General features: G+C 37.8%; 3 protein-coding genes and 1 pseudogene across 5 annotated transcripts; all 4 read right to left on the reverse strand.

The window, feature by feature from the left end:
- Nucleotides 1-5,046: 5,046 nt before the first annotated feature.
- Nucleotides 5,047-14,666, reverse strand: LOC118816940 (butyrophilin-like protein 8). Its single transcript, XM_036583535.1, has 13 exons — nucleotides 14,474-14,666; nucleotides 11,616-11,666; nucleotides 11,111-11,458; nucleotides 10,868-11,017; nucleotides 8,775-8,951; nucleotides 8,583-8,678; nucleotides 8,451-8,489; nucleotides 8,152-8,172; nucleotides 7,525-7,545; nucleotides 6,878-6,952; nucleotides 6,327-6,380; nucleotides 6,194-6,220; nucleotides 5,047-5,864 (listed from the first exon to the last, which is right to left on the reverse strand). The coding sequence occupies exons 1-13, from the start codon at nucleotides 14,559-14,561 to the stop codon at nucleotides 5,296-5,298; spliced, it is 1,716 nt and encodes a 571-aa protein (XP_036439428.1). The 5' UTR covers nucleotides 14,562-14,666; the 3' UTR covers nucleotides 5,047-5,295.
- An 8,507-nt stretch (nucleotides 14,667-23,173) lies between these two features.
- LOC118816862 lies at nucleotides 23,174-86,243 on the reverse strand. Its single transcript, XM_036583460.1, has 28 exons — nucleotides 86,131-86,243; nucleotides 85,689-85,777; nucleotides 81,568-81,644; nucleotides 77,475-77,522; nucleotides 73,902-74,249; nucleotides 72,230-72,382; nucleotides 69,096-69,221; nucleotides 68,633-68,722; nucleotides 68,480-68,524; nucleotides 68,093-68,137; nucleotides 67,981-68,001; nucleotides 67,797-67,823; nucleotides 67,594-67,674; nucleotides 67,016-67,508; nucleotides 62,961-62,988; nucleotides 56,023-56,313; nucleotides 42,641-42,665; nucleotides 42,339-42,349; nucleotides 34,058-34,154; nucleotides 33,397-33,447; nucleotides 32,963-33,307; nucleotides 32,418-32,570; nucleotides 29,355-29,495; nucleotides 28,880-28,969; nucleotides 28,731-28,775; nucleotides 24,028-24,048; nucleotides 23,776-23,826; nucleotides 23,174-23,681 (listed from the first exon to the last, which is right to left on the reverse strand). The coding sequence occupies exons 4-28, from the start codon at nucleotides 77,518-77,520 to the stop codon at nucleotides 23,191-23,193; spliced, it is 3,315 nt and encodes a 1,104-aa protein (XP_036439353.1). The 5' UTR covers nucleotides 77,521-77,522; nucleotides 81,568-81,644; nucleotides 85,689-85,777; nucleotides 86,131-86,243; the 3' UTR covers nucleotides 23,174-23,190.
- On the reverse strand, nucleotides 48,724-62,859 carry LOC118816942 (annotated as a pseudogene).
- Nucleotides 86,244-90,534: 4,291 nt separating the features above from the next.
- On the reverse strand, nucleotides 90,535-102,037 carry LOC118816941 (butyrophilin subfamily 3 member A2-like). 3 transcript variants are annotated; one of them, XM_036583537.1, is made up of 11 exons: nucleotides 101,938-102,037; nucleotides 100,266-100,313; nucleotides 99,781-100,122; nucleotides 96,803-96,955; nucleotides 96,469-96,594; nucleotides 95,533-95,619; nucleotides 95,391-95,435; nucleotides 93,883-93,927; nucleotides 92,831-92,881; nucleotides 91,249-91,320; nucleotides 90,535-91,154 (listed from the first exon to the last, which is right to left on the reverse strand). In XM_036583537.1, exons 2-11 carry the CDS (start codon nucleotides 100,309-100,311, stop codon nucleotides 90,661-90,663), a joined length of 1,461 nt encoding a protein of 486 aa, XP_036439430.1. In that variant the 5' UTR covers nucleotides 100,312-100,313; nucleotides 101,938-102,037; the 3' UTR covers nucleotides 90,535-90,660. The 3 variants fall into 3 exon arrangements, with proteins under 3 accessions (XP_036439430.1, XP_036439431.1, XP_036439429.1); XM_036583536.1 differs by having other exon boundaries at nucleotides 90,536-91,154; nucleotides 91,249-91,344; XM_036583538.1 differs by lacking the exon at nucleotides 92,831-92,881 and having other exon boundaries at nucleotides 91,249-91,344.
- Between the last annotated feature and the right edge of the window lie 348 nt (nucleotides 102,038-102,385).

A 102,385-nucleotide genomic window follows, 5' to 3' on the forward strand; every position in this document is an offset into this window, starting at 1 on the left:
ATTACATGTAAAACTCAGAAGACTTGTGTAGGTTCACTGGTAGTTTTGGATGGTAAATAAAATGTCTATATTTGTGTTGTAGTCATGGCGACCCCTGGTTCCTATCACCACCACTGTAAAGAACCACTCTGAATGACTTTGTTTACATCTTACCCATTAAATTATGAAACATTGATGAAACATTGGTGGAATTTCCCTTTTAAATCCAACCTCCAGCCACATGTTTACATTTAACAGTTAAATATGCTTCACCGGCCAGACACAGTGGTCGACTGCTAACATAACAGACTATATAAACTTAGCTTAGGCTGATGCATAAGTTGTCAAAAGGAAAAAATAGTGCACAGGCAGTTTATCTGTCCACCTTTTCCCAATGCCTTAAGCTGCTTTGCATCAAACATGGACTGAACATCTGCCAAAGGATATATGAATAAATAAACAAGTTAATATTTTTTGCTAGAATACTTGGAATTTGTCAACACAGAACCCTTGAACCTAAGAGAAAGGCTAACTTTAGTGGAGTGTTTCTTTCTTTTCTCTCCATTTTTTTATTCTGTTGTTATTCACACAAGATTGAAATTGAAACTCTAAAAGTCTCTTACTTTACTGGGTCACTGAATGCTAGATAGTGAAGCAACTTGTCATGCTTCCTGATTCTCAGACGAACTCTCATACTGTAAAGGACTCCATATCCCAGAATCTTTCCATCAGTCACGAGACTTCTCCAACCAATCACAAACCACCCAGCAGATCACAGTCACCTGAATTCTAATCACCACCACCTGTTTTACTCTGTATAAATACCAGTGGTGGACGAAGTACACAAATCATGTACTTGAGTTAAAGTAGAGACACCCAAGGTAAAATATTACTCCAGTAAAAGCAGAAGTTCCTCCCTTTAGACTTCCACTTGAGTAAAAGTACAAAAGTATTTACCTTCAAATGTACTTAAATATCGAAAGTAAAAGTACTGAAAGATTAATTATGACTCTGATTTCCTATTATCATTTTTGTAACAAGACTCTGCTTCATCAACTCATTTTAGGTGAAAATACTCCAGTGTCTCTCTTGGTAAACCAATCTTTTAATAGAATGTCATTAATTAGTGACGCTGATGTCTATTAAACTTATCATAAGCACAAAACACTGAAGGCAAACAGTTTCCATCAGGTAGAACTGAGTGGCTCTGAAATAACTTTTTAAATTTTATTATTGTTGATGAAAACTCCTCAGTTACAGTATCACAGTGATGGTGGTGAATAATGAGGAGTCAGAGCTGAACGGGTGTCTGTTTATTGGGAGGAATAACGTTAGCGCGCTCAGCTAAAGTGTTTGGGAAACTGAAACTGAAACTGGAGACGGCGACGTTCTGATAAACAGCACAAAGCACTGAAACAGTGTTCTTAAACTGAAAGTTATCGCGCTTTAGTTTTGTTTGACCATTTTTAAATCAGTAACGGTAGCTAACGTTAGCTGTCTGACTAGCTAACCTGATTACGTGTTTACATTTCAGCTGTGCACATATGGTCAGTCGCTAGGCAACAAACACGACAGTTCATTGTTGACTTGAATCGAGAAAGTTGAGATTTCCTAACTTGAGATAAGAAAAGATGCTGAAAGATAAGATAAGATTCCTAAATTAAGATCAGATTTGCTTCTGTAATATGAATTTGTGAAAAATCTTATCTTGACCTGTCGGATCTTCAGTTAAGACAAAAATGGGAAGTTTCTGTAATACAGCCCCTGGTCACTGCTTCATTCTGCCCTCCACTTTTCGCCATTTGTGACTGACTCCTGATTTACCCTAGACGTACCTCGGGGTGGTAACACCAGTTTTCCTCTCTGTCTTTTAGGTCGTTGGCCATTTTGTGCTGGTACAGTTTCTTTTTACAGAGCGCTTTTATGTTCAAACCTGTTCTGTAGTGATCAGCGCTGCTCCTGAGTTCTCCTCCTTCTTTGTCTCTCCAGATGACTTTGGGCTTTGGTGACCATCCACCTGACGCACAGGTAACATTCACCTGTTCTCCAGCTTCGGTGAAGAAGAGAACAGGAACAGCTCCTATTACTTAGAACAGACAGGAGGGATTTCAGAGTGAGTTGCTCTGTTAAACACGTTGTTGAGTTATTTTTAGGCTGGTTATGTTTAATTTATAGATCATATACATCAATCAGGCATAACATTATCACCATTTTTATGTCCTTGTTTCTGCGCTCATTGTCCATTTTATCAGCTCCACTTACTATATAGGTGCACTTTGTAGTTCTACAGTTACAGACTGTAGTCCATCTGTTTCTCTGCATACTTTGTTAGCCCCCTTTTGCCCTGTTCTTCAGTGGTCAAGACCCCCTTGGACCCTCACAGAGCAGGTACTATTTGGGTGGTGGATCATTCTCAGCACTGCAATAACACTGACGTGGTGGTGGTGTGTTAGTGTGTGTTGTGCTGGTATGAGTGGATCAGACACAGAAGTGCTGCTGGAGTTCTTAAACACTGTGTCCACTCACTGTCCACTCTATTAGACACTCCTACCTTGTCAGTCCACCTTGTAGATGTAAAGTCAGAGACGATAGCTCATCTGCTGCTGCACAGTTTGTGTTGGTCATCCTCTAGTCCTTCATCAGTGGTCACAGGACGCTGCCCACAGGATGCTGTTGGCTGAATATTTTTGGTTGGTGGACTATTCTCAGTCCAGCAGTGACACTGAGGTGTTTAAAAACTCCAGCAGCACTGCTGTGTCTGATCCACTCAGACCAGCACAACACACACTAACACACCACCACCACGTCAGTGTTACTGCAGTGCTGAGAATGATCCACCACCCAAATAGTGCCTGCTCTGTGAGGGTCCATGGGGGTCCTGACCACTGAAGAACAGGGTAAAAGGGGGCTAAGAAAGTATGCAGAGAAACAGATGGACTACAGTCTGTAACTGTAGAACTACAAAGTGCACCTATATAGTAAGTGGAGCTGATAAAATGGACAATGAGTGTAGAAACAAGGAGGTGGTCAGAATGGGTCGAACTGAGTAAGTACACTTGGGTTTCTTTGAGGTTGTGAGGTGATGAATCTTGAGTTGCTTACTTTTCACTACTAAGGATACATTGGCTCTGTCATACCACTGTGGGCTCTCAACATTGCACATATATTCCCCATTATCTGCCAGTGTCAGGTTCTCCAGTTTCAGAGAGACGTTCCCTTTCTCCAGTTCTCCAATCAGATACACTCTGCCTCTGTACTGAGGATCTCCAGCGTTCTCCTGGACTTTGAGGTTCTGGTACAGCAGTATGGGTTTGTTGTAGTCTTTATTTCTGTACCAGCGAAATTCAAACGTTTTAGCATTATAGGAGGGAGAAAGTCCACAAGGCAGGATGACTGAAGATCCTGATGGAGCTGACACTGAATTAGGAACCAGCACTGAAAACGTCACTGAAAGAGAGAAATATAGCTTTGAAGTTCAGTTCAAAAATCATTTCCAGAATGTAGCAGGAATAAGGATTCAGAACTAGAGCAGAAGACATGATTACCAGCTCTTGAAAGGCAGAGGAGAGTGGACATCCACAAAAGCACTATAGCTGTCGACGATAATGCAATGAGAAGGTAGCGTTTATAATGTTTTGGATAAGTACATCATCTTTATGTGTGCAAAATGAGGAAGATCAAATGTCTATATGTGTAAATATGATATAAACACATTTTCATGGGATACTTTCACAGCATTGTACCCTTTGAACCCCAACACTGATCATTTTGATGTTTAGGAATTTGATATGTATTAGCTATTTATTAGACATGTATTAGGACTGAATGCAGCACAGAAATCTGTAGCTATATACTATATATTGCTATATATATCTAGAGAGTGGTGTGAAAGAATGCAACTGGACTGCACAGAGCTATTCCCTCAACTCCAAAACTTCTGTTTTTGTGTTTTTTTTTCTGCTTATTTGTACTTTTCAGGACATTTCAAATGGCTTGTCTGAGCCCAATGCTTGTGCAAAGGCCCTGATTTAATTTCCCACTTTTCTCAGCTTCAAAATGGCTTCCTTTTCTCCATAGGTGGCTTTCTGGTCTTAATGTTGATTTATCCTTTTTAACCCTCTATTGCACGATGTTGCCTCAGGGCAACAAACTCATTTTCCTCACTTTACAATAACATTATACATATTTAAAGACAACGATGGGGTTAACAATAAAGGGCGGAGTATGAGTGAGTCAATAAAAAGCATGTAGTTGATGATAGACATATTTTGTGGAAATATGTTTGTTGCCTAGAAGCAACACTGTGCCACAGTGGAATGGATTTAGCCAGTCACAAGCCACCACCTCAGGGAACACGACTCCTGCACACATTTTTTTATTTTAATAATTGGGTGAGAAAAAATAAATCAAGGACAATTTTATGCAAAAAAAGTGAATTATATCTATTTTTTAAACTGCTCCCACAATGTGTGCAGTAGAGGGTTAACAACAAATGCAGTCTTCACAAACCCAGGGCTCAAACCAGAAGCAGACATTCAGAGCTATTGAGTGTTTAAACAGTAAATCTAACAGGGCACAATCTAAATGGGCAACAAGAAACACCTGTCAGTCACATGTTCCAGTATTCTTGCTCAAATGGGTTCTAAAAAAAATAATGCATCTATATGTAAATATCAGGACGTAAAAGCTGAAATTCTGATCTATCGTGTCTTATTCGTCTTTTGATCTCAAACCCAAATGTTTTCAGTGTTCAGCAAAAACAAATAAAATGGCTTTGCTGTTCCAGTACTTTCACAGGAGACATTTGTTATATGTAGTCGTTTCTTCTGCCTGTATCTTAGAAAGGTTTAAGCTGGCTGAAAGAACATGAGAACACAAATTAAGTGCTCCTCTAATGCTGTGAATGTGTACACACCTTTTAATAAAATATTTCTCAAAACAGAAACGACAATAGTCAGTTCAGTAATAACTACTGCAAACTCGTTTTAGTTTCAGAATCTCTCTCAGCACTTAGCAAAGTGAGGAAGCGAATGACCTTGAACTGACAATCTTTTTTTTGTTTTTTCAAAAGTTTATTTTATTGAGCAGAGTGACAGGCAGCTGGTTCTAAATCATTTATGAAATTAAAGATGCTCTTTCTTCAGATCTTCTTTTTTTCTCTGTACTTCGTTTCTCTCCAGTTTCATTGCCCCTCTCAACCAAATGTGCCATTTTTTAAACAGTTCATTCATAAGTAATTGAGCTTTTGAATTACTATACATACACAATAAAAACACAGAGGACTGATCTTGAGTCAGCACTCACGACACTCGATCCTCATGGTTGATAAAGTTCATCACATTTCACACATTTTTCTTGACTTATCATGATTGTATGTTGTTGTTTGTCTCCAGGACTTAAAACTGGAATCAGAGGTGGTGAATGTACATCATAGAAAGTGTAGAGATGTGTCTGTTTATCACAGTCGTAAAAAGACAGTTTGTGTTTCTCACAGTCTAAAAACACTCCCAGCTTTGAGAACTGATCTCTCACTAGAACAGGAGTCTGAGAGGGATCATTAACATAGTAACCTTTCTCTTTCTCATAGTGAAGAACCCAGTAGCCGTTCTGTGGAGTTAAAGGAACTTTTCTCCTCTTCTCTGCTGTTTCATTGGTCACTCCAACATACCAGGATGATGAACACTTATATGACTTTCCATTCTTTGAGGTATGTGGTTCTATCATTACTGTTATCTCCCAGTAGTACCGCCCTGAACTAATTCTCTCTTCACAAAGAACATGAATAAATGCTGTCTTGTCATTAAGATCTGATGTACACATTACTCTTGACTTTTTCTTTCCAACATCAAGAGAAGGTACAGTTGGTGTGACTGGCCTGATGGCAACTGGAAAAATAAACATAAAAAAGAATATGAAATGAACACCAAGCTGTATTAAAGAGATTAAAAACAATTCTGGAAAATGTTCATACAGACAGTAGAACAAATGGTCATAACTACAACAAACAAAATCTGTGGATATTTACAAACACGTTGATATCCTATTTTAATTAGTGTTAAATTAGTGATTTGTAATATTACTATATTCTAACTTTTAAAGACAGGTTATAATTCTCAGTATATTATGAGCAGCATTGCTCCTCACTCCTTTTTCTTTACACAGTAATAATGATCAGTGATCTCAGCTCGGATCTGTGTTGGATTCAATGTTTTACCTTTACATGCGAGCATCTTTTCCCAGTCTGTGAAAGAAAATAGTAAGAATTAGTACAAATCTTGAAAGAGCAGCTTTATTATAACATGAATATTTTCTACCAACAGAAACCAGTCCAGTGTGTTTAGATTTACCTGGAATTTCTTTTCTTTTTTCTGTATTCGTTTCTTTGTCCTTTTTTTCAGAAACTATTCAAAGAAAAACAATGTCAGTGTTCTTTTGTCAGCGGTTTGAAATGATCTTTTCAGCTCACCTCTAAATCAGTGTTTCACCACTTTCTGGAGCCCCTGAACAGCAGAGTTTTGTGTTTTCACTGATTCAGAATAAGTTTATGATTCGCTAAAGATGTAACTCAGTGGGTACAGCAGAGAAAACACAAACAGGTTCCAAAAAAACAAACAGAGTCCAGCACCAGAGTCAGGAAACACTGTTCTAAACCTCATGATTGAAGTGGAAACACTATTTGAAAATGTTTCATGTATTTAAGAAGAGTTACTGTAGTTCAAGTGGCTCAGCTGTGAACGTATGTAGTTCATGTCATAGTGCAGGTCCTAATTACTGATTTAACGATTTACTGTCTACATCTTTACTTTTACTCTTGCTGAGATGTTGTGTGGAAAATTTATCAGGTTTTAAGTGTTTAAAGTGTTTTAACTCTGTGTAATTAACTATATGACAGTGTTACCTGGGGTTTGAGTGGCTCCATCAGTTCTGCTTATTTCTCTCAGAGCTGAAACTGGGTGTGGTGGAGTGAACTCTCCTTTAAAATAGATACATTTTAATGAAAAATACAGACAAACATGTAATTAATTACATTTAAATAAGTAGGTTTAATGCGGTTGTTATTATGTAATGTTTCATGCTAATTAGTGTCTCCAGCTTAAGATGTTTCTTAGTTCAAGAGCTTCACAGTGTAAAGTTACTATATACTATATAAACTCTAGACTCTTTTTGCTTTATTAACACAACTGTTTATAATCATATTTTATCTCCACATGTTTTTTAAGAAAAACGTATTTTTTTTATAAGGAATTTCTTTCTTTGCATGTTTTCTCACTGCAAGCTTAGATTTATTGATTTTTATTACAGTATAGTTTACAGTATATTACAGTAGTGATTCAAGTAATATTTCATTAGTTTGTTGTATTTATTTCTTTTTAGATTATTGGTATGGAGATCATCTGCTGTAATACCTGATATTAGCAGTTGCACATAATGTAAACACTGACATTGTTAACTGGCTCACAGTGATATAGATTCAGTAAACAAATGGACAGTTTGATAAATGTAAATGTAGTGAAATGATTAGAGGTATTTTTCAAGTCTACTCACCAACGAGACGTGTTTGCTCTTCTAAATGACAGAAAAGAGCACTCAGCTTATTATCAGTGCACAGTTCAAAAGCCAGTATTCATGATGGTATAGGGGACTTTAGTACACATGGTATGGGTGACGTGCACATCTGTGAAGGCACCATAAATGCTGAACAATATATACATGTTTTGGCAACATATGCTGCCATCCAGGTGACGTCTTTTTCAGGGAAGGCCTTGATTATTTCAGCAAGACAATGCCAAGCCACATTCTGCATGTATTACAACAGCATGGCTCTGTATTAAAGTAGTCCAGGTGCTAAACTGGCCTGTCTGCAGTCCAGACCTGTCACCACTGAAAACATTTGGAGGGTTATGAAATGAAAAATGTAACAAATGAGGTCCTGAACTGATGAGCAGCTGAAATCCTGTATCAGACTATAATGAGAAAACTACAGCAGTGTCTCCTCAGTTCCCAAACACTTACAGAGGGTTGTTAAAAGAAGAGGTGATGAAACACAGTGGTAAACATGTCCCCGTCCCAACTTTTTTGGAACGTGTTGTTGGCATGAAATTCAAAATGGGCATATATTTTTCAAAAACTCATGTAGTGAAATGATTAGAGGTATTTTTCAAGTCTACTCACCAACAAGATGTGTTTGCTCTTCTAAATGACAGAAAAGAGGAAAAATGCACCCACAAAATTTATAAAGAGTACACAAAACTTGAAATTATACTTTAATAATAATGATGATAATAATAATAATAATAATAATAATAATAACAAGCAGAAGAAGTGATAATATATTATGAAATAACAAAAGACTCATTTTCATTCTGTCAGTAATTCCATGGTGTGTTACTTTTAGCATGGACATAATTAAAACTATTTAATATTTGAAGATGCATCTTTCTCATAACAGCATTATCAATCTTGAATCTTACCTTTTGTAGCAGACTTTGGATTCTTTGGCAAAATATGGTCTATATTCCAGAAAAACAAAAAATAATAATTAGAATTGTTTATGATAGAATGAGGTCTGTGATTAAGATTCACAGATAACTGAACATTTTTACCTCTGATCTTGGGGATGATGAAAATTGCCATTACAGTGAAAACCAACAGACTGATAACCAGTAAGATGATGAAGGCTTTCCATCCTGGAGAAACTCCTGATCAAATATATGTGTTTTCTTAGTACATCTGACAAATGTAAAAATATTTAGATGATTGTTGTACAGTGTCAGGTCTAATGGTTTTACACTCACCTGGTTCTAATGTTGAGTCAGAATCACTAACAGAATCAGTTTTATAGACAGGTTTGAGCGGCAGCACTCTTCCCTCCTTCATCTCCTGATCAGATAAACCCACAGAACAGGAGATCCACTCTGACTCAGAGGGAGAGAAGAGTAGCCAAGAGCTCACACTCACCAACCCTTCAGAGTCTTTGCAATAAGAGAAAGAGACAGAGAGAGAGAGAGAGAGAGAGAGAGAGCACAGTGAGAGAGAGCCATCTTCCCAAATCTTTTACATTATTTATCATACTTCATCACTTTACCATTTTGCTGTCTTTTATACCACTGAAGAATAAATGTACAATAATCATGCAGTATAATGATCCAAAGGAGCTGCAGATTCAGGAAATAATCAGCCAGGGCATTGCTAGGCCAGTTTTAGAGGGGGAGGCGCTGCTGCTGCTCTAATACAGCACTGCCTGTGCTGTACTACCAGAGATTTACTAACATAACATGAAAAGTGGAACGCCCGACTTGGCCAATCATATCAGACCTCGTAAGTTGTAAACCAACAACAGTCATGGGCTGGAGATTAGGGAACCAGCCCTGTGACCGGAAGGTCGCCGGTTTGATCCCCTGAGACGACGACATGTGACTGAAGTGCCCTTGAGCAAGGCACCTAACCCCCAACTGCTCCCCGGGCACTGCGGATAGCTCCGGGCAAGTGTGCTTACTGCCCCCCTAGTGTGTGTGTTCACTAGTGTGTATGTGGTGTTTCACTGCATGGATGGGTTAAAATGCGGAGGTTAAATTTCCCTGTTGTAGGACTAATAAGGGTCACTTAATCAATCATATCTGGCCCCTTAAGTTGTTACTGAGCCAATCATATCAGACCCGGGGGCTTGTGTCCGGTTTTACTCACTCTGCAAATTAATGCAAGTCGGCAACCGCTGAAGCTGAAGACAGGATTTGGCTAAAACCTCACTAAAATAAATATTAGACCTTATTTAAAATCTATTATATACAAATTGAAACAGTAAGTAGTTACAGAGTGAAGGTGCCCATCTACAATATGGATTTGTTAAAAATTATGGCCAGTATAGCTGTCGGACTTTTACTAGGTTGTTTGTTAGCTAGCTAACTTTGGTTTTATGTGAGGCAAAGAAAGGGGTTAGGCTAACACTAGAATTAGCTAGCTGACAGGGCAACTAGTTTAAATAACATTGTTGACAGATCTTTATATTCTTTGTTTTTTTATTTCTCTTTATATACTGTTGTTTACAGAAAGTTAATGTCAGTGAAAATGTCAGTGTTGATCTAAAAGTGCATAAACACTTTTTATGCGCTATACTTTTTATTAAAATGCCGCCAGTAAAAAGTGTGCATGCTAGCCCTCCTATGTTAATGGATATAGTTAAACAAAACTGCAGTCTTATGGAAAAAATTGTTTACTGTGGTTTCAGGTCTTTAACTTTATATAGTCGAAATTTGTGGGCGGCACGGTGGCGCAGTGGGTAGCTCTGTCGCCTCACAGCAAGAAGAGCCTTGGTTCGATTCCCGGCCGGGCGACCAGGGTCATTTCTGGGTGGAGTTTGCATGTTTGCCTATTTGTTCTCCCCGTGTCTGTGTGGGTTTTCTCCGGGTACTCCGGTTTCCTCCCACAGTCCAAAAACATGCAGTCAGGCCAATTGTATGTCTGTCTGTCTGCCCTGCAATGGACTGGCGACCTGTCCAGGGTGTATCCTGCCTTCCGCCTGATGACAGCTGGGATAGGCTCCAGCACCCCACCGCGACCCAGGAGGATAAGCGGTTTAGATGATGTGTGTGTGTGTGTAGTCGAAATTTGTGAGAGCAAACATTCATGTTACTCATAAGAACCTGCATTTTTTCCTCCTCCAAGACGGTTGTGATGTGAGTTTTCACCTTTTTTGACTTGCATGTGATGCTTTGGCCTGGTACTGTAAACATCCCTTAAAACACTTTTAGAAAGCCAGATTGAAGTTGTTCTGGCTCTGATGCTATTATTGTACATTCCACTAGCACTGAAACAGAGTTTCAGAGTTTCAAATTTACCCATACCAGTCACTCTAAACATGCATGTTTTTATTTTTACTTCATTTAAATACCTGTGTTGTGACAAACACTGTTCCTGAGCTCTTTTCCTCTTTTATCTCTCCAGATGAGGGTGGGATTTGGTGACCATCCATCTGACACACAGGTAACATTCACCTGTTCTCCAGTTTCAGACAGTGAGAATAGAAGCGGAGATCCAACCACTGCGGTAAGAATTACTCCAGATTAGCTGGATCAGAATCTGTCTATAAATCTATTAAGTAAAAGCCTCAAGTCTAAGTAAAACAGTTACTCACCTGTAATATTCAGGATTACACTACCCCTCTCATACCATTCAGTGCTCTTAACAAAGCACACATATTCTCCTCTGTCTGCTAATGTGAGGTTCTCCAGTTTCAGAGAGACGTTCCCTTTCTGCAGTTCTCCAATCAGAGACACTCTGCCTCTGTACTGAGGATCTCCAATGTTCTCCTGGACCTTTAGATCTTTGTACAGCAGAATTGGGTTTTCTTTTTTGTTGGGACGATGCCAGCGTACTTCATAGCTCTTAATGTCCAACGCAGTGGAAAGTCCACATGGCAGGACAACAGAAGATCCTATTTGAGCTGAGATGAACCCATCAGGAACCAACAAAGAGAATGTACCTAAATGGGAGAATGTACTCAGTGTCGCTAAATTTTCAAATTAGGTTTCAAATCTGAAATGCCGTTTTATATTTAATATTGGAAAAAATGTATGGTAGTAATAGATAACTAATAGATATGGTAGTGCTAGAAAGGAAGGTAGTAAAAAGATAAGTACCTGCAACTGAGCAACTTTTGTTATTGGACAATATCCACAGAACAAGCACAGCTGTAAGTGTTAAAACATATTAGTTATTCAGGTGATTCATTGATTGCATGTTTTTAATAGACATTTCTTTGTAGTTGAAAACTCAAAAAAACACAGGTATCATAAAAGCACAGAGCTCGGCATGAAACATTTAACAAATATCATTTTAAACGTTCTCTGTAATAATAATTTTGGAGAAAAATTGTGCTGTGATTGACAATTATGATTCAAGATTTTGAGACTGGTACCTACGGAGCCCCGCTGGTGACATCCTATATAAACTAAAATAATGTGTGGCCGCGACTTAATAAGGCATGGGAATGAGATAATTTAGTCGTGGCCACGTCTTAGTAAGGCATAGGAATGAGATTCTAATGCGTGGCCATGACTTAGTAAGGCGTGGGAATGAGATAATTAAGTCGTGGCCATGAGTTAGTAAGGTGTGGGAATCAGATAATTAAGTCATGGCCACGACTTAGTAAGGCATGGGGATGAGATCGTAATGCGTGGCCTTAACTTAGTAAGGCGTGGGAATGACAGTTAAGTCGTGGCCATGACTTAGTAAGGTATGGGAACGTGATCCCAATGCATGGCCATGACTTAATAAGGCATGGGAACGGGATCATGCCTTGCTAAGTCGTGGCCACGCATTAGAATCTCATTCCCATGCCTTACTAAGTTACGGCCATGAATTAATTATCTCATTCCCACGCCCTGCTAAGCCGTGGCCACGCATTATTTTGATTCATACAGGATGTCACCAGCGGGGCTCCGTAGGTAACCCCTTTAATATCCTTTTAAAACATAAAACAATCATTTTCTGTGATGCAGTTCTGACAAAATTGTCTTTGAAGTACAAACCCAAATTCTATAAAAGTTCTATTCTGTTCTATTGAAATCAATGTCTGCAACATGTTACAAAGCAGTCAGGACAGGGACAATTTAAGACAAGGAACATTGTGAAATATTCCAAACACATATTAAACTGGCGATGCAAAAGGATCATCAAAGAAAGGCCTAGTCCGTTTTGAGTGAAGACAGATTGAACCTTGCTAAAAAGAGAGTAATCCAACAGTTTTAGAATATCATCAAAAGATTCAGGGAATAAATGTGCAGAAATCTCTGTGCATTAGGCCCAAAAACAGCAGTGCATTACAGATAGGCGTGCTTCTGTGATGGATGTCACCACATGGGTTTGGGAATACTTTGACAAACATGTTGTCCATAAACACTGTTGCTGCATCCTCAAATGCAAGACTGTACTATGTACAGCAGAAGCCTCATGTCAACAATGTCCAGAAACACCTCCAAGTGGGCTTGAGCTCATCAGAGTTGGACTGATACATCTGATCTGAGCAACCTTTCAGATTGTTTATGGAACTAATGGACATCATATTTTCTGAGAAAAAAGTACAGCAACATATAGCAAGATATGCTGCCGTTTTCAGGGAATTCCATGCGTATTTCAACATGACAACACCAAATACTGCATGTGTTACAACAGCATGGCTGAGTGATCAGAGACTGCGGGTGCTAGACTAACCTGCCTGCAGTCCAGACCTGTCCCCCATTAAAAAGGTGCAAAATACAACAACAAAGGCCTCGTATGGTTGCTCAGCATGTGTATAAGGCTACGTTCACATTACCAGGTTGAAGTTGCATAAATCCGTTTTTTTGCCCTAACGCGACTCAGATCTGATGGTTTCAAATTCGACCTGAGCGACTTTGGCTACGTTCACATTACAAGCCTAATTGCTCTAATCCAATTTTTTGCTCAAATCCGATCTCTCTGACATGATGATCCGATCTCTCTTCACACTCGTTTAGGTAAGTGACTTGAATCATTAATGTGAACGAACCGGCGTCCTGAAATGACCCGCATGAGCACATCCTACTCAGTAACGTCACGTGAATGAATCACGTTCATCATCAGCACAAACTAACGAGCAGAACGAGCTTCGCTGAGAAGATCATTAACTCTGATCAGCTCTCAGCTTCATTATTAGAGCGAGACGAAGGAGAAAAAGGTGAGATGAGCTGCTTTTCACCGTTTACAGGCTTTAACTTCTGTTCACTGAATGATGGGGGGGAAAAGCACATGAATTCCGATCTGAGCGTCACATTAAGGTCACATGGCCACGAATCAGATACATATCCAATCTAGGACCACATATGAAAGTGGCTCTGAGTGGATTTGAAAAGATCAGATTTGTGTCCACACAGCCCTGAAAACATCAGATCTGAGTCACATTAGGGCAAAAAATTGGATTTGTGCCACTTCAGCCTGGTAATGTGAAGGCAGTCTTTTTTTCATATGTGGTCCTAGGTCAGATATGTATCCGATTTGTGGCCATGCAACCTCAATGTGACGCTCAGATCTGAATTCATGTGCTTTTTTTCCACTGCGTGTGCACCATCATTCAGCGTTACCATGCTTTCTGCTTTCAAAACTGGATCATTTGGTGTCTTCAGTTCCCAAATGATTGTTTGATTGTTATTATAGTAGCATGTGAAAGGGAGCAGAAAAAACACCAATTTGCACTGCAATTATTTTCTGTGATATTTAATTATATTCATAATCGTCCCAAGGCTAAAACCGAATAACATTTTTGACTTTGTAGTTTGTTTCCTGGTTTTATATACGAACCTTGACCCTTCACATGTATTGTACCTGAAGATACAGTTTTCTTGGCAAACCTCAATATTCTATAATCAGAATTTTGAGTTAGTTACAGTCACTATGAACCAGTTTAACAATGTTCTCTGTCTTATATACACCAGGTGTCTTTATGACTCTCTATGCTAAAGCTGTGTTCTTTGGAACTCACCTGTTCGGAGTGTCCCCAGTGCCATAGTCCTCAGGTCAGTGAACAGAGGCTGAAAAAAGCCTCTTAAATAACGGTTAACATTGATCATCTTTTAAAAGCCTTTTTAATACAAACTGCTTTGTAGAAGCTTAAATGAAAAGAGAATGTGTCAGAAAACGAACAGCCCACTGCCTGTTAAACTTTAACCACAGTGAGCTAGTTGGTAAGCATTTCCTCTAAAAGGAGTGGCTGTACAGTATTACACTGTCTGTTACATTAAACAGGTACAATACAATGCAAAAGCTGTCATTGTTGCCACTGATGTATTTATTTATCTTTTACATTATGAATTTCACTTTAAAATTAAATAAACAATCTGTACAATAACAAAGCTACAGAAAAAAACAGCTATCATTTGGGAACATCTGGAATCCACCACAATATGGTCAATCTACTTTAATTATATTTACTCGTCTATAATTTCCTAAATATAGATTTTTTATTCATACCAGAACATAACACTTTTTATCCACCACACGGTTACATTTATCTAATTTTGATATGTAAAAAGAAACTGCTGTTGTTTTTACTTGCTGCAAAGTGAACAACAGATGCAATACATGTCAGCAGCTGCAAATCATAAGACAAATCATTGGAAAACTAAAAAGCAGCAAAGCAGCCCAGATATGATGTTCAAATATTTGTGCAACACCTCAGAATTACTATACAGTGCCCTCAACAAATATTGACACCGTGGTAAACATTAGCAAAACAGGTTGTAAAAATCATTCTTTATTGCTCACCCTTTTGATCCTTCATTCAAAATACTAACAAAAGTCTAAACTTCATTCAAAGTACAGTGATTAAAAAAAAACTTAATTTTATCAGGACTTTTTTTTCTCAAATCTCTGTGCCACAATTGTTGGCACCAGTTCATTTGATAGTTTATGTAGCCTCTCTTTGAAATGCTGTTGTAACACACCCAGAATGTGGCTTGGTGTTGTCTCACACACACACACACACACACACACACACACACACACACACACACACACACACACTCAATAAATCCAGAAAAAGTTGGTACTCCTTGCAGTCGCTTGGCATTACTTTTGTAATGTTTTGGCACCACCTTGTGGCCACATTGGGAAAAATGCAACACTTATTCAATCTCACAGCAGTGCAACACGCAATCTTGAAGCTCCTCTCAGATCTAAACAGAAATTCCTGAACTGCATCAGTGTACAAGACATAACAACCGTCTTTCTAATATAATAATATAGTATTTTATCAGTATCATGATAAATTTTGTTATTGTCATGGATTACTTTTCTGGTCATATTATAGACATTTGAAATTTACTTAGCATGTTGCTGTAACAAGTGTTTATTTTCCTCACCCACAATGTTTGTCAGAACAATAAGCCATATCAGAACAATAAATCGCTGCTAGCACAGTCAAATAAAACAAGAAAGAGGTTGTTTACTGTCAAATTAGTTTGCCAGTGTATTTTATGTTATTACATTCATTATACATTATAAGATTCTAAAGAGAAAAAATACAAACTTATTAGTAACGGCTACTGCTTTACATTAGATGTCATCACTATCAGAGCAAAACCCTGTATCTCCATTTTCGTCTGTTTTGTTCCAACAGTGGCAATATATGCTTCTCTAAGGGTGCAAGAAAATGTAACCAAAACTGTTTTACACATGAAGTTGGAAGTAGGGAAAATGAAGGAAGAAGTCCTTCTTAAGAACATAATCTATTTACTATAAAGCTAAACATCCATGATGATGCATACCTACTCACAGTGGTCCACAAGTTTATTCTTGCCCCACATATCAACGTTTACATTTTTGCTTCCAAAGAAACAAGACTAGGCAGGACTAGTTTTGCCGGACTGTCAGGATGCTCACCCACTCCCTCGCAGCATTTGGTAAATAACACCAGGTGCAAAGCAACCATTTTAAAAGTGAGGGGGACACAGTTGTCAGTACATGACACCCCTAAAACCCCACACCCCACACTTGTAGGTTCAGTACTACTATGATAAAGGTTGGAGCAGTATGTGCATTTAACAGTGAAGCCAATTTGAGTGCTTGGGGCAGCAATATACAGTCATACTCCACAGGAAAGGTAACCAGCTCACATAATGTCCAACATTAGCCTTTGAAGGTTTTAGCTAGACACACAATCTGCTCCAAGAACACAAAACTATGTTTATGCTCCAAAATAAGAAGCTGACCCATCAGTGACCAGTGGTGGGGTTAGTTACTCAAAAAATATTCCATTACAAATTACTGCTTCTCTCAAACTGTAATGGGTTCACTTTATTTGTTACTGCCAGGGAGAAGTAATCTCACAATTCTATCTACGTTACTTTCCAAACCCCAAACAAATCTGCACCAGCCTTAAATAGCCAGTCTCACATCAGTTAAAAGGCTCACCATCTCATAAGCTACACTATATGGACAGAAGTATTGGGACACTTACAGGAGCTTTTATGAATCCCTTTCTAAATCCATAGGTATTAAAGTGGAGTTGGTCCCCATTTTGCAGCTGTAACAGCTTCCGCTCTTCTGGGAAGCTTCCTACAGGATGTTGGAGAGTGTCTGTGGGAATTTCTGCCCGTTGATCCAGAAGAGCATTTGTGAGGTCAGACACTGATGCTGGACGAGAGGGCCTGGCTCACAATCTCCGTTCTAGTTCATCCCAAAGGTGTTCAGTGGGGTTGAGGTCAGGGCTCTGTGAGGGCCAGTCCAGTTCTTCCACACCAAACTCACCCAGTCAGGCCTTTATGGAGCTGCTCTGTGCACTGAGGCTCAGTCATACTGGAACAGAAAAGGTTCTTCCCCAAACTGTTCCCACAAAGTAAGAAGTCTACAGTTGTCTAAAATGTCTTGGTGCTGAAGCATTAAGATTTCCCTTCACTGGAACTAAGGGTTCTAGACCAACCCCTGAAAAACAGCCCCATATCATCATCCCTCCTCCACCAAACTTTACAGCTGGCACAGTGCAGTCAGGCAGGTAATGTTCTCCTGGCATTCGCCAAACCCAGACTCGTCCATCAGACTGACAGATAGAGAAGCTGATTCGTCACTCCACAGAATGCATTTCCACTGCTCCAGAGTCCAGTGGTGGTTACACCACTCCTCCCGACACTTGGAATTGTGCATTTTGATCTCAGGCTTGTGTGCAGCTGCTCGGCCATGCAAACCCATTTCGTGAAGCTCTTAATGTGCAGTTCTTTTGCTGATGTTGCTTATAGAGGCAATTTGGAACTTTTTAGTGAGTGATTTAACAGAGAATAGGCGCTGTGCACTTCAGCACTCGCCAGCCCCACTTTGTATGGACTACCGCTTTATATCCAAGCTGTTGTTGCTCCTAGGTGCTTCCATTTGACAATAATAGTCCTTACAGTTGTCTGGGGCAGATCTAGCAGCACAGAAATTTCACAAACTGACTTGTGGCAGAGGTGGCATCCTATGACAGTGCCATGTTAAAAGTCACTCATCAGTACGACTCATTCTACTGCCAGTGTTTGTCTATCGAGACTGCAAGACTATGTGCCTAATTGTATCCACCTGTTACCAATGGGTGTGACTAAAACACTTGAAATCAGTAATTTGCAGGGGTGTTCTAATACTTTTGTCCATATAGTGTAAATACAGCGAAAACTGAAAGTGAAAGAAAAACAACACCGTTAGCTGGCTGCTGGGTATGGAAGAAGGGCTATTTAAGTGACCATTTAAACAGGAAAGGCACTATGAACTACCATTCATTAAAAGTATTGGGGCTACTGTCACCGTTTATTTTTGCGTTGCTTTTTTTCTCCAAATTATTTTCTTGTTGAGATTCAAATAATTTGAACATCAGAATAACCAGTGCCTGTCCCTAGTGATAAAACTCTGCTACTCTGCACTTAATGTTGGCTAAACTACGTGTTTGTTCTATCTTTTGTTTCCCGCAGCTTCCATTTGGCTAATGCTGATTTTACGCGCCTAATTGGCTGAAAAAGAGCTGACGAGGAGCCACTAGAGCTCCCTCAGCTCATACTGAAGTTTCTGCCAGCACGTGGCAGCAGCAGCCCACAGCATAACATTTCAAGCAAAGACCCACATCCACATGAAAAGCAACAGCTTAGCGTTAGCTTTAGCTTACCTAATGCTGTATAACAAGAGAAGCTGGTGCCTTCTTCTACTGGACGAATGGCGGTCAGCTATGGGAGGCAAATCCAGCCAAAGCATTAATTATAATTAAAACAATAAAATGTAAATGCAGCCATTTCTTTTTTTCAAACATCTGTGCAAATATCCTGTCAGAATTGAAAATGAAATTAAATGACCCACATTTGCAATTTAGTTTTTCATGGGTAATTTGTGACAAAAATAAAAATAAATTTAAAACAGCTATTTGTCATTTTATTTTAGTCCATATTCTGGTATTTCATGGCCATATCTGAAATGGAAAAGCTAATAGATGAAAGAAAATCCAAGCTTCACTTTGGCTATGCCTTTTCTTCATGAAATGCAGAGTATGAGTCAAAACTAAAATCAAAATGCAATGTCTACATTTTTATTTCTATTTCATAGCAATAGGCTGCATATCTGACAAATGAAAATTTTCTGTGTGGATGCCTTTTAAGTGTCAGAATAAAAAGTCAAATGGAAACAAACACAGATGCCATCTGTTGGAGATTTACTTTTCATTTCCCACTTTGCTTTTTCGTTTTCAAATTAACCGACATGCAAATATATGTTAATTAACACTAGCTGGGGCTACGCTGTACATGTTAGGACTTGGCATGAATATTCAGTACTCTTGTACTGACACGGCTGTCATAATACTTCATTTTCACAATACATATCACAATATTTTCACACAGACACAATGCACTAGTAGTTCCACATTTAAACACTGCAAAAACTATGAACTATACAGTGATGTTTATTCAGTGTTTCACATTCTGCACTGGTCTAAATCCAGTTAAACAGGCCTGATTATGCTGTATTTGTAGTGAAACATGCAGGTGGTCAGTGTTCTTAAAGTAGACATTATATCCAAAATATACTCAGCAAAGTGTAAGGTTTATCAAGAAAAAGAAATTGTCATGATAACAATAAAATATCATCATATTGCCCATTTCTACTCTGCTCTGAAACACGTTAGCCTCTTTTCCACTGCAGGGCCAAACAGTTCTGCGCACGTAGGCTAATTGTGGCGGTTTGACACGGAATGCTAAGGGCTCAGCCTGTTTTTTCAGCATGGTCAGCTAACATAAGTCCAGTTCGCTCAAACAGACAGCAAATGAAAGCAGGGCACGATTTAAAACACACCATTCAATGTCAGAACTTCAATCTAACACCAGTTTCAAATTGGTAAATAGCGCTGCTGGTTAGCGTTAGCTTACTTTGCGTGCTGCCAACTGTGCTCACCACAGAACAGGTTGGATTCTGACTAACAAAAGCTTTATTGACACAAATTTAGATAACAGTGACTCAATTCTGAGGATGCGAAGTTCAGTGGCTGATGTTTGAGGGACAGAAAGCTGAAATTAAACCTGTTCTCTGGTGTCTGGAGCTGGAGCTTCCTAGCTAAGCTAATGCTAGCCAGCTCCTCTCTCCTAGTTAAATTAGCATAGCTGAAGAGATCCAAACACCCCAGTGCAGGTTAGGTTTAACTAACTGGTGCTCTGCTATTACAAGTATAGATGATAAAAACTAATAACAGCAAGACCAAAGTTGACTGATTGGCAGTAGAGTAATAGAAATCTGAAATCCAGCCGGTTCTGTTGTGCTTTAAGCTGTAGCCTGCTAGGCTACACAACCGTACGGTGCCTCCCACTGCAGTACAGGCTCAGTTCTAGCAAACTGATGATTAAAAACACCCATTTATAGAATAAAGACACGTATCTGAGATTACAGATTCAAATGACTGGTGTTGGAGCAACAGAAATAGCAAAAACACAGTTGTTCTGTGGAACTTTGAGCTGTAACCTGCCCGGCGACACTAATGCTAGTGTAGTTATCTGGCTACAGGTGAAACCCACCGCAGTACAGGCTGCACTGGGTTGTGATGGGTGATGTGTATGTAGCTTTTAGCCTGTTAGCCACTTGTTTGCATAATTTTCTTGAGTATTTCCTGGCTCTGATTTAGCGGCACAATAGATGGAAAAAGACTAGTCATGAGTCTGGACCAGCGCAGAATGGCACAGTACGGCCCTGAGAACCATTTGGCTCAACAGTGGCTGAGAGGCCATTGTGGTGGTGTTATTCCTATTCCATTAATGCAGTCTATGCACTGCAGTTTCTGTTCTAAGATAATCTTAAAGATTAAGTTCTCAGAGCATCTTAAAGCTTGTTTCACTGGAGTACAGTAGGACTGGACATGTGTTGCATTTCCCCAATGTGTGCATTTCCCTCAGCTGAAGTTTAGTTATTGTTGCTATAGTAGCTTTTATAATATTGTTTTTTTAAGAGAATTATATCTTATAAAAAATCTCAATTAAATTTAATGAGGTCATTTACTGTATAATTACAGTTTGTCCATGTATTATTATTATGATTATTATTATTATTATTATTATTATTATTATTTTACATTATTTGAAAATGCCAGCTGTCCCTTACATTGTGGAATAATTTGGAGGTTGGAGGAATAGAAATGGCTGAAAATTACTTGAAAAATGAAAGTCCTCTTAGTCCTATATAAATTTTACAGTGACAATATGCTTCTCAAAGGAAACAAGCAAAATAACTGAAACTAAGTATCCATTCACTGGAAAACTAAATATCCATGAACATACTCAAAAGTTTGGGAATACAGTTTATTCTTTGAGTTTATTTTAGCCACATAAATCAAAATTTACATTTTCGCTTGAAAAGTAAAAAACAAAAACAAAACTTCTTCTTTTGCCTCTTAAAACCAAATAAATAACTTTCTCCACAAGCCCCCTTTAGTCACATATTTAAATTACTACAATGTTAAAATGTTGATCAACAAAATAACCCCTCAAAATAACCGTTGAGATGAAGTTTCTACAAAACAGTGGGGATGAGATGGTGATTGCTGTTCAAGTGAGTTCCATAGTTGGTCTTGACCATGTATTTTTGGTAAAGCCAAACACTACAGGTGAAAAAGTGATGATTTTGGTCCTGTTGTCAGATTATTTATTTGTTTATTATAACATGTCTTCACGTCTCTTGTAATCAGCTGTAATTAAAATATCAGAACTCAACAGAAATATGTTAATTTCAGCATGTTTTAATCCATGTCCACTTGCATCTAACTGTATTTCCAAGTGTTCACTTTAAATGAAGGTCCTAGCTCCACCCACCCCTGTCACAACCATCCATGTCTTATACTCTAAATCTAAGTAGGATATCCAAATATGTGTACACTCTTGTGCACTAAATCCAAAATGGCAAAACATTAAACTTTCAATGGTCTTGACTAATTATTAGTCAGTAAATTACAGAGAATCAAACAAACAGATCAAATAAGTTAGTAAATGATAGCCTTTCACTTAGAAATGTTGACATTTTGTAAGTAAACTTGCAGACAACATTTTATAGAAAGAAGAGTCTATATTCTTCCACTTAGCACTGATGACATCACATAGTTGAAAAACACTGCCAAGTTATTTTGTGTTTAATGTGAGACCAAATATTCTTTAAAGGGTTTAAATCTGGACACTGGACAGACCAAAACCACCAGGAAAAACTATTAGTATTTTGGAATTGGCCCATTTTGTTGCACATTTGTGTTCATTCTTAATAATAACAGCAACATTCACACACACAGTGCATGTTTTCTGAGATCACTTGGTAATGCAGTTCTCAGGCCATGTTCTCAAAATCAGCTTCTCTCTACATTTACAGGTTCACTCTTAACCCTGTTCTGAAAGATATGACCAAACAATTTCTTAATTCATTGCTCATATATGGACATATGCTAGATATTGTACTGCAGAATGACCTGAAAAACACTTCACAGTTACAGCATTTTTCTTGATTAAACAACAATATAATGAGATTCCAGCTGTAAACTACTTTCACTGTAAACTACTTTCTCCAGAGTGTCTTCACAATACATACATACATCATCTAAACCGCTTATCCTTCTGGGTCAATGACAGCTGGGATAGGCTCCAGCACCCCACCGTGACCCACCGTGTCTTCACAATGAACGAAACATTTAAATACTAACATCATCCTGTGTATGTATAATTAATTATGCAGTGTCTCATTTGCATATTTAAATGTAGTTTAATACTTGTACTTAACTTAAGTAAAACTATCAGTAATAAGCCGAGAAAGATTCATATTAGGTTATTTCCCTGCAGTGTCTCACCTTAAAGCACCGACGAAACTGTTCTTGGAGTCCATTTGACTTCAAGTAACATTAATTTTAGAGAAAATATAAAAGGTCACAATCTTTTGTCCTTGGAATTATTAGATCAAAGTATTTATTATTCTTCATGTTCGACATTCTAAAAGTATGAAGATAAGATTTATTATCTACATTATAAAAGGATGGAGTGAAAATGAAACCAACGAAATAAACATTTTAACTCTAACATCGTCTAAAAGTTAGACTGTGTTATGCAATACTTTTAGTATCAGTGCTCAAAAATATCAGTGGTGAACCGGAAAAGGTTCATTGTGATATTTGAAAAATGACCTATTTGACCTTTAATGTTGTGTCTTAAAGGGCTGTACAGTCACACAACATTACTAACTATGAAAACTTACAGGGTGATTATCTTTTATTCCTGGACTGATTAGAGCAAAATATGTATTATTACTCATGTTATTCATTCTAAAAGTATGAAGGTGAGATTCTTTATCTACATTATAAAAGGACAAAGTTTTGTGTGTGAAGTCTAAAATCAGACCCAGGGTGGTAACGTGATCTTCAGCAGGTATCTGAGTGCGAGGGTCAGTACTGGGGTAAATACCACAGCGTTCTTCATAACAGAGAGCTGTGAGGGTCTCTTTAGTGTGGGGCTCTTGAGTGACCCCCACACACCACGACTTTTTACTCTTTTCTTTCTGATCCACTGTAACTTCCCAGTATTTCAGTCCTGAGGAGAATTCTTCTTTACTCAGAACGTGAGGAAATGTGTGAACATCAGATCTGCTCCGTTTCCCACAGGACACACCAGCTCCATCTTGTGTCACCATCAGAGGTTTTTGGCATGTTTCAGGATCTACAGTGAGCTTCTCTGTGAAAGAAATCGAGGAATGAATTTGTCTGCCCAGAACAGTAAAGATGGTTGTAAGTGAATGAATGTTAAAGATGAATGGACTTTTATTTACCTTTATCTATTCTCAGCTTATTCCATGTCCTTAATATTTCATCACCCGAACCTGTGAGATATATTTATTTTAACACTGTTCACTTTTAAAACATTGAAGTAGAAAAGCTTATATTAACCATGTCTTGTACATGTTAAATACAGAATATGAAAAACATCAAAAACATTTAATTTTATTTACTTTATTTTCAGTAATATTCATTCTAATCACACATCATAAATCACAAATAAAGTACAAATGAAAACCTGTTACCTGTAAGGGGAATCTTTTCCTCTGTGGTGGATTCATGAGAATCGATTTTATGACAAAAATAAAAAGTTAATATCACACATTCACCATTTTAAAATATGATCAACACTGTCGACTCAAATAATGTACTCATTAAAAGGGGCTCAATATATTCTATCACTATTGTTAAAACCCCTGTGAGAATGAAAACCCAGTAAAATAAAAGTATACAGTAGATCACTGCAGTGTTTCTGCTGTCACTTTATGCATATAGAAGAATATAGTTGTTCATCTCTTCTCAGACTCAAAGGGTCTGTATGGGGGGCTTATACATTAGTGTTGGAGTAGATATAATTTACAGCAGTTGCTGAAAAAGACTTAAGATTCTTAAGAATAATAAGCCTGCAGTTTAAGTGTTAGATTTCTAATAAATCATTTGTCTAATAATTCATGACATTTTCGTAGCAGGATTAAAGACATGCATAAATACATTAATTGTCATTGGGTTTTTATCTGAGCACGTTTGACACTGCACACTGGATGCATCACACCGTGTAGCATCACAAAGCAGAGTGCTCCTGTACTACATACATCACAGTGAGAGTGCAGATAAATATTAATTCAATATCATTTATAACACTTGGCAGAAGTTCACTAACTCTTCACAAACTTGTTGTTTCAGCACTGAAAGATACAAGGTGAAAAAAGACCAGGCTACTAACGTTTGCTGAGGTGACACAATTAGCTTGTGTCTGTTTATTTTTATTTGTTTATGTTGTGTTATTTAAAATTCAAATGAAAACGCATGGCAGCGTTGCAAGGAGAAGCCACTGCTCCCCAGAAAGAACACTTATGGCTGTCTTCGGTTTGCCATCACATGGACGAGCTAGGAGGATATTGGAAAAATGTTTTATGGATGGATGAGAGCAAAATAGAACTTTTTGCTTTAAATAAGAAGAATTATATCTGGAGAAAGGAAAACACTGCATTCCAGCATTAGAACCTTATCCCATCTGTGAAACATGGTGGTGGTAGTTTCATGGTTTGGGCCTGTTTTTGCTGCATCTGGGCCAGGACAGCTTGCCATCACTGATGGAACAGTGAATTTTTAGGTAAACCAGTGAATTGGAAAATGTCAGCATTTCTGTCTGTGAACTGAATCTCAAAAGAATGTGGGTCATGCAGCAAGACAACGACCTTAAGCACGCAAGGCATTGTACCGAAGTATGTTTAGAGAAGAATAAAGTCAGTGTTTCGGAATGGCCAAGACGAAGTCCTGACCTTAATTCTATGGAAGTGTTGTGGAGAGACCTGAAGCGAGGAGTTACTGTAAGGAAACCCACCAACATTCCTGAGCTGAAGCTGTTTTGTACGGAGGAATGGGCTAAAATTCCACCGAGCTGATTTGCAGGACTGATCAACAGTTACTAGAAATGCTTAGTTGCAGTTATTGCTGTAAAAGGAGGTCACACCAGATACTAAAAGCAAAGGTTCTAATACTTTTGCCCCTCATTTTCCTTAATTAAAAATGGCCAAGTAAAATGTTTTTGTGTTATTTCTTTAATTGGGTTTTCTTTATGTACTTTTAGGACATGTGTAAAAATCTAACTATGTTTTAGGTCATATTTATGCAGAAATATAGAATTCTAAAGGGTTAACAAACTTTGCAGCATCACTGTGTAGTGCGCTACCATATAGTGCTGCTTGAAAGCATATCTATCTATCTATCTATATATATATATATATATATATATATATATATATATCAAGAATAAACTTGGCAGCTGATGAGACAAACACACATGATCCTGTATGTATTTTAGAAATGTTTTTGTACATATACTTCCTTCTAGAAGGTCCCTCTTGTGAAAAGTAAAAAAGAAAGTAATAGATATTCATTTCTACATACAGAAGTTTCAAGATAGATTTTAATGTCCAGTAATCTGGACGTTTGGACTTAGTAAGTTGCTTTGATTAGTATAATAGACTCATGCATTACAAAACTCAATCATGCAAGATTTTGTTAACGGTAGAATTTTACGTGTATTTAGGAGTGTCAGTAGATGGTGTTCTGTGAATTTGGGGTTAATGCTGTTTTTAGTGATTTCAATGGATTTTGCTGTCCAGTAAACTGGACATTTAAATTAAGCATATAACATCTGCAAGATTTTGAAAAATGAGCATCTTTCTTGTCATCACCCTAACAGACCTAATCTAAAAACTGAACATTGTGTGTTTAAGAAATGTCATTTCTGAAACACAGGAATGTTGTTTCTGTCTATGACACTGTGCTCACGTATAAACTGTAATATGTATAATATTATGTAGCCCAGTTGAAACTTTCAGTTCAGTTTATTTTTTTTTTATTTTTTAAGTGAAGTAGCAGTTCAAAAATAGATTCAAGTGAATCTAAAAGTTTGGGTTATTTGATTAATTATATTTCTGAAATAACTCTTATTTCTCCCTCTTTCTGAAAAAAGAAATGAGAACACACCATAAGGAGCAGGGAAAGGAGCGGGGAGACAGATTGAACTATTTGGCGCTCATAGCTCATATGTGCGACCTGAAGTTTATTATGTTCGAGTGAACGACTGTCCGAACGTTCTGTGAGTACATTCCAGTGCAGGGTTGGTGAATAGAGAGCCTGTGTAGGAGTTTCACACGCAGTTCGTCGAACGTCTGAGTTAAGAGCTTAGCTCGATAAGCTAACTACAGCTAAGTCAAGCTGTAGTAGGCTAACACAGGCTGCTAAATTGCACCCTAGCTTTATACTCTTTGGCCCAATCCCATTTCACCCCTCACCCCTACCACTGAGCCCTACCACTGAGCCCTCTGTTTTGCGCGTTCACGTCTAGGGGTAGGGTGTCCCGATTCTTGTTGAGATAGAAGGGTGGGGTGAAGTGTTAGGGCTACATGGCCCTCCAAACAGAGGTTTTTCAGAGACTCCAAACAGAGAGATATGAGAAAAAAAGAAAAACTGGCGAGATGGCTGAACAAGAGACCAAAGAAACCCACAAATGTGAGAATTTTCTCCATTAAAAATTATGATAACCATCATATTATCTGTACTATATATGATTATGATATATCATATCATATATGATTTCAACCACTACCCTGTAACTCAGTTCCAAGGGGTTAAGGTGACACTCGAAAACAAGAGGTAGGGGTAGAAAAAAGGGATTGGGCCTTTATATTAGTACGTTAACTAGCTCAGTAAACGTAATTCTTCTATAGTGTGTTTATTATCATCGCCTTCCCAAGTCTACCAGAGTACAGACTTTCCAGTTAAAGACTGGGCTGACCGGCAAAGCCCCAGTTTCCACTAGCTATTTGAGTACGTCACTGCCCTGTGTGTCTGGCTGCTCGACTATGGTGCTCCATTCCACTGCTGCAGAGAGAAAGCGCGCAAGAGAGAGAGACAGGTGTGGTAGAGAGACAGAGCCACTCCCGCAGGTGTAACTTTCGCTTTGTTTATTGCTCTTCGGAGTGAAGAGGCCAGTTGCATTTTTTATCAGCTCCTATGCACCTGAGCCCATATCAGGCCTGCAACGAGGGGGGGTAGAGAACTGGTTCGTTTACTGGACACTACTCTGAGACTCTACTCTGTCCACGCAAGCTGTGCGTGAGTGTGTGTGGGCCCTTTTTTATTTTGTTTTATTTGTTCAGGCTAATATTTTCAACTAAAATTTACAGCGTTGGATGTTTTCTGTCTTTTGCATATTCAGAAGTTATCTGCTAGTATTGTAATTGTATTTCATGTTCATATTGAGTGTATAGTGCTAACTTAAAGTTCTGTCAGATAAGGTTGTCACAGACATTTATTAGTCACCTAAGCCTAACCAGATTTATCATTTACTGAGTACCCCAGGGCCCCCAGCTAGATTGAATCACTAACCACCAATCTACTGGGTACCTAGCTGGGGCGCTACAATTACATATAAATCTATGGAATATGTATTGTAGTTAATGTAATGTTTTCTGACTTTTTTCTTAAGTGACCTTGATTGTTTCAACCATTTGTTAATTTAAGACAGTGTGTATGCTTTGTGTTAAAAAAGCTCTTTGTTTGCTGAAAATATTAGTATTATTATTAGTAGTAGTATTTTAGGAGCCATGCGTGCAGACATCCAGGTAGTTCTAAGAATTAAGGAACTTTTTTTTCAATGCAGCTGTGCGTTGTAAACAGTTCAGTGCTTGATTTGTTTCTTCTTGTGTTGCTTATAATACAAATATTAATTTTTCAAAACTCTCACATTTCATGTGCCTCAACCCAAATGTCCACTAAACACTGAATATTATGTTTTGCCCAGTAAACAAAAAAAAGTCATGTATTATGTTATTTAGTATGCGCCAGAGAACATGTTTCATCACAAAAGATTGTTGTTTTAAAAGTGTCCAGTCTCTGGACTGAGGAGGTTCTATTACTACTTGGAATATTTGCTAAATGTTTAAATGTTTGTAAATGTTTGTAGCATGTTTTTAAGAAACAGACAAATGTAAAGTTCATTTGTCTTTTACCTTTTTGACCTTATTTACATTCTGGAAGTCCCTTAATTCCAAAGTTCTATATTCACACATTTCTATATTAGATAGATAAATAGATATATAGTTAGATAACTTCTTTAGAAATGTGCTATTTTTGACTATAGTTAGTACAAACTAATCTATAAAAACTGCAAGCACAGAAGTTTTATCAGGGAAAGTTACTAAAGTATAAAACACACCTGCGTCTTCTGCATTTTTATGAGGTGAGCAGTGTGGGACCAAACCTGTTTAAAGAAACAAAAATGAAAAATAACTATATTATTGCTGCGGTATGTTGGAGTTTATGCCCAAAACTTTATTCATAAACAGTTTTAGTTTTAAACAGTACCTTGTCTTACTAATAGAAGAAGAGCAGCGAGGATGATGATGATAATTAATGCAAGTACTAGAGTGGAGATGAACGCCTCCCTCCAGATTTCTGCAGAAACATAAACATGGATTCAAAGTGGCGCTAAAATTATCAACAGGTTAATAACAGAGTTTTGGATTAGTGGTGATATATTTTGTCCATAAATGTTGAGACAAGTCAAAAATGTTTTTCGTGATATTGTTATATTTTTCTATTCAAGAAAGATGAATTCAAAATTTGAAGATGAGTGAAGGTATGAGACAAAACTGCGAAATATCATTTTATGTTCCTGAACAAACTCAAATGTATAATTATTTATATGAAATGCTATAATACAGTCTATACTATATACGTGAAACTTGCTTATTTAACACCTTATAACGTTGTACTACATTTGGAAATTAGACAGTAAAGTGGATAGACAGATATTCAGAGACAGTATTATGGGTCTTACCCACTGTAGAGACAGGTTTGAGTGGCGGCACTCTTCCCTCTCTCATCTCCTGATCAGATAAACCCACAGAACAGGAGATCCACTCTGACTCCAAGGGAGAGAGAAGCAGCCAAGAGCTCACACTCACCAACCCTTCAGAGTCTAGAGGGTGACAGTGAGAGAGGAAAAACGTGGGTGAGAGGAATAGGTTTAAAATGACTCCACAAATACTGTTATTTTTATTGTCAATGAAATTATAAATCTTTATGTACTCTACACACAAACTACGTGATTTGTAGATATCTGAACATCACATCCATATATGCTCAATGAACATTTCATTCTATTTTATATCCAATAACATGGAATCCCCCCGAACTATTTTCCCTTTATTGAAAGGTCTTACACTAGATATGGGAACATGCATGGAGGTATTCACTTCTATTCAGCCTCAAGAGTGAGGTTAGTGATTAGTGAGGTGGCACTTATGTTTATTGATAAGGCCTGGTGCGCAGTCTACCACTTCATCTCAAAAGTGTTGAATGAGTTGGAGGTCATGCACACATTTTTTCATGAACTTCACTTTGTGCAGAGGGGTACTAACATGCTGAAAAAGGGTCTGCTACAAGCCACTGCCAGATGGTGAAGTGTGATTCATCTCTCCAGACAATGTTTTTCCAATGTAGTTTGGTGTGTGATTTACATCACTCCAGCTTTTGCTTGGCATTGCACATAGTGATCTTAGGCAGCTCTTTGGCCATGAAAACCCCATGGACACATCCACAATACCGGTGACACGCAGCGCATGTGGCAGGGCATTGAAGCCCTCAACAGCTACAGGAAAACATCTCCCTCCTGCGACAGTGATGACTCCCTGCCAGATGCACTGAATGACTTGTATGCACGGTTTGAAGCACAGAATAACGTGGCAGCAGGAAAGACCACCCCTCCACCCAGCAACCAGGTACTGTGCCTGGCCACTGCTGATGTGAGGAAAACTGTGCAGACTTAACCCACAGAAGGCTGCTGGACCAGACATTATTTCTGGCAGAGTGCCCAGGGAATGTGCAGACCAGCTAGCGGGAGTTCTAATGGACATCTTTAACATCTCGCATCTGTTGTTCCAGCATGCTTCAAGGCCACCACCATCGCCCCCGTGCCGAAGAAATCTCCAGTGTCTTGCCTCAATGACTATCGTCCTGTCACACCCACACCCATCATCATAAAGAGCTTCAAGAGGCTTGTAATGAGGCAAATCAAAACCCAACTGCCTCCTTCACTGGACCCTCTGTAGTTCGCTCAAACCGCTCTACAGATGACACCATAGCCACCACTCCTCATCTGGCCCTCACTCATCTTGAGAAAAAGGACACTTATGAATGCTGTTCATAGACTTCAGTCCAGCATTCAACACAATCATCCCTCAGCATCTCTTTGGAAAGCTGAGCCTGCTGGGCCTGAACACCTCCCTCTGTAATTGGATCCTCGACTTTCTTACTAAGAGGCCTCAGTCAGTCCAGATCAGGAGCAGCATCTCTAACACCATCACACTGAGCTCTGGAGCTCCCGAGGGCAGTGTGCTCAGTCCACTGCTGTTCACTTTGCTGACTCATGACTGTCTGGCAGTTCACAGTTCCAACCACATCATAAAGTTTGCTGATGACACTACTGTGGTTGGTCTCATCAGCAAGAACGATGAATCAGCATACAGGGACGAAGTGCGGCGACTGACAGACTGGTGTAAAGTCAACAACCTACATCTGAATGCGGACAAAACAAATGACATGGTTGTTGACTCCAGTAGAGCACAGAGTGACCACTCTCCACTCACCATCAACAACTCCACTGTATTGGTGTTCACCTAGCGGAGAACCTCACCTGGACCCTGAACACCTGCTTCATAACCAAGAAAGCCCAGCAGCGTCTCTATTTCCTGTGGAAGTTGAGGAAAGCTCATCTCCCACCATCCTTACACCTTCTACAGAGGCACTATAGGGAGCATCCTGAGCAGCTGCATTACTGCCTGGCTTGGGAATTGCACTGCCTCCAACCGCAAGACCCTCCAGCAAATAATGAGGACAGCTGAAAAGATCATCAGGGTCTCTCTTCCCTCCATCACGGACCTCTCACACCAACTGTTCTCTCTTCTGCCATCTGGAAGAAGGTACTGCAGCATTCGGGCCCTCACAGCCAGACTGGGCAACAGTTTCTTTCCACAAGCCACCAGATTCCTCAACTCCCACAGACCCACACCCACATGTACATAACAACATGGGACTAACTCACTCCCCACTTCTTGCAGTTCCAAATTATGTCTGGAGCACTGTATTTAAATATAGTTGCATTTATACTGCATTTCACTGAAACACTTCATTTGATATGACTGTAGATCTGAATATTTGCATTTTGCACATTTTACTTTAACAGTTTTAGTTGCTAGAATTACTGTATCAACCAAATACTGTTCACCATTGCTGTTGTGGTTGCTACCTCAGTGACTGCTATGCTCATATATGCTAGGCTATCTGCTAAGCTGCTAATATGTCATAGTATGTTACATCCTCCTTTGCACAGCTCCACTTACTCTCAGTACTGTGTACTGCCTGTGTTCTGTTTTGTATTTACTGTAAGTCTTTTGTATTTATTTATTGTGCTGTATTGTCTGAACTGTGTTATTGTACTGTCTCACACTTGTGTTCCTGTGCTGTTCCTGGAGGAATGTTGTTTCATTTCACTGTTGTTTCATTTCACTTGTATAGAGCTGAAACAACAAAGCCTTACTTGACTTGAAAAGGAGACAGACGGAAAAGAAGGAAATTTGCACCAAAACACCTAAACAGGGTATCTGAGATGCGGAGGTTTGAGATGAGTCTGAATGTGAGATCTTTGGAAATGGGCCACTGAGGCAATGAAAGACTCCGAACCATGTCTACAACCATCAGTGAAGCGTGGTGGAGGATCAGTCCAAGTTTGGTGCTTTATAACATCTGGAGATTCGTTTTTTGATTTAAAGGCATCATGAATGCTGATAAGTACAAACCAATTTTAATACCTCTTAAAAACATTTGATTTCAGTGTAGAAACCTGTTATATAGTGATCAGTACTGCTCTCAAGTTCTCTTCCTCCTCTGTCTTTCCAGATGACTGTAGGCCTTGGTGACCAGCCACTTGATGCACAGGTAACATTCATCCATGCTCCAACTTCAGCAAAGGAGAAAACAGGAACAGTTCCTAGGGCTTAAGAAGATAAGAAAAGTTTGAGAGTTGGAAGGTTAAACATCAGTAAATATGTAAGTGTTGTTGTAAATGTTGCTTACAGATTGGTTTTGTTTGAATAAAATGATTATCTTTAGGCTCCTACCAGTTTAATCCATAGCTGTTAGTTTTGTACTGGAATGTTAGTTTTGATGGAAATGATGTCACATAATTGATTTCACAGCTTACATATTTCTTATTCATCCATCCATGTGCAGGTGTCTTTACTTTGCAAATGATTTAGGCTGCTCTAGTGTAGCTTTTTTGTATTAAAATGTCCAGAATCTAAACTGAAGGGGGTTAAACTCTCAGATTTCGCAGTATTCGATTAGACATGGGTTTGTTTGAGGTAAAGTGTGAGGTGCCGTTCTTACCTTTCACTAGTAACGATATATTGGCTCTGTCATACCACTGTGGGCTCTCAACATTGCACATATATTCCCCATTATCCGCTACTGTGAGGTTCTCCAGTTTCAGAGAGACGTTCCCTCTCTCTAGTTCTCCCATCAGAGACACTCTGCCTCTGTACTGAGGATCTCCAGCGTTCTCCTGGACTTTCAGGTTCTCGTAGAGCAGAATGGGGTTGTCATAGTCTTTATTTCTGTACCAGCGAAATTCAAACGTTTCAGCATCATAGGAGGGAGAAAGTTCACAAGGCAGGACGACTGAGGATCCCAACACAGCTGACACTGAATTAGGAACCAGCACCGAAAATTTCACTGAAAGAGAGAAATATGACCAGGTTTTATTACATTTTCCAGAATGTAACAAAAGTGCAAATTTAGGTCTAAAATAGAAAAAAGGTTACCAGCTTTTGAGGTGCTGAGAAGAGTGAACATGATCCATAAAAACAGCAAAACTGTCAAAGACAGAACCATGTTAGTGATTATTGTTATTATTGTTGTTGATGTTGTTGATGTTTTTGTTGCATGTTCTGTGTTTAAAAAATGTAGATGATCTCACACAGTGTAACAATATCTAGATTTAATTTATTTTATAATAACTGGAACCTTTTACTGGCTGTTACTGATGGCATAACAGATATTAAATTACTGATATTAGGTGATTTTTGGTCTCCATTCACTTCATTAGAAATTTAACCTTCGACTCACCTGTTTTCATTGTCTTTCGGCTCTGGTGCTCTTATCAATGAAAGCTAAATGAAAAACAAACCCAGTCAAATGAGTAAGTATTTGCTGCTGAATACTAACATCATTAGAAATAATACATATTTCACATGAACATTACATGCATATGTTTTGAACACAATGCACACTTTCAGCATATAGAACGTGTGTAATGTAATCTTACACCTTAACTGTCAGCTCTAAACCTGAATCCATTTTACTTTCACTTTCTTAATAACTCCAAAAAACAAGCCACAAAAGTGTTAAGATGAATGAAAACATACAATAAAATATTATTGGCACAGACTTAAACAGCAGCCACAGAGTAAATACCCAGCTTACCTGTATGTGGAGCCAGTGAGGTGTAATGTAAGGTGTTAAATGATCTTGAAGAGAGTCGGGATGAGTCTGGATTACTACTACTAAGAGCTGTTGAACACTGGAGGAGGAACATTAGACTACAATTATAAGGAGTTTGATTCAGAGCCGCTGTGCTTTGTTTTTCAACTGTCGCCGCAACTGGAAGCACCAGAAGAATGAGGAAACAGACAGGGGGTGGGAATCAAGCTGTAGAAACATGTTGACAGTTTTGTTGACTGGATTTGGAGTAGGCTGTTTATTAATCAAGTGTCTTATTTCATATAATCCATAGTAAGGGTCTTTACCGTGGTGGATCCTCTAAATTACGAACGGCTACTTAAATAATTTTTTGATAACTGATGGTGTTAAACGACCTGAGTTCCACCAACTCAAATATGTCATGTACTGCAAATATTTTGAATATGATACATGAACACTGGAACAAGTGAACACTGATTAATGGACTACTGCATAAATACAAACACCTGGCTGCAAAATTATCAGATTCACTCACTACAATTGGTTTCCATTGGTACTTCTGCCAGTCTAAGTCAGAAGCTGATCACAACCAATTGTTTACCTTTATAACCTTCATAACTGCAATGCGAGCCGACCACAAAACATCATCATGGTTACAATAACAGGTGCCAGTACAGTGAATCCAAACTCCATGTTTAACATGAGGATATTTTTATAATCCAAAAGGAATTTTATTTGAAAATAACAGAAAATAGGACAAATAAGAGCCAATTAACAGAAACCAACAGTATCAGTAAGAATGCTGGGAAGCTCCGCCTTCCAGCTGGCTTTACGTCTACAAATATGATGTCAGACGTAAACTGTCATTCAACTCTCAGTAAGGGTAATATATTTATGTTGTTTTTTTTCAGATTTCAGATATTTTTAAAACGTTAATTTAGCTTTTAGTTTCAGTTTTTAGGTCTCTCCCCATTCAAAGAGACTGGGCTGGTCTTGTATGAGTGGAAGTAACTGCTAACTTTCCAATAAGGACTTTGAATCAACCCAGGGTTAAGCTCTTAGAAATATTTGGATAGTTGCTGATTTTTTGGACCGACCTATGAAGGAATTTACATGCCCATATAGACATTGAAATTCTTAAATATTAGGATTATTACATCCAGGTCATTTCTATTGTGGAAATGTATGTTTCCACATTAATGTTAAAATACGTCAGCATATCTTTAATTTAAGCCTTCGGAGTAGCTAGGTTCTAAAGCTGGAACATTATGCTTTCATTAAACTTTGGAAACGTATGTTTATTTGTTTGTTTTGTGGCTTTTTTTCAATTATTTTGGAATATTTCCAGAAAAATCATGTTATTTACTGTTCGAAAAACTGTTGTAACCTTGTTAGGAGGGAGCATAGAAGCCATTTTAGTTGAAATTTCGTGGAATGACACTTTTATGGCTGCCTTTGATATTCAGCCACACATACAAACACTGAACCAATTGAGCTGTAGACTTTAACTTTATATACACACATTAAAACGTACATCACAAAGGCCTGTTAAAATATATCATCTTAGATCATTACTACACTACAGACATAGATGCCTGTTGTTTATCTGCCACACCTTGGCCACTCCCACCTGCTTAGAAACCAAGACTGAAATGCAGGCAGCCAGCGAGTAGATCAGAGCTGAACTGGAGAGACAGAGAAAATGCTGCCTGACTGGTTCAACTGTAAAACTGCAGCATGTTTAAAGACTCTTCATCTGTCATAGACGTCCTCACAAAGTGCATAAATGACTGTGTATCTTTTAAAGCAGTCCAAACCTGAAACCATGAACTGTAAATCTGCAAAGTGACAGACTGAAAAATCAAATCTTAACATCTTTATAAAATCAAATCCCTGAAAATTTACATGAAATGTAGTCAGTCAGCCCAGTTATGTTTGCTGTCTGAGGTTTGCTTCTTTAGTTTTGTACTGGAGCCAAGAGGCTGATGTAACACCGCAGCACTTAGCATCACTTAGCATCACTTACCTCTAACTGTGTTAAGTAATTTATAATAGACTTGCTTATGTGGTTTCAGACACTTAAAGTTACAGTGGCTGGACATCTTCATTTACCCTGTTGAAAACCCAGCATCTTTACAAAAGAAAAACAAGGCATACAATTCTCCTGACGCATTTCACTGAGGTATATAAAAGAGGCGTATCTAGGCGTATGTACATGTTATTTCTAGTTAATTGTAGCTGTAGCTGTAGGGCTAATACAACAGGCCCTCTGTGAATTTCATATGTAAACTTATACAACAGTTAGTTCTGGCCACGCAAGCTGATTGGTTGCTAAGTGTTCTAACTGTGGTGTTATTTTGCCATAACCTCACGGGTTTTTCACAAACACTGTATCACTCCGCTGAGGCGCTGTTGCTAAGCAACGACTTTGAAAGCTGTAGGAGACGCTCGAGCCATTTGAACGTTTTTACTTCTTACTTTGCCACAAACCAAAAATGGACACTTTTACGATCACATTTGACCGACAGCCGATTTGGTCAGACTCTGACGATGAGACGACACTAAATTCCCAAACTGTCATCACCACTGAGCAGCTTTTCAGTCGGCAGCTGTGACAGAAGAACAGCTAAACAACCTGGAATCAGCCAGAAATGAACCCAACACCATTCGCCAAACTAAATGGGCTGTAAGATGCTTTACAGACTGGCTGGAACAAAACAACATTAATACTGATCTAGAAACTGAGCTAAACTTGATATTGCGGCAGTTTTATGGCTCAGTCCGTACTTCAAAAGTCGAGGCTTACAGCATCAGCAGTTTTCTTGGACTTCACACAGGGCTCACCTGGTATCTCAGCGAACCTCCACTTAGTCAGTCCTTGTGTTTATTAAATGAAGCAACAAGCTGCTTGTTAAGGAACTATAATTTGGTGAAGGAACTGCGAACATAAACATATTAAACGCCGCGTTCACGGCCCAGTTTATTAATTTATTACTCTATTTATTTAACTGTTGTATAAAAGCAATAGAACATGTGTTCTAGATCTCGTGTTCTACTGTTTGAGTATCTAGATCTATTGTTTACATTAAATTCATGCTCTAATGTAGGATGGTAGAGATAGACAGAGCAAGGGCATCTTTGATGATGGTATTATATAAAAATGAAGGTCATGTGTTTCTCCATAAGTATTTTGGCATTCAACAGAACAGCAAAACATTTTTTGTCATTATTCTGTGGATCTCACCCGTTTCGCTCCCCTTGTTTCTGCTGGCCAGTGATGTAACCATGGTGTCCACTCCAAATTGGCCTTTATAGTCTATGCCTTATCACAATGACCAAATTTAGCACGATAACGATAGAATGTCTTCATATTGCCCGCCTCTGCCATGGATTATTCTAAAGGTTCTGTTGAAAGCTTTTTCCCTGCACTAAAACAGGTTGTGTTGATTGTGTTATTTCTTCACTGTACACAGATAAAGTTCATAAATTACTGTTCAGTTCCCAGAGGATCTTAGAGATTGCTTGTTGCAGTACAGTAAGATTGGACGTCTTGTATTTTCCCCACTGTGGCCACAGGGTGGGGTCAAAACATTACAAAAGTAAAGCCAAGCGATTTCAAAGAGTACTAAGCTTTTTCTGGATTTGTTGAGTAGCAAAAAACAACACCAACCACTCTGATTCTACTTTGCCATGATAGATTTTAACATTTTGAGTTTGAAAGTAGGGAAACCAAATTATAAACATAGAAAACAACAAATTTACAGATTTGCACTGAAAGTTATCTTGCTGAGAAACTGTCTTCATTTAAAGTTTACTTTACGTTGCTATAATAATAAACTATTTTTTCTCCCATCAGGAAGTTTATCAAACCTGTAAACATTATCATAACAATTAATCACCATCAGTGTCAAATAAAACAAGAACAAGGTCGTTTACTGTACAATCACATTTTATTCATTACGTTCATTATACATTATAATCTTCTAAAGATAAAATACAAAGTAATTAGTAACTGCTTTTCATTAAATATCAACACTGTCAGAACAAAACCCAGCACCAGCTGCCCTTTACATTGTAGAAAAAATAATGAAGAATAGAAGAATATAAAGGCCAAAATTACTTGGGAAAAAATCTTGTTATTTTAAAGGTTAGTAATGTGTTTTCTTCTTCTCTTGAAAATGTACCAGTTTGAAGATAAGAAGTTTAGTTTTGACAGTGACATTATGTTTCTCAGAGGACACAAGAAAACATAATTAAAACTGTTTTTACATGTAAAATTTTTCCTGTAATAAGAACAGCATACCTTTACTGTAAAGTTAAATTTCCGCAATGATGCATAAACCTACTCACAGTGGGATTATAAATTCTTATTCACATTTATTAAAATATACATTTTGCATCAAAAGAAAAATCATGAATTTTTTTATCTCTTAAAGCCAACTTTCTCTACTCGCCCCAAATAAATAGATATTAAAATATGACAAAATGTAAAAATTTTAATCAACTGACCCCAAAAAGTTGCTGGGCCCCATGTTACTGTGAAGCTTTGCGCAATATCCTTTTAGATGAATGTTCTGTAAAAAACAGTGGGATAAGATGTTGATTGCTGTTTAAATGAGTTCCAAAGTAGAGTTGGTCTTGAACATTTATTATAAAGAGTAAAGACTCTTTAACGCCAAACATTACGGGCAAAAAATTATGATTTTGGTCCTGTTTTCAGTTTGTTTATTTACTTACTTACTTATTTATTGATAAGTTGCATTTATAACATATCTTCAATTATATTTAACTGTAATTAGAATAATATCAGAACTCACAGTACCATGTTTATTTAAGGATGTTTTGTTAATTCATGTCCACTCATGTCTTACAGCATTTTCCAAATGTTTAATTTTAATGAAGGCCTAGCTCCGCCCACACTTGTCACATCCATGTCATGAAAAGCTCTTATTCTGCAGAATCTAAGTAGAATATCCAAATATGTCTACACTTCTGTGCAAAAAGAAGGGCCAAGCCCAAAATGGCAAAACAACAAATCATTGGTCAGTAAATTAGCAACAATTAAACAAACAGACACAGTAAGTTAGTACAGGACAGACGTTCACTTTGGTTTCTTTAAATGTTGAAGTCTTGTCAGTAAACCTGCAGGCAGCCTTTTACAGGAAGACGAGTCTCTATTGTTCCACTCAGCATTGATGGCTTCAAACTGTTGAAAAACATTGCTGAGCTAATTTGTGTTTAATGCGAGACCGAATATTCTCTACAGGGTTTAAATCTGGACACTGACCAGGCCAGAACCACCAGTAAAAACCATTAGGATCTTAAGCTTTGGCCGTTTTTGTATGATTGTCTAAGTTCTTTGTAGTAAAAGCAACATTCAGACAGTGCATGTTTTCTGAGATCACTTGGTAATGCGGTTTTTAGGCCAATTGGTAAAATTGTTGTTCTCAAAATCAGTTTTTCTCTACATTCAGAACCAGTATGTATTCCAGAAGTCTCAGCTTCTGGAATACATACATTCATTACATTTTACAGGGTTGTTCTTAACCCTATTCTGAAAGATATTACAAAACAGTTTCTCAGTTTATTGCTAATACTTGGATATATGGTAGATATTGTACTACAGAATGACCTGAAAATCATTTCACAGTTACAGTTAATAGCGAATTTCTTGATTAAACAACAATATAATGAGATTCCAACTGTAAAGTACTTTCTCTGGAGTGTCTTAACAATTAAATAAACATTTTAATTCTAACATCATCCAAACACCAGAATTTTTAGATTTTGAGAAGTATGCATCTGTATGTATAATTAGTTACACAATATTTCATTTTCATTTTTAAATGTCATTTAATACTTCAACCTAACATTTGTAAAACTAGAGTTTTACTGTAAAAACTGTTGATTTAAAATATTACCTCATTTACCTGCAGTGTCTCACCTTAAAGCACCGACAAAACTGTTTTCGGAGTCCATTTGAATTCATGTAACATTACTTTTGGTGAAAACATAAAGGGTCTCTATCTTTCATGTCTGGACTGATTAGAGCAAAATATTTATTATTTTTCATGTTGTTTATTCTAAAAGTATGAAGATGAAATTCTTTATCTACATTATAAAAAGATGGTGTGAAAATGAAAACAATCAAAAAATGAAAACAACAAAATAAACATTTTAAGACTAACATAATCTAAAAGCTAGATTGTGTGTTATGTAATACTTTTAGTATCAGTGCTTAAAAATGCCAATGATGAACTGGCAAAGGTTCATTGTGATATTTGACAAATTACCTACTTAGCCTGTAGTGTCTCGCCTTAAAGGGCTCAAAGATAACAAACATTACTGACTATGAAAACTTAAAGAGTGTTTATCTTTTATTCCTGGACTGATTAGAGCAAAATATGTATTATTACTCATGTTAGTATGAAGGTGAGATTGTTTATCTACATTATAAAAGGACAGAGTTTTGTGTGTGAAGTCTAAAATCAGACCCAGGGTGGTAACGTGATCTTCAACAGGTATCTGAGTGTGAGGGTCAGTACTGGGGTAAATACCACAGTGTTCTTCATAACAGAGAGCTGTGAGGGTCTCTTTAGTGGGGGGCTTTTGAGTGACCCCCACACACCATGACTTTTTACTCTTTTCTTCTTGATCCACTGTAACTTCCCAGTATTTCAGTCCTGAGGAGAATTCTTCTTTACTCAGAACGTGAGGAAATGTGTGAACAATATCAGATCTGCTCCGTGTTCCCACAGGACACACCAGCTCCATCTTGTGTCACCATCAGAGGTTTTTGACATGTGTCTGGATCTACAGTGAGTTTCTCTGTGAAAGAAAATGACAAATTAATTTGCCTGACCAGAACAGTGAAGATGGATGTAAGTGAATAAATGTCAAAGAAGAATGGACTTTTATTTACCTTTATCTTCTCTCAGCTTATTCAACATCCTTAATATTTCTTCAACCTGTAAGATATATTCATTTTAGTACTGTTCTCTTTTAAAACATTGAGATAGAAATGCTGGCAGCTTAAGAATTTTAGAGAAATGATCGTTTAGATAAACCTTCTCTCGTGATGTAATATACAGAAAATGAAAAACATTAAAAACATCTTTCATTTACTCTGATATGTTCAGTAGTATGTGTTCTAAATCATACATCTAGTGCAAATGAAAAACAGTTACCTGTCAGGGGAAGTGTTTCCTCTGTGGTGGATTAATGAGAATCAACAATACGACAAAAATGAAAAGTTAATATTACACATTTACTATTTTAACATGTGGGTCAAATGACTCTTTAAAATGGGACTAAATATTATGTTTCACATTCCACTCTGTGTCACAGTTGTTTAAACCCTGTGTAAAGTTTGTTGATCTCTGTCTCCAATTAAAACACTGTAACAAGCATGAAGGAGCCATATATAATACTGACAGCCAGTGTTTAAATTGGGTACTGCAGTCCAAATTCAAAACATTGGAGAGAATTGTCTGGCCCGCCCCCTCCTCCCCAGACTCGATGCTCACATGGGTTGCTATATTGAGGACACTGAACCTAAACGAGCAAGCCCTAGACAAGCATAAGATTAAACTTTGACAATAGCAAGATGAGTAATACACTGTAAGTTGTTCAGCTAATAGGTTTGCAGTGTTTTTATTGTTTGCAAATTATAAACCAGGTCATGTGGATTTTTCATAACTCTGTCAGTGTTAGATAGATGCATGGCTGCCTGTGTACGGTAGCTAAAGCTAAGCCTGTTATCCCCAAAACAAAAGTCCACTGTTTTAAAAATACTCACTGACTTGAACAAAGCTGAAGTCAGCTCCATATTCACCAGCTTCTTGTTTGAATTTGCCTATTCCATCTTAAATAGTGCATCAGTTACATACTGGCGCCTCAGCCTATTTGCCAGCTTTTTGTTTGAATTTTCTCATTCAACCTAAGATGGTGCAGCTGTCACATTCTGGCACCTCACTCCCCCCAGATTTCTCCCCAATTTAGTTGTCTCCAATTCCACCCACTAGTTAGGACTCCCCCAGTCACATGATATCACCAGCGCTAGGAGGGCAAAGGCTAACACAGGCTTCTTCCGAGTCCTGTGAAGACCCACCGCATGTTTTTGAACTGCCGCTCACGCAACGTCATTGGACAGCTGAACACACTTTAGAGGAAAGTGCCAACCGCCTGATCTGTTATGTCAGCTAACAGACACCTGTGCTGACTAGCATCCCGGTGGTTGCTGGGGGGAGAAGGGGGGACCATCCTACCCACCCAGAGAGAGCGAGGCCAATTGTGCTCTCTTGGACTCCCGGCCACAGACGGCTGTAGCCTCACCAGTGATTGAGCTCATGATCTCCTGATGATACCGCCAACGCTTAGACGGTTGCGCCACTTGGGAGCCACTGCTGCTACATTTAATGTGAAAATGAGAAAATTCTAACAAGAAGTCGGCAAATAGGAAGCCAATTTCAGCCTCGTCTGTCTTATTACCCCAGCTGCACACTCTGACACTGAAGTATTAGAAGCACGTTCCAACAGGACGGGGGCCTGTTTTCCACTGTGTTTCACCACCTCTTTTAACAACACTCTGTAAGTGTTTGGGAACTGAGGAGACACTGCTGTAGTTTAGAAAGTGAAATGTTTTCCATTCTTGTTTGATACAGGATTTTAGCTGCTCAACGGTTCAGGGGCTCCTTTGTAGTATTTTTTGTTTTAAAATGCGGCAAATGTTTCCAAAGGGTGACAGGTCTGGACTGCAGACAGGCCAGTTTACCACCTGGACTCTTAATACGGAGCACTGCTGTTGTAATACATGCAGAATGAGGTTTGACATCGTCTTGCTGAAATAATCAAGGCCTTCCCTGAAAAAGACGTTGTCTGGATGGCAGCATTTTGCCAAAACATGTATATATTGTTATATCGTGGTTAAATTTATCTAATTTTGATATGTAAAAGAAACTGCTTTTGTTTTTATCTGCTGCAGAGCTAACAACAACAGATGCAATACATGTCAGCAGCTGCAAATCATAAGACAATTCATTCAAAAACTAAAAAGCAGCCCAGATATGATGTTCAAATATTTGTGCAACACCTCAGAATTATTATACAGTGCCCTCAACAAATATTGGCATCCCTGCTAAACATTAGCAAAACAGGCAGTAAAAGTCATTCTTTGTTAGTATTTTGAATGAAAGATCAAAAAGACAAACACAAATCTAACCTTTATTTGAAGTACAGTGATTAAAAAACTAAATCTTATCAGGAAATAAATATTTTTCTCAAATCTGTGTGCCACAATTGTTGGTGCCCCTTCATTTAATACTTTGTGCAGCTTCCCTTTGCAAAGTTAACAGCTTTAAATCTTCTCTGATAATGCTGAATGAGACTGGAGAACACATGGCAAAGTATCTGAGATTGTTCCTCCACACAGAACCTTTCTAGATATTTCAGATTCAGATCTCCACACTGTAGACTCTCCTCTTCAGCTGATCTCACCAGGTTTTCAATGGGGTTTACGTCAGGGGACTGGGGTGGCCATGGTAAGCCCTAATTCGGTGGTCAGTGAACCATTTTTGCATTGATTTTGAGGTGTGTTTTGGATCATTGTCCTACTGGAAGATCCAAACTATGGTCCAGTTTAAGCTTCCTGGCTGAGGCAGTCAGGTTTTGATTTTATTTCTGCTGGTAGTTGATGGAGTCTGTGATATCATGTATCTGAATAAATTGTCCAGGGCCTTTGGAAGAAAAGCAACCCTACAAAAACACAGACCACCACCATACTTCCCAGATGGGGGATGGGGTACTTTTCTGCATGGCTATCTTTGCATCCACATCAAACTCACCTCTGGCTAAAAAGCTCTATTTTGGTCTCATCTGACCAGAGAACACAGTCCCACTGAAAGTTCCAGTAACGTTTAGCAAACTGTAGTTGCTTGAATTTGTTGGTCCTTGACAGTAAAGTCCTCCATATGGTAGCCCTCTCACACAACCTTTGGTCATATAGGTGGTGTTTGATTGTAGTTTGGGAGATGTTCTGACCCCAAGGCCTGACTAATGTCTGTGATTCCCCACTGTGATCCTTGGAGATTCTTTGTCCACTCAAACCATCCTCCTCACTGTGCACAGCATAGACATACGTCCTCTTGCGAGCAGATTTCTAACATCTCTAACATGTTTTCTTGTAGCCATTTCCTGATTTATGCAGCTCAACAGCCCTTTGTCTTACATCATTGCTGTTTTCTCTCATCTTTCTAATGGTGATTGATCACTGAGGGAATTTAGCTGCTGTTTCATCTCATATATATATTCCCCAGTAAATCAGTAAGTCATGGCTGACCATTCAAGTGTTCCTAATCATTCAGGTGAGCTTTAAAACATAAAATATGAATGGGATACTTATACTATTTATACTTCAGTTAGACTTCACTCTTAAGAACTTCTAGGGGTGCCGATAATTGTGGCATACATAGATTTAAGAAAAACATTTATTTCATGCCAGAGTGTATTTTTTTTTTCCTTTAATCATTATACCTTAAACCTTAAGTAATCAAGAATAGTTTACCGGGGGTGCCAGTATTTGTGAAGAGCACTGTATGTGTCTGTAAAGATTTTTTTTTTTTTCGTTGTTAAGAATTGCCAACAACAATTAAGAACAATTGTGATTCATATTTAAACTGCCCTTCAAAAGTTCGGCATCATGCAGAAGTTAAAATCAGTCAGTACACAGCCTTATAGGTTTTAAAAAGGACAAGCTAAGGAAAAGTGGACACTTATTAATAAGGGGGACCCTGATACAAGCTATATTTGTATGATCAGTAAAACATCTAAAAATTCACTTTACTTATTCTAAATTATTTAAATCTACATTGTAGATGTGTTATTATTGAAAGTAACAAAAATAACAAATAATTATTGTACATGATTCTTTTGAATGATGCACATGCTTTGAGTACCAGGAAGTATAACTTTGGAACTAAGAGGTAGTTGCAGCCTCCTGTGAATTTCAACTCTAAAGCAGCTAATAATAATAATAATAATAATAATAAACTAACAATTTATGGAGATTAACATGAGAAACATTTTACACTGAACTTCGAATGCAAAAAAGCTGTATTTAAAAGTTCACCACCAAAATAGGAGAAGTAAAAGCATTCTTAAAATCTTTTAACATAACATTTAGACCATTTCTGTTGGTCCACTCATCATGAAATATTCACACGGTGTAGCTGACGTTAACAACAATAACACACACACATCTTCTAAGCCGCTTATCCTTCTGGGTCGTGGGGGGAGCTGGAGCCTATCCCAGCAGTCACTGGGTGGAAGGCAGGATACAGGTGACCTGGACAGGTCACAAGTCCATCACAGGGCACAACAAAAACAACAACAACAATAATAATAACTAACTAACTTAGTAATAACTAACTAACAAACTAACTAATAATAATAAGTAACTAACTAAATATTAGTTTTAAGTTTTTCTGTTGACAGTGTTTTTTTTTCTTTTCTTTTTAAATAGTAATAAATTATATCATCATAGATTATATATTGTTTGCAGTATTATGAGCTGCATTTGAGAAGGCTGGATGTATGAATAGGGTTTTCGGCTAAAGCAGTTGTTACTAATTGGCAGGAATATTCCTCATGTACTGATTTTTTTTACTGACATGGCTCTATCACAATACTTAATTTTTCACAGGAAGTATCATAAAAGTATCAAAAAAAAAAAAACAAACACAAAAAAAATATATTTAAATATTATGTTTATTAAGTTTTTCTCAACATAAGAAGCATTTATCACACATGCATAGCAGGAAAAAAGGGGAAGGAGGAAAAAAAACCCAGCTTACATAAACAAATGTTTATGCTGACTAAAGCACAAACTTTTAAAAACAGCACAGTGAATTATACAAACACTCTCATTAGAATACTTGAGCTATCTGACCCGATATTCACCAGAAAAGGTTACCAAATATCATAGAAAATGTTCATTTTAGAACGTAATAGGTGTGTCAAGTAGACTTGTTCAAAAACAGCTCTGTGCCAGCTCGCTATAGAGGTTATTTTATATGTTTTCTATTGCAACAAAATACATTTCTTTGCACAGAATGTTAAAACATTGCTTTTTCTTAAATTTGTCAGCAATATAATTATTTGGCAACCCAAGCAATAAACACACTGGGTGCACACTTACATCAGTTCTGAAAATCTTGTACAGTTCCTGTGAGATCTCCCTCCAAAATTTAGAATTCTGTAACAAATTCACAAGCAATGAATGAAGATACCTATCTCTACTTTACATTTAGGACACATTGGAGTAAAACCCTCCTTAAATTTACAAAATATTTAAAATATTTTGACACAGACACAGTGCACTAGTAGTGCTTCATTTAAACACAGGTTTCTGTAAGTACAAATGATATCTATAATATGACCAGAAAGTAATTCCTGACAATACCAAAATTTATCATGGTATCGACACAATATTATATTGCCCACCTCTGCCATGGACGGTGTTTTTGTTATTTCTTCACTGTACACTGATGCAGTTCATGAATTACTGTTTAGTTCTCAGAGGACAAGATTGCATGTTGCACAGCTGTAAGATTGAGCGTGTTGCATTTTCCTCAATGTGGCCACAGGGTGGCGCCAAAACATCACAAGGGAAAACAAAGTGACTGCAAAGAGTACCAACCTATTTTTGAATTTGTTAAGTATAGTGAGTGTGTGAGTGTGTGTGTGTGTGTGTGAGAGAGAGAGAGAGAGAGATGACACCAAGCCACATTCTGCATGTGTTACAACAGCATGACTGAGTAATCAGAGCATGCAGATGGTAGACTCACCTGCCTCTGGTCCAGACCTGTCTCCCTTTGAAAACGTGCAAAATACAACAATGAAAGACAGATACAGTTGTGCAACTGAACACATGTATAAAGAAAGAATGGCACTTTTCCATAATTCCACTTTCAAAACTGGATCATTTGGTAGCTTCAGTCCCCAAACGATTTTTATTACAGTGGCATGTGAAAGAGATAGAAAAACAATTGAGTACCAACCTTTATCTGTATTTGTCGAGTAGAGTGTGTGTGTATGTGTGTGTGTTTTGTTTTCCAAATCTCTTCTTTATCAAACAATTCAATCTTTCTTTGAGAAACAACACCCTAACCACCCTGATTCTATCTTGTCATGACACATTTTATCATGTTTAAGCTGAAAGCAGGCAAACCAACTAACAAACAGGGTTGGAATAGCTACTAAAAAATTAGTAGTTAGCTACTTTGTAGCTACTTTCCTAAAATTTGTAGCAGCTACAATTTAGCTACTTTTCCAGAAAAAGTAGTGCATTACTTTTTAGCTACTTTCAAAGCGTGATTGTCAGAATGTTTGTGAATTCCCACCTGACACACCAAACAAGCCCAACTGACAGTGTGAACAAGACACTGCATTTAATCTTGTGCCAGAAAGAAACATACAATTGAAAAACTGCAAATATACAAAGATCACCAAAAAGTGAGTTTAAGTGTAACCAACAATCAAACTTACAAAACCGAAGGTGTGATATCCAACAAAAATTTTGACTAATTAAAGGCAAAGTCAATCATTCCACGTTGTTCCTGACAAAAATCAACAAAAATAACTGAATACAAACCAAACAACTTTGGGCAAAGCATTGATAACTGTTGAAATAAAACTACTCCAATTTAAACATTTCAGCAAGATCTGTACAGACATGACATTCGGAGTCCTTTAAACTTCAGCAACACTTCAGACTCAAAATTCTCATCATTGACCCTGGCTCTGCGCAGTACTGTTAGAAATAGTCTATTAAGAAAATGTTTTTCCGCTTTAGCTAAGCCAGGGGTTTTCTCTGTTTTTCTGCCCTGTTGCGGCTCCTCGGCAGAACTTGATTTTTAGGTAAAATAACATAAACCCCCTTTGCTGTAAAATAAAGCTCTATAAATGGTGTTAAACGCTGGGGTTAATGTATGACTGCTAATTCAATAACCTTTAACACTGAATTTTGTCCTGTTCCACCTTAAATGGTGCAGCAGTTACATTATAACGCCTCAGGCACCATTTAAGGTGGAACGGGAAAATTTGAACGAGAAGCTGGCGAATGAGAAGCGACTTCAGCCTCATAAAAAGTTGAGAGACATCTTACAAGAAACTCTAGCTATTTTTGCGGAAAAGTTTCCTGACTGAGATGCGAGAAAAGCTTCTATAGCTGAGCTAAAGGTTAAAGCAGAGCAAGGTTAGTCTGTCTTTTCGTTTGTATTATATTTTTAGTCTATATTAGCACATCAGGACATACTGAGACACATTTACAGTCAAGATGGTAAAATGGACACAAAATGATGTTGCTCCCAGGGTGGTCTCATTTTTTTTTTGTTGAACGGACAAAATGGCTCTTCTTAACATTTGGGTTGCTGACCCCTGAGCTAAGCCTGCTAGTAAGGGTGATCAGCTAGTGACCGTTTGCTTGAACTGTCTGCGAAGGCACAGTCGCCACCAGCCCAGTTACCGACCACGTTATATGGTTCAGATTTTGCTCGGATCTGAAGCCTGTAGCGAAATTGTAGTGAAAATAACAATAAACCATATCAGAACAATAAATCCCTGCTAGCAGAGTTACAAAAAACAAGAAAGAGGTTGTTTACAGTCACAGTGTACACAGTGCCAGTGTATTTTATTGTATTGAATTCATTACACATTACAACATTTTACAGATAAAATACAAACTAATTAGTAACCGCTGCTGCTTTACCTTAGATGTCATCACTATCAGAACAAAACACAGTATCTCCCTTTTTATCTTTTTTTCCACATTATTTGAAAACACCAGCTGCCCTTTACATTGTGCATTTCATGGACGAATGGTGGTTGGCAGGCTGAATTAGGGTGCCTTCCCGTCACCTACTGAGGCCTAGCTACACTCATCGCAAATGCACTTTTTAACAAAGTTGTCAGTCAGTGAGTGAAAATACCTCCTGTAGGCCGGCCCGCTAGGTGGTCTGGCGCAAAAAAATCTAAAATCTTTTTTTTTTCCAGCCTTTTAAAGCCAAATGAATAACTCTTTCCACAAGCCCCCAAATAAACAGACACAAAAAATTACAATGTTAAAAAATTTAATCAACTGACCCACAAAACTGGGAAGGGATCCTGTGTTACCCTGAAGTTATGGGCAATAACCTTTGAGGTGAAGGCTCTAAAACAGTGGGGATGCGGTGACAACAACATTCACACAAATAATGCATGTTTTTTTAAGATATCTCAGCTTCTGGAATACCTGTTCATACTCAACCCTGTTTTGAAAGACATTACGAAACAATTTCTTAATTTATTACTAACAGCTGGATTTATGCTGGACATTGTACTACAGAATAACCTAAAAAACTTTATATTTTTTACGTTTCTTTATTTTATAACCGTGCATAGAGTTTTCTTCATAAAAAATATAATGAGATTCCAGTAATCTGTTCTGTAAAATCCTTTCTCTGGAATATGTCTTCACAATAATATAAACATTTTAATGTGAACATTATTCAAAAGCTAGATTTTGAGTTATGTTATACTTGTAATCATTACTTAAAATATCAATGACAAACTGGCAAAAAATAATTATGGTAAGTGTTGTTTGAAAAAATACTCTGTAGTGTTGTGTCTTAAAGGTCTGTACAATAACACAACATTACTAACTATGAAAACTTACACCCTGTTTATCCTTTGTTCCAGGACTTATTAGAGCAAAATATGTATTATCCTTCATGTTATTCATTCTAAAAGTATAAATATGAGATTGTTTATCTACATTATAAAAGGACAGAGTTTTGTGTTTGAAGTCTAAGATCAGACCCAGGGTGGTAACGTGATCTTCAGCAGGTATCTGAGTGTGAGGGTCAGTACTGGGGTAAATACCACAGTGTTCATCATAACAGAGAGCTGTGAGGGTCTCTTTAGTGGGGGGCTTTTGAGTGACCCCCACACACCATGACTTTTTACTGTTTTCTTTCTGATCCACTGTAACTTCCCAGTATTTCTGTCCTGAGGAGAATTCTTCTTTACTCAGAACGTGAGGAAATGGGTCTGCAGATTGAGAGAGGTCGCTTTTGTTCAGTTGTCCACAGTACACACCAATTTCACCTTGTGTCACTGTAAGAGATCTGTGACGTGTGTCAGGATCCACAGTGAGCTTCACTGTGAAAGAAATAGAGGAATGAGTTTGTCTGCCCAGAACAGTGAAGATTCATGCAAGTGAATGAATGTTAAAGATGAATGCACTTTTATTTACCTTTATCTTTTCTCAGCTTATTCCACATCCTTAATCTTTCTTCATTTGGACCTGTATATTCATTTTATTACTGTTATCTTTTTAAACATTCAGACATAAAAGCTGGTAGCTGAAGAATTTCAGGGAAATGACTGTTTAGATTAATCATCTCTACATGTAACATAGAGAATATGAAAAACATTAACATTCATTTACTCCGATATGTTCAGTAGTTTGTGTTCTAAATCATACATCTAGTGCAAATGAAAAACTGTTACCTGTCAGGGGAAGCATTTCCTCTGGTGGATTTATAGGAAGTGACAGCATGACAAAAAAGGAGAGTTAATCACACATTTCCCATTTCAGCGTGTGGGTCAAAACTGTTGAGTCAAACAATTCACTCTTTAAAATAGGATGAAATACTGTGTTCCACATTCCAATGTGTGTCACTGTTGTTGAAACTCCTGGTTTTTAGTGTTTGTATCCAATGAAAACTCTAAAACAAGCTTAAGGCATACAGTGTTTCCACTGTAAATTTATACATATATAATATTATATTGTGCTTATTAATCCCTTTAAATGTAAGGGACTACATGTAAGTCCACAAAACTGCAAAGCTTACACCTTAGTTTCATGGTAGATAGTGAATAATTTATAGTAGTTAACTGGATAGCAAGCCTACACAGAGAGGAGTAAGAGGCATTGTGTTGAGTTATTTGTAAGAATGATTTGTGTAATACACCACATGACATTTAGTAGCAAGATTAAAGAACAGTATAAGTACAATAAATGTCATTGGTTTTTTGTCTCAACATGTTTTACAGTGTAAGGCCACCACAAACTGGACGCATCACATAGCAGAGCGCTGCTATACTACATAGAATGGGTCACAGTGAGAACACAGACATCAAGAACATCAAGTTCATGTTCATTTTTTATATAGAGATTTAAAGAAATAAAACTTTCAGCATCATTTATAATGGCATCAGTTAACTAACTCTCACAAACTCAATGTTTTTGTGCTGAAAAATATGAGGTGAAAAAAGACTAGACTAGTAATGTTAGCTGAGGTACCAGACCATTAGTATATGTTTGTTCATCTAAAAGACTGGATGCCTTTCTCCTTGTAAACTTCCAGCCACTTCTGATCTACTGTGGCTCTCTTTGGTCGCAATATGGCTTTATTTAATGTAGTAATGGCAAAATGCTGAGTGGTGCGCTGAGAAAATATATACGCCAACACACACCGACCGGCCACTTCATTAAGTACACCTGCCTTGTATCTGCATTCATTTTTAAACACCTCAGTGTCACTGCTGGACTGAGAATAGTCCACCAACCAAAAATATCCAGCCAACAGCGTCCTGTGGGCAGCGTCCTGTGGGCAGTGTCCTGTGACCACTGATGAAGGACTAGAGGATGACCAACACAGACTGTGCAGCAGCAGATGAGCTATCGTCTCTGACTTTACATCTACGAGGTGGACTGACAAGGTAGGGGTGTCTAATAGAGTGGACAGTGAGTGGACACAGTGTTTAAAGACTCCAGCAGCACTGCTGTGTCTGATCCACTTGTACCAGCACAACACACACTAACACACCACCACCATGTCAGTGTTACTGCAGTGCTGAGGATGACCCACCACCCAAATAATACATTCTGTGGGGGTCCAGACCATTGAAGTACAGGGGTAAAAGGAGGCTAAAAAGATGGACTACAGTCTGTAATTGTAGAACTAAAATGCACCTATATGGTAAGTGGAGCTGATAAAAGGATGTAGGGACCCCTCAAATGGCCAGGGCCCATAGGTGGGCCCAAAGTTTTACTACAGACTTCTATAACCTAAGCATAGCTCAAGTCCCTGTTGTTACTGAATAATAAGCCTTAGTATGTGATAAACCTGGGATTTTAAGGAGTTAATGAAGTAGCTGGTCAGTGTGTGTGTGTGTGATGCGCTAAAACATTAATGCTGATACTTTTTATTAACGCCAATACCAAAAACTACTGACCAAACCAAGAACAAAGTTAGCTTATATGTTTAAGTGGGCTTCTGTGTGCTGCTACCAGGGAATGTACAAACAGATAATACATACCTGCTTCTTTTGCCTTTTTACGAGATGACCAGTGTGAAAATAAACCTGTTTAAAGAATCAAATGTGATAAATATTTGCATTATTGCTATGGTATGTTGGAGTTTATGTCCAAATCTTTATTTATAAATAGTTTTAATTTTAAACAGTACCTTTTCTTACTAAAAGCAGAAGAGCAGTGAGGGTGATGACAATAATTAGTAAAAGAACTAGAGTGGAGATGAACGCCTCCCTCCAGATTCCTACAGAAACATAAACATGGATTCAAAAAGTACATAGTATAAAATTACAGATGTTCTCCATAAACGTCGGAATTAGTCAAAAATTCTATTTTGTGATATTGTAATATTTTTCTATATACCCAAACACTGTGCATTAAAAATGTGAAAGATTAGTGAAAGTATAAGGCTAAATTGCAAAATACCATTTTTTATTCCCGAGTAAGTAAATCAAATGTATCATTCGACTGTATATATGGAATGTTATAGTACAGTCTGTAATAAATATGTGAAACTGAAAAATAAATTGTTTACTATTACTATTTAATTTTCTGCTGCATTTGATTGATTCATAGTAAAGTGGATAGAGAGATGTTCTCACCTTTGAGTGGCAGCACTCTTCCCTCCCTCATCTCCTGATCAGATAAACCCACAGAACAGGAGATCCACTCTGACTCAGAGGGAGAGAAGAGCAGCCAAGAGCTCACACTGACCAACCCTTCAGAGTCTAATAAACAGAGAGAGAAAGAGAGAGTAAGGTGTGGTAGGTACAAGTTTAAAATGACAATAAAACTTCAAGAAAAACATTGTTTTGGTCTTGAAAGGTACACGGCTAATAGTATGTGGACCACATATCACATCCACAAGTGCTTGTTGAACATCTCATTTTAAAACCATGGGCAATATTAGGAAGTTTGTTCCCCCTGCAGTAATAACTTTTATGCATATGCTGTAGCATTTAAGATTTCCTTTCACTGGAACTAAAGGACTGGGTGCAAAAATAGCCCCAGACCATTATTCCCCCTCCACCAAACTGTCTCTAATGTTTATGATTGAATTGCAAGGGATGAGTAATTTTTGGTGTAAATAACAGAGATGGAAGAAGCAACTCAATTTACGCATCTTCATTCCAGAAAAGAGTTTGCAAACATGCCAAAACATTTAATTTAGCTTTATTTTGTTTAACCTAATCATGTACCTCACTACAATAAGTGAATGCAGTGTTTCATTTGCATTGTCATTAGCTTCCAAGGGTGGTTTGCAACTCCACGACCATGACTGGCACAGTAATCGATTGTGGCAGCCCCTTAATCAAGCTACATGCTAATAATTTAATACTTGAATGCGCAAGGTAATTACAAAGGTTGGTAAAATTAACGTATTCAAAATATAGGAAATAATTACACTGGGAGAAACTTTCGTTTTACAAATAATATTAGGACACTTCTGGGCACTCAACTAGCCTACAACTGCATACACTTTGACTCTGGACACCTTAACATGCCTGTATTTTAGTCACGCCCCTAAAGTGGCCAGCAGTTGGCAAAGGAAATGACTTATTATTACCGAGTTTAAAAATACAGTGCTGTCAGAGACCTGTCTCATTAATTAGAAGAGGAATCAACATCCATTTGGTCATGTAGTGTATATACTGTACACAGCAAACAAACTAACTTTAGAATAAGTACAAATAAACAATAAATCGTGATTTGATGTGTTTTCAATGCTCTCTTTAATGAAGTCTAGTATTTACAGTTACCATCAATACCTAGTTTCTATACTTTCTTAAAGCATTGTGTTGAGATCTAGTACCAGTTTTGTAATAAGTGTGGCTGTTTGCAAGTTCTCTTCCTCCTTTGTCTGTCCAGGTGAGGGTGGGCTTTGGTGACCATCCATTTGACTTACAGGTCACATTCACTTGATTTCCAACTTCAGCCATTAAGAAGAGAGGAGAAGAGCCCAGTACTATGAAGGACAATGAGAGAGTTTGTTAATGGGTAAAAAAGTGATGCAAAACCTGTATACATGATGTATACATTGTACATTATGATCATTTTGCATGTGTACATTGTACATTACAGGTACATATGCTTGAGTAAATAAGCATACAGTCATATGCAAAAGCTTGGACACCCCAGCCAAATGACATGATTTTCTCTGTGGTCAGAAACTGACCATTGATGAAGGGTTGGAGGATGATTAACACAAACAGTGCATCAACAGATGAGCTACAGTCTCTAACTGTACATCAGCAAGATGGAACTACAAGGGTGGGGGTTCTAATCCACGATCAGATAATAGTATGTTGCACACAATCTCATCAGCTCAATAGGCAGAGCATGTAAAGTGGACAATAAGTACAAGCTAGGTGTTTCTAATAAAGTGGCCAGTGAGTGGAAGGACAAGCTAGGTGTTTCTAATAAAGTGGCCAGTGAGTGGAAGTACAAGCTAGGTGTTTCTAATAAGTCTAGGCTAAAAACTTACTTGTATAGTCAAGCCTTTGGTAATTAGTTTTCCCTGTCAGATCCAGACCTGCCGGAGTCTCTGCTGCTCTGTTAATACTGTAATCTGTTATCAGTCACTCATTACAGAACTGACTCTCCGTGTGTTTTCCTTTCTTTGCCGAGTTGAACAGCTGCCCATCCTGTGCGTCTGATGCTGTTGCCTCTTCTGCCTTGATTTGGGAGCCACTACTCGCCAGCCCTCTGGACCGGCTTGACCACCATCGAGCTTCATGCTGTACAACGCTGTGTAATCCTCACCCTCATGAACTGACCCTCCCGATGATGCTGCTGCTGCTGCTGCTGCTTAAACTAAAACCAATCTATTTAACCATTGCTCCACCTGTTTTCCCCAATTTGTACTATAATACTTTGTACTAACAATGTTTACTATCCGGTGTTGACCAGAGGAGGATGGGTTCCCCATCTGAGTCTTGGTTCCCTTTAAGGTTTCTTCCTCTTGCTCTTAAGGAGTTTTTCCTTGCCACTGTCGCCACTGGCGACGCTCATGGGGGCTCGGACCCGGATTTTTCTTTTTTCTTTCTCCGTAATGCTGATTGTTCTGTAAAGCTGTTTTGTGACAACACCTGTTATAAAAAGCGCTATATAAAAAAACTTTGCTTGCTTGCTTGCTAATAAAGTGGCAAGTGAGTGGAAGTACAAGCTAGGTGTTTCTAATAAAGTGGCCAGTGAGTGGAAGCACAATATAGGTGTTTGTAATTATGTGGCGATCTGCTAAAAAACAAGAGGAGTTTGAGGAACCCCAAAAGGTGCTTTAGGGGTCTCTCAAAAGACAAGAGCTCCTACAGGAACCTAGAAGTGAAGCATGGTGTTTGATGAATCCCATTGAGATAGCGAAAGGTTCCTACAAGAGCTTGGAGACAAAGATTTCCTCCAGTAACCCCTTCATATGGAAATTTTTTGAGACCCTAAAATGTGTTTTTCAGTTCTTTGAGTAGTTCTCTTGGATGTTCAAAGCACCTTTAGTTTGTACAGTGTATGATTTTGGGAAAGCAGCCTTATCAGCAGGTTTAGTTCACTGATGGTCTTACCTTTTATTGTAAGGTTTATGTTAGCTGAGTTGTACCAAGCAGTGCTCTTAACCATGCACACATATTCTCCCTCTGTCTGCCAGTTCGAGGTTCTCCAGTTTCAGAGAGACGTTCCCTTTCTGCAGTTCTCCAATCAGAGATGCTCTGCCTCTGTACTGAGGATCTCCAGCGTTCTCCTGGACCTTTAGATCTTTGTACAGCAGAACTGGCTTGTTGTAATCATCCTTGTGCCACCGAACTTCAAACGTCTCAGCGTTTAAAGAAGGGGAGAGTCCCACACGGCAGGACAGCTGATGACCCCAGTCGCTCTGACACTGAAGCTTTAGAGGCAAATACAGAGAACTCTGATGCTGAAGAGAAAGAAAGGAGAAAGTGAAAGAGAGATTTGAAGATTTGAAATTAATTTTTTTGTCCCAACATAAAAATTGTCATGAAATAGATGTGCATAATACTTAAAGTCATTATTATTAATATAGGTTAATAATATTGTCTGATTTTGAGGACCCACTGATTTATTGACATCAGTGAATATCTCGCTGATAGCCTATATATTGCGGCACACACAGTAAAAGGTAGCCCTTTATCAGAGCTGTCTGGACATGACCTTCAGTGCCACTGAAGCAGAACTAAACACAATAGAACAAGTGAAGCATGGAGAAACAGGCTTTACGAGTATGGGTGGTGCTGCGTCCTTAACTAACCAAAACTATTATCCAGCTTTTGCATGGCGACGTCTTAAAGAAAGGAAAGTTCTTATTCACTTTACCTTCCTTTAAGATGCCACCATGTCAATACTTCACTGTGGCCAGTTGACCAACTTATGTTTGATTACAACCCCATTTCCAAAGAAGTCGGGACGCTGTGCAAAATGTAATTAAAAGCGAAATGTGACAATGTGCAAATCATTTAAACCCTATATTGCATTGAAAATAGTAAAAAAACAACATATCAAATGTTGAAACTGAGAAATTTTATTGTTTTTTGAAAAATATATGCCCATTTCGAATTTGATGCCAACACGTTCCAAAAAAGTTGGGACGGGGTAAAGTTATGTAATGCTTAAAAAAAACACATGGTGGTTGATTGGCAACAGGTCAGTAACATGATTGGGTATAAAAGCATCCCAGAGAGGTGGAATCTTTCAGAAGTAAAGATGAGGAGGGGTTCACCGCTCTGTGAAAGACAAGCAAAATAGTGCAACAATTCAAGAATAACGTTTCTCAACATAAAATAGCAAAGATCTTTTGCTTTTCATCATCTACGGTACATAATAACATTAAAAGATTCAGAGAATCTGGAGAAATCTCTGTATGTAAGGGAAAAGGCCAAAAACCAGTATTTGTTGGCTGTGATCTTTGGGCCCTCAGGCAGCACTGCATTAAAAACAGACATGATTCTGTAATGGAAATCACTGCATGGGCTCAGAAACACTTCTCAAAACCACTGTCTGTGAAAACAGTTTGTCGCTGCATCCACAAATGCAAGTTAAAACTCTAAAACGGAAAGAAGAAACCATATATAAAAAGAATCCAGAAATGCTGCCACCTTCTCTGGGCCCAAGCTCATTTAAAATGGACTGAGGGGAAGTGGAAAAGTGTCCTGTGGTCCGACAAATCAACATTTGAAAATTTTTTTGGAAATCATGGACACTGCGTACTCCGGGCTAAAGACCACTCAGCTTGCTATCAGTGCAAAATCCAGTATTCATGATGGTATAGGGGTGCATTAGTGCACATGGCATGAGTGACGTGCACATCTGTGAAGGCACCATTAATGCTGAACAATATATACATGTTTTGGCAACATATGCTGCCATCCAGACAACGTCCTTTTCAGAGAAGGCCTTGATTATTTCAGCAAGACAAGGTAAAACCACATTCTGCATGTATTACAACAGCATTGCTCCGTATTAAAATAGTCCAGGTGCTAAACTGACCTGCCTGCTGTCCAGACCTGTCACCATCAAAACATTTGCTGCATTATGAAATGAAAAATACGACAAAGAGGACCCTGAACTGTTGAGCAGCTGAAATCCTGTATCAAACAAGAACGGAAAAACACTTCACTTTCTAAACTACAGCAGTGTCTCCTCAGTTCCCAAAGGATTACAGAGTGTTGTTAAAAGAAGAGGTGATGAAACATAGTGGTAAACATGTCCCCATCCCAACTTTTTTGGAATGTGTTGTCGGCATTAAATCCAAAATTGGCATATATTTAAAAAAAAAAAAACATTTCTCAGTTTCAACATTTGATATGTTGTCTTTGTAGTATTTTCCTTTAAAAATATGGTCCACATGATTTGCATATCATTGCATTCTATTTTTATTTACATTCTGCACAGCGTCTCAACTTTTTTGGAAATGGGGTTGTATTGTTTTTTTCCTCAGTACATATATAGGGTTGACCATATGTTGGACGTAAGTCTATAATGAAGTCTGTAATGATTATTACTAGCCAGCAATACACATTATTGTCACAAGGACACATTTTTAATGAAACAAGTTTATACTTGGAAATGTATAATGGAAAGGGAAATGTGGTGCATGCATAATTTGATATATAAAAAGAGATTGTAGTTGAATTGTTCTATTTACCTGCTGCAGAGCAGGTCAGAAGAAAAGTGATGCATATCAGTAGCATAGCTGCAAGTAAAAAACACATTATTAACAAAGTAAGTGGTTAAACAGTGAGGAAAATAAGTATCCAACATATCAACATGTTTTATTAAACGTATTTCCATTGCAGCTGTTCACATGCAATTCAGGCCAGACATTGGTATTAACTCAATACAACTACACAGCTAAATACATCACAACATTCCGATCAATATAAAGAGTTAAAGTGGAATATCACAGGAAAAAAGTATTGAACACATTAACTGATGTGGTGGAGAGGCCTTTGTTAACAGTGACCGCTCCAAAACGCCTGTACAAAGAAACTCTCATAGTGTTCATGTGCAATTTTGGCCCATCCTTCTACACAGATGCTCTTTAAATCTTGAAGGTTCTGGACGGCCTGCTGGTGAATCTTGATCTTCAGTTTCCCTCTACAACGTTTCTGTTTGGTTTTAGTCTGGTAACTGATTGGGCCAACATCTTTTTTTTTTCATGTGGAACCAACTGAGAGTCTCCTTTGCAGTATAATTTGGATTGTTGTCCTGCTGGAAGATTATCATTCTCATCATGCTGGTAGCTGGAAACTGGTTTTTCTCAAGAATTTCCCTGTACATGGCTCCATTCACTTTCCCTTCAATAGTCTGAATTCTGCGGGTACCATTAGAAGAGATACAGCCCCGTCAAATGATGCCTCCACCTTCACACTTCACTGTAGTTGTGGTATTTTCATATGCAGAGCATTTATGCTCCAAACATGGCACACCCTGCTGCCGAAAACAATTTTATCTCATCTGATCACACTACACCCTCCCAGTAATATACGGGCTTCTGCAAATGCTTCAACATGCCCTTTTCAAAGAGTGAAACTACTGACCTACCAACATGCACTAACCCAGCTGACTCTAATTAGCACAGGGAGGAGAACGAACTAGTGGAATCAGCTGGTTCAGTGGCTTTTCTTACAGAGTTCGATACTTTTTTCCTTTCTTATTCACATAACTTTTTCATGGATTGTACTGTTAAGATTTCTTTAGCTGTGTAGTTTTATTGAGTTAATACCAATGTCTGGTCTAAATTTCCCAGGCTGTGTCACCCAAATTTACTATAAGAAGGGAATCCCACAGCAGGGCTGTAATAAACTAATGAACTAGAAACTGCACATCGTCACTGTTGGAACCTTCTATGTCCAAAATGATAACTTTACAGGAGAAGGAAAAAACGTGTTGACAGATTTTTTCGAAGTAATTTTGAGATTTCTCTCTTTATGTGTTCACCTTGAAATTCTAACAATGCAAAGCTTAACTGGAGTTTTAAATTGTGCAGAGATTTAAAGTTTTTGCAACTTTTTTGACTTTTTCTTTTTCTTATTTTTCTGCCAGATTTTTTTTTTTCCGATAACTCATCCCGCAGTTTTTGACATATCGACATCATTCCAACTCCGGAATGTTCGGTCTAATCCGGAATGGTGTGCTTGTATACAGCCTTTTGATCCAATGTACAATTATTTTTTAATTACAGTTTTTTAAAGAAATGAATGGGGTGAAAAAGCGGCACGCCCATCTACTGTACTACTGCTTGACCGAAAGAAACCATTTCTAATACACCATCTCAGGGCAGGCACCCGAGCACGAATTCAATGTTGTTCTGACCCGCACTCATCTGTTTGTCGTTTCATTTCTCCCCTCGAGTCCCATTCATTTTCGCCCTCATCCAAGCCCTATTATTTCCTTTACACAACACTCACCAAAGTACATGTACTCCCTCAGGGCAGGTCCTCAAACTCTACTGCAAGCCATACTGACCTGCACACCTCTAGAAAGATTAGAACACGAGCCTCTAATCTTTCTTTTGCCTGACAGCCACCAAATTACATGTACTCACTAAGGCAGTGGTCAGCAACCCAAATGTTAAGAAAAGCCATTTTGTCCTGTTTCAACAAAAAATCAAGCCACTATGGAAGCCACAACATTTTATGTCCATTTTATTGGAGTAATATTTTACTGTCCTGACTGTAAATATGTCTCACTGTGTGCTAACGTGCTAATATAAGCTAAAAAAATGAAATAATATACAATAAATGAAAACAAAGATTTACTGTGCTCTGCTTTAAGCTTTAGTTCAGCTATAGCTGCTTTTCTCACATCTCCAGCAGGAAACTTTTTCCACAAAAGTAAAATAGTTTATTGTAAAACGTCTCTTAATGTTTGACTTTCTATGAGGCTGAAGTCAGCTTGTCATTCACCAGCTTCTTGTTCACATTTACAGTTCCACCTTGAATAATGCCTGAGGCGCCAGAACGTAACTGCTGCACCATCCATTCATCTCTAAATGATCAATGCTCATCTTAAATTTTTCTTTTCCTTGCCTTTTTATAGCTACGACCTAGGTGAGATTGTTGTCTGTGTTGCTATGGTGACCAGCAGTCTGCGCTGATCTTTAGGGTTAAAGGGTGAATTAGCAGTTCTACATTAACTCCAGAGTTTAAGACCATTTATTGTTAAACTGTGTTGAACGATCAGCAGAGCTTTATTTTACTGTAAAGGAGGATTATTTTATTTTTACCTACAAATCTGATTCTGCTGTGGAGCCACAACAGGGCAGTAAAAGAGCCCTGCATTAAGGGAAGGTGCTCAAGCTCTGATTCACAGCCGTACTGACCTGCACTCCTCTGTATGTCGTTTTTTCATCCCTCATTCCTCCCATTCATTTTCGCCCAAACCAAGCCCCATTATTTCCTTTGCATAACAGCCCCCAAACTGCATGTCCTCACTCAGGGCAGGTCGCCAAGGTCTAATCCACAGCCATGCTGACCCACATTTCTCTATGTGTCATTTTATCCCTCATTCCTCCCATAGACTCCCATTCATTTTTGCCCCCATCCTTTCCTTTGCCTGACAGCCATAAAACTGCATGTACTTCCTCAGGGCAGGTCCCCAAGCTCTAATCTACAGCCGTACTGACCCGCTCTCTTCTATCACTCCTCTCGTTTTTTCATTCCTGGTTCCTCCCATAGACTTCCAATAATTTTTGTACCTACACAAGTCCTATTATTTCCATTGACAAACAGCCAATAAGCTGCATGCATGTTTGTACTCCCTCAGGGCAGGTCCCAAAATTTTAGTCCACAGTTACATTGACCCGCATTCCTCAATTTATCATTTTTTCATCCCTCCTTCCTCCCACAGATTCCCGTTCATTTTCACCCACACCCAAGCACTATAAATTTCTTTGCCCATAGACTCCTAGCAACAACTTGGCAACACCCTCACAATAACTCCAAAAACCTCCCGTACACAATGCAAACTTCTAGCAACACCTTAGCAAACAAGCCTTATACCATAGCAACCGCAAAATCACCATGTTTTCTTCAGAAAATGCACTATTCTAGTTATATGATACAGTATTATTAAATATGAATATTATATTTTACAGTATAATATAATGAAGCCATTATAATGTAATAAAACATCTCAACATATTATTTGGTGTCCATTTAAATCCACATTGCAGAAATGAATTTTGAATAAAACATTCATATGACCTGGGATTATGCCTTTCAGAGTACAGGCTACTGCTCTGAACTTTGGAACTTAAAGTCATATCTTGAAGTTGAACTTGAAGTCATATCATCCTTTGTTCTTTCACTTCCAGACAACACAAATAATAATAATGAAAAGATATTGAACTACAGACACAAACATGAAAAACCTTTCCAGAACTCTACTTCAGATACAATAAAAGCTACAAAGATCAGAAAGTTTAGGTGAATATAAACGTCGGTGTTGCTGTAAGACGGTCGTTTGACACTTATTAACTTTTATGGAACTGGTCTCAGTCCTTCAGTACAAACAGCAGCTCAGCATTTACATATTAGTGCCTTATTGCTATGTTTGATTTGATACTGTAAATAAACAGAATACAGTATATTTTTGTTTTTCTTTCATTATTAATCCTACCTGTTACTGTGAACAGAAGATCAGGTGATTATCCTCTTGACTTCTTACCTCTCGTCCTGGAATCTGCTCAAGGGGAGGGTTACAGCCTAACCGCAGGGAAGGAGGTCACAGTTCAAAATAATAATAATGTAGGTATAAAACTGAAATTGAGTGTTACAATAAGCATCCAGCAAAATTTGAAAGAAAAATAAAACTAATATAAAATAAAACCACGTTCATCAGATCGTAAAACTGTCTGGAAGTGGCGTAACAGCTGCAACGCTACTGAAACACAAGTACATGCAACAGCACAAGCAAGGCTGCAAAAAAAACTGTGTAAAACAGGATCAGCATGTAAGGGTGGGGTTGTATTCAAACTAACTGAAAGTGTTATCTCGCATTCATAGGGCAAGATCTTAAAGAAGGTGAAGTTCTTATTCACTTTACTGCATCCTGGGAACGCTGCTGTGGCCGGCTGACCAGAAGAACAGAATATTGGATATTACTGATTACTCAGTTAAGGATAAGGTTTTTTTCTTAGTGTGTACATACGGTGCAGTTCCTGGCAGTGCTGTTTGAAAGGGTCTTACTGAGTCCGGTTCATCGTGTGACTTACTGGTTTTCCTCTTACTTTAGCAGCGTAAAAGGGTTTCAGTATGTATACTGAATATATCAGTAACAAAGCTGCAAATACACAACAATTTAACATTTACGCATGATTACACATTACTAACCACTACAATATGTGTGTGTGTGTGTGTGTGTGTGTGTGTGTGTGTGTGTGTGTGTGAGAAAGAGAGAGACACCACCAGAAAGTAATACGAAAAAAATCACAACCAAGTCTACATCATCCCTATTTATTATGGGTAGCGAATTACTAAAAAAAAAAAAAATGAATGAACGAGAAACTGCAGATCGTCACTGTCATGCAAGAACCTTTTTCCTTTTTTGTATAATTTGAAAAGTTCAGTAACCCTTTTTATTGTGTGAAATGGACTAATGGACTAATTCATGATGAATGGACTAATAGAAAATGGTCAATAATCCACTGAAAAAAATCTTGTTACATTTGACTTCCAGTGTAAGTTAAGCAGGTTCGAAGGTTTTGGGTCTTTTTATTCTCCTGTAAAGTTACCATTTTGGAGATAACAAGGTTTTGTTCCAACAGCAATGATAAACACACACACATGCACACTTTTAAATTGTGTGTAAAATTTTGTGATAAATGGGCCAAATGAAACAGTCCAAAATTACATGGTCTGGTTCCATTGCTTTACATTAAAAGTAAAGTACGTTTTCTTCCATCTCCTGTAAAGTTACCATTTTGGAGATACGAGGTTTTGTTCCGACAGCAGCGATGTGTACTCTGATAAGGACTCTTATTGTGAAGGCGGGGCTAGTTTTCGCCAGGGGTTATGTGCTATGAGCAGATAGCACCCCTCCCCCACCCCCATTTCAATACTGGCTTTAAGAACCCTTCTCCATTTGGACTCATCATTTCCCCACAGGGGGGATTCCCAGCGCCATCTTCTGAAGTGAAGGGTGTTAGATGAGCCCTCGGAGGGGCGAGGGATCGAGCGAACACCAGCGAAGACTTCAGCAGCAGAACTTACCCAGCAATACGGCTTGTTTAACATTTCAAAACCATAACAGTCAGTTTACTGGGCTTCAGGTTACAAACCACTCCATGATACAACTTCACTTCACTCTGCTAGCTGGCTTGTTAGCATGCTAAAGACTTCACGGCTAACAAGATCAAAATGAAAGGCACTGAACCACAGTTCAACTCCAAGTTCATAGCCAGACAAAGAAATCACTCACACAGATTATGTATGTTACGCTCAAACGTCTAAAAATGTTTTGCATTGTGAAGTTTGCCTGGCCGAGGCTTGCTGAGGCTAACCTGCCGAGGGCCAGAGTGTTCTGTTTGAATAAGTGTCACTATCACCTCCTTCTCTTCTGCACCGAGTGGCCGCTTGTGTGACGGAGGAATGATGCACATTCGGGTGCTGAGCTGAAGTGACGAGGGTAAGTTAAAAAATGAAATGAAACAGGGCTTCAGTCAGTTGGGAGAATAAGGTGTAGCTTAGGCTTGTAGCGAGCTGTCTGAGAAAACCCTGTTTATGCCAACAGCTGGTTAGTAAAGAATCACGACTTGTGTGAAAGCTGTACATCAGTCTGTCACATACTGCACTAAATCCAGTCAAACAGGCCCTAATTATGCTCTGTTTGTTATAAAAACATGCTGTGTTCTTTGAGTACTGATGATACACATAACATGCTCAGGAAAGCGTAGTGCTTATCATGAGAGCAAAATTGATCATGATAACAATAAAATACCATCCTATTGCCACTTCTACTGTGCAGTAAAACACAGCGTGGTTGTGTTCTTTCTTTGCTGTGTACTGATGCAGATCATGCACTGCAGTTCAGTTCTCAGAGGCGCTTAAACATTGCTTGCTGCGCTGCAGTGCAGTCAGATTGGACACGTGTTGCTTTTCCCTAATGTGGCCACAAGGTGACGCCAAAACATTACAAAAGGAAAGCCAAGTGACTGCAAAGAGTAACAACCTTTTTCTGGATTTGTTGAGTTGCAAGAAACAACACTAACCATCCTGATTCTAAATTGCCACGATATATTTTACCGTTTTTACAGTAAAAGCAGGAAAACCAGCAAATTTATAGATTTGCAGTGAAGGTTATCTTGCTGAAAGGCTGTCCTCATTTGAGGTTTACTTAACATTGCTGTAAAAGTTTTATAATAAGCTTATTTATTTCTCAAGAAAGTATGCAAGAACAATCAACCTTTTCAGAACAATACAGCACAGCTAGCAGTGCCAAATAAAACTATAATAATTTATACAATCACAATTATATTTTTTATTACATTGCAAAATTAACATTCAAAATTAGACATTCTAAAGATGAAACAAATTTATTTACTATTTGTTTTTTTTTTCAATTTCATCACTGTCAGAGCAAAACTCTCACATTTGTTTTTTTCTACATTATCTGAAAATGCCAGCTGCCTTTTACATTGTGGAACCGATGGAGGAATACAAATTGCCCAAAATTATTTAAAATTTAACAATTAAAATTGTTACATTAACAGTTAATAAAGTGTTTTGTCCTTCTATTGACGTTTCACCATTTTGGAGATACAAAGTTTACAGTGACAACATGCTTCTCAAAGGACACAAGCAAACATGACCAAAACTGTTTTACACACTAAATTGGTAGTGGGGAAGTGAAGGAAGAACTCTGTCTTAAGAACAGAGTCTATATACTGTGAAACTAAATATCCATGATGATGCATAAACCTACTCACAGTGGGATTACAGTGTATTCCTTAAGTTCTTATAAAAAATGTGTTTATAAAAAGTTTATAAAAAAATGACATTTTTACTTCAAAAACAAAAAGTTTTTCCACACTTTCTCCACAAGCCTCAAATAATTTGATATTTCAAATATTACATTGTTAATATTTTGACCGGCTGACCCCAAAAGACTGGCTGACCCTGTAGCTTTGGGCAATAAAATTTAAGGTGAATGTTCTGTAAAAAACAATAGGGATGAAACTGATTGCTGCTCAAGTAAGTTCCAAAGTATAGTTGGTCTTGACTATTTATTATCGGTCTCTGTAAGGTGAGACACTACAGGCAAAAAATTATGATTTTGGTCCTGTTTTTTGCATCTACAACATATCTCCTCTTCACTTCTCTTAAACGGCCTAGCTCCACCCACCTAAAAGCTCTTATTATGTAGAATCTAAGTAGAATATCCAAATATGTCTATATTTCTATTGTACTACCAATAACATTCACACAAATAGTGCATATTTTCTTTGGTATCATTTGGTGATACAGTTCTTTGACTAATTATTAAAATCATTTTTCTCAAAATCAGCTTTTCTCTACATTCAGAACCATAAATCTCAGCTTCTGGAATACCTACATTCATGAAATTCATAGGTTCATTCGTAACTCTTTTGGAAGACATTGCACAATGATTCTTAGTTTATTACAAAGAGGAGGATTTATGGCAGATATTGTACTACAGAATGACCTGACCTTATATTTATGTATTTCATACCAGTGCATAATCTGTTCTGGATTAAAGATTCCAGCATTCTGTTCAGTAAAATCCCTTCTCTGGAGTGTATCGTCACAATAAAATTAACATCTTAATTAACATCTCAATCTCTAGTTATGCAACATCTACTGACTTTAAACACTAAAGCCACACTAAATAACCCTCAGCAGAACACAATACAGCACATCTAAGGCATAAACACATCTTAAACTAACAAACAACAACAACAACAACAACAACAACTGTCCTTTTCAATGGAGGGTGAAGCGCAGGCAGGTGCAGATTTGCATGCCATGCCACTTTGAGCTCCTTGTGAAATGCAGACACCACAATACCAATAACTATTCATTTAAAAATTTACCTACTTGTAGTGTCTCACCTTAAAGGGCTGTACAATAACACAACATTACTAACAATGAAAACTTACATTGTGATTATCTTTTATTCCTGGACTGATTAGAGCAAAATATTTATTCTTCGTCATGTTATTCATTCTAAAAGTATGAAGATGAGATCGTTTATCTACATTAATAAAGGACAGAGTTTTGTGTTTGAAGTCTAAAATCAGACCCAGGGTGGAAACGTGATCTTCAGCAGGTATCTGAATGTGAGGGTCAGTACTGGGGTAAATACCACAGCGTTCTTCATAACAGAGAGCTGTGAGGGTCTCTTTAGTGGGGGGCTTTTGAGTGACCCCCACACACCATGACTTTTTACTCTTTTCTTTCTGATCCACTGTAACTTCCCAGTATTTCAGTCCTGAGGAGAATTCTTCTTTACTCAGAATGTGAGGAAATGGGTCTGCAGGGTTGGATAAGCTCAGTGTTCCACAATACACACCAGTTCCATCTCGTGTCACCATCAGAGATCTGTGACGTGTGTCAGGATCCACAGTGAGCTTCACTGAGAAAGGAAAGAACAAATACATTTGTTTGAGCAGAACAGTGAAGATGCATGTAAATAAATGAATGTCAAATATTTTATTTACCTTTCTGTTTTTTCAGTTTATTCCACATCTGTAATCTCTCTTCAGAAGATTCTGGAGACACAGACGACTGTGAACTGATACCTGTATGATACACTCATTTTAACACTGTTCTCTTTTAAAACATTCAAGTAGAGAAGCTGGCGGCTTAAACTGGAACCTAGAATGCATTTTCTAATCTAGCCAGAAATGACAAGACAGCTTACCTGAAACTGTCTTCTCTTTAGCCTTTTCTGAAATTGTAGAGAAATGACAGTGTCCAGATTAACCAGCTCTCTTAGAAGCAATATAAAGAACATGAAAAACAATAAAAATGATGCCTTTTATTTACTCTGGCAAGTTTAATAGTATTGATCCAAAATCACACTTGTAGTGCAAATGAAATGTTACCTGTAAGGGGAGGTGCTTCCTCTTTGAACAAAAGAAAAAAAAAGTCAAAATACAAATAATAAAAACATATTACAACCGAAAAAAATATGTATTACAAATAAATAATGGTTACCTTTAAGGGGAACTGTTTCTGCTGGAATGGATTCAAGAGAATTAACTGCATGACAAAATTGAAATTTAATGTCATACACTTCCTGACATGTAGAGCAACATTACTGACTCATATCTGTAATATCATCTTGTCTGAGATCACTGATAATGTATCTATTCCAGCAGCATCACTGATACTGTATTAAGTTCTAGTGTTTAATTATTTGTGTGAAGTGAAAACTTTTTACTCTCCGATAAAAACACTATTACAGAGATAAATATCTAGCCAGCACTGATGACCTACTGCAAAATAAATAATAATCATAATTAAGTTTTTCTATAGTTACATTATTTCTAAAATTCTATATCTACACATTTTTATATATAAATGTTACAAAAGGAATCATACCTGCTGCTTTTGCATTTTTATGAGATGAGCAGTGTGGGAATAAACCTATTTAAGGAAACAAATATGATAAATAACTGTATTATTGCTGCGGTATGTCAGAGTTTATGTCCAAAACGTCTTATTTTTGTAAATAGTTGTAGTTTTAAACCTTACCTTGTCTTACTAAAAGAAGAAGAGCAGTAAGGATGATGATGATAATTAATGAAAGTACTAAAGTGGAGATGAACGCATCCCTCCAGATTTCTGCCGAAACATAAATATGGATTCAAAGCGGCTTTAAAATTATCAGTAAGTTAACAGTTTTGCTTTAGTGATCACAAAAGTACATAGTATAAAATTACAGCAGTCAAAAATCTTATTTTGTGATATTGTAATATTTTTTATATATCCAAATAGTATGTATTAAATATTTAAAGATGAGTTAAAGTATGAGACAAAGCTGCCAAAAACATTTTATATTTCTGAATAAGTAGATCAAATATATCATTATGTATAAATGAAAATGTTATTTCATTTAGTCTGTACTAAATATGTGGAACTAGAAATTAAACTTGTTTACTGTGATATAATTGTGTGTAACATTTGAGTATTTCACAGTAGAATAAAGTAGACAGACCTTTGTTTGGTTGCACTCTTCCTTCCTTCATCTCCTGATCAGATGAACCTACAGAACAGGAGATCCACTCTGACTCCGAGGGAGAGAAAAGCAGCCAAGAGCTCACACTCACCAACCCTTCAGAGTCTAATAAACAGAGAGAGAGGAAGATGATGCAGGGGTAAACTTTTAAAATGAAATTTCAACAAAACCACTGTTTTGGCCTTGAACTGTACAGTTGAGCAAAATATTTTGAAAAAGTAGTTATGGCTGAATACTGAATACACTGACTTAAATGTATTCAGTAACATATTCCATTACAGAACATAAAAAGTAAAATATTCAGAATACGTTTACAACACATCTTGGTGAAGAACATAATACTATTCCTGGCTGTTACTGGCTGGCAGTTTACATCATGTAATTATTCTTTTCATACATTTCATGCAAACTCACCTGTTGTTTAAATAAAAATCTGAAATTCTCAATATTTTTTTCCGTCCGAACTTCAGTGTTTGTAGTAGTAGTTCAGAAATAAGCAATAATAATGTAAAAAGTAACTTTATTCTGAATACTAAATATATATTTCCAATATGCATTTTGTTACTTCCTAACCCTATTGAAAGGTACATGACTGACAGTATGTGGACACCAGGACAAGCCACAGGCGCTGGTTTAACATCTCCAAAACTGTACTGCCCAGGCAACATGCTAGGCCTCCAGGAATGAGTAATTAGGGCTGAGTGGTAGCAGCTGTGGGTACCCTACTTAAGGGATGCTCACACGTCGTTTGGCGCTCAGTCTTGAGTTCATGCTGCTATGTGCAAGTTGCTCTGACTCAGCTGGTAATCTTGGTATCTGTCTCAAGTTTTGAGTCTTTACTTTTCTCTAGTTGTTCTCCAGTATAAGTATAAAAAAAAATCTCTTGAGTGTTTCTTGCCCTCATGCTTAGGGAGAAGTGAGGAAGAGATCAAAGAAGGGAGTTTTTTGAGTTCAGTTCTGCTTTGAGTTAGTAGAGCTGGCAACATAGCGACTGAGGGTTCGAGCCTTGGTTATTGTGACCAGTTGCTGTTTACCATGTTTATTACCAAGTTTATTTCATTCTTCTTCTAACTTGTTTTCCCAGCTCTTAGCCACTTTCATTTCTTTTCTGAGTTGCAACTTTTCCCTGACCCTCAGTTGCTCTGTGCTTGAAGCCATGCTCTATTGTCTGCCAGGTGGCCTTTGAGGCACTGCAGCAGACATCTATCTTAACAAAGTTGGACCTGCGCAGTGCCTATAACCTAATTTGAGTTCGCCAGGGAGACGAGTGGAAGACCTCGTAATGCAGTTCGGGAGAGTACCTCATAATGCAGTTCGGGTTGATGAACGTTCCAGCTGTCTTCTTCTTCCATGGGTTGGGATCTCCATAGACTTTATCACCAGGTTGCCAGGGTCCAATGCAACATGGTGATTATGGTCATGGTAGACCGGTTGTCCATGACCTGCAAGTTCATTGCCCTGCCTAAGCTACCCTCAGCTAAGGAAACCAACACTTTATTGTTAAAACTTATGGTGAGGGTCCATGGTTCCCCTTTGGACATTGTTTCTGACCATGGATCCCAGTTCTCTAGTTGCTTCTGGAGAGTGGTGTGCTCACACATCATTCAGCACTCAGTCTTGAGTTCATGCTGCTACATGCAGCTTGCTCTGACCCAGATCTGTCTTGACTTTCGAGTCTTGTGAATTTGATTCACTCTCAGGGCAAACCCCCTGGCGCATAACACAAAACCATAGGCAACAATAGTAAGTTTGCTGCAAAAATAGCCTCTGCTCTTCATGTGGATTTTGGAACATGGCTGCAGGTATTCTCACAGAGGGCAGTAGTGAGGTCAGGTACTGATGCTGATAAGGCCTGCCTCGCAGTTGACATTCTAGTTCATCCCAATAGCCTTGGACAGGATTGATGTCAGGGCTCTGTGCGGACTACTCAAGTTTTTCTACGCCAAAACTCAACAAACCATTTATTTTTTATGGACCTCACTTTGTGTACAAGGGCCTTCTCCAAACCACTGCCACAAAGTTGGAAGCACATACTTAAATTCCATCATATGCTGTAGCATTAAGATTTTCCATCATTGGAACTAAAGACCAGGTGCAATCCATGAAAAACATTGCTAGGTTCTTCATTATCCAGGCAACTTTATAGCAGGTTTAAGCGCTATTTGAACAACGTCATTCTACATAGAGGTAAGTGATTTTACAATCTGTTATGTTTATGGTTGTTTTGCACAGAATAAGAAATCTTGGTGTAAATAACAGATATGGAAGTGGCTACTCAATGCACTCCCTTTGCTCCAAAAAAAGTTTGAAAACATGCCAGAACATCTAATTTTGCCATTATTTTATTTACCCTAAGCATCTCTGTTCCGTCCTAAAAGAATGCAGTGTGTCATCAGCTTCCAAACACTTTGAATCTGGACACCGCAATATGCTTGTGTCTTAATGCCCCTAAAGTGACCAACGGCTGGTGAACGAAGTCACTGACTTTGCTGTGACATGCTTGAAAATGCAGTGTTGTCTTGTCCAGTACTGTCCAGAAGTCAGAGACCTCACACTGAGACGTACTTAATGGCTGTTTTGAGTGAAAATTAAATAAATGAAAGGTCTGTGACTTTATACTGACACAATAATGTGAATAAATTGAACATCATAAAAATACATACTGTACAATAAGCACAAGTGGGTCTTTACTGCAGTCAAATTATTTTAAATGTCAGTTCTTTTTATTATTATTATTATTATTTAGTTAATTAATTAACTAATTTTCTTTTGTTATTTAAAGTAGTTGCAGCCAAACAACCCTGAAATTCGGCGTTAAACTAAACATCTACACTTCACTCCTCCCTAACTGTACGCCAAACTCACTAATCAGAAGGAGTATTTAGATACTTTTGGTCATGTACTGTATATACTGTATATATGTGTAGCATAGACACTGAGTAAACATGACACCCTAACATTAGAATAAATACAAATAAACAACGTTGTCATGTGTTGTGAGTCTGTAAGCTTAACCTTTTCCAAAGTTCTCCTCAAGTGAGTCCAGTATTTAAAGTTACCATCCAATACCGAGTTTCAGTACTTTCTGAAAGCATTGTGTTGGGATCTATTACCAGTTTTGTAATGAATGTAGTTGTTTCTGAGTTCTCGTCCTCCTCGGTCTTTCCAGATGAGGGTGGGCTTTGGTGACCATCCACCTGATGCACAGGAAACATTCACCTCATCTCCAACTTGAGCCACTGAAAGGAGAGGAGAAGAGCCCCGTACTATGAAAGACAGAGAGAGCTTGTTATTAGGTTGAAAAAGTGATGCAAAACATGTATGTATACATTGTACATTACAGGTACACATGAGCTTGAGTAAACAAGCATACAGTTGTGTGCAGAAGTTCAGGTGCCACAGCAAATTTGCGTTTAGTTGGATTTCCAGGTGATGACAAAGACAATAAAAACAAGCACAAACTGTGCATGAACAGATGAGCTAAAGTCTCTAACTGTACACCAGCAATGGAGGAGTTTCTAATCCATGATTGGACAATAATATTGTAGCATTACTTTTGTACTGGAGACTTTTATTATGACAGAGACAGACGAGAGAAAAAAAGAAATATTAGGGGAAAAAGAGAAGCTAAACAAACTAGCCAGTTTGGCAGGTGTTTCCAATAAAGTGGTCAGTGAGTGGAAATACAAGGTAGGTGTTTCTAATAAAGTGACCAGTGAGTGGAAGGACAAGGTTGGTAGACTCATTCAGCTCTGCTGTAGTAAGGAACAGTACAAGAGATTGTTTGTACCAGGAGCAATCGCGCTGTACAATACCATCACTGTGCTGGGACATTACTGTATACTGAGCCACTGACAGGACAGGCTCACTGGGCACCAACTGGACATTACTACATCTCTCTGCTTATATTACTATGCACTGCCAATTTGATTATACATTTATACATATTCCATTCTGCCACTTTGTTTATTTGTCACAAACATTGCACATTGCACTTTGTTTATGCATCTATAAAGGTCATACATGGTCTATCTATCCATCTAAAAAAGTGGCCAGTGAGTGGAAGTACAAGGGGAGTGTTTCAAATAAAGTGGCCAGTGAGTGGAAGTACAAGGTAGGTGTTCTAATAAAGTGGCCAGTGAGTGGAAGTAAGATGTGTGTTTCTAATAAAGTGGCTTAGTTCCCAGTAAAAGCTTCACACTAACTGCCTTGATTATAGAAATGTTAGATATTTGTTATCATTCTTATGATCACAGTGTACAGCTGCAGGGTGAAGCGACAAAGTACAGGTTTCCAATAAAGTGGTTATTGGGTGTATTATTATCCTCTTAATTCAACAATAAATCATGAGACTCCTAAGATTATCTGTTACCCCAATTTGCTAATCAAGGCTACTTCTTGTTATGAAACCACACTTTGAACAGTTATTATAACTGCACATGCTCACCACAACGTTTTGGTTACTTTTGGAACCTGCTTGAATGTAAGAGGACTTCAAAGAACCCCACTCCTCTTAAAATACCCCTTTTACACCTATATGTTCCACCAGGAACCCAGAAAGGTGCTTGATGGAACCCAGTTGAGGTAGTTAGAGGTTCTTACAAGAGCTTATAGACTATGAAGATTTCCTTCAATAATGTGGAAGTTCCAGGCACCTTGAGGCACCTTAAATATGTTTATTACTTTAAATAGTTCTACTGAAAATTCAAGGCACCTTTAAATTGTGCAGTGTATGATTTTGGGAAAGCAGCCTTATCAGCAGGTTTAGCTCACTGAAGGTCTTACCTTTTATTGTAAGATTTATGTTAGCCCATTCGTACCAAGTGACACTCTTAACCATGCACACATATTCTCCCCTGTCTGCCAGTTCGAGGTTCTCCAGTTTCAGAGAGACGTTCCCTTTCTGCAGTTCTCCAATCAGAGACACTCTGCCTCTGTACTGAGGATCTCCAGCGTTCTCCTGAACCTTTAGATCATTGTACAGCAGAACCGGGTTGCTGTAATCATTCTTGTGCCATCGAACCTCAAACGTCTCAGCGTTTAAAGAGGGAGAAAGACCACAAGGTAGGACAGCTGATGACCCCAATCGCTCTGACACTGAAGTATCAGGAACAAATACAGAGAACTCTGATGCTGGAGAGAGAGAATAGAGAAAGAAAAATTTCGTATGAAATAGATTGAAATGAATTAAATTCAGAACCATTAATCAACTGTGTTTGCACACAGAGGAATTAGACCTCGGCATTTAACCCATCTGTGCAGTGAAACACCCACATACATGCATACTAGTAAACACACACTAGGGGGCAGTGAGCACGCTTGCCCGGGATGGTGGGCAGCCCTATCCATGGCACCTGGGGAGCAGTTGGGGGTTAGGTGCCCTACTCAAGGACACTTCAGTCACGTACTGTCGGCCAAGGGGATCAAACCAGCGACCTTCCGGTCACAAGGCTGGTCCCCTAATCTCCAGCCCACAACTGCCCTCTAATGTGTATAATATTTTAAATTAATATCATTGTTTTTTCAGTGAAATATGTGCGTCTTATTTATATGACTTAATGTGTGTTTTTTAATTTATTTGAACTCATTTTGTGCAACAGTAATTATATACATAAGTTATGTCCCACAATATATATATATATATATATATATATATATATATATATATATATATATATATATATATATATATTTATAGAATTGCACTCAAAATTATTCAACCCCCGCCAACTGTATGGATTTAGACCCAGAACATGTTTCTATACATGTGTATCAGTTGCATGACATATTCAAATTGATAGTGAAAATGTATGATGTCATATTTCTGAGTAAAAGGATATTTTTTTTAATAAAGCGATGTCATAATTATTTAATACGGCTGTTTTTTTTAACTGCTTTTTTTAAGGCTACAAAACTGCACCACAACACAATTTAAGCTTTCCTAAACTCTATATTGGCAATTAAGTTGCTCCAGCTGTGATACAGCTATGATATAAATCCCACCCATGCATGAGTCCAAGCTTCGCAGCAAACATGGAAAAAAAAAACTGAGAAAATAAATTATTACATTGCAGCAAAAAGGCAATGGCTACAAAATTATATCCCAGACACAGGCAGCAAACCAACCTGGGCATGAAAAAAAGGGAGAAATTCCCCAATCTGAGGAATCAGACATTTCAATAGAACAGCTGGGAAAACACCCCTGTATTACTGCCAAAGACTTGCAGTATGACCTCATAAAAACAAAATTATCTGTGAACACAACAAGAAGGACATGCCTGGACACCTCGCCGCACTCCACTCTTGACCAAGAAGCACACGAAAAGTGAACTCGAAAATGCAAGAAGTAATTTGGACAGGCCTGTGGGGTTCTGGGAGACAGTTTTATGTAATAATGAAAATAAATTGGAGCTATTTGGACCCATGGATCAGCAGTATGTCTGGCATGAGAAAAGAAAGGCTTATGACAAAAAGAACACCATCCTCACAGTCAAGCATTAGGTCAGTCCTGTTGTTTGAGTGTTTTGCTGCTGCGGGAACTGACAGTCTTGACCATGTAACTGGCATTATGGATTTGCTGAAATACCAAGCCATTTTGGAGATAAATGTGATGCCTTCAGTGCATAAATTAAAGCTGGGTTATCATTGAACTTTCCAGCAAGACCCCAAGATCCCAAGCATACATCCACGTTGACCACAGCTTGGTTCAGGGTTTGGTCCTGGAATGTTCCTGAGTGGCCGTCTCAGCCCCTGAATTGAAATCCCATTGAAAATTGAAAATCTTTGGTGGGATTTAAGGAAAGTTGTGGTGGTACAGGAACCAGTGAGCACTGATGAGCTGGAAGCTTTTGCAAATGAGGAATGGACAAAGATTCCAATAGAGAGATGTCAGAAGTTTGTGAGCACCTACTGGGAACATTTATTGGAGGTTATAAAGTGTAAAGGATACGTCATGGAATACTGACTTTACGGGTTGAAAAATTTTGCACATGAACATTTGTGGAGAGAATGTTTTTTTTTAGTGTTAGCAGTAAAGTGAACTTGATGTTCTGTAAATCACTTGAACATAGCAAATTACATAGTAGTAATAAACCTTCTTTGACTGTTTACTGAAGCTTTGTTTGATACGTTTTCATTCATTTTTAATATTACCAAACAGCCTTGAACTTTGAGGAGGTTGAATCATTTTGAGAGCAACTGTGTATATTATATATATATATATATATATATATATATATATATATATATATATATATATAATAACAACAACAACAACAACAACAACATCTGACCTAAGCCATTTAATGTTTTATGTTATAATTGAAATTTGTGGAGGAGGAACATGCCTGAAACCCCTCCTTCTTCCAATCTAATGCCCTAGAAATTCACACCCTCACCTTCTGTTCCTGTGACGAAGTGTTCACAATCCCCACCGCCACCCCATCTCCTCCCATACTACAGCTATGAGGGGTCCAGCCTTCAGAAGCTGCCCAGAACCCCAGCCCAAGTTCTCAGAGTGATCCCCCCTCCCTCAATAAATCTTCCCTCATACTACCACCACCATGTTGGTAGGCATGGTCTTAACTCACAAATGAGAACTGTCTGGAAGTGGCCTAATGCTCCCAGCCTAAATGCCACTAAATCAGAACTAAACACAAAAGCACAAGTGAAGAATGGAGAAATGAGTGAAACGGGCTCTACATGCTTTTATATTGCAACGTCTTAAAGAAAGCAAAGTCTTTTATTCACTGTACAGTATGTGCATTCAGGGAATGCAGGTGTGGCCGAACAAAAGAACAGACGTTCTTGATAGCTCAGTTAAGTCTTCTGGTTTAGCTTTGGCTTGTAAGTTTCTTCAAGAAACTCAGTCACATTGAAGAAAAAGCACTGTTTAGCTAGAACTGTTAAAAGTGATGTAGTTTTGTAAATGAAATAAAACAGTTTAAATAACATTCGCTCTATAAATATAAATGCTACATATTTATATGTACTTATGTATTTTTTAATTTATATGTAGAATACAGTCACACTCTGACTGAAATGTACTGTCAGCTGTTGCTATTTTCTATTTTTTTTATCTTTTTGGCAGTGGTGTTAAAAAGGGTCTTAATTTCCTGTTGACTTACTGGTTTCCTTCTTACTTTAGCAGCATAAACGGGTTTCAGTAACAGGTTTGACCACACGTTGGGTCTATAATGATTATTACTAAAGCTAACAATGCAATAAATGTCACAATGACATGTTTTTAATGAAACAATTTTATACTCATTACTTTCTTTAGAATATTCTGTTAATGTATTGTGAAATGTAGGATGCTTAGGCTAGGAAATATATAAGATATAAAAAGATTGTATTTACCTGCTGCAGAGCAGGTTAGAAGAGAAGCGATGCATATCAGTAGCATAGCTGCAAATAAAAAACAAGATATTAACAATTTAAATGGTTAAACATTCACACATGGTTACACATTACTAACTATTATAAATACAGTGAGGGAAATAAGTATTCAACACATCAACATTCTTTATTAAACGTATTTCGATTGCAGCTTTTCACATGAAATTTAGGCCAGACTATGGTATTAACTCATTAAAGCTACTCAGCTAAAGAATTGTAACAGTCCAATCCATCTAAACAGTTCTGTGCAATAAAGTTGAATATCACAGGAAAAAGCATTCAACACATTAATTGAAATGTAATTAGTATGTGGTGGAAAAGCCTTTGTTAACAATGACAGTTCCAAAACACTTCCTGTACAAAGAAACTCTCTCATAGTGCTCAGCAGTTTTTGGCCCATCCTTCTACACAGACTCCTTAAATCTTGAAGATTCTGGGGGGGCTTGCTGGTGAATCTAGATTACATGTGTCAGGCTCCAGCCCTTGCAGGCCACAACACTGCAGACTTCAGCTCACTGCCTTGTTAAACAAACCTGATTCAGCTCATCAGCTAACCAGCAAGGCCTCTATGAACTGAATTCAGAGCGTTAGATGAGGGTAAACACTAATATGCACAACACTTCGGCCCAGAAGGTCCCCAGTTTGACATGTCTGATCTAGACCTTTAGTTCCTTCCACAAGTTTTCTATTGGGTTTCAGTCTGGTGCTTGATTGTGTCATTCCAACTCCTTTACTGTCTTCCTGTGGATCCAGCTGAGAGTCTCCTTTGCAGTGTGTTTTGGATCATTGTCCTGCTGGAAGGTCCACCCAAGCCTCATCCTCATCTTCCAACATTTTCTTCTCAAGACTTTCCTGGTACATGGCTCCAGTAATCTTCCTTCGATAATTTGTACAATGAAAAGAGAAACAGCCCCATACCATGATGCTTCCACCTCCTGGGTATTTTTAGGGTCATATGCCAAGCATTTCTCCTCCAAACATGGCACATTGTTGCAGAAAAGTTCAATATTTGTCTATTTTGACCACATTACATTCTCCTAGTAATCTACAGGCATCTCAACATTTTATATAGCAAACTTTCAAAAAGCTTCAACATGCTTTTTCTTCAGTAATGAGTCCTCCAAGGTGATTGTGAATGGAGACTATGGCCAATGGAGTGCGTTGCCTGTTGCTTCCTCTGTAACCGCTGCTTCCATGTCTTTCTGGAGCTCTTTTTTCATGGTCCTTGGCCACTGGGCTACTCATCTGACTCTCTGACTGCAGTTGTAAACCTTGTGAGGAACTCTTGTGTGTGGCTGGTTGATGGTCGAGTGATGTTCCTTCCGCTTGCAGATAACGGCTCAGTTTTAGGAGTTATTCAGGAGTTACTATGCTGCTTAACATCTTAATATCTCATTATGAAGGTCTTGTGAGAGCTCTCTGCTTCTACCCCTCATAAGATGTTACTTCCTTGACAGCTTGGTGACAAATGATGATAAGTTTACTCACATTCAGAGGTGGGTCCCCCTTTTTAAAGAGTGAATGTACTAATCTACCCACCCAGCTGACTAAATAGCACAAGCAGAACTAACTAGTGGAATCAGCTAGTTTAGTGATCTTTTTACTGTATTCAATATTTTTTTTCCTGTGTGACTCTATTGCCCTGTTTTAACTGTTTTATGGATCAAAATGTTATGAATTTTTTAGTTGTGTAGTTTTATTGAGTTAATACCAAAGTCTAGACTAAATATTATGTGAATAGCTGCTCTGGAAATATGTTTGAATGTGTGTGTATGTGACACCAGTAGAAGGTAGTACAAAAACCACAATCCAGATTATGTCTCTTCAATATATGATGGCTAAGGAATCCAAAACCAATACTTAATTAATTTAATAAACAACAAATATTGTTGCTGTCGGAACAAAACCTCAAAAACCTCCAAAATGTGAAGAGATAATAATGACATATACTCAAGTATAATGTTTAAGCGATAGAAGACAAAAGGGAGTGTGTTATTGTGAATAACATCACGGCTGTGATTTGGTCGCCGTAGATCATCACAGCCATGACGTTATTTGCGGTAACACATGACCTCGAGCGTTCTATTACTTTTATACAACCGTTTTTATAAAATGAAACAAAATAAATCCAAGAAGCCCAGAGTTTCATACTGAATATGCTTTAATACTGACAACACCTTCCTCTAAAAAGCAGTTCCACAACTAATGAGTTCTTGCTATGCAACGGCAATAATTCCCTAGCCCAGGGATCGGCAGCATGGCTCTTTTACTGTCCTGTTGTGGCTCCACAGCAGAATTAGATTTGTAGGTAAAAATAAAATAATCATCCTTTACAGTAAAATAAAGCTCTGCTGATCGTTCAACACAGTTTAACAATAAATGGTCTTAAACTCTGGAGTTAATGTAGAACTGCTAATTCACCCTTTAACCCTGAAGGTTGGCACTTAGACTGCTGGTCACCATAGCAACACAGACAACAGTCTCACTTAGCTAGCAGCTAACAAAAAGGCTAAGAGAAAGATTTAAGGCAAACACTGATAATTTGGAGATAAAAGGACTTATTTTCATTTTTAAGCGCTCCTGCTGGTTTCCCGATACGTTTAATTTGCAACGAGAAGCTGTCAAACACTAAAAAGTCAAGCAGCTGAAGTCAGTTTCTTATTCGAATTTTCCTGTTCCACCTTAAATGGTGCAGCAGTTACATTCTGGCACACCATTTAAGGTGGAAATGGAAATTTGAACAAGAAGCTGGAGAACGAGAAGCTGACTCGTAAAAAGTCAAATGTTGAGAGATATTTTACAAGAAACTACTACTACTACTCTTACTTTTGAGAAAAAGTTTCCTGCCGGAGATGTGAGAAAAGCAGCCAAAGCTGAGCAAAGTAACTCTTTTTTCCGTTTATATTATGTTTTTTAGCCTATACTAGCACAATAGCACATGCTGAGACATATTTACAGCCAAGATGGTAAAATGGACGTAAAATGTTGTGGTTTGATTTTTGTTGTAACAACAAAATGGCTCTTCTTAACATTTGAGTTGTTGACCCCTGCCCTGGCCTGCTGAGCCGAGTGCACAGTCCAGTATAACTGCTGATACTGTAAGGCTAAGCTTTTGTGGTACAGATGGAGTCATAGAACTGTAGAAATATCAAGTCCAGCTCAGCCTTTTCAACTGTTGCCAAATGAACCTGAATGTCATTTTTTAACAGCCTATCTGTAAAGCAGTTTATAGCTGAATGTACTCTGTTTCTAGCCAATTCCAGCAAGTTTAGTTGTTTTGCTGTCACTGTGCTCAACCTAACCATTTTCATGGTAAAGGCAGATGCAGAATCTGATGTGCATCTGCAAAAGCCTGCAGTCACAGTCTTATTCAGAGTCTGGCCAAACAGGCTGCAGATTAAATGTTATCTTAAAATCATCTATTTTATCAGGGTCTCGTTTTGTATGAGCACAAATGCAAAACAACTAAGGTTTGTGTGCTTAAAGTTTGTTGTTTCTCGGCAACACGTCACTCATTACTTGGCAACATATCAGCAGAGTGACACAGCTTTAGTGTGAAAAAGCCATGCATATGTTTGTGATAACAGCTTTTTAACCAATCAGATTGTAAGGTCGGAATCAACTGTTGTATATATTACAATATAATATAATACCATTATACTATAATAAAGCCTCTGTATTATAATACAACATAATAAAATACTCTTTGGTGTCTACTTTTACCACATTTACATCCATATTCCATATATTATTATCATTGAATAAAACATTTATATGATGTGTTGACAATCATGAACAACCTTTCCATAACTGTACTGCATATGCAACAAAAGATATAAAAATAAGAAAGTTTAGGTCAATAATAATGTCTGTGTTACTGTAAGACAGTCATTTGACACATTAACTTATATGTAGCTGATCTCAGTCCTTTAATACAAACAGCAGCTCTGCATTTACATATTACTGCCTTATTTTGCTTTTTCTGATAGGATTTGCTACTATAGACAGTGTACAGTGTGTTATATTGTTTTACTTTCATTATTATTAGTCCTACCTGGTACTGTGAATAGAAGATCAGGTGATTGTCTTCTTGACTTTTTACCACTGGTCCTGCTGAGGAGGGTGAACAGTCTAACCGAAAGGAAGGAGATCACACAGTAAAATATTAGTAATGTATGTATAAAACTGAAATTGAGTGTTATAATAAGCATCCAATAAAGTCGGACTTGTCAGAGAGCTGTCTGGAGGTGACCTGATATTCAGCACCACTGAAGATTGAGCGAAGCAGAAATAAAAACACACGAAAGTAGAGAAACGAGTTAAACAGGCTCTATGTTTGGGTGGTGGTGTTTCCATAATGAAACAAACTATTTTCCAACCTTTATTTGGATAATTAAGCAAGGTAAAGTTCCTACACACTGTACCAGGGAATGCTGGCATGGTCGGTTGACCAAAACAACAGAAGAATGGACATTCTTGCTAGCTCAGTTATGTGTGCTAGGTTAGCTTTCGCTTGGTGGTTGGCTTATTCTTTGTAAGTTTCTCTGACCTGAACAGAGAGAATGAGATTGTTAAGGAATTGTTACATATGCACTTCCCAAGATTAGCACCACACAGTTTACACTGAGAATGTTGGCAAAATATGTCGGCCATTTGTTGGTCATTAGAAAGTTATTCACAGGATATATATTGTGTGTCCATGAGAGCAAGAGTAACTTATTTCTATGAAATCCTGTATTCATAATGTACAGAGGTGTTACTAGGATGCCATCTTTGGGTGGGCATTTGAATTGTTGGGTGGGCAACAACAAATGTTGGTTTTCCTGAATAGGGTATGTAAAGAACGACATAGTTTAATGGAGGGGGGCGGTGAAAAATATGATTGCAGTCTCAGATTTTTTTGGGGGGGGGGTTCAGTGCTGTTACCCTCTGAAAAATACAAAAAATAATTAAACTCTTAAATTGACATATTTTATAAGCAGAGAGCATCTGTATGAACTAGAGAGGAAAACTTTTCATTGGATGGGCAGATAATTCCTCTGAGTGGGCAGACACGCCCCCGATAATGTTTTAGAAAAGCATTTATAAAGCACTATATTGTGTACATAATACCTTATAATGTCTGTCGTAGGATTGTATGTGTTTTTAAGTAGTTTATAAAGTTTATAAAGTAAAAGTATACAACATTAGATTGTCAGCTTTCATAATGCATTATAATATCTGTACAAAGATCACTGTAAACATGCATGTTATAATGCACTATAACACAGGCACTGGGATATTTTCTGCATCACAGCACACCCAGGTGTATTTGAGTTCATTTATTTTTAGATAAATTGAAACTGTAATGCTAGGCTAGCTGCCTACAGGTTCTAGACTGTTAGCAGTTAGCAACCAAAGCTAAATGGTTAATGAATTAGAATTCAGAACCATCAGCCAACTGTGTTTTTGCACACAGAGGAATTAGACCTCCACATTTAACCCATCCGTGCAGTGAAACACCCACATACATGCACACTAGGGGGCAGCGAGCATGCTTACCTGGAGCGGTGGGCAGCCCTTTCCGCTGTGCCCGGGGAGCAGTTGGGGGTTAGGCGTCTAGCTCAAGGGCACTTCAGTCACGTACTGTCGGCTCAGGGGATCGAACCAGCGACCTTCCGGTCACAGGGCTGGTTCCCTAACCTCCAGCCCAAAATGACAGCTGCCTTGTTTAGGAACACAGCTAACAGTAGCAAGCTTTAAGCTAGCTTTGCAAATTCAAGCCTTAAACAGTTCCTGCAGAGCAATATATCCACATCTGATGCTCTGCATATAAGACACGCCCCCTCAATTGTATGAACTGTGGACTTTACCACAGGACACATTTAGCACATGATTATCTCACTTCACTTACTGTCTGTGAAGAGCACTTATAGTGCACTGTAAGGTACTAAATACTGAAATTCAATTCTCTTAACATTTAAAAGATGTTTAAAAACCTCACTTCACTTAAAGTCTGTAGTAAAGCTCTGTAAACCTGTTATATGTAGTTATAGTTATTAGAGTCTACAGTGTTCTTGTGAACAAGTATTGTAATGCATAATGAAACCTGACTTTATGAATCTTGCTTTGTGAAGATTTATGCATGTAATTATACAAGCTTATCCCTGGTTTAATAGGGCATTATGGATGCCATATAACACCTTATTAATTTCCTATTTTTCATGAGAATTTAATCTAAAGTAAGAGGTTTTCCACTTTAGCAGGGTAAATGGGTTTCAGGAACAGTGTTGACCACATACTGGGGCATAACTGTAAACTGTTTATGACTTTAAAATAAGCTAAGAATGCACATCCTTTAACACTCTATTGCATGAACTATTACTTAAACATGATAATGTTTTAATTTTTTTGTTATTTAAAATTGCTTAAATAATTGGAAATACTTAAAAACTCTTTGTTATTTAATGTGGTGTATTTGGTAAATTGTTGTTGTATGGCTATTGTTGTCGTACCAAAGCACCACAAAATAAAAAAAAAGCACCATAAATTCTAATATTTCTCTAAAAACATCTTTTTATTGAAAACAAGACCAAACACATCCAACTTATACTTAGTGAAATGTATGACCCAGTGTTTACAGATATCGGAAATTAATACAATTTTAAATGGTGTTTGGAATGTATGGTTATATCATAATAAGAATTTCTGATCATGTGATGTCAAAGTATTTGTCCATTCAAAGTAAAAGACCCAGACACTGTCCTATGCGGACCTGGACCTATAACTGAAACTATGGAGAATTATTTAATTTTGACAGGGTGGTCCTATTTTAATTGGCGTAACATTTCTAGCCTTTAGAGTAGCTTTAATGGCCCGGGAGACTCACAGACCAATCGCATGCATTGTACATATCACACGTGACGCTACTCAGCCAATCACATCTTTGCATTACGATAAGCACTGAGACTCGAGTGAGTGACGCACACACGGAGGAGGGACGAGGTGAGAAACAGCAGTCAGAGAAGAAAGTGAGTCAGAGTGAAGTTATTTTACAAATCGTGATCTAAAAAGAGAAAACTGACAATAAATGTTGTTGAAATGTTACTGAATTGTACTTTATTTGATTTGACATTCAGTTGCTGACTGTATAAGATGTTGATATACCTACTAGGGTACTTCAGTAAACAGTATATGGCACTGAGTCATGATCCAAATTGGACATTAATGTTCTGGACCTTTGCTTGAGAAAATTCTCTAACTGGACCTTACTAAATTTTAATTAAAGATCCCTGTAATAGAGGGTTAATAAAGCAATTTTATACTTTTATAACATTATTTAGAATATTCTGCGAATGTATTGCAAATGAAAATCCCAGTTGGATGCATAGGCTAGGAAATGTGATATGTTAAAAAGAGACTGTTATTGTATTTACGTGCATGATACAATGCAAATCAGTAGCACACCTGCAACACAGTTACTTGTTACATATTTTACATATATATAATATAACCATGTGTAAAGCCCAAAATATAATGCTTTCTACAGATGGTTGTGACCTGTCCAGTGTCCAGATTTGAATCCCATAGGAAATGTTTAGTCTCACGTTAGTCTCACGATTGTGAGGACATGTTGCCATTTAATAACTTTAAATAGTTCCCTAAAATATTTAATGTATTTAATATAGCATAAAAATGCCATTTAGTGTCCAGTTTGCGTTATTTAAATTTACATTGCAATTTTTTTTTCTTAAAAAATGTCCAAAACTAATATGCCGTGTGATTAGTCATTTGAATGGTCGCATTCATGCACAGCAAGGTGAACTTTAGAACTCTGATATCTACAGCCTCCTGTTTTCTTTCACTTCCAAGCAACTAAAAATAATAATAATGACAAATTATTCAACTATAGAGACAAACATGAAAACCCTTTCCACAACTGTACTTCAAATGCAACAAAAGCTATAAAAATCTGAAAGTTTTAGTGAATAATAATATATTAATCTCTGTGTTGCTGTTAGACGGTCATGACACTTATTAACTTATACGGAACTGATTTCAGTCCTTCAGTACAAACAACAGCTCAGTATTTACATATTACTGCCTTATTTAGTGATGTTTGGTAGGATTTGATGCTATAAATAGACAATTTATAGTTTGTTTCTTACTATTTTATTGAATTATTAATAATCCTACCTGTTAGAGTGAACAGAAGGTTGGGTGATTGTCCTCTTGACTTTTTACCTCTCTTCCCGCCGTGATCTGCTCAGAGGGAGGGTTACAGCCTAACCGAAAGGGAGGAGACTCTGATATCAGGACTGATATGCAGTTTTACAGCCTGTCATTCTGCTTTCAAAATAGCCATAAAAAATGGATTTACACGGTTTTCTTATGACAGCAACAGAATAGCTTATATGTACCAGTACAGAATTTGTTTTTATTTTTTTTTTTTTACAATAATTTGCAATTTTAAAAACAGTGTAATTTTAAAGAATTTCAATTTGAAAGAATTTTTAAAATCACAAGAGCTGCAGTTCAAAATACATCTCATATTATTCAACGTTGTCTTAGCAATATTTAAGTTAGAAATTTAACTTATTAACGCTGAACTCATGACCTGGCAGTCTGGCACGCTTACATATAGCAGTCAATCCTCAAGCCTGGTGCTGAAAAAAGGCCTGGAGCTTAAATTAATAATTGCTTTTGGATCGTAGTCACAATCTCAGTCAGAAAAATCGCTATTGGATATTTTAAACATATCGTTCAGCCCTACCATGCATACGAAAATGGGTGGTGGAGACTAAAGGTCACACACTGTACCGCTAAACAGGCCTCGGTTATGAGCGCTGGTGGACTTTCAACTTTTGGACTTATTGTACTTTTCCACATACTATGTTTTCTGGAAAGGCTTGAGAGGGCTGGGTGATAATATATAATGCAGTATGGTTGGAAAACATTCTTACAACATAGAATTATATTGAATTAACTTTCTTTGCACTGATTCAACAGACCTTTCTAGCATTTGTTAATCTGACCCTCTGCCTGTTACAGTGAACCCAACCATGGGCTTAACTGTAACACTGTCACGTTTGGTGGAATTGTACATGAATGGCAATTGCTAGGAACAAAGTTCAAGTGTTTGTTTGTAGCAGAGATGTTTATGTTGCTTGTATAAAAATATGACTATTCCAACTTAAATATTTTAAAAATTATTTAGCAAAAAACAAAATGTGTTGTGCCCCACTCTCCGCTAAAACTTTATTCAACCAAATGGTCATATTTAACAGTAAAATGTATTTATTATTGTTACAACTCATTTCCAAAAAAGTTGGGATGCTGTGCAAAGTGTAAAAAAAAATGCAATGAAGTGAAAATCATTTAAACCTTATAATTAGTTGAAAATGGTATGAAGACAACAAATCAAAATATTGAAACTGAGAAACTTGATCGTTTTTTGAAAAATATTTGCCCATTTTGAATTTGATGGCAACAACACGTTCCAAAAAAGTTGGGAAGGGGCAACAAAAGGCTAGTAAAGTTGTGTAATGCTAAAAAAAAACAAACAAAAAAAACCACCTGGTGGTTAATTGGCAACAGGTCAGTAACATGATTGGGTATAAAAGAAAATCTCAGAGAGTCTTTCAGAAGTAAAGATGAGGAGGGGTTCACCACTCTGTGAAAGACTGCACGATCAATAGTGCAACAATTCAAGAAAAACATTTCTCAATGTAAAATAGCAAAGAACTTTTGCTTTTCATCATCATCATCATCATCATCATCATCATCATAATAACATTCAAATATTCAGAGAATCTGGAGAAATCTCTGTATGTAAAGGACAAGGCCAAAAAAACAGTATATGCTGGCCGTGATCTTTTGGGCTCACATAAAACAGACTGAGAGGAAGTGGAAAAGTGTCCTGTGGTCCGACGAATTAATATTTGAAATTCTTTTTGGAAATCATGGACACTGTGTCCTCCGGGCTAAAGACCACTCAACTTTTTATCAGTGCACAGTTCAAAAGCCAGTATTCATGATGGTATGGGGGGCATTAGTGCACATGGCATGGGTGACTGGCACATCTGTGACGGCACCATTAATGCTGAATGATATAGACAAGTTTTGGCAAAATATGCTGCCATCCAGATGACGTCTTTTTCAGGGAAGGCCTTGATTATTTCAGCAAGATGATGTAAAAACACATTATTACGTATTAAAAGAGAGTCTGGGCGCTAAAGTGGCCTGCCTGCAGTCCAGACCTTCACCACTGAAAACATTTGGTACATTACAAAATGAAAAATATGACAAAACAGACCACAAAAGCAGCAGAAATCCTATATCAAACAAGAACGGAAAAACATTTCACTTTCAAAACTACAGCAGTTGGTTTCCTTACTTCCCAAATACTTAGTGCTGATAAAAGAAGAAGTGATGAAACACAGTGGTAAACATGCCCCCGTCCCAACTTTGTTGGAATTTGGGTTGTATTATCATTATTATTATTATTATTATTATTATTATTATTATTATCACTATTACTACAGATGCGACACCTGATGATCATTAACCAAAGTCAGATAAAGTCAGTATCAATTTGAAGTTAAAGCTATTGAAACTTAACTACTGAGCAGGACTGTGTGCAATTCAGACCACACAGTGACTGTAACCATGGTAACATAAACAGCCCCACAGCCAGGGCTGAGAGGGGTACTTTAATGATAATCTGGTGCATGTCATTTATAATGTAATCCAAAGTGGGGTCTCTATACTGTAACCCCTCCTTTAGTACAGTACAGATGATAAAGACTGGATTCCCCCCACGTTGCCACAAGATGGTGACAAAACATAGAAAAGTGAATGTGCAGCACGCCAGCCTTTTTTCTGTATTTACTGAGCAGTGACTACATTTTCCATGTCTCTCAAATAAGGTTTCCTTTTTGTTTTGGGAGAATTAACAAAATAACATCCTCACCTTGCTGTGATAAATGTTTAGCATTTTAGTTAAATTTTTCAGGAAAACTTTTCAGCAAAATAAGGCAGATTTAGGCTGTAGAAACAGCTTTATAGATAAATCTGTAGCGAACGCTTCATTGCTGAGTGAGTGTTCTCATTTGATGTGTTCTCTATAATAAGTAAAAAGTTTAATATAAGAGTAAACCCCAACAGAGCAATAAAGCATTAATAACAGTGTAGTTCTTTTTTACGGTAATTTTACAGTACAACACAGGATCATTATGGTGTCAGTGATGCATTTTATCCACAGTATAAAATTCACTTTCAAATAAAACATTCTCAACATAAAACAAACTCATAAGTATCTTCTTTTTATTCAATCTGCTCAAGAAAACTAAACCTTCCTGTACACATAAAGTTTAACAGTGTAAGCTGTTTGGGGTAATAAACTTTGGGATGAAGCCACTATAAAAATGGGACTGTGACAAAAATTGCTGTTAGAATATGTACAAGAGAGTCTGCAAAGTATAGTAGTTGTTGAGCTCCTCTCAGTATTTTGGAAAAAGCCTCAAATATAAATCAGGGATGAGGGCAGCACAGTCAGAACAGTGATAAATACTACTAAATAAATAAATAATACTATAATATTACTGTAAAACAATGCATGTTTTCAGAATACTATGCTTATTGAGACAACTAGTGAAATTTAAATGTAATTTTAACATTGCAAATCATCCCTGATCTGTGTGGCAACTGTTCCCAGGGTTGGGGTCAGTTGCAACACGTGACTTCTTCCATTCAAATTGTGAATGATGTCATACATAGTCATCTATAAATGGAATGCATAATTAGCACACAGATGTAAGTTTAATGTGTAAAATTTGGGTTGGTCTAGTTCTAATAGTCACTGAGTAACTTAAAGAAATGCAAAATGTGTTGCAGCCGTCCCCAGTCCCCCGTATTTTTGTCTCATCCAACCATAGAACCCAGTTCGGGTCAAAATTCCAGTAGTGTTAAGAGAAGTTGAGGCGATTATGTTTGTGGTTACTTAAAAGAAAAGGTTTCCTCTGCCACACCTTCCAAATAGTGTAATGGCATCTAACCCTAACTAATAATAGCTGGCTGTACATTAAAATGGAGTGGTACAGTTTGGTACATCCTTAAAACTGGCCTGTAAAAAAATGGGACAGGACCTTATGTCCACCATTTTGGCCTCTGCACTAAACAGTGGGACCAAGGACAGTGCTAATGCAAGCACTATTTTGGACCAAAGCATCCAAACTACTGTGCCAGCAGATTTTGAATGCTACATATGGCATGAAAAAGGTGGCTTACGCCCAACCAAATTAGCAATATAAGAAAATTAGTAAAAGAGAGCCCTTAAGTAGCTATGTGACATTGTGCCTCATTCAAGAAAACATTGGTCAGAATCTTCGTGAAAACGGCGTAAGAGGGTTTTAAGAAGAAATTTCGGTAACACTTTCTATGAATGTCACCTTTGTAAGCATCTATAAACACATTCATAACAACATGTTATAATGCATTCATAAGGCATTATAAACATGGCTATAAATATTTATAAATATGCATTACATGTTATAGCCATGCTTATTATGCATTATGAATTGTTAACATAATACATAAGTACTAATCATAACAAATAAGAGCTCATAAGTCGTATTTGTCTGCTCTAAGTAAAGTGAAGCGTACTGTACTAAAGCCTCCTCCAGTGTTAAGAGTGAGGCTTCAAGTTGAAGTATTTACTGAAGGATTTACTGAAACACTAAAACATACACAATAAAGCACATTACAGGCTTCAAATGTCAGAGTTTAAACTAGAGCTGCATCAGTGTTTTACCCAATGTGGGAAAGGTAATGTTCACCACCGTTAGCTTGGTATTTGTCTTTACTTTGCACTCTCCAAGCTGGGACTGACTTAATTGGCACTGACAGTATAACATGTTATTGACACTACTTATAATGCATTATATTAACAATTCATAATGTATAATAAACATGGCTATAAAGTGTAATTCATTTTTATAAATGTTTATAATCATGTTTATAATGCCATATGAATGCATTATAACATGTTATGTGTTTATAGATGCTTACAAACGTGACATTCATAGAAAGTGTTACCGAAATTTCTTCTTAACTGTTAGTGAATGAGGTCCACTGTCCTTGGAGTCCATCTTTAGTTCACATCACATTACTAATTATGAAAACTTACAGGGTAGCAATCTTTTATTCCTGGACTCATTAGTGCAAAATATTTATTATTACTCATGTTATTCATTCTAAAAGTATGAAGGTGAGATTGTTTATCTACATTAATAAAGGACAGAGTTTTGTGTTTGAAGTCTAAAATCAGGCCCAGGGTGGTAACGTGATCTTCAGCAGGTATCTGAATGTGAGGGTCAGTACTGGGGTAAATACCACAGCGTTCTTCATAATAGAGAGCTGTGAGCGTCTCTTTAGTGGGGGGCTTTTGTGTTACCCCCACACACCATGACAGCTTACACTTAGTTTTTAGATCCACTGTAACTTCCCAGTATTTCTGTTCTGAGGAGAATCCTTCTTTACTCAGAACGTGAGGAAATGTGTCTGCAGAGTTGGATGTGTTCACTTGTCCACAATACACACCGGTTCCATCTTGTGTCACTGTCAGAGGTCTGTGACATGTGCCTGGATCTACAATGAGCTTCACTGTAAAAGAAAAGGGCGGCTTAGCTTGTTTGAAAAGAACTGTGATGATAGACGCATGTCAAGGAATGTTAAATTTGAATTAGATTTTAAATACCTTTCTGTTTTTTCAGCTTATTCCACACCAGTAACCTCTCTTTAGCAGATACAGAGGACTGTGAGCTGACACCTGTGTGGGGTCCAGAATCTGAAGCTGAAAAGATGCTGGCTTTTACAACAGGACAATGATCCAAAACATACCTCAAAACCCACCATGAACTACTTCAAGAAATGCAAGCTTAAGGGTTTGAAATGGCCCTCACAATCTCCTAACATGAACATTGCACTCACACCTGTGTGGGTATACACATTTTAACAATGTTCTCTTTAAATTATAAAAGAAAAGATGAACACAGCAGTGATGTGTCATTGGCTGCCAGTGTCACTGCTAGATTAAGAGAGGACCAGCCAACACTGGTTCTGTGGTAAGAAACTGACCGTTAATGGAGGGCTAGAAGATACCTAACAAAAATTGTACACAGACAATTAGCTATAGTTTCTTAATATAACCAAATAGGTGTGCATAAAAAAGGACAAAAAAAGGCCAGTAATTTTACACGCCTACACCCCGTACCAGGGAGCAGAAGGGAGGTGTTAAACTGTGCAGCAACAGGTGAGCTATAGTCTGTAACTGTAATTGTACAAATGCACCTACAGTTGCATGAAAACATTTTGGGCATCCCCAAACTGTGTATTTTGTTGAGTTTTGTTGTGAAAATTTTAACACAAACTCTGCAGCAAGCTATTTAAAAAAATACCATATGTCTGCAAATGTTAATTCACAGTTATTTTGTATTTGATTAGCTTAACGGGTTGAAAAAATAAAATAGCAATTGTGAAAACATTTGGATTCCCTTCCAGACGAAAAAGGTCTCAAACTTAGTTAACTCATTAGGCCTTAATTGACTCACTAGTACGGGTTAGGCAGGTCAAGACTTATCATTAGGAATCGTCATCTGCTTTAATTACAAGTCCAGAGAGTAATAAATTCTCTGACTCTTCAAACCTTGTACTAACACTCAACAACCATGGGCTCCTCTAAGCAGCTGGATCTGAACATGAACTAATTGTTGCGTACAAAGCAGCATAAGCCTTTTAAAAAGACATCAAAGTGCTATTAGTTATTAAGGAATATCAGTTAAGGGGAACTGTGGAAGTCAAGGCAAGATCTGGAAGACCAAGAAAAGATAGAACTGTTCATATGCTGGCCAGAAAGGCAAAGCAAAACCCCCACATGACAGCATAGGACCTGCAGGGAATATTTAGCTGACCCAGGAGTGGTGGTGCACTGTTCAACTGTGCAGCATTGCTTGCACAAACATGATCTGCATGGATGAGTCATTAAAAGGAAAACTTACCTGTGACCTTATCACAAAAGTCATTCATTGACAAAGATTTGTAGCATCATACTGGTACTATAATAGTAAAACTTGAATCATTGATGGATGCCCATTGAAGCCATGGACAGCAGTGATCCCAAAATGGTTGTATTACAACTCAAAACTGGCCACCTTTAGTAAACGCTTACGCCTTGCTGGAGTTTTGTGAACTTGGTGTACGTATCATTTTGTAAATAAACCCAGTCTTTTTCTATAAAATGACAGAAACAAGAGACACAACAAGCAAACTGTAGAATGTACCTATTTTTTCCTTCACGGAGTCACCATTTTCCTCTGATATTTTGCTTGTGCCTGCCAAAAAGTAGATAAAAAGTACTTTAAAAAAAAATACTTTTTTATTCATTCATTCGGCCAGACAATCAGCAACTAGTTGTTTTAATAATGGCGATTAAGAAGTAACTACATTATACATTGGGGGGTACAAAATAAAAGAAACAGTAATAATGTGCAATTTAATGTCACTCCTGTTCAGGCAAGAATGCCACTGCTATCACAATAAGAGTCCTGTATAATTCTACTGTTAAATGTATGCCAACTTGAAAACTATTTAGATTATATGTAGTAGTTATAGTTATAATAGTAATAGTAACTGATTGGCACAACAAACTAAGCATAGCTGTTTATCAGAAAAATACACTCCAGACATCAAAACAACAGATTCAAACAAAACTACATTGTCCCTATACACCCCTCTCTATCTCTACCAGTGAACAGGTGACTACATGAGTCTGATTCTAACACCACATGCCTTGTGACAAACTCTGCCATAAAGCATGAAGATATGCAATACAAATACAGTCCAAAACATGGACTGCATGTAGTACCAGTAGTGCCAAAGTCCTTATAGGACTCAACAGCTTTTGCAATGCCACCGGGCAGTTATTTCCAGTCTTTCAATACCAGACTCCTCTCTCTTTGAATGAGGAGAGACCAAAATTCTTGAAGCTGATGGTGAAAAGTACTGTTTCAAAAACATTTGAAATCATTGGTAAAATCTGAAAAAAATCTCATAAATAGTTTGTTGCATTTGGCTCAGTAATTGGTTGTTCTGGCTACTGCGCTTGCACACATCTCCACAATGAGGGAGGCTGTCCCTGTCCACCACATAACCAGCAAGCTGACTGGCTCTTTTTCTTGAAGAGCAGGTGCCATGTTAAGCTTTCCCACTCATATTTCAACCAGTTACCAGTCTGTTCCTCTACATTTTTTACTGCTGACTACATTTGGAGAAGACCTGGCTAGTCTCTCGTAGCTAATTTGAGTGCAATTTAGCGTAGATGAAAAATAGTTACCTGTAAGAGGAAGCGCTTCTGCTGGAACAGATTCACACAAATTGACTGCAAGACAAAGAAAAAAAGTTATGTACATTTATTTCGCACATTTAACATTGCAATACATGAATAAGCATTTCAGAGCATTTCTTTTTTTTTTTTACAAAGTTTTAGTCTATACTTTATATGATTGTTGTAACATCAATGGCATGTTGCAATTATATAGTTAATAAGCAGCTTAATTTGACTTTTTCCCCACATTTGATGAAATGTCAATACTTTTGACCTTGTCAATAATAAATTTAGAAAAATTACCTGTTTTTCACATGCACACCTATCACAACATATGTCCATTCTGGTGTATGGTGCAACTTTATCACAATGTGATTATTAGCACTACACCATCATTGTGAATGAGACAGATGCAGATGTGTCACCAGGTCTATCGATGGTCAACTATTATGTTCTAGAACTGAATCCAAAAGCTGAGAAATCTATTGTCAAACATTTAGACTGTATGTGAATGAACATTAAATTGGCTTGACAAAGCTGTTGCTATACTTTCCCAGGTGGTTGCTAAGATGTTGCTAGCCAGTGGCTATGGTATCACAGATGGGTGTTGTTGGGTGGTTGCTGTGTTATCCCACTCGGTTGCTAAAGTGTGACTAGGCTATTGCTATGATATCCTATAGGTGGTTGCTTAGGTGTTGCTAAGCAGTTACTATAGTTTCTCAGGCAATAGCTGAGGTTTTGTTCAGCTGTGCAGTGGTATCCTAGGCAGCTGCTTAGGTGTTGTTGGGTTGCTGATATGGTACCCAAGGTGGTTACTAATGTTTTGCTAGGCCATCACTTTAGCAGCCGTCTTGGATACCAAAGTGCTGCTAGGCCATTGCTATGGTATCCAAAGCAGTTGCTAAGGGGTTGCTAGGCCATTGCTGTGATATCCCAGGTGGTTTCTAAGATATTGCTAGGCATTTACTATGGTATCAACAGTGGTTGCTAAGTTGTTGCTAGGAAACTGCTGTAGTGTCCCAGGTGGTTGCTAATATGTATATGCTAGTATTTATGTGAGTCTGTATGTAATGCTGAATCAGTGTTAGAGATCATTTGTGGCTGTTAGATTTGAACTCTCAACATTCTGCCATTCATTTCTTATTGAAACAAAAAATAGTGTTTAAATAAACTCTGTACAAAAACTGATCAGTCCCAAATGCACAGGCATACTATTCCTATACAGGCTCTAGCCTGCAAAGTTTTAAGACTCTAGCTCAAAAAAACTACAACCTGTAATCTAGTACCTCTAAAAATGGTACAAAAAGTACAGAATAAGAATGAGAAAAGAACATGAACAGTAAGTTAGCTTTGTCTAACCAACTTAATGAACAAAAAACTTTGCCAAATGCTTAATTTGAGCTATTTAGGTACTTATGAAGCATTTCTAATGCCGTCAAAATTGTAGCATCTGAAATGACAGTCAAACTATGTGTCAAATTTTATCACAGAGAAAATGATGAAATAATAAATGGTACCTGTTGCCTTTGCGTTTTTCTGAAATGAGCAGTGTGGTAGAAAACCTTTTCAAAGAAAACAAAAATGTTACTTTGCATTGTTGCCAGTATTGGAGTCTATGTCCAAAACATTTACAACCTCTATTTCAGCTTTATTCAGTACCTTGTCTTTTTAAAAGAAGAGCAGTGAGGATGACGATGATGATCAATGAAAATACAAGAATTGAGATGAACGCCTCTCTCCAGAATCCTACAGAAACAAAATCATAGAAACATTTAGGCATAAATGACATAATTCCAAATCCTGCAGCACCTGGCCGGATCCTGAATTCCCGTCAAACAAATTTAAACAAAATGTACTTCAAACAAACATGCAAAACTAAACAGTTTTTGTTTGTCCAGTCAGGAATTGGCTTCTTAAATGCAGGGTTTAAGTTGGGGGCTTTGAGTTTTTACAGGATATAAATGTAGCATGAAGAATAATATTTTATTTATGGGCTAATTTACAAAAATAGTGTGTGGAAATATTTATTGAATGACATTTTATAAGCTGAGGTTATGTTGGAGATATATATATATATATATATATATATATATATATATATATATATATAAATAAATATATATATATATATATATATAAATAAATAAATATATATATATATATATATATATATATATATATATATATACATAAATAAATATAACACTTTACCATACAGTACAAAACACAAAAGTGTGGAAAGGTTGAGGAGTGTCAGTGTAGGTCTTAACGGGTTAAAAGGGTGTGGCCATTGTCATCTGATGTTTCCAGAATGGATCTTGCCCACCATATTGACAGTTAATGCACGACTCACTGTGTCCTAAACTTCACATTTGTGGTTTTGTTTTGAAATGTGTCTCATTTCTTATTTATATTTTGCATGACTGCATGAATTAAATGTATGTTTTTGCTTGGTTTTTTCAGGTGTTCTTCATTTAATATGTGCACAGCTGTTTTTAGATTTTAGTCTAAACTCAGATTCAGTTAAAAGTCTGAGATGATTCTTTCACTAGTTCAGCTGAATGATCCAAATAGCATAGAGAGAATTATTCTTACCTTTGACTGGCAGCACTCGGCTGTCTATCATCTCCTGATCAGATAAACCCACAGAACAGGAGATCCACTCTGACTCAGACGGAGAGAAAAGCAGCCAAGAGCTCACACTGACCAACCCTTCAGGGTCTTAATGAGAGAAAAAGAGTAAGGGGGGAGGTTACGTTACCAGATCTACCAGGATGTTAAGGATAGAATATATGATTTCCAACTTTAATGTTGTTCTCTGTAATAAGTCTCATTTCATTAAAATAGCAAGTTTTGGTCTTGAAGGGAATAGTTTGTGTGAAATGCTATATTTCATACTTTCCTAAAGCATGATATTGTGATCTAGTACCAGTTTTGTAATGAATATGGCTGGTTGTGAGTTCTCTTCCTCTTTTGTCCCTCCAGGTGAGGGTGGGCTTTGGTGACCATCCTCCTGATGCACAGGAAACGTTCACCTGATCTCCAACTTCAGCCAGTGAGAAGAGAGGAGAAGAGCCCAGTGCTGTGAAGGACAGTAGAAGATTAGGCAGTAGAAGAGACTATTCTCAACAAAGTGTTACGGGACGGCAGGGAGGCGGACCCAAGTGCAAATATGAAAACCCGTGAGAAAGAGTGTTAAATACATTTACTGAGGCAATGGAGTGTGAATTTGACACGTTGGGGTTGAGGTGACCCAGAGCCAGTACTGATCAGTGGTCCGTGGAGTTACGGATGTGCCACCGGGAAGCACAGGTGACAATGGGTAAACCACCTCAAGGAGCGGGAAATCAAAAGGCGGGAAAAACAGCAAACAGAGGAAACGCCGAAAGCAGCTCAAACAAAGGCTGAACTAGAAACGTGAAATAAAACTGAGAAAAAAAAATGAGAAAACAAAAAAGACACTTCCACTGTAATTATGAGGGGAAGGAAGACTTTATGTTTTACTTGTTTACTCTTAGTGGACCAAACACTTTTTGTATGGCTTGGAGCCGTTTGTAGCTCAGGCCTTCTCTTTTTTTTTAGTAGTAGTTTTGGGGTAATTACTCTTTTTTTTCCAGCCCTCTTTTCTTTTCTTTAAATACCCACCTGGGCTGCGTACTATACCAGTCACCCCTCTACAAAGGTGTGACAAAGGGCTGCTGTTTGCCACAGCCTTAAGTAGAGGAGCCCACAGGTGTGTCAGGTTGGGCCTAATCAGCCCAAGGGCTTCTGGGAATTGGAGTTCCCTGAAGTTATGGCACTTCGTCGCCTTCGCCCTCTGCTGGTGGCCAGCGGTGCAGGCTGGGCACCTTGCCGCCATCGCCCTCTGCTGGCAGCCGGCGGCGCAGGCTGGACCCTTACACACAAAGACTATGAAGGCTTTCTCTATGTAATACAATAGCGTAAGAGTGAAGCGCTGTGCTGGCTGTGTTGGCTGTGTTTTTTTTTGCACTGTCCACTACAGGGTCAGGAAATCTTCACAAATCTTTACATCATAATACCCAAATAACTGGTGCCCAACATTACAGAGCAGGCATGTCCAATCTTATCCGCAAAAAGCCGATGTGCAGGTTTTCATTCCAAACGTGCTGGCGGACACTTTTGCACTTGTTCAATCAGTTGATCTCGGTCTTCAACAACTGATCATTTCAGCTCCTGCTTTGTTGGAATGAAAACTCACAGCCACAGCAGCCCTTCAGAAATAGCTGAGCATTTACCAGTGCTTGGCAAAAGCCAGACCACCCTTCATTTATTAAATCATCAGAACAAAACAAATACAGTAAAAGCACGGCTTCTGTTCTGTTCAGGAGACTCACTTTCAGTTCATCAAAACAAATCTGCAGACACACCTCCAAAGTTCAGTATTAGAAGTTGGTTTATCATTTTCTGAAATAATCCAAACACATTCAGTGAGTGTGTTTACATGCACTTAATAATCTGATAACTGCAGAAAATCATATTTTATCAGTAATCCGATCAACGTGTTTATATGCTATATGTACTTGAGTAATCAGATAATGTGAAAACTCCAGGTCTACACGAGTCAGACAGTAATCAGATTTCTGCTTTGCAACCAGCCAATAAACTCACAGAATAAGGAGTGATGTAAACGTGATTTAAAACTCAAACTTCATGACGTGGCTTTTCATCGCCCCACCTTACCTGAAAATATGAACATACAACATCTAGAAGATATAAATCCTTCATTTTGTCACAGCAATGCCGCTGGCTTATTTCCAGTGCTGCCGTCTGTTTTTTCACACATGCACAGACTGAGAAATCCGAAAGAAATCAGAGTAAGAGTTCACATGCACTGAGAAATCTGACTACTGAGCTAAAATCCAGCCTCTTTTTCAGATTTCTTAATTGGATTTCTACACCTTACTTTGATCTAAGAAATCAGAGAGTACTGTTTACATGACCATTTAAATAATTAGATAACTGCAGAAATCTGATTATGATCAGATTATTGAGTAAACACACTCAATGATGTTGAGGTCTGGACTCTGGGGTGGTCAGTCCATTGTTCAGCTTCTTCATCTCCTTTTCTCAGTGAGGTTCTTCTTGACAGCTACACATCCTATCAGACCCACAGCGCTGAGTCGTCTTCTCACAGTGGAAGGATGGACAGAAACACCTGTGGATGTTTTCAGATCTGAAGCAGCTTGATTTTCTCCTCTCTCTCAGAGATGAAAGCTTTAAGTGCTGTTTATCTGATGGGGGCAGTTTTGGTGTCCACCAAGTCTTCCAGGTGGTTGTTAGGAGACACATTTTCTCTAGTTTGGGAAACTCCTGGCTTTCCAATTATTAAATAAATAAAGGATGTTTTCTGCCTTTTGCACAGGACTGTAAATGGTGAGACAGTTACCTTATAATACCAAATAAAAGATGATTGGCACTTGTCTGTTTATCTTTTAGGCTTTAAGGGGCAGTCTGGAAGGTCACTGGTTCGATCCCCTGAGCCAACAGTATGTGACTGAAGTGCCCTTGAGCAAGACAAATAACCTCCAACTGCTCCCCGGGCACTGTGGATATGGCTGCCCACCGCTCCGGGCAAGTGTGCTCACTGCCCCCTAGTGTGTGTGCATTCACTATTGTGTATGTGGTGTTTCACTGCACGGATGGGTTAGAATGCGGATGTGAAGTTTCCCCACTGTGGGGCTAATAAGGGTCACTTAATCTTCTTGCAGTAATAGCAGGTGGATGAGTGCCAGTGACGCTCAAAGACATTGAGCAGGGCTAGAAATCACAGCGGGCAGCAAGTGTTGGCGTTTGTTCACAATCATTGTTTACATTCAGTACCTTTGATTTTGGACAGTGTATGTCATCTTGAGAATGTAGTGGTCATAGTTCAAGTCAGGGTCTTACCTCTTACTATGAGATTTACACTGGCCTTCTCGTACCAAGTGACACTCTGAACAAAGCACACATATTCTCCTCTATCTGTCAGCGTGAGGTTCTCCAGTTTTAGAGAGACGTTCCCTTTCTCCAGTTCTCCAATCAGAGACGCTCTGCCTCTGTACTGAGGATCTCCAGTGTTCTCCTGGACCTTTAGATCTTTGTACAGCAGAACCGGGTTGTTGTAATCATTCTTGTGCCATCGAACATCAAACATTTTGGCATTCAAGGCAGGAGAAAGACCACACGGCAGGACAGCTGATGACCCGAGTCGCTCTGACACTGAGCCATTAGGAACAAATACAGAGAACTCTGACAGTGGAGAGAGAAGCAGAAACTCAGAACTACACCTTCTGGCAGAGCGAGAGACAGACTACTTCTAGAATAATTATCATTAAGGGGTTGAAGTGCTGAATGCAGAGTTTGATTATATATAGAGAGATTGTTGGATTTACCTGCTGCTGAAAAAGTGAGAGCAGATGCGATGAAGATCAGTAGCATAGCTGCAAATCATAGAACAACTTATTACTAAACAAAACAGCCACAAAGCATCTCTACACTGCTCAACACTTCATCGCAGTACAGATGTGCATATAGAATTAGATTCTAAAATGATGACAATACTGAACAATTTCAAGGGTTTCATTCGGTTGGAATGAAGAAATGACTGACGAAGCTGTAGAGCATGAAGAAGTTCTAATAAAATTAATATTAAAGACTGAAGCTGTGATAAAAATTCTAATAAATTAATACCTACAGCGTCCTAATACAATTAATATCCAAAATAAAACTTGAATAAAATGAACAACTAGAATAACCTTAACAAATTATTATCCAGTATGAAGTTCCCAAAAAATAATATCCAGAATAAAGTTTTAACAAAATTGACATCCGAACGGATTTCTAATAAAACAAATTTTCAAAATGATATTTTAATAAAACAAATTCCAGAATGAAGTTCTAATAAAATTAATACCCAGAAAGATGTTCTAATTAATATCCAGAATAAAACCTGAACAAAATTAATATTCAGAATGAAGTTCTAATAAAATTAATATCCAGAATGAAGCTCTAATAAAATGAATATCCAGAGTGAAGTTCCAATATAATTAATATCCAGAATGAAGTTCCAGTAAAATTTATATCCAGAATGAAGTTCCAATAAAATTAATATCCAGAACGAAGCTCTAACAAAATGAATATCCAGAATAAAACCTGAACAAAATTAATTTTCAGAATATAGTTTTAATAAAATGAACATCCAGAATGAAGTTCTAATAAAATGCACATGAAGTTATATTAAAATTAATATCTAGAAAAATATCTGAATAAAAAGAACATCCAGAATGGAATTGTAATAAAATCAATATTCAGAATAATATTTTAATAAAAAATGTCCAGAATGTAGTTCTAATAAAAGAAGTTCTAATAAAATTAATATCAAGAATGTAGTTCTAATAAAATTAATGTCTATAATGAAATTATAAATTCACAATAACCTTTTCATAAAAATATCATCCAGAATGAAGTTTTAATAAAATAAACTTCCACAATGCCTTGTGATCAAATCCAAATGCAGATAAACAGAATTTTTTTAAATAGGTAATTACAGTATACATTTTCTATCACTTCATAATTTTTGTTCTTAAAAATAAATGAAATATTGAATAAAAATATAAATTCTAAATTATGCATCTAAACTGTATTATTTAGTAAAATAGCACATTTTTAGCATGACATTCAACTTTCACTCTGTAGTCTATGCTCCTGCGTGAATCAGGAAGGTGAACTTTGTCCTGTGAGCGTTCACTTCAAAGCAACAACCACCAATAAAAAAGACTGTATTAACAAAGGTACAGATTATAGAGACGAACAGAAAACAGACATTTCTTACAGCTGTACTTCATACTAAAACAGATTGGAGTGATCGGTAATCTTAAGTGAACTCTAACCACTGTAGATGTACGATGACAACTTGACACTAAACTAATCTGGAACTGAGCTCAGTCTCTCCATTTGAACAACAGCCACACAACGATGTATTATAGCTTCATATGACTGTGTTTTCAGGATTTAAGAGTGTTAATAGACAGCATACAGTCTCTGTTTTCATATTAATGATCTTACCTGTTACTGAGAACGGAAGAACGGGTGACTGTCCTCCTGACTTTTCACCTCTCGTCCTGCTGTGGTCTGCTCAGGGGAGGGTGTACACTTTCAGTGCAGGGAAGGAGAGTCTGATAAGAAAGTGATATGCAAATTTTATAGCCTTATGTAGTTGTATTTGGTCAGTATTACAGCAACTGAATTTGTTTAGGTTTACTGTATGAAACTGGTTAAACTTAATAGAGCAAATCTAGTAGCACATTATTTCTTGTATAGTGCCTTAGTTGCTGATGTAAATCTAGTTAAGGTCCGTTCATTTGGATTAAGTCCTACAGACTGAAGAGTCTTTTGCCTTCATCTTTTATTCAGAATGGTTTTATATGAAATGCTTCATTGTAGAGATGTACGTACTCAGATTTCATTACAGTGGTGGTGATAGGAACCAGGGGTCACAATGACTACAACACAA

The sequence above is a fragment of the Colossoma macropomum genome, unplaced genomic scaffold (assembly GCF_904425465.1).
Source record: "Colossoma macropomum unplaced genomic scaffold, Colossoma_macropomum, whole genome shotgun sequence".
Classification (NCBI taxonomy): domain Eukaryota; kingdom Metazoa; phylum Chordata; class Actinopteri; order Characiformes; family Serrasalmidae; genus Colossoma; species Colossoma macropomum.

Excerpts from the sequence above, each read along its gene's own strand:
- LOC118816940 (XM_036583535.1), bottom strand. The coding sequence starts at position 14,561 with ATGATCAATGTTAACCGTTATTTAAGAGGCTTTTTTCAGCCTCTGTTC. Across the intron at positions 8,952-10,867 it reads CAGTGTTTGTCACAACACAG|ACTCTGAAGGGTTGGTGAGT; the intron begins GTATTTAAATGA and ends CTTATTGCAAAG. Across the intron at positions 6,381-6,877 it reads TGGAGCCACTCAAACCCCAG|TTTCTGAAAAAAAGGACAAA; the intron begins GTAACACTGTCA and ends TTCTTTGAATAG.
- LOC118816862 (XM_036583460.1), bottom strand. The coding sequence starts at position 77,520 with ATGCTACTGATATGCATCGCTTCTCTTCTAACCTGCTCTGCAGCAG. Across the intron at positions 74,250-77,474 it reads TCTAACCTGCTCTGCAGCAG|CATCAGAGTTCTCTGTATTT; the intron begins GTAAATACAATC and ends CTCTCTCTCCAG. Across the intron at positions 23,682-23,775 it reads TAAGCTGAGAATAGATAAAG|AGAAGCTCACTGTAGATCCT; the intron begins GTAAATAAAAGT and ends TTTCTTTCACAG.
- LOC118816941 (XM_036583536.1), bottom strand. The coding sequence starts at position 100,311 with ATGCTACTGATCTTCATCGCATCTGCTCTCACTTTTTCAGCAGCAG. Across the intron at positions 100,123-100,265 it reads TCTCACTTTTTCAGCAGCAG|AGTTCTCTGTATTTGTTCCT; the intron begins GTAAATCCAACA and ends CTCCACTGTCAG. Across the intron at positions 96,595-96,802 it reads CCATATTCATTACAAAACTG|ACCCTGAAGGGTTGGTCAGT; the intron begins GTACTAGATCAC and ends TCTCTCATTAAG.